General features: G+C 41.7%; 5 protein-coding genes across 8 annotated transcripts; 1 reads left to right on the top strand and 4 right to left on the bottom strand.

The window, feature by feature from the left end:
- Nucleotides 1-1,203: 1,203 nt before the first annotated feature.
- lrrc75a (leucine rich repeat containing 75A) lies at nt 1,204-53,773 on the bottom strand. 2 transcript variants are annotated; one of them, XM_047594938.1, is made up of 6 exons: nt 53,088-53,773; nt 52,574-52,970; nt 42,559-42,687; nt 24,157-24,269; nt 3,928-4,201; nt 1,204-2,786 (listed from the first exon to the last, which is right to left on the bottom strand). In XM_047594938.1, the coding sequence occupies exons 2-6, from the start codon at nt 52,820-52,822 to the stop codon at nt 2,172-2,174; spliced, it is 1,380 nt and encodes a 459-aa protein (XP_047450894.1). In that variant the 5' UTR covers nt 52,823-52,970; nt 53,088-53,773; the 3' UTR covers nt 1,204-2,171. The 2 variants fall into 2 exon arrangements, with proteins under 2 accessions (XP_047450894.1, XP_047450893.1); XM_047594937.1 differs by having other exon boundaries at nt 52,574-53,773.
- Nucleotides 53,774-54,573: 800 nt separating this feature from the next.
- poldip2 (polymerase (DNA-directed), delta interacting protein 2) lies at nt 54,574-65,158 on the bottom strand. 2 transcript variants are annotated; one of them, XM_047594363.1, is made up of 11 exons: nt 64,903-65,158; nt 60,646-60,727; nt 60,289-60,386; nt 60,097-60,196; nt 58,974-59,049; nt 58,743-58,850; nt 58,227-58,363; nt 58,031-58,057; nt 57,807-57,932; nt 56,958-57,037; nt 54,574-56,767 (listed from the first exon to the last, which is right to left on the bottom strand). In XM_047594363.1, the coding sequence occupies exons 1-11, from the start codon at nt 65,097-65,099 to the stop codon at nt 56,653-56,655; spliced, it is 1,146 nt and encodes a 381-aa protein (XP_047450319.1). In that variant the 5' UTR covers nt 65,100-65,158; the 3' UTR covers nt 54,574-56,652. The 2 variants fall into 2 exon arrangements, with proteins under 2 accessions (XP_047450319.1, XP_047450320.1); XM_047594364.1 differs by having other exon boundaries at nt 60,646-60,721; nt 64,903-65,157.
- A 750-nt stretch (nt 65,159-65,908) lies between these two features.
- tmem199 (transmembrane protein 199) lies at nt 65,909-68,605 on the top strand. Its single transcript, XM_047594216.1, has 6 exons — nt 65,909-66,323; nt 66,981-67,054; nt 67,285-67,374; nt 67,619-67,661; nt 67,742-67,854; nt 67,968-68,605. The coding sequence occupies exons 1-6, from the start codon at nt 66,140-66,142 to the stop codon at nt 68,061-68,063; spliced, it is 600 nt and encodes a 199-aa protein (XP_047450172.1). The 5' UTR covers nt 65,909-66,139; the 3' UTR covers nt 68,064-68,605.
- A 2,597-nt stretch (nt 68,606-71,202) lies between these two features.
- sebox (SEBOX homeobox) lies at nt 71,203-73,836 on the bottom strand. Its single transcript, XM_047594566.1, has 3 exons — nt 73,090-73,836; nt 72,409-72,614; nt 71,203-72,140 (listed from the first exon to the last, which is right to left on the bottom strand). The coding sequence occupies exons 1-3, from the start codon at nt 73,316-73,318 to the stop codon at nt 71,454-71,456; spliced, it is 1,122 nt and encodes a 373-aa protein (XP_047450522.1). The 5' UTR covers nt 73,319-73,836; the 3' UTR covers nt 71,203-71,453.
- A 1,275-nt stretch (nt 73,837-75,111) lies between these two features.
- Nucleotides 75,112-101,278, bottom strand: smtnl (smoothelin, like). 2 transcript variants are annotated; one of them, XM_047595027.1, is made up of 10 exons: nt 101,150-101,278; nt 99,952-100,909; nt 83,248-83,329; nt 82,503-82,763; nt 82,347-82,409; nt 82,209-82,269; nt 81,977-82,123; nt 81,755-81,878; nt 78,713-78,864; nt 75,112-75,852 (listed from the first exon to the last, which is right to left on the bottom strand). In XM_047595027.1, the coding sequence occupies exons 2-10, from the start codon at nt 100,621-100,623 to the stop codon at nt 75,726-75,728; spliced, it is 1,689 nt and encodes a 562-aa protein (XP_047450983.1). In that variant the 5' UTR covers nt 100,624-100,909; nt 101,150-101,278; the 3' UTR covers nt 75,112-75,725. The 2 variants fall into 2 exon arrangements, with proteins under 2 accessions (XP_047450983.1, XP_047450982.1); XM_047595026.1 differs by having other exon boundaries at nt 99,952-100,905; nt 101,150-101,255.
- Between the last annotated feature and the right edge of the window lie 20,618 nt (nt 101,279-121,896).

The raw sequence follows: 121,896 nt of genomic DNA, 5'->3' as shown, positions 1-121,896 counted from the left end.
TTTGTGTGCGCCGCTAAATCTGCTGAGAACTGTTTCAATGCAATCCATTTAATTAAAAGGCACAAGGCCTCACTCGCAAACAAGAGCCCTCTACATTGATCTGGGCTCAAGTTTATTAAACTGCTAAAAGTGACAATGTGGACTTTGATAAACGACGCTATAAATCTCTACTCTTTCACTTGCAAATTTCGAGTCTGTAACTGATAAGGCGCTGCTCACTGCGATGATGTTCTCAGCTGAACCTGCGGCTCCTCTCCGCCTCGGCTCATTGTGTGCCGCAGTTCAGGTTCGCTCTCTCATAGCATTATTTTGACCGCGACAGGAAGCAGTTAACCCCTAACCCTTAGTCCTCATCAAGCTCTGAATAGATCCTATGTTTCCCGTCATGCAACTCTACACTACATTAATGCCATCCTTATCCTACTCCACCGTCTAGTGTTCACTGACTCGGAGCTCAAATCGAATCTGATCACGTCAGAGCTAACTTCTCAGGTTTGTCAGTGGCTGTTCAAAATACACATAAAGACCTGTACACACAATACAAAACAATACAACAGCTCTTTTGTGATATCCACTCAAAACTACAGTCAAACACATGTAGTGTTTTTTTTTTTGTTGTTTTTGTTTTTGGCATTGTTACTCTTTTTGCACACTACTACTGCAGGCGTCCATCATTCAATACAACCAGCGATTCAAGGTTCCTGCAGCCAGCTGGGTTTATTTAAAGTTGAGATGCAACTGCAAAGCCACTGTACGTCACAAAGAGACTTTTTTTTCCTGTTTAATACGCCACACACACACGCACACACACCGAAAGCTCCATAGGTAAATAATGTATAATGTGTTAGTGCCTGAGGCAAGCGTCTAGCAAAATAATTTTAATAAATAAATAAGAATTTAGCTGCTTCAAGGTGAGGCTTTACTCTTATATGGGTTGATACTCTGCACCTAAGCATACTCTTCCTTACCACTGACAACAAAACCTTTCTAATTTGAGCATTTGTAAAATATAACAAATTAAATATTTCATAAGACAAAAATAGAAAATATGAGTTTTAGAATTCAGTGGTATCTCTTTTAGGCAGCTCATCTACAGCCTGAACAACCACTCCCCTAAAAACAATACACCGTATGCTTTTAATATGCTGTACATCTAAAAATACACTTCATTTGTTAAAGCTTTGCATGGATTATAAGTGACACGTGGAGGGAAAGCTCAAGCCGGGTGAGAGCTACATACTACGTAAGTATACGTTGTAACCCAGCGGACAGCACTGGTGAATGCAATCATTGTAGTGGCCTATATATAAACACGGCACTGAAAGCAAATGTCGCACTCCAGCGTAGAGTACTGTGTCGTGAATCATGACCTGGATTATAAGGAAAAGGCTACTAAATTTTTCAGCGCTTTGCTCTGGGGCCACAATGCAGTCAGATTGCCACATTTGTCTACTTTTCATGGATGCTCAGCAGCATTTCTTCTTTCAAAACAGGATTTTTTTCTACCGCCCTCACTACCCACCGTCAGGCCTTTGTTTGTCGATTTCCTTACAGGTTTTTTTCCTATTTCAACTTCAGTGCTCCTCTCCTCCACCGAAACGCGTCTTGAGCAGCAACCGACTTCCACAAATGGCTCGATCTTCTGATCCGTCTGGCTAGCTGTCGACTTATTTGGGGGCTGGACACGTGTTCCGTTTCCACTTGCAATTTTTGGCATGAGCAAAAGATTTAAGGGCCATGACTGGTTACTGTGTACCTGTGTTTGGTTGTGTGTGTGTTCTGCTCTCGTTGGACCTTTCAGGACACAACTTGAGCCGGTAATCTGACGTGTTACAGGCACATTTAGGTATTACCAGGATTACAAGGAAGAGGGGACCTGATTAAAGACATACCATACAATAAAAGCCAGTCTATCCTATGCAGTAGCATCCTCGCTCTATTTGTACGTAAAACACTTGACACGATAAAACACACGTCCCGGCTGAGGTTGGCTTTTCATGTCACAGTCCTGAAGGCTGCGGCGGTGGCTTGTGGAGGGAGAGTCGAGTGGCATGTTCATATGGATTACATGCAACACTGCAGCCTTTTTCAGCACAATCAGTCTTCTTTCGCCTCCATCCACACAGGACTGGCCACAGAAGGGGGAAACATAAGCAGAGGGGGAGCGGCAATCAGGTCAAGTGGTCTGACTGGTCGGTAAAGTCCTCCTCCTCCACTCTCATCGCCTCAACAGCTCCGGAGGAGTGCTGAGATTGACTGGAGCAGGACAGGCGGGAGGAGCGGCTCTGAGTGTCGTCCTCGTCCTCTGCCATCACGGGCCTCTTCCCTGGCCGCTGTTCTCTCCTCTTCACCTTCTGCTGCTCCTCCTCCTCGTCCTCGTCCTCCTCTCGCCTGCCCTTCCTCCTGCTCACCCCCTTCCTCTGCTCCCCCACCGTCCACATGCTCTCCTCCTCGTCCTTCCCCTGCACCTCCCTGTCGAAGTCCAGCAGCTCCTCCATCATCTCTTCGATCTCCATCTCTCCGTCCAGCTCCTCCTCCACCTCCGACCGGAGGTCGCCCATGCTCTCCGTCCGGTTGGTGTCGTCCGTCTCCTCCTCCTCCCCGAGACCCCGCAGCCTTTCAGGCGGGTCGCTGGCCTGGCTCTCTCCAAACTCCAGGATGGTGGGCAGGTTGCCCTGCTTGGGACAGCGCTTCCTCAGGCTGACCAGGAAGGGCTGCGGCAGGGAGAAGATGTCTACGTTGTTGCCCAGGTCAATCCACGTCACACTCGGGAAACTGCCTGGATCCTACGGTAAAGAAAACAAAACAACACCAGTGTGTTCAGTACCGCTATTATTATCTCATCTTCTTCCAAGGACATAACAGTAATCAAATGGGGTCAGCGCCAAGAGGATATCCTCCACATCTATTAGCCTTTACACACACTTAAGTGTGGCTTTAAGACGAGCCGGCGTTAAATAATAAGCTGCACCATAAAAATATATTTCTAATATAATCACGGAATCACGTTTCCTACAGCACCACTCAACATGCAACGTCAGATGCAGTCAAATAAAATGGCTTTTCACATATTACATAATATTAATGACATAATAATTGACGCAACTTTAATTTCAGCAGTTTCCACAAAAAAAAAAACATCAACGATCAACGGGACCGTAATGATGCTTTCATACCTATATCTCACTCAGACTCAGAGAGTAATTGCTATGATACTGTCACAATGCTGCATTTAACCTCAATTAGATTTGAGTTCACAGGGCAAACACATCACTACGTTCTTGCAGACTTGCTTGTAATGGTTCATGATTGTGTGGGAAGACTAGAATTTCAGGAATTCAGGAAACAATCAAATAATCAGTAGTGTGAAAATTAAACATTATTGGAGAGTGGGCACTGGCGTTTATTGCTGTTTTGTAGTTCATGTAGCGGCGTCCTTGGTGCTGCCACCACACACCTCTGCCGGGAGCCTACTCCTCCAGGGGCGAATCAGGTAAGCCACATGGTTATATAATTATAAGGTAGTTGTATCGGTCCGTGAGTAATGTGTGTTCACGCTGGAAATAAATCGCTTCAGGGAACGACTGTAATCGGGCTGAGACCGGCCTCTCCAACTGGGCTCAGCTCGGTTCATTTGCACCGTGCTGTGTTCATTCCAGCCCAAACAAACCGAGCCGAGGGAGAAATGCTCCCAGTTTCAGAACAACTACTTTGGCTCGAGTAGCAGGTTCCACCTCAGCATTACTGTTGGGTTTTGGCTCCAGCGACTCCTAACATCTGTACTATCTAATCATATGAAGTCAAAACTGGAAGGAGAAACTCTATGGCCTCTTTAGTGCGGGCAACCGAAAGCCTCTAATTCGTTTATGTAAATTGCACCGAGACTCCAGTATATTGACAGTGATGCTCGAACAGTGACATTCTGACCTTCAGGGCGTCAGTCAGCTCCTTCAGAACAGCTCTGGTCAGCCTGTTTCCGTTCAGGGCCAGGGTCTCCAGGTGCGGCAGGGCGGCCAGCGTCGGGAGGAGCAGGAGGAAAGCCTCATCCGTCAGCTCGGTGAAGCCCAGCTCCAAGCTGACCACGGTTGACGCGTGCCGCTGTAGGTGAGCGCACAGGCGCTCCATGTCCCGAGCCGTCAGAGGGATGCCGGAAAGATCCAGAGCCCCGCTGGAGGGAGGGGCCGACAGCACCGCCTTCAGACTGGAGACAGAGGTACAGCGTTAAAAACACTAGAACCTGTGTGATCTAGGTCTAGGTGTATCTGATTATGTTGATATGTTTTCTTTTACAGTTTGTAGATCATTCACTTTACATATATCCACCAATAAATGCCAAACATCGTCTTAAAATGTCTTAAAACACTTTTATTGATGACTCATTCTGTGCCAGTAATTGCATGCACGAACCATTGCACACACTGCAACATTAGCCACCTCCACTGATCTTATAAATCCTACAGTTTCACACTTTTTGAAAGTGATGGCTTGGAAACATTTCTGTTTCCACGTCTGCACCTCCCCGGCTGTAATTTATTCACCGTGAAGAAGTCAGCACCGAGCGCAAGGAGCAAACGGCTGCTTCTCATACTGTGAACAAACTTAAGTGTTTTTTCTGCTGCTACGCAGGTTCTGGTTTTTAGCCGACCCTCCGCATAGCTGAACCTTGACCCAACACATGGTTGAAGCTTTCCTAAATAATGGATATCTGCCATAAAATGCTCTTTGTTGTCAAGTCATTGTAACTCTTCTTCCCTGGTTTAGAATCAGTGGCCCCTCTCTCAGCTGTCATTGGGCGAGAGGCGGGGTACACCCTGGACAGGCCTATCGACGGTCTATCCAAAATAATATTGTTTGGATTCATGAGAATCCCACGAACGGGGCGACGCACACAGAGACAGAGGGCCACTATGGGGATTTAGAGCTTAAGCAACTAATGCTTGGGGAACAAAACAAAAACGCTGTTGAGCAGCAAAACACTCAAAGCTATACTATCTAGTCGCATGGTCAGAGCTAAAAATAAACCAGCGGGGCGCCTGAATTTGGCAGCAAATTATGGGAGTAGAGCACAAAGGGCTCATCTGGAGTCTGGCCCATGAAGAAAGAAAGACTCAGAGCAGAAATTAAGAATTTACGGCTTCCAAATAAAAACAATACTTGTAGTACACACTACTATCATCCACAAGAAAACGACACGTGGTACATTTCACGCTCAATCTTAATTTATTATTAAACCGCTGGTAAATCTGTTTCCCCGGTCACTATACACAGAAAGCATATGAGCTGCAGATGAGGCCTTCAAAGTGGGCCAGAGGTTCATTCAACTATTATCATCAGTTAACAAAAGAATATATTTATCTACTCACATACCAAAGGGACCTCAGGGGAATCCAGGCCAGAGCCGCCCAAATCAAAGCAGCGAACATGAGTCAAATTTAGCCCTCGCTGTCCCAAAGGTCACAGACAATCTCCTGTCACTGGGTTATATTTTTGGTCTGTTTTAGAGGAGGGCAAATAATTCTGTCAGTCTACCAATGTCAGTTAAGATTGATCGGTGTTTGTGTTTGGTGCAGTGTCACCACTATTTCTGTGTGTATTGTGAATTAAGCTACACTATTATTATATAGTACAGGCGCATCATTATTGTCTCTCGCTTGACAATACAATGTGCCCTCTGCTGAACTAGGGGCCATTTACTGTACAACTTTCAAACCTCACCGACCTTTAACCTTAAGCTTTCCATCAAAACTCAACAACGAAACGAACGGCAGCATCACTATAAATTCTCTAATAAACATTGTGCTGCTGCAATTTTTGTTTGCCTCGGGCCCCGATGTGTCAGACAACACGATAAACAGTCTGGATAGCTGTCATCTGGTTTCTGCCCCTTTCACATCACTTTCGTGTTTGTGTAGTGTGCCCATTCCTCTCTGTGATGGGATCTGGAGAATTCTCTAAAGGAGAAATGTGCAGCCTGGGATCTCAGGGGACCTCAGTATGTTGCTGCAGTTCTTTTTGCAATTACTCATGTCTCCAGTAGAAATGTGGCCATAACAAAACTCATAAAAGCATAAAAACTGCGAACCCCCCCTAACCCTCGCTTGTTAGATCAAACTAAATGATGAAAATGATGGACAGACCTTTGTCATGGCAGACATTTAGACTGGCACAGGGCATGGCACAAAAGCAGAAATCATATGTGAATATCTGATCTATGAAAATAACTGTAAATCAAATGGTACATTGGATAGATTATTTATTGATGTGAGGGCTTTTGATGCAGTTGACCACCAAATCCTGTCAATTAGAGTGTATTATATTATTTAGAAAACAACTGTGGTGTTCCACAAGGACTAATTTCGGGGCCTTTTTTAATCTAAGTAGTTCACCTTGTTGGTGACACTGCATCTATTTTCACAGCTACATTGAGGACACACCATTATATGGCTGTGTTTACATGTACTTAGGATAGAAAATTGGGGTAAAAAAAACTTATGCTGATGCAAGATAAAACTGATTTTAGTTTTAGGCACGTAGGCAGAGACCCGCCTTCAAATTGAATTCTGTAGCCTTTAAACTTAAGGGCTTGTGTGGGGCATGCCACCATATCTACTTAAAAAGCGATATATAAATAGAATGTAATCTGAACAATATAGCTTAGGTAAGACCATTTCTTTCTCTGAGAGAAAGAGATTCAGTATGCCAGACTATTGTAGAACTGTCCTTTCTGGTCTACCCATCACATTACGAATGATTCATTACATTGATTCAGAATTGTGCTGTCTGAGTGCTAAGTGGGCACACATTACACCTATTTTAAAGAACTTAGACTGGCTGCCTGCCCATTATTTGACCATATCTGAAAATGCTTTATGTCCCCTCATAGTTTTTACCTTCCTTGTTGTATTTCATATTCTATTTATTATTATTTTTAAGATCGTATGAACTGGTTTTACTATTATTTGTACACTTTTCTATTGCACGTGCATAAGCATCAATCAGTTTTAAGTGTCTTATTATGAGCTTGTCAGTCACAAGTAAAGTGCTTGGAATTCCACAACAACCTTCGATAAAGAGAAGAGAAATACACTGTACCATCTGCAGCTGTTTCTACAGTAATGTAGACCGAGTAATGAGTCAGTCATAGTCTCAACAATAAAGGCGTTGCATTCTTATTCCACATGTATTTTGCATTTTTTTTATGATTAAAAAGTCTTGTAGTGAGCCAATACAAATGCACGGGAAGAAGAAATACCTTGAGGTTGATGAGGCTGCTTCCCTCTGTCCTGGTGAGTGGTTTCAAACCACTTCCCACAATGGTCCCAGAGGCCTGTCCCCCAGCCCAGCCCTATAGCATGCACCAGCCCGTTTCCTCTTCTCTCAGTCAAAGTGTGCTAATTAGTTATCACATCTGACACAGCTGCCCTCGGCTCCCCATTACGTGGTTTTTGACCATTGATCTAATCGTTAAAGTCCATGTTCTCCTCCCATGCCATGGTTGCTCCATGCCTCTCCCAGGCCAGCTCCACTTGTGCTGCATTCAACAGGCAGCAGCAACATATATCGTATAAGTAATATTTCACACACCTCAACCCGAGGCAAATCTTCAACCACTGCACTTTGACTGATGTATCAGCAGCATGGAGAAATGCTTCTGGGCTACTTTCCCATGGTGCATCAATTCCCTCTGTCACTAAGCAGCACAGCTTCCAACACCACTCCGCCCTCCTCACTTAACAGCAATAAACAGAGTAGGCAAGAGTAGCAAATAAAAAGCAGATGAGACACTGAGAGCACTCATGATATGCTTGGCTTCGAACCAGAATCCCACGCTACAGAGAACGAGATACACTCCCCAGTGATGTCCTCCACCCTGTTCTGGACCAGAGAGAGAGTGATGGACGCCTGGATGTGTAATCTGAAGTGTACACAGATATAAACTGTGACTTCTATACAAATGTTACATTGTTCACTTACAAATAATAAATCAGAAGTTCCACCTCTTGGTCTGTGCACTGGCACGTGTAAAAGACTCTTGCTAGTAAAAGTGCCAACCTATTACTGAACGTTATAAATAGAATTACAACATACTGAAAGCATCTAAATTAAAAGCACTCAATCATTATTAGAGGAAAAAGGAGGCTAAACTTAATTCTGGGTGGTGTAAGTATATTTATAACATGGAAATTGTAGATCCTGAATCCTGAAAAAGTTTGTTTCACACTAATGTGTGTTGAACACATCTACAGATGTTCTGAAACTTTTGTTTAAAAAACCTCCTGCTTTGGAAAATGACTAACAGTCACAGAAAATAGATTGGTTCAAAACCACTATCACGGTCCTTTTACTCCTCTTGCGCCATTGCATGACCTCTGTGTTCAATTCACTGTCTCTTCCTTTCTCATTCTTAGCCATGAACACAACTTTGTGTAGTTTGTCCAAATGAGTATGATCTATTTGTAAGAGAAAAATGGATGAAAAAAAATCGTCAAGCTGGTCAAATTACCTTTGTACCTCCAATTACCACGTCCACATAACTATAAATCAAATGGTACATTTATAATATTAAAGATGTTCTTATTGTCTTGGACATCATGGAAAAGTGTCGCTGTGTATTGATTCGATTATATTGCATTGTTGATTTGGGAACTACTTGATGTTAGGACTTTTTATACAGTTGGCCACAAATTCTATTCCTGTGTTTCACACCTAGGTTGTTGTTGTTCTGAATCAGGGAACATTTATCCCTTACGCCACTTTGTTTGGGCTGATATGAATGAACACAGCAAGTACACTCCAAATTAACAAATTAACTGAACTGAGCGTGGTTAGAGACATTTCATTTGCAGCGAGAACACACTGACCGATACGAGTGCCTTATAAATATAGGATCAAGTAGTTTACCTGAAATAATCTTGTGTCACTGATGCCAAATGATGCCCAGTGACAAACCAGTTTGCAAGAACATAGTGTTGAGGCGAACCAAAGTTAAATATAACATTGAAACAATATTATGTCAAGACTAAACATAGGTGTTAATTAGAGCAGTGGATCACACTGGAAGGTGTGAAACTGTTAATTGATTTGGCAGAAAACTCTAACATAACTTAAGGCGTTCCCCAAGGATTGATGTCTGGGCCCTTTTTTATTTAAACAGTTTACCTTGGTGGTGACACAGCATCTTTTTCCACAGATACATTGATGACACACCTTTATACGGCTGTGTTTGGATGTACTTTGGAAAAAGACTTTCTGCTAATGCAGGATAAAACAGAAATTTTGCATAGAGAGAGAGACGTGTGTTAAAATGTAATTCTGTAACCTAATGTCAAGCCAGCAGATGTCATTTAGAAATGTTAGACGTCAATACTCACCCTTTTGTCTCTTTCCTTTTGCGACCATGAACAGAACTAAGACTGCTTTGTCAAAACTGAGTATGACACTGATCTATTTTAATGAGATTCAAATGAGACATTACTAAAACAACATTTATAACCCAAATTGTTCAAAGATCCCATGCTGACAGTCAAATGACCGATGTACGTCTAATTATCACATTCACATAATAATATCTTGCGATTCATAAGCTGCTCCTTCATTTTCCTCTGAAATGTAGCCTGTAATAAGACACAGGGACGTTGTCACTGTCTGGATTTCACATCGCATCTCACAAAATGCCACTTTTGTTTCTGGTCGCCTAGACACATCCATCCCCGCATCATCCTCTCTGCCTGTCTCCATCTGACTGCTTCTCAAGGAACGATACGCCCAGCCATATATATATATATATATCTATATATATATATATAATATATATAATATATATATATATATATATATATATATATATATATATATATATATATATATATATCTCTACACGTCCGCGTCAGACACACTTGTTTCTCGGCTTGATCCCTTCCTCTGAACAATCTGAAACCACCTACTTGTTTCCCAAAAAAGACACACAAGGTGAATCCAGGTGAACCAGCGGCATCCTCTTCAGACAAGAGAGGCAAATATCGCAAATGAAGGCAGAGGGCAGATTATGCAGGATTTATTTATTATAATAAGGTGTTAATACATTTTACACTCTGTGCACAGCTTCTTCTCTGCCTGCCTGTGCTGCTGCCTAACCCAGAGATCATTTATCACCCAGTCAGCTGCTGCATGTGCCTCCTCTTTTCTATTCTGTAACAGAGAAGGTGAGAAAAACAAACCTTCTCCTTCACCTTTTGAGCAACAACATTTACAAAGCGAGCGCAGAGGTTGTTAGTGGTTAAGTATATGTCTGCCTTACCCATTACGTCATCTCAGGAGCAGGATTCTCTGTCTGAAATGAGCTGATGTGACGTGCAATATTTCATTTACTGACTCCACTGCCACTGTCTTGGTCTGTAGTTTTATCTAATCAGGTGCCATCAAGAGGTGCATTTACGCAGACTCGCATTCCAAGCATCTGGTTGCACTGATGAGGCTCATTTTAACCGGAGAGGAAAAATCTGCAGGGAAAAATCAGCGGCTGGATTGTGCATGCACAATGAAATCCGGCAAACACGTTTCACTTCATGACTATGGTTGGACACCACTTGTCCAGCTGCTACATCTCCTGATGAAACAACGTCATGCCTACTGTTCCCTTTTGATCACTGTATCCACATGAGTCTCTCCCCGGTGTACATTTAAGTGGCTGAATCACAGACATTCAGCTGAGTCAAGGAGCTTTTATTGGTTTAGTTCCTTTGGATCCCTTCACTGTTGCCAAATGGTCCGTCTGTTTGTGTATGTCTGTTTAATAATGTAAAAATCTGATAATCCAAATTGAACAAATTATTACACAGGGTAACATTTCCTTCACCAGCATCTCTAACAGTGCCGGGAATCTAGCGGATATATTCCATTTCTGCTTGGTCGGGTTCAAGGAAGGGTTGATTTTGTGTTAAAGAGGTTACAAGGTATGGTTGCAAAAACAAACTTTGTTAAAGTCCAATGTTTTGTTGACCCATCTGTCCACCCTGACCTTTTGCAAATGTGGAATTTGTGGCTCGATAACTGCTGTGCATCACCTCGCTTCCTCTGTTGTCCCTGTCATAATCACTAATGTCACTACTAGATGGCTCTGCCTGGTAAAACAGAACTACAGACAAGTTGCTTTCACATGTAACTGTTTCCTATGGGAGGGTAGTCTCAAATATAAAGAACTTTATCATGAATCACACTGAAAGCTAATTCACTGTGTAGCCGGCAGCTATTTTGAATTGAAAATGTTCAATCCCCAATCTAGTTATAGCAGAAAAAATAGCAAATATCTGATATTTATATTCAGTATTTTGTCATTCTTGACAAAAAACTCACAAGAAACAAGTATTTAGTTTTTGCCCTAAAAAAATAAGAAATATAATGACTCAAAACAGAAACAGTTGCCAAGATGGGGACTGGCAGTAAATTAGATAAAGACTCAGTCTGTTTTGCTTGTTTTAATGCCCCCTAGTGTCCAACAGTTGATTTCTACAGCTTTAAAGGCAGCAGATATCCAAAGTACTGGTGTATCCTATCAGTTAACAACAGGAAGCTATACCCAATGTGCAGACACATGGAAATAAATTAACGTCAGTCTACTCCCTTAAAGATAACACTTTCTGACACTGTTGCAAATTGCGGCAATGAACTTTTAGCCTCACGATGAGAAGAAGAAGCCAAACTGTGACCAAAGCAGATGGTCTCCATGCAGTCATGGATCAGCAGAATACACTGAGATCAACTGAAAGTTTCTCTGTACAAAGTGTCTTCATCCGTGACAGGCAGCAGTGGGGCTCAGCGGGTAACAGCATTATTCACACGGCAACAAGAGGTCACTGGTCCACTGGGAATAAACATGAGTCACAAACAGATGACGGGGTTGTATTGTGGAGGAGGCCGGGCTGCAGATGAAAATGGCAACGCATCCGTCCGGCTTTTATCTGATTCAAATGTGCTTATGTATTCTAACTCAGCCATGGCAATGCATTGAAGGTATGACTGGTCAGGCTCTACGTCACAGTGGGCACACACAGCAAAGGTTACATTTGAATCTCTTTTCTTCAACACGGTCCTTTATATGACTGCACAATGCAAGAAGAATAACCATTGTTATGAACACATGTATATGTTTTACAGAATAGAGTGGAGCGTCATCAGCCTTTGCTATTTTTGTTATTTTTTTTCATTAACATGTTTCAAAAACATAATCCACCTCAGTCATATTTTGCATCGGCTCCTGTATCTCATGTATTTTTATGAATGTGCATTTCATTGTTTTCCTGTGTTCGCCTTCCTGCGCTTTTAAAAACATGCAGAGTTATTGTCAAGCCACCAACAGCCTCTCAGTTACCGTGCTGCATAGAGGAAAGGCAGATGAGCACAATTTGGGACTTGGTATGGAGGGCAGCGAGGAGGATTCAGAGGACGTGAGGGAGGGAAAGAAAAATAAAGACGAGGATTAACTCGGAGAAAGAAAATGAATCCAATGCTTTTGAAGTGCAGGGATTCATTCTGAACCTTCATTATCTCCTAATTGTAAGTTATAGCCTGCATTGATACTTAAAGTTAAAGCTTCCAAAGTGACTAACAGCCGAAAGTAGGCACGCATTTTATCGGAGTTGAAAAGATGTTGAAAATAGCATCAAGGTGAGAGTAAAACATTTTTATTTAGACTTTGGGTGAATATCAGTTTATGTGCAATTAACCAGGCAGCACAGCTGACAACATACTAGGGCCGTGACACATCAAGTCAGAGCTGGTTTTCTGGCGTCGGTGAGTGTCTGCGGCACAAAGTTTTCCAGCGTGTCCCACGCTGTTGGCACTAGTCGGCATTTCAGGCACGTTGAATCGCGTTGGAGTGAGTCGGTCAGAGAGACCACCCTGACTGGCTGTTCAACTTAGAGAACCAGCGAACAGGAAGAGAAGCGGACGCGGCGAAAGCAAAGAAAACAGCAAAGTTCAACGAGTTCACATTTGACATCATCTCATCCATACATTAAACGCAACACTACTTTCATCGTCTAGATCTAACTGTAGACCGGCTGATCAGCATAATTTAGCAAAGGCCAGCTCTGTGCGACGGTTTGTAGCTCTTCCTAACCTCCTAGGAAACTGGAGGAGTTATTTCCCTCGCAGGGCGCATGTGCCAGCTGGCTGCCGGATGTCATTTTGGGGGTGAGTTCAAGTGCAACTTATTGGCGCAGACACAGGCGACCCAAGGTGATGGACTTTGTTGCTTCCTTAGATGTGGCTTTGATGTGTCTGTAACTTTAAACACCACAGGACACTAACCTAACACAACATGATAGACAATAGAGATTTAACGTACGCTGATGACAACACAGGAAAGGAGAGGGGGAAGAGGAATAAAATAGGGGAAATGGAAAGAGACAGAAAGGAAGCCAGATCTGTGACCTCACTACTCTGTGCTGTATTTTTCACTGTTGATAACGTGTCGAAGAGAAAATCCGATATGGCATCTAGATACCTGCAACGCAACACTGGTGACATTAGAAAATGTGTTATCTAAATGCCTTCAGGAAATAATAATTAAAACGCCAAAATTAAAACTAATTGAACTGCAGTGAGATACGATACGCCTGCTCTTCCTGTGCATGCATTTGGCTTTTTGCCCTTCCCCACATACACCACATTAAACTGATGTTATGTGAAACAAAGAGATCCAGTGCACGCTACACACAGCAAACTATACACACAGATATTTCCTTTTGGAGGTGCTCTTCTTTTAGCTGCTCTGCATTACAAGTAGGTCCCTGTAAAGCTTTCATCAACACATAATATCGACCTTCGTCTACAGTCTTCAATAGCTCATCTGTCAAATTCTGCTGCAAAAGCACCAGTGATTGAGCGTGAAAGGACACGAGCTGGCACATCATTGACCTCCTACAGATGGGACAATGGGTGAGGAAATCATTAATACCTCGAATCACCTTGCTACTTTGGGAGATCATAAGATCAGATGCTAAATATTGCTCAGTGGACCTTACATTCATTGTCACTTCCTTATTATTTCTTCGTGCCTCTGCCACCACCTACACAGACACGAAAAATGTAATATATGTAAGGGCTAATGTTGCCTGGTTTTGCCTGCCGAAAGCAGACGAGGGAAATGGAGGGTCTGGAAAGACTAAAGAGAGGAGCAGGCAAACTGAGTCAACACTCAACTTCTGTCTGCTGGCTGACGGGGGCACAGGTGGGAGGCAGCCAATAAATCTGTTGGCGTGGCAGCGACAGCCAGCTAGTCAGCAGGAGGCAGACACGCTGACAGGCTGGCAGACGGACAGGTACAGACAGGCAGACAGATTGGAGAATATGTAGGAAGATAGGCAGAAAGACACGGTACAAAATGTTGCGCTATGTGAGGTCAAAAGCAATTGTGTGTGTGAGCATGTCAAAGTGTGCTACGAGTTTCCATGGCAAACAATGTCGAGGTCAACTTCAGCAAGACCTCAATATTTCCTTTCCAACACCATGAAAATGAAATTAGCCACATGGAAAAAACACACAAGACTCAGAGGAGGCAGGCAGACACAGACTCATGTCCATGGCCAAACAGTGGACAGACAGGAATATTTTTACATGCTGATTAACATCATGAACCTTTTCGGTTTGTTGCTTCTGAAAGTCAGCAGATGTTGTCCCTGACCTTAACCTGCTGCTGCTGCTGTTGCTACAAAAAGTGTAAGAATGATGGCCAAAAATATGGTGTAGGTGTTCCTTGTGCCTCCAAAAAAGTTGTGACTCATCAGAAAATGGACATGGGCCTTCTGAGGGTGTCCTGACAAGAGGAAGTGGTTAGTGGGGACCTTTGGGTGCTATGGGTTTGAGAAGAGGGGTATCTGTGGATCAGACTGGTTCCAGTGCATCCCACAGATACTTCCAAGCTAGTAAATTTGGAGGCCAGGTCAACACCGTGTGCTGTTTCTCATGTGTTTTTGTGTCTGTGTCAGGCTGCATCCTGCTGGGGACAGCTGCCGTCAACAAGGAGAGTCATTGCTATGGGGTGGGGGTGCCTGGTCTAGTCTAGGTTGGTGCTACTTGTCTAAGTGACATCCACACTAATGTCAGGTCCAAAAGTTTCCCAGCAGAACACTGAATTGTCACAAGATGGTCAATGTTATTTACTTCTCCTGTCAGTGGTCATAATGTTGTGGCTGATTGTTGTATGTGCTATTGTAAAGAAGAACACTGGTTCCTCTGGTTCAATCAGTGTTTTGCTTAACTTTCACATCATTCACAAAACATTATAATGGTAAAACAACGGAACTAATATGAAAACAATACACGACAAGTTAATGAACCCAACAGGAAGAAGCCCAACAAGTTCCGCTGCCTTTGTTTCAACAGGGCTATTTTAAGATGCTAACTTTTGTGGTGTAGAGTTAATTACATTAATGCAGCAAGGCAGTCCCATCATGGTCTCAATGGTAGATCTGAAGTGTCCTTATGTTTAGTCTATTCAGCATTTTACCATCATGGGTCTGCATTTTCAGTGCTTTCTTGGCAGGATATTACAGTTCGGACTCAGATTGCTGGATATTAAAGTCAATCATACTATTCAGCCCACTACCATTTGCAAGCTCAAGGAGTTGATTTTCTGTCCACACTGACATTCACCGGGGAAATTCACAAATGGGTCGGGGATCCACAGGTTTGCATTTGTTGGGTTTGAAATAACGCTCAGACTGTTCCTCACCTTTCCCCGAATTCTCACTCTCAGACAACTGAAGACCAAGCAAAGCGTGTAAAGCAAGTGTTGCTCTTTGTCCATGAAGTATGCTGTTAGTGGTGACTTTTTCTCTATTAGAAATCTCTTTAGAGGCTCAAACACTGTGGCCAGTGAACTCCCCATTGTGCAGCTTAGACAAGACGGACCATGACAATTGTTTAAAATGATAAAATTATTAATTTTCAAAGCTTTTCGTGAAAATATATCCTTTCCTTACCACATCAAATGCTCAGTAATTGGGATACCTACACAATGGTTACACAAAAAAATGGTGGTGCAAATTTAACTTGTAGGTAAAACAGTGCTGAACTCAAGTGCAACACTTAAGATTTATCTCAAAAAGACTCATGAATAAACCCATTTTACTATGATATTCATATTATATATATAAGGATTGGCTATTATTATATTATTTATGTTATTTTATCATTTTTAGATATAAGATCTCATTTGTATTAAACAGCTTAACTAGATTTGTGACCAAAATAACCTGATCAGTTTGAGATCAGTTAGAGATGAGTGTTGGTGCATCCTCTGTTGAGGTTTTCATGTCTCCATCTGTCTCTCAGTATCCTGGCTCATTCCTCCCACCCAGAGTATGACTTCAGTCAAACGCAGCTGATGGACAAATGAAGCCAATCTCTCCTTAAACACCAACGTCTTGTGCCAGTGTGTCTACAAAAGTAACCATGCCTTGACAGTATTACCTCACCGGGGCTCTCTGCAGGGTTCTCAGACCTCGGTTTAAAGCGAAGAGGACACCAGGTTTGCTGGCTGCTCCACACATTCAGCTGTGCAGCTGCCTCATTTTAAACCACTGAGAGGACTTATTGAGGACACTGAAAGGCGCTGTTGTTAGGCAGCCAGACAACAAACAGTGAGGCTTGTTAATATTTTTTTCTCCCCAATTCACAACTACTCTTGTTGAATAGACAATAACAAACCACTGGCCACGATTTACATTTTAAATAAGGTTATTCTTGAAGTGTGATCTTTAAAAAAGAAAATAGATCATTTAAACTAATCACTGACCTCATAAAAAAAAAAAAAATCACATTCAGACCCAGACCAAGAAGCTGGATCTGTATAACACAGTCAGTGTTCTTAACCTGGGAGTCTAAAAGCTTTTTTGAGACAAAAATAGTTGTCATAGAGGATCAGTAGTCCTATACACATAAATAATAATAGTACTCTAGCACTTATAGATTATTACTTGTATGGTAATAGTAGCAAAGTAAACAATTTAGCCATTTTCCTTTATCTGCACTCTTACATAAGCAGATTTATGAGTCACGATGTTGGCAGCTCAATAACTCTGTGTTTAATGATGGGTGGAGATTAACTCAAATTCACTGGGGATCACACAGCTGAACCACATTTTTCACACTTTGAAATGTAGATTTGTATTTAAATAAATACCATCAGCATTTTTTGTAACCACCAACCTACACCCTTCAAACAAGCTTTGAAAAGTGAATGCAAATGTATTCAAAATCAAAAGTAAATAACCATTTGCTGAAGCACACTGTGGTCAGACCTGATTTATACACTCTCTTCTAGATGTGTCTAGAACTTAAGAAAATGTATCTGAACTGACAGGATATCAACCACAAAGTGAGACGCCTGTGAATATAAAGGTCCAACTGCACGACAGGACAAAAAACAAGCCATGATGTCTAAGAATGACAAAAAAGTGTAACAGGATAGGCTACAACAATAAACTGAGAACAGCTATCAATGCAAGTAATCACTGCATTTATACCAAATGTTAACTTCTGACTTTGAGACTACTGTGTTAAAAGACTGAAGTTAAATGAACACAAACTTGATTTTGCCAGCATAAAGCTAAATATAACGGAGTGGGAGATACAGAAAGGTACACAATTAAAACATTCCACTTGAAACTAGACTGGAGTACAGATTTTCTACGGAACCAATAAGGAATAGTTTGCTCTCTTAAGTGTGGTGTAGTCTGTAGCAAGTTTCCAATTATCAGGGAGCAAATTCCAAAATAGATCCTGGCCAAAGTATAAAGCTATTAAAACACAGTCTAAATCAGTGAGTGGTCCCTAGACCACAGGGGCTTTTGAAATGGAAAAAGTCTGAAAGCTGCAGAATTGTTCCTAGAGTCGGCCGTGCTGTCAAACTGTGTAACCAAGCAAGATTGGCCTTGGTCAGGGAGGTGACCTAATAGTCCTCTAGAGAAATGGTTCGACCTGCCAGAAAAACGACCATCCCAACAACACTGAGATCACATGAGTCAAGCGCCTGTCAGCTAGATGGAAGTCACCATGACTACAAATCAAATGGTAGTCTGCACTCTGAAATGATAACATAAAGATTATTTGGTCTAATAAAACAAAGCTTGGCCTATTTTAGAAGAAGTTCATGCATAATCTCTGTTTAACGCCAAGAACTGACAATCATGTGGGATGAGCATGGAGGTGGCAGCAGAGCTGCTTCTATGCAGCAGAAACTCTGGTCAGAGTTGAAAAATAAATTAAAAAATAATGTAACCAAAAAAAACAAAAAAAAAAACACATTTCCAGAGGGTAGATACTGTTATATACTGGGTGGGATGACGCCTTCCTTTTTAGCATGACAAGTACCCAAAGCACACACCCAAGAAAGCACTCGAGTGGCTTCAGGACACCTTTGACTGTACCATACTGTGAAGAGCCCTGAAGATGGCAGTCCACAAATATTTCCAATCCAATCGGATGGAGCTTGATGTGATCTGACAGGAAAAATTGCACAGACTGCATTAATCCAGGAGGTTTATCCAAGAAGCTTGAGGCTGTAATTGATACTCAAGGATTTTTCAGGTTTAGAAAATCAATAAATCTGCAAAAAACAAAAAAAAAAGTAAAATCAGGCTTTCACTTTGTCATTAGGGGTAACCGATAGCAGAAAAACAGGAAGAATGCAAGTTTCATTCATTTTAAATTGAATCAATACAGTGCACACTAAGTAAAGGAATGTGAATACTTTCTGAAACATTAAAATGATTCTATTACCACACTGGCTTTGTGAATGTGTTATTGTGCCAAGGATGCTCAGCCACACTTGGTCATTTATCTGAAACTGAAATTTAGATTTTGTTTGCAGTATTTAAAAAAATATAACCACCCTGACATTACAGCTATCGCGTATACTTTTAACACAAGTTTTGGAAGTGTTTGTGGAAACAATGTCTAAGCTCCAGGGCTCTGGGATGACATTTGCTGTGGGAGTGGTCGAGTGACATTAGAGAACAGGTGCTATTAGAAGATGCACAGTTATTTTTTTATGGTGTGTTACTAACCAGAGCATGTTAGACATTTTTTCCATCCAACTTGAGCCCTACCGTTCAAGGTCAATATATTGGCACATATTATTTTATTGCAAGGGGCATGGCAACTGTCCTGGTTACCAGCAGATATAAATGGAATCCATACAGTCAAACGGGTAAACTTTGGCTTTTTAGGCAGAGTCCTGCCCAGATATTCTGACAACAGCTAAGTTGGCAAGCTAACACTCAACTGGTCTGCCTGCGCAAAGAACAGCAGTGCACACAACCCCTGAATCAACTTGTGGGTTACCAGGTTACCCTAGAAAACAAGTTGAAATTGTTTGTAGCATTCCGATTTTGCGTACACTGTGGTTTAAAGACAGTCTGGTATCTTGAGTAACTCTTGGATCCGTATATGATGATCAAGCTTGGCCTGTCAGCTAGTACTTGCCAGCTTGCTAATGTTAGCACTGATTTCCACTACATGCCAAGACGATGACAATGATCAGGCACAACATTATGACAGGAGAAGTAAATAACATTGACCATCTTGTGACAATTCAGTGTTCTGCTAGGAAACTTTTTGACCTGATGGATGTTAATTAGACATGTACCACCCACCCAGACCAGACCAGGCACCCCCACCCCATAGCAATGACGGCAATTGATGGCAGCAGCCATGTCCAGCACAATGTAGCCTGCAATAGACACACAAAAATGGTTCAGGAACAACTCAAGAAACATTAAAAAACAGCCTCCAAATTCACTGGACCCTAAACTGATAAAGTATCTGTGGGATACACTAGAAGAAACCTGATCCGAAGAGGCCCTTCCCCTCAACTCATAGGACCCAAAGCCCCCCCACACAGCGTGTTACCAGACACCACAGGACACCCCCAGAAGGCCCATGTCTATTCTCTCACGAATCACAATTATTTTGGAGGCACGAGGGAGACCTACACAATATTAGGAAGATGGTCATAATGTTATGCATGATCAGTTAGATGCATGCATACTGTAAATCTTGTTATATTATTGTGACAGCTATTTGGTACAGATGCCAGCAGGTGAGTCCTCAGATAACACTGGAGCTTAAGATGCTGCTTTTCACAAAGCCTACACCCAGTCTCCTCCTTGGTGGTAACTATGACTACCTATGGTGAAGAACTCAGATCATCTGACTCTCTCTTTTTACCCACTAGCTTCCTCCTGCGTTTGAACTATAACACTTGGATTTGAGATGATAAAAAAAGCAATTTAAGGAAGTTTTGATAAGGAGGCAGCATCAATAAATCTGAAAAACTATGAGAAATTAGTTCAACATGAAAGGAATTCATGTCGCCACTGAGTGATCTTCCATACACCCACGCACAGGAACACAGGGGATTTTGCAGTTCTATCAGGAATAATCCTTACAAGTACTCATGAGGGCTGCAGTAATGTGTGTCGAGAGTGCAAAAACAACAGAAGACACGTTTGCAGATTATACGCACTCTCAAGACTATCTCAAGAGTGAGATGCATTCCTGTGTGCCAATACATGATTTAATTACTGCAGGCTTAATAAAAAATCTCTCTTTAACCTGAACCGGTCCGTTAACAAAGACTGAGTATACAACAAAGGTCAGAGCCGTCTCTTATTTCCCTTGGAGACTATGGTTGTTTAATATCTGCCGGAAGCAGCTGGACATGTTCTACCAGACATTTGTTGTCAGTGCTCTCTGTTATGCTGTGGTGTGCTGGGGAGACACCACTAAGAAGAAGGACACCTCACGGCTGGACAAGCTGATACAGAAGGAGCGCTCTGTAGTAGGGGTGGAACTGGAGTCCCTGACATCAGTGGCAGACGCAAGAACCCTGAGCAGACTCCATCATGAACAATTTCCACCACCCAATCCATCTAAAAACAACCAAACCTTATTGAACGTGAACAGCAGCAGCAGTTGGAGATTTGTGTCTTTGGAGTGATCTCTATAATTCTAATTCTTGGTTGTGGCCCTGGACTGAATTTCCCCATGTATTAAACAAATCCCTTATCACCTGTAAGTGCTGTATGCCGTTGTCTTCGCGTCGACAATGTCATCATTATACGTCAACAGTGCACCGAATCTCCTCTTCTCCACAGATGCAGAGCAGCTCACGGATCTCACGGTCTTGCCACTGCGCTGCTATGACCGATAAAAAGTGTAACATATCACTCTCGCAAGCTGTATATAAACACAGCAACGCATGCACAGTTCACATCAAGATTCCCCAGTGTGATTTCCCGAACATGACGTAGGGCTAATTCACCAAAGGGCATCCATTAACGATCGTGTTACAACACATTTGATTTGTCTGATTGAAAAAATGGACCAAAATTTCTGCCCTTCAGAGATCGGTCTGTTATGGGAGTAGAAAAAACTTTGCTCGGTTTTTCAGCCGCTCGCAGCCTTGGAGCTTCTACAATGACACAGTCTGACAGGCCGTCAGCAACATCAATGACGTGGCATTCCTGTCCACATCAAAGCCGAGCCGATAAAATCCCAGGTCGATTGCCGGGTCATTTGACCCTTTTTTGTTCGATATCAAAGGGACTTGAGTGTGACTCTAATAGCCACTCTTGTAAGCTGAGAGAACCGTCACCAAATGGAGCCTTTCCAGTTTAGAAATAGTTTTGAAGGTCTTGACTAAATTGTCAGGGAGATATTTTGTCGTATGCGGGTGTAGGGAAAGAGTTAATGGCGTGTGCTCCATGCAAACAGATGATTCAATCTCCTCTCTTGCCCTGAGACTCTGAGTAAATGGGGCCTGTCTCTCCTCTGGCTAATCACTCTGACTGGAGTTCATGACAGCCCGAGGTGTCAACTGCAACACTGTGCTGATTAAATCCCTTCCGCCAGTCCAGAATTACTTAAGATTATTACCAAAATCATTTTAATTTCCATCTTAGGCTATCATTTAATTCCACTAAAGGTGAGGCACTGCTGTGGCAGCACCTTTGGACACACTATTTCAGAAGAGAAGAGCAGTTTGTCATTTTACTTGAGTGTGAAAGCAGAAACACACACTCTCCCAAACACTCTCGCTGGGAGTCCAATCTTGTGGCCCATATATTGAACTGTTATTTCTCTCCTCTACATTCGTGTGACACCTGGTGTTTATGCTAACAGCTGAGGAGAAGAGCTTTTCATTTCCTACTGATCATCCATTCTCACAGCAGTAGAAATCCTTCCTCCAAATGTGTCCTGCAACAATTTCATTTCGCTACCATCTGCTCCCACCAGGATGCATTTCATAGCAAGCCGGAGTCTTAGGTGGCACAGCATCATACACGGATCACGTTAACGGTGAAGATTTAAGTGTGAGGAACAGACGAAGTCAGTAATAACATGCAATAGTTCAGATGTGGTTATCATTATCACTGATTTTGTTCATAAAAATATATAATAGCGGTTCTGTTGCAAAACCCCAATAAATAATGTTAAGAGTTCACAGTTGAGCAAATTCCCATCTTCTATAACCCCTGGTCCTCTAGAGGGTCATCGACGGGCTGGAGTCTGTCCCAGCTGTCATCAGGCTGTCATACTTGGATGTATAGCTCCAGTTTGGTTCCAAATGTCTGAGAGTCCTTAAGGATTTAGAGACATTTGTACACACAAGAAGCTCTCAAATAAAGAAGCTTTGACCATGTTCACTTCTTTTTAAAAAAAAAAAACAAGGTCAGATTTCCTTCTACTCAAGCAAACAACATTCAGATGACACTGGTAGATTGTTTTATCGACTCATCAGAGGTTTATTAAAGGACCATTTTCACTTGTTACAAATACGTCATTGACTAAGTGATTAAGCATCGTGATAACGGGAGAAGTGGTGTCAGAACTAACTGAACATGTCGGATTGTTTTATTTTGAGCTTTCTCAAAATCAGATCAGCCCGAACGTAGTCAAACCAATCCCAAGATCGATACAGAAAGACAGGTCATCAGTGAATGGAAAAGACAGATACAAAATAAGTAAAGAACTAGTCTACTTCTCAGGAGGGAGAGAAAGCCAAACAACTACAGTGAGCTGTGACACTATTTCACAGTAAATGTAAAAATGTCCAATTTATTCTATCTACGAGGCCAACGAACAAAATGCCTCCAAGTACAACTGTATATACACAATTTAAATATTTATTTATTAAAAACATTAAGAGTACTCCACTGATTAAGCGTTACACTTCTACAGTGTTGCTTCAAATGACTTTGATACAACTGTATGCAGCAATAGTACAACCACAACACTTTGGGACTAAATGTTCTTTCACAAGTACTCAACTGGCGCTTGTAGAATAAGAGTGTAATGAATTAATTCCTGTTATTTTTTACACTTGCAAATTAAACATAACTGTAATGACCTTGAGCGTGAGTCTCATGTGATAATGAACATAGCACCAGTAAAGAAACAAAAAAAAAACTGCGAAATGTGTATCTAAACAATAAAGCCAGCTCCAGGTATTTAACGCACACTCGCAGCTTTGAAAAGTCTGAATGTAATTCTCTAACAGCTACAGAGGAGCTGAGCTGAAGGAGCATATGGATTAGTTGCTTGCTTTTGATGTCTGATTTGCATAATGTGCAATGCTGTAAATACTGCACATATACATGTACGTGTATGAAGCCAGTCAGGATCTCATTATCATTTGGCTGCAGGCCCTCGATATAAAGTTAATACATAATGCAGGTGCAAAGGAGTAGAGTGAATAGAAAGCTAACCGATGCACTGCAATGTGCAACTCAAAATGCAGACTCACAGGGATCCATTCAGAGGGATTTAGACTTGATTTAAAGTCACGCAGAAATGTGCAAGTAAAAACAGAGCTTAATAATTTGTGTGCAAAGATGGCCGCAGGCAAAGAGATGGTGAAGGTGACAGAGAGGACTGATTTAATCTCCAACTGTGCCGATGAGAGAGTGGAAAATAAAGAGGCAGAGACATCACTGGATTTTTCCTTGGCATCCAAAGGGGCAGCAGACGATGACACATTGGTGACACACTGAGATGTTAACAAAAACAGAGACACATACTGTAGCATGGCAGCGCGCGCACACACACACACACAAACACATGTAAACACACACGGACACAGACACTCACCAGGCCTGAGGTTTCCTCTTGAGCAGGCCCTGTCTCCTCCATCGAGAGTGGGGGCTGAGATGGTAGGTCAGCTGACGACAAACCTTCTCCATCGCCCCCAGAGAGTCTCCCTCCTATTGGACACACACAGATGGAGACACAGAGACTATCAGCTCAGTTCCACTGGAGGGCCAGCTGCTGAGAAACAAACCCTTGTGGTGGCCATACAGGTCGTATAAGTGGTGAGAACAGCTGTTTGTATACTTGAAGGCTACCAGAGAGCAAACTGGAAAAGCCACCTTCAACTGACTGGGCTTGTTACCCGGGTAACGAAAATATCACTTTATTATCACATCTAATTAGCGCCCTTGCTAGCAAGTCTTTTCACGAGCTATTTCAGACTGGGGTTTGAGCGACTAGAGCAACCTGAAGACATGACGTTTTTTTTTCTTCTTACTCCCCAGTGGTGTATTTCAGCTCATACAGAGAAAAAATATCTGTATACATTTAGTAAATTGTGCTTATTATAGCGAGTGATATTTTACAAAAAAAACTTTCAAGGTAAACCTTGATCCATTTTTCTTTTTATAGCCCCGAAGCAATGCACTACCACAAGTCAGAGCCGTTTAGTTGTGAAGAAATTCAACTGCATGGTGCTCAGATTAAATCGCTACATAAAACCTGTCCATTGATTGGCCCAGAGCATAATCAGTTCCTGACGGAGGGACTCTAGACCAACCACAGGAATGTTTCTGTGTCTGCTCGATAAGAAACTGTTGCTAATAGAGCAGGTAAAAAAAAAAAGGCTCCATTTTTCTCAGTAAATACATTTCAATGTTCCTGAGGCTGTTCTGTGACCTCTGGTCTTTTGTCCCTTCCATAGATTTTCCATTGGGTTCAAGTCACAGGATTGCTTGGATTCAAGCAGCTTTATTTACTTTTCTCTAGAACGAGTTGAGACGTTATTAGGCTGTGTTTTTTTGGGGATCATTGTCTTGCTGAAATGTCCACTTCCGTTACATCATCATCATCATCGTGATCCTGGTGGATGGCAGCACATTTGTGTCCATTCATCCTTCCGTCAATCATATCAAGTTGTTCAGCGGTTTACGCTGAAAAACAGTCGTAAACCAAACCATGATGTAACCACCTCCAAACTCTTCCACTACTGTCTCTGTGTCGTGCTATTTGACCTCCAAACATGGTGTTTTTTTATTATTACATTCTCCAAGTATTTCTCAGGCTTTCTTTCTTTTTTCTAGCAGTGAAGATCATTACGTCGTTTTCTCCGAAGCTAATTATAACCGGGGACGTCTGTGGTTTGACTTGACAGAATCTAGCATGTTCAAGTGACAGGTGTAGAGGAGCAACAGGTTCCGACGTCGTAAGTTAAAGACATGGCTGGAAGCACATTAGAAATCAGGAGGGGAGGAGACGCGTCGTGTTGGACAGAACATCATCACAGAAACAGACAGAGCAGTGAAGTGTTAGAGCAGCAGGAAAAAAACAACACGTTAAATGATACGAGGACCACTGGAGCGAAGAAGTGGTAAACACACCTTCTGTCAACATCGGGGTTTCTGATATGACAGGACACACACACACACACATAAGACGAGTCTGGGGAATTGATCTGTATATGCTGCGTTGATTGGCTGACCATTATGACTCACCATTTTCTGCCCGGTGTGATTACATTCACTTTGTCCCATTACATCCGAGTGTCTGGATTGCATGTTGTCACACAAAGCAGTGCACTCAAACATAACACAGTATGTTACACACAACATTTTCGACTTTCCCAGAATGGCACCATTCCCCTGGGCACATCAAATAATTGAGACGTGAAATTAGAGTCTTGTAAACCCACATCTATTCGCTCTGAATAAAGAGGGGAAAAAAAGGAAAACATAGATGAATTATAAAGCACAGGGGCTACTCCTGAGTCTTGGACAGTTAAACTAGGAAGTCATTTCAAACACAGTGACCAATTTGCCCACCGACCATGTCATCTCTACTCCTCCGCGTGTGCGGGTTTCACAAATATTTAAATTTATAATTTTAAATTTATTCAGGTCATGACTCAGGTTCGCAGGTCCCCTCATATCCTGTCTGAAACAGGTGGTGGGGGGAACAACTGATATCCACAAAGACATCCAGTGCTGCCTAAACTGTGAGGTGTCAGTGTGTGCACTTCCAACTCGCTCTGCAAAATACCGGAGGGCAGAAGTCGGACATTAAAGAAGGAAAGCCATTTTCTAGCAGACAGCATTTGCTGAGACTAAATGAATTTGTACCCAGAGGCCAGCACACAAAAAAAAGTTCTTCCACTTCCCTGACTGCCAAATGAATTTCTCATTTTTCAAATGAAATGAAGCGATAATCATTCCCTTGGAGAAAATGTTAAGATGTCCGTGCAAATGTCTCCGTGCGGTCACATGTTGAGAAAAGTTGAGCACACATTGCACACATTTTTTTTTACATTCACAGGGAACGATTTTTGGGATGAATTTCATTATCAGGTTTTCACTTCTCTCGTCTCAGTTCTCCGGCTCACGGTAAAGTCACAGTAACGTCTTGTGTAATATGTCACCGACAGAGAAGGAGTCGCTACCACACTTAACAGTGTGTCTAAACAGCGGTCGTCCAATAACCGAAAGGTTGGCGGTTTGACTCGGCCCTATCCTTAGTCTGTCCGTTGTGTCCTTGGGTAAGACACTTAACCCACCTTGCCCCCAGGTGTGTGCTCCCTGGTGTATGATTGCCAGTGATGGTGGTCGGAGAGGCCGTAGGCGCACATCGGCAGCCACGTTTCCGTCAGCCTGCCCCAGGGCAGCTGTGACTACTGAGGTAGTTTACCACCACCAGGGTGTGACTGTGTGGGCGAATGAATAAGCGCTTTGAGCATCTAACAATGGAAAGGCGCAATAAAAACCAAGGCATTATTATTATTAAGATCTTTGTTTTGTTTTTATGAACCATTACTGTTTTGGTTGGTTGACATGGTTTCTAGTTTCTAGAGATCAAAACAGACCTAAAAGGTGAGTGAATGTTTGTTTAATCATATATATCATGTGACCTGAAAACCACCTTCACATGAGAACTAATCCTGCTCTGTTTCATCTGGAGCTGAATCTTGGTAACTGCTCACTGCATCTATTAGGGGTCGTACACACGAGTCGACTAGTGGATTTATGCATCATGTTGTATTGTCACGATCTAGTCAGATTGCGTGACAATAACAACAAGGACGCCTCACAGAAGACAGGTGAGGTGCCCAGTGGGTCATTACATCAAACTAGCAGGGGATCATCAAGCGTGTGCAAATACTTAATTAAAGATGAAGCCCTTATTACCGTCACATGCGGAATAATATGAGCTGGTCCTGAATTACAACAGAAGCACTACTGTAATCTGTAAAGGCATCTGCTAAAGCAGAGGAACGGTCCGAATCCTTTCAACAGCATTCACATAACAACTTCACCAAACATTTGCTGCAAATAAACAATTTGAATATCATTGTGAGAGTTATTAGAAATTTAGCTGCAGGAAACTCCCCAACCTACTATATGTGTTCTATATAAAACTAACTCAGCATAGAGCTATTTACTAATATACAGTATTATTACCATTTTGCATTCAGTATTAAATTATTCAAATAATAAACTTAATTAAAAAAAAAAAATCTAAAAAATGTCTAATCAACCAAAGATTTTGCTAACCCCCTGCAGTACGTTCCCTAGGGCTAGGGGTATACTGTATTGTTGCTTGGTTTGTGTCGTAGTAGATGCTGTGTCATTAAAAAAAAAAAAAAAAAAAAAAAAAAAAGATGTTAGTCCATCATCTATCCTCATTTTGGCATTTGACACTGACGTAAAAAAACAATAATGGACTGACGGGCGGAGTCGAAGATCTCCCCATCCACGTGCGGTCAAACGCATGAGCCGCCGCAGGACTCTAGCGAGCTAAGTAAGTAGCCTTCCAGTTTATATCGACTAAAGACTGGCTATAAAAATGAGTACGAGTGCTGGAACAAGAAAGTCTGCTCGAGGCTGACAACCAGCAACTACCCCAGACGACTCCATGCAGACACCGACAAAGTTGCTCAAATTATTCCACTTGCCTGTTTAGCTTTCTTCTATGAGATCAAGTTTAAAGGGCACAATGTTCACCTGCTGCCAGTGTTTACACATTTCCTATACAGTGGACCATGGGGGGCACACAATGAAGCAAACTAAATGAATATACTTACCCCTATTTAAATAAACCTCAACGTGTTCACATTCAACACATAAAACAAGACCTTACTCCCCCAGTAAATTCAGTTTCATATGTACCAACCCTAACACTATGTATATAATAGTGAACTCCGAACAAAACAAATCTGGGATGTAGCCTGATGCAACATTTCTGCTGCTACATCAAAGACTCCAGATCTGATGAGAACCTTATTGGAATCTGAAATTCAAATATGCATGGATGTTAAGCTTAAAAATTGTGTAGTTGCAGAGATATTCACTGGAGCTGCAAGGTTTTCAGCGTATTTACACATATATACCAATTACTTGGTGTTTCATGTTCCAGACAGTGTTTTCTTCTGGCTCTTGTATAGTCTGAGGACGTATTGATGTTTTGTTCTGACACTCTTGGTAATGTACAGTAAGAGTGGTCTCATCGCATCAATAAAGCTGCATGAATTGAATTATGCTGAAATGAATGAGACAGAGCTCAGGTCGATGAGGACAGCAGCATCAGACCTTCACTGTGGCCTTTTCCACATTTTACTGCATTCAGCTCTCGCTCCCTCTGTTTCTGCCGTCTTTTTTCTCCTCCACTATCACTGTCCACGCTTCTTCTTTGCTTGTCTATTTCCCTCCTCTTCTCCCCCTCCACCACCCACACACACACACACACACACACACACACACACACTTTCTACTTTCTTGCTACATTATTGATACAGAACACATCTATGAATCTTTCCTGTCTCTAGAGAACTGATGACCTCTCCTCCTCCTCCTCTTTCCTCCCAGTCTAATTTATCTGTCTGCTTCATCTTTACCTCTTACCTTCAGGCTACCCTGCTGATCAAGTTAGTTTGCACAGTACAAATGGAGCCATTACTTTAGTCTTATTTTTCACTGTATGCCCTGCATGCTGCGGTAAATTACTGCTTAACTCTTGCTCCATTCAGCAGAAGAATTGTTTGGATAATACAATGCTATTGCCCCTGTTTCCGTGGTCGGAAGGTGGAGGGAAAACGTGACTGAAAAATCACAGGAAGGAATCTCTTTGTGTCTTGTACATGGGCGAAGATATTAAAAATGAACCAAAAAAAAAAATAAAAAATAAGTGCACTGAGAAATTTAATAAAACAGAAATTAACATTTGAGTTGTGGAATATGAGCCGGTACACAAACTACCAAGATATTAAAAGATATTATAGGGAGACAATACACCACCTGCAGGCAGATCACTCCATCTTTACCGATTCCTGGTTGACACTAAGTCCAGAATACCATCGATATGAGACATTTACTTAAAGTGAAATATATTTTATGAAGTGGCTGCTTGTAGCTTTAGCCTTTAGCATTTTTACTCCAAGGAATAATTTGTTGGTTCCAGCCTATTGCATACTTTCCACTGATGAGACCAGTTAAGACAATGAATACATCATTGGTCTTCAACAGGGGGTCCGCAACCCCTGGAGGGTCCGTGGAGGTACTGCAACAGGGGCGCAAAATCTTTGGTTGATACATTTAATTTCCACCCACCAATTTAAATGTCTTTAAATATACATTAATATGTATCCAACATATTTTAGTAAAGGGATAAGAGACAGCTTTATATTGAATGCAAAATGATAATAATAATGTATATTTATAAATAGCATTAGGCTAAGTTTAAAATGGTAGGTAGGGGGTCCCTATTTAATCTCTTCATCAACTCAATCAGTCAAATGTTGAAGACCCCTGCTCTACATCGTTGGCATTTATACCTGTGCACTGATGTGTCTTGTTGTTCTGTAATGACGCCTCTGAGACACTACTGTGTGCATCTGGAAGAAAGTATTAGTTACTTTTACTCAAATGATTGCAACACAGGACATAGAGAAGACGTCTGGGTGGATTGTGTGTAAGAGGCTGAGCAAGGGACAAGTTTGCGTACTTGTCCGGCCACTGAGACACATGAACAATGAAACACACTTTGGACAAATCACAGCAGTTGTGAACTGCGTTGGCACAATATTTAAAACCTTCAATTGCAGAGAATTGGAGAAACAAGGAGAAATCAGGGTAAATAGAGCAAGCTATTTGCAGCTATCCCAAATAATTCGATTTTCGCTTAAGTCATTTTAAATGTGTTTTTGTTTTTCTGTCAGACTGTGAAGTAAACACTCAAATTGGCTGCCCGGGTCGGTCATTTTGTTAAATGGATTTTTGGATCACCATTCTGAATAGTGTCTAATGTTTTCTGAGATTTTTTCTTTTTTTTCTTTTTTACACATCAACATCATCAGGCGTCATTTCAGACAATATTTTTTTGCAGTTTATATGTCCAACAAAGTAAATTTATAAGCCAGAAGTTCAGCTGTGAGGACAGCAAGTACAATATATGCAACAACATGTAAACAGCAGGACAAGTCAAAGGAGCAACAGCAGCAGCACACTCAGTACAACAATCTGGCAATGATATGAGCGATCACAACAGGATGTGGGCAAAGATGGATTTTGGATAACTGGATTAATTTGTGGTTTGAGATTAATACAGTTTTTTTGTTTGTTTGTTTGTTTTGTTTTTTTTCAACGTTACAGTTCCTGTCCTCCGAGATGAAAGGTTGAACATTTTCAAAACCATCCTTTCGATTGGTAAATGTTTAATCCTTAAAACGCGCAAATTCTGAAAAGAGTTTAATAATTGATGCACATTTGTCTAAAGCAAAACAAGCAGCCACAAGCCTGGTCTTGTTATCACTTTATGAAGCTGGTTTAGAGAATGCATCACAGAACATAGTTAACATCACTGTGGAGCCATGTTTCTGGCCGCAGCTTAATGTCCAACATTTGGTAACTGCTAACTGTACAATATTCTATTTTTTCATCTATTGTGTGCACTTTCCTTAAATTGCCCCCTGCTGCAAATGTCTCCACTGTGGGATAAATAAAGATTATGTAACCTTATCTTATCTCGGCTAAACTTAGCTTAGCTTATCTTGAATGCTCCACTGTAGTGTTCACTAACACATAACTAACTTCTTCTGTCATGACATCAGGATGATGAGAGCAGAAGGTGAAACAACAACAGGAAGGCTGTAGGTAATAAAAACGGTGAAAAAGCAGAAAGCTTATAGCGTTGATCGAAGGCTAAAATTGAAACTGAACACTGCCGTCGATATTTCCAAATCTCTGAAACTTCCGAGAAAATAACACAGCAATACTGACAAAAATACATGTTTTCCCTGCTTTAATAATGTAACATACACAGATCAGCCACAGCATTAAAACCACTGACAACCTTGTCACTATTCAGTGTTCTGCTGGGAATCTTTTGGACCTGGCTTTCAAGTGGATGTATCTTGGACCACCCACCCATCTTAGTACCACCCACCTAGACCAGACCAGGCACCCCCACCCCATAGCAATGACACTCCTTGATGGTAGAAACCATCCACAGCAGGATGCAGCCTGACACAGGCACAAAAAAAACATTTAGGAACAACTCAAAAAACAACAGTACAAGATGTTGACCTGGCCTCCAAATTCACTAGATCCCAAACTGATCAAGTATCTGTAGGATGATCTACAGAGGCCCCTCCTCTTCTGTTACCAGACACCATGTTCATTATTTGATGAGTCACAACGGTTATGGAGGTACAACGGAGATCTACACAATATTAGGAAAGTGGTCATAATGTTGTGGCTGATGGTGTGTGACAGAAATGGTGCGTCCTAGTAAATATGTTTCATTATTTAGGGATGAATATGATCAAATTTGAGGTTTAAAAGAAGTGAATAAAATGAAATGACGTCTCGTATTCTGCTTTTCATTCTGCGCATTTCATCATTATCCTCTCACCAAGGTTTGACCTCCGTTTGGCAGCATCTGATAGTTGGACATGAAAGATAAAAGACCAGACACAATAACGGAAAAGCTAAAGTGCAGTGTATGCGTGCATGCGGCCTCTTTCTCCTTTCTGGGCGTTTGGCAGCAAAGCAGTCGTGATTTCTGAAGCATTGATTAGTTACCAGCATTCGTCAGTAAACACACAAGTACTCAGAGTTCTCCTGCTGCACCGGCTTCTCAATTCATTGCGAATCCTGCTCAGTTTAAATCGAATTGTGTCTGCCTTTCATCCAAATCCTTCAAATCTTCTCCAGTAAATGACATCTCTCACCTGCAAAAGAAATTTCATTGGGCTCCTCTCGACTATCGACGCGAAATATCAATATGAGTTGGAGGTGTTATGAAGAAGAAGAAGAAGAATCAGAGAGGAGAGCTGTGCACACAGATACGATGCGGAGAAACATTTGAGAAGATTTCAGACTTTACTGTCCATCAACAAAAATGGTTAATCAATAAAATTCAATATGATAATCATAAGAGTCTTGTCCCATTTCCTCAGGATTTTCCTCATAGCTCTGCCTGGTGTCCAGGTACCTTCATCTATGGTGGTGATCTTGTCAAATTCCAGTTAGACATCTTCAACACCACAGTGTATCTCCCAATTTGTACATGTATAACTATTTTGCTCGCCTTTAATATAAGTAAAAGCCAGATCTCATGCCTCAGTCTGTTTTAAATACTAGGATTTCAATGCTTTTTACTGCTTTCATGCCCTCTTTTACACAGTCACTTCCTACAGGCAGATCGAGGACGCGCTGGCAGAACAGAACCGGGTGCCTCCCACTGACTGTACACAGATTTCCTGAAGAGCCATTTTGAAGCTCAGTGTGGTGCATCCGGCCTTCAGCATTTCGTCATTGACTAACTCGCTACTATTTAAAAAAAAAAATAAATTAAAAAGGTGACGCATGAAAGGAAGGAAGTGATGCAGGTGGGGGAAGCCGACACGTCACCAAAGCAGACACACATTAGTATTTTAAATGAGCGAGATCTAGAAAATAAGTTATATAGTTGTCATGAGTTGAGAAATTAGCTATAAAATGGCCCAAAACCATTTTTGCAGCAGGCTGTAAACATGTTAATGACTAAATCTCTATGACTATGGCCTCAAGGGGCCATTCAAAGAACTGCAGTTTGGGGCACTTCCATTGTCGGCTTCGTTCTGTGGCCCTGGAGACGGCTGCTTGGTGCTCACTGGCTTTCAGGCGTTGGCCGGTTAAAAGTAAGTTTGCTTTCGGGGAAGGGGATGAAATGAAGTGTTTCAGTCAGTGGATGGACTGAGTGGCTACATGAAGGCATAAAGGTCCTGTATAATAAAGAGAGATAGTTGAAAAAGCAAATAATGCAAATGGGAAATATGTAAAATTATGCAAATACACTTTCAAATAAAATGCAAGATATGGACAAAAATGAGAGGTAGACTGTGGTTATGGGAATTGCAGTATGTAAATATGGACAAAAAATACCTCATTCAAGGAGGTAGGGCATAGGTCTTCAACAGGGGGGCGGTCGCAAAATCTTTGGTTGATTGGACATTTTTTGTATATTTTTTAAATTTCCCCCACAAATTTATACACATTAGCATGAATCTAACATATTTTAGTAAAGGGATAGGGGATAGCTTAATACTGAATACAAAACGATTACAATAATGTATATTTATAAATAGCAGTTTAATACATAGGGGGTCCCTAATGAATCTGTCCTTCAGTTTGGAGGTCCTTGGCCTGAAAAGCATTGGAGACATCTGGGTTAGGGTTAACCATTTTTAATCTCTTGAATACAAAAACACTGGTGCCTAATATTTCCGTTGGTAGGTACATTGGGTGGGCGGGTACATTTCAAAACAGCTGGAAATTGAAATGGAATGAGTTTTGATCCTGGTTTCTTTTTCCGGTGAATGGTATACTAATGACCCACCACTGGCCAAAGGTCCCAGTCTCAAGGTGTAAAACGTCTTAGGGACAGGTGCTGTATTGTAGATTGATGACAGATTATATCTTAGTCCACCTCCTCTGTTCAGAGAAGGGTTTTCCAACGTGACATGCAGGTTACTACATTTTACACTACATTGCTGTTTTTCCTCATTCCTGTTTGGGAGTGTTGCTATAATAAAGCAACTCTTAGCTGTGTTATTAATAGCTGCAGTGTAAGCCCTATATAACTGCATTAATACCCACATGGTGCAGATGGAGCAAAAATCCAAGAGAAGGGATTGGTAAACAGCGCGAACGTGTAGTGAGCAGACAGGTAAGTAACTGTCTCAGTCGGATTAGTAATCACTAAGGGAGCGCTAAAAGCACCAGCGAATTAAAGGTCGTGTAAGCCACTGTAACCCAGTGCGCCTGTTTTCAAATTCGGCCAATAACTCCTCACAACCTGCTGCAGGTAGATGTCACATTCTGTTTGTGCTGAATAAAGGATCTAAAGTATCCAGCTTATCCACACAACATTATTAGATTCAGCCACTTTCAGAGCCGGTGTCTCATCCTCTTTGCGCGTTAGGACTGCAGCAACAACTGTAGCCACGGTTTGCTAAACCACGACCCTGTTGCCTTGACAACGCGCAACCATGAATTTGGGGGTCAAGCTTCTGAAGGAGGGGTGTGTTCATCAGCTTTTCTCAGGCAGGGTCGCCTCCACCTTTAATGAGGCAAGTGAACAGACAGGTAAGTGATGAAAACCATTTAAAATCAATGAAATGACCGGATGACAGCACAAATGAACTGAGGGACTCCTGAATGCTTCCAAACTAATGCCACAGACCGGTAAACAATAATTAAACAAGCGAGGGAATGAACTGGTGAAGAGTGCAAAGGAGTTAATGAACCCGTGGAATTGAATTTGTTAAAGAGTGCAAACAGGTGTATTAGCGCTGCATATCAAGATCTCACACTGAATTTAATCACCGCAGCCCTGCTGGATGGGAGCTAACAGAGGGGCCAGCTTAATAATTGAATTTATGAAAATAACCAATCCATTACCTCAGATTTATGAACTAACGCACATCATTGTTTTGAACATTTGACCCTTTTGGGGGAATCATAATTATATCAGTAGATAACAACATCAGAACTGTCTGACTCTGTAAAAGCCTGTTTTAGGTTCATATTCCTTTTTCCTTTTTTTAATATGTGTATAAAATATCCCTTTAAAGCCTGAATGTGTCGCTGGTGATACGTTAAAGTTTGTATTTAAATCACTGTAACTCACTGTGGTTTGCTCTACCACAAAATTTAAAGTGTGGCTGAACACTGGGAAGTCGTGCTTTAGTCTGGAAGACCTTCGTGACATCTCAAGGGTAGAACTAACTAACAAATTCCTCCAAACAACTCTCTCTTCCTGCGGCTCCCCGGTCTTGTGTTGCTCCCCAACCTGCAGCCGACAGCAGCGGTGCGTCACAATTACCGCAATGGCAGCTTTTTTTCTAGTGTTCAACCACACTTGAATCATTGTCCACCGGTAAGTTACAGTTATTCAAATACAGCAAGATTGTTTTAAGCGGAGGCGAATGTTCAGGTCTTGAAGGGTTAAATATATATGTGTGTGTGTGTGTGTGTGTGTGTGTGTGTGTTATATTATGGTGTGGTTGTGAACATAAAGGTAGGATGCAAACATTACATACACACAGCATTAGATGAGTCATGGCATATGGATGGAATTCCTGAAGAAATGAAACCCTGTGATTGATGGACTCCACAGTGATGAAGGTTCTCCTGATGCCAGATGCAGATTTAATGCATTAGCCGTGGTTTAATTACATTTGCTTGTGAGGAGTCAAATGATTTTTTTATTTTTTACTCACTTTCATCACCATGCATTTAGGACTTTAAGGTGCTTGTTGATATTGTGTCTTTCTTCTACTGTGCCACTTACATCTGTTTCTCATGTGTAGGCCCCACAGCCAGCACCTCAAGAACATTAAAACTACACTTCCCAGGAGGTGCGGTTTCTTTCAGCAGAGTGTGCACAGGTGGATTGCATTCTGTTTAATGACCACAGTGGGATTGACAGTTTTTTAACCTGCCTGCTCGTTGTATTGTGAATGCTCTGATGAAGGTCTTATGGCCAAACGCTTAAAAATAAAATATAATAAGAAAATATAGAAATGATACCACTGCAATGTAATGTAACTGTAACAAATGTAAAAGGGAACTTCAGACTAATATTCTGCACAAATAAATAAAATAAGACATTATGAGGGAGGCTAGCATATCTTTGATATTTAACCAGCTGTAACATCAGCAGAGTCAAACAGGAACACATCAGGACACAGATGCTGTTTTTTTTGTTTGTTTGTTTTTAAGCAAAGTCAAGCTGAGCCCTGAGCTGTTGGATTCTCAGAGGTTGATGGACAGATGGAGGGACACACACACACAAGTGAAAATGAGAGAGGACTTTACAAGCTGCAGAGAGGAGACCAAAGAGGTGTGAAATGGTGAAAATACAGCGGCAAAGGAAAGAGAAAATAACAGAGATTCAGAGCAGCGGCAGCGACAAAGCAGTGAAGCTTTCCGCCACCGTAAGTACAGATTCACAGGCCGCCCTCCTTAGCTGGAGTCGTACAGCAATGAATAGACCTTTCACACCCTCTACGGAGGCTGCTGTGCTGCTGCGTGTCACACTGAATGTGCGAGCATTAGGAGAGAAATTGTGTGCACGAGCGTGCATCAGTGTGGGGGTATGCACACCAACCTTTGAGTACGCTCTTCTGTGGATGAAGTGAATCCCCGTGCGCGTCTGACGTCTGCCTGTGTGAGCTCTGTGTTTGTGTTGGTGTGCACGTATTAGCGGTGAATATGAATGGTTGTGTATTTACATGTACTGCGTGCAGTGAAGGTGGAGGACGTCTGACAGGAGGGATGTTCCACAAGTTGACAGGATGTGTTTTCTCATTCTGACCTCATGCGCCTCACTTTCCCACCACACATACGGTTTGTGCATTAGATTAGAAGATGACACATTGATTTTGGTCCTCAAATCATATTATTCTATTTCATATCTAATTTCTGTTTGTATTCCATGAGCATTGTTATAGATCTGCATCTGTTTTTTTTTGTTAGTTTCTTTGTTTTTTGTATGTGTAATTGTGAGTAATGACAGGGGAGCCAAAAACGGTCCAAAACAATGCTGAGGAAAACCATCAATCACAACATCCAGTGATCAAGACAACTTTTTTAAAACTCTATCTTCAATAAACATAAACCCTGGACCATCTATGTTGGAGCTGTGTTTGCACATTTTTTGCTGCTGCTTCACATTATTCTAAACCATGGACTTCTTTTCTGAAGCAGCTACAAGAAATTGACCAGTGGACTATTGTGTGTCAACTATGTTGTGTGGACAAGTGCACAAAATACTGCTGGCCAATAAACTGTATTTTCATCAACACTTTGATATGAGCAAGTGCATTAAACACTGAGAAAGTACAGGCAGATCAGAGACCAGCGAGCGATAACTTGCGTCGGATTTATGTGGCTTTTGCCACACCACACAGTTTTCTATTGGCATAAAAACAATTCAGCTAGAACCAAGTCCTACCAAGATACAGTATACAAATGCTTTGTCTCTGAAACCAAATTAGTGTAAATATCCACTGATATGTCACGTGTTCTGCCTCTATAGACTTCAAGTGTATTAACTTTTCCAAACGGCGCATACAGGTAATAAATGAGCTCTTGTCACATCACATACCGGCTGCATTGGCCTTAGTAAGCTTGTCGGTGTCATTTGTAATCGTGGTATGATTATGTTGCTTTATTAGAGCACTTTAATCCATCAACATGAGGCTCAAAATGTTTCCAAGGCCTTTCATCCAACCTGGGCAATCTGAACGCGAGCTCTAAGGACCTGTGTTCACACCTGTACCTGGTATCAGGACCATGGACAGCGCTCAGGGCTGATAGATATCATGGAACAAGCTGTGAAGACACTCACTGAAAGGACATGTGTGAAGTTGTTATTGATTGATTCATCTTTGGCCTGACATCATTTTAGAGGCTTGCACAAAGGGCAGGTTATAAGTGCAACACTGGAACCTTAATAAAATCACAGTACTTTATTCCACGCATCTCCCTATACGTCCACATGGCCATCAATAAACCACCATGTCCATTTTTTTTTTGGTTAAACAACAGACACACGTGATATACTCAAATGTTGAAAATATAATGTTGTTGAGGTTTCATATATTATTTAGTGTTTAACGGCTACAAGGACAGAACATTTTAAAAGGCTCTCACTACTAATGAACAGACATCACTTATGGTGCTTTTCCCCCCTCATCATGAATGAGGAAAATCTCCAGTCAAACAATTTAACCCCTCGAGGATGAATTGTATGTTCACACCACCAAAGAAATGTGGTCAAATGCCTCTAATTGTGTCCTGAGATTGGATGACTCAAACGTGTCCTGAGTGTGGTCTCATTTGTACTTGAAACCGGTCACTCGTGACCCGATTTGTCCAGGATGGATGTTAATGACAGGTCTAAATGGGGCCCAAGAGAGCCCACTCAGGAGGCAGGATGTGTATACCATTTCTTACCATTAGCTCATCCAGCGATATATCATGTTTTGTGCCAGAATCTCATGACCATGACACAAAGCCAGTGGTTGGCCATTTACTGGCATTGGGGAGTCCTTAAGAATCTGTATCTCTAGTTTTTTTTCACACTAGTTGAACCTCAGATGGTGGCATTTTTCAGAGTTCAGCACAGAAGGATTACACTCGGAAAAATTGTGCTAGTTGCTGAAAGATGTTACACACAAAGCATCGTGTGGACAAATGTGGGTTTAAGCAAATATTTTTTTTGTCTGTTCCGTGCTTCATTTTGTGACCAATTAATACAAAACTTCAGGTCATTCAAAAGGGTTCCCATACCTGCACCTCTATTAATATTGTACGAAACTAACATGTGCATCAAAGACATTATATTGTTGCTGCTTTTCATCTGAGAAGTTACACGTAATAATAACACAACACCTTAATGTATCGGCTTCTCTATATTGACCTTTGCTTAAAAGTCAGTTTGGTTCTCACTGGATTTGAAGGATGGGATGCAGTGTGATTGATCTCACACCGTCGAACCAATCGATACCACTCTGGCAGTCAATGAGAAGAACTTATTCTGGACCGACTGTGAAATATTTATGCGCAAGACTTGCTATATTATTTATAGTGGCAGCATTATACAGAGTGTGTTTTATGCATGCTGCATATATAAAGCTTTGACTTATATTATGAAATATTCCTCTTTTCTATGCCCTATTCATTAACTCAAGAGATCCATAAACATACCTTAGAGAGGGAGAACAGTATGACATAATCAACAATTACTTTTATTTATGCATTAACCACAGCTACCTCAATCTTTTAATCTGTCCTTTAGCTAAACAGGCTCCCGGCCCCTTTGTTTATTCATGGAAATGTGTCATTAATCCTGCGCGGTATTATGGTTCGTATTAATCAGCCAGGCTGAGGAGGGTGCACAGCGTTACTTGTTGGCTGGAACCTTTAAATGGACACGGGCAACAAAAGCGAGATCCAGCTCTGACGGTGCCAATGGCAACACAACACATATTCTGCACAAAAACACACACAGTGGCAGGTGGAAGCGAAGCATACAGTGCAGAAAAAAAAAAAAAAAGTGCAGCACTCAGCGCGTGTCGCGTCAGAGAAAACAAAATCCTTCAAACCTGTCCCCTGCGCGTAAATGCAGGGTTATCGGCCGGCTGGGGGCACAGTAGCTTACGTGCGTTGGGGGTGGAAAGGGGTTTCTGGGAATACTCTTTGTGCTTTTATGGCACTGCTTGATGGAAATTTCCTCTGTGGAGGGAAGCTGTGAAACGGTTCTTGCGTGCGCAGCTTTGCAGTTGTCAGGGCTCCAGCGGCGAATAATATGCTCGCAGGGATGGACAGGGGAACAGAACCACTAATTTGAAGTGGCAACCTTGATGATTTTCATCTGAACAGTCAGCATCAGTGACTATCAGCTGAATGAGGTAACTCAGTGGTAACTGGGCTTATGGAGCGCAGATAAAAGTGTGGACAAAAGTATAATTAGAGGAATATTTGCGTTCTTCATACGGACTGTGTGTATGACAATACATTACTGGAAACCGAAAAGTACAAAAGACTTACACTACATTTAGGACTTTGCATAAGATAAGAGTGGAAGTACTTCTCAGTCAAATCTGTACTTAATATGACAGATTAAATGTCTGTGATAAACATTGCACCTGATAAACCAGGTAATGTTGTTCCATTATATGCATCCACAAACCGTACTGTAAATATTTCAAAAGTTAAAGCTGAACTAGGCAATATTTTTCCATTAACAATTGGGGAAAAAAAGAGTCTTGCTCACACTGACAAACACCCTGTGAAATATTTAAATTTTAAATCAAACTTACTCTCTCAGCGTGGCCAGAAACATGACCCAAAAGGAGATTAAAAGTAATTCTGTACACTTCTGTCATAAAAATGGTGAAAAATAAACTAGACTGACTTAAGACAGCGCGGTCCGTATTTTCAACATGAATTACACTGCTCCACAATGCAACAAGAAATGGGAAGACAGTTTGTCAAGGATTCGGCTTGACGCCATCTCATCATGACGACACTGCAAATATTTCACAGTTATGCAAATTATAGGGAAGGAGGGAGGGAAACAACACCATGTCCTCATTCTCTACTTCCTCTCTCTTGTTGCCTTTTCTCACATCACAACCCCCCCTCTGGTGTTTTCTTTCTTTCCAGCTCCGCTCTGCTCGACATCTGTCTGTTCACCTATTATGAGGTGTACACTAAACACAACACAATGACGAGTGCGGTACATTCAGAGCACCTGAGTATTGGCAGCTAAAACTGGTGCCGTTTTGTATTGTGATGATAATATGTACCAGTTTCTTTTAAATTTTAATCCACTGTAAAACTTTTGGTGTCCAGGATTTCTTTTTTTTACCTGGGAACGTCGTGATATTTAAAAATTACCCCGCTACAATTTACTGTGCATGGTTATAACATCTCTGCTTCTTTCTGCTTCACTCAACTACATGCCAGAGTTAATATTATACATTTTATACCTCTACACTTTTTGAAAACTTTAGTTACTTTGCACATTTGGATTAATGATAATAATAATAAAAATAACATGATGTGACGAGACTGTATTGATCCTGGTGAAAACTTAAATCAGGCCCAGCTTTACTGATGTGATGAACAAATTAATACTCGATTTAATAAAAATCCAACTAATCAATATATGCTGCCGCGCATGTCATAAATCTTAACACCATCATCCGCGGTTTTGTTCGTCTGATGGTTTTGAGCTCTAAATGGGTCAAGGACATCTTGACTTTGCCCCCTAACACCTGTCCAGTCTATAGCACAGACTAAACAATTCTTACATGAAAGGAGGCGGAGAAAAGGGTCCCCAAGTGAACTAGTCCTTTGTCAGTATGACTTTAGTCAACACAACTCAATATATTTCAGTCCAGTGTATGTTTAGAGTCTAATTTTCATGTTTTTTTGAGTTGTTCCTACGCCATTTGTATGTGTGTGTCTGTCATGGTGCTGGGGTGTAGTGTCATTTCTCTGGGGTGGGGGTGTCTGGTCTGGTGTCGGTGGGTGCTACATGTCTAAGTAACATCCACATGAATGCCAGGTCCAAAAGTTTCCCACCAGAACATTGAATCGTCTCAACACTGTTATTTCCTTCACTTGTCAGTGGTTTTAATATTGTGGCTGATTTGTACATTTTCCAGTATTAAAGCAGGGAAACCGTGTATTTTTTCAGTATTTTTTTTTCATCCTATCATTAAAGTGTTCATCACACATCCGCTTTGGGGCAACAGCGCTTCAACAGAACGCAGCACCCCGAGATGATCCATCAGGCCTTGTAATTCCTATCTTCATCTCCATCGCTCCTCCTCCTTTCCTGCATTATTCATCCAGCATGGCTGCAGTCACGCTTTCTTTCTCTCTCTCTCTCTCTCCCTCTCTCCCTCTCTCCCTCAATGACATACTGGACCACATGAATGAACAAACACGAGTTCCCTCAAGGACACACACAGCTAGAAAACCACTTAGAGCACTTCCGTAACCTAATAGTGTCAGACAAAATGAGTCAGGAGATCATCTGATAGCAGCGACGCAATGAATCAGCCTGTGAGTGTGAGCGTGCGCCGTAATCTGAATTTTTAGATTCTTCACGTGAAGCTATTTTTTTTTTTTTTAATGAGCGCGTGTATGTGTGTGTGTGTGTATGTGTGTGTGTGTGTGTGTGTGTGTGTCCTACCGTCTTGGGGCAGTGGACATATCTTGCCAGGCTGATAATCAGGTCGTGTGTGATGGGATCAACCAGGTTTCTGAAGCTGGCGTAGCGGTACAGCACGTCATCCAGGGATGTTGACTCCATGCCCAGGTCCTAAACACATTAAGCATACCATCAATCATGCAGTAGTATGTACATACAGTGTGGCGCTTATACAGGCAACACTAATGTTTATATAACGCATTTCATACACATGGGAGAATTCAACGGACTCACGACAATTACCGTGATGAGCAAACATAAAAGCGAAAAATCCATTCATGCACATCTCTCGCGCTGTAAGTGCAAGCTAGCGTCCGAAAGGGTTTTACATTTTCCACGCTGCTTTGTCAACTCGCTGACCCCCTAAAGCATTAAATTAAAGCCTGTCGCACTGCTTCCCTCTGTCTGCCTGCTGGTGAGGGAAAAGGAAAAAAAGAAAATTGTCACATCCAGAGCCCCATCAAAGTTGACGAAGCACAAACCTGTTGGGGGAGACTTCACGCATGAGCAGCGGCCTTGTTGGATCTTCAGAAGCCAACACATGAACGACAACTCCACATGAGAGTACACGGGAGAGGATTAGACAAGCAGCCAAAAGCACTCTGATGAATGTAAGAAGGCTGCTTTGCTTCACTGTACTGCTGAGTTTGTATACACTGTAGTACAACGCATCAATATGATTGGGCACCATTTATTTGAGCTCGTCTACTTCATCATTTTTTCTCCACCACGCTCCCCATCATGGACGTAGAATAATATTTTTTCAATATGCTGTAATTTTTTTCAGTCCTTAGATCTTAGGTCTGGCAGTGGGACAAAAAAAAGTAAAGTTGGCTCCGGGTGTGGGAGTAAAAGGTCACAGACTCCCTTGGTAGCATGAATGTGCTCATTTCGTGGCAATCTGCCAATTAGATTATAAGAAGTCCTGACATTTTGTCCTAGCTCATGCAGTGTGCAAAATGGAGAGGGTTAATCAGTCGCTAGGCATGAATGTGACCTGGGCAATGAGCCCAAAAGATATAGACATCTCCAAAATACTAAATTTATTTACTGCTTGATGATGGAAAGGTTAGAGTAACCAAAATAATCGGTATTCATCATCAGGGGACCATGAGCAAACCCTGGGCCTTAGACCTTGTGACCGGCTTGAGGGTGTTTTTCTTTTTACTAGCATATTCATTTTTAGCTATACTGATGGCAGCTCTTAATGTATTTCAATGCATTGGGCAGAGTTCAGTACAAATATGGATGGCTTACAGACATATTTTAGCTGGGTAACACGCCATTTAGGTTGCATTATGAGGCGTATTTCAACAAACACAGAGAAAAAAAAAGTAGCTATGGATACAATTTGATAGTCTCACAAATTCAAATGACAAGACTGACCATGCAGCTGTTGCTCTTCTGTCCAACACCCCACCACACAGAGTCCACCCAACAACTAAATTAGTCCGGCTGATCTTTGCTGGAACATAATCACTTCACAATGTAGTGGATCCAAACCAGCATTACGCCACTAAAAATTCAGCAAAATGCTAGCATGCTAGCACACTCAAACAACATTACACAAGGTGAAAACAGCATGCTAAGATCATTAATGTGAGCACGCTGATGCTATATTTTTTTCCCTCTGCACTGTACCAGTATACAGCTACTAACATAGAGACAGACTCCTAGACCCGGTATCTCAATACATCGGGGATTTGCATTTTTTCCAGTTGGGTGAGGGCAAACCTCTTAGCTTATGATCACTGCGTGGGTCAATGATAAATTCCTACTGACACAAAGGCTGTATCAATCTATACAGTTCCCTCAAAAATTTCATAGTGCAACAATAAAGGCAGCTCAGCGTTTGGAAACTGAATATACTGCGTATTTGTCAGCGAACTGTTTCAAGTGTGTACTTCATAGGGGTTTGTGAATTAGTTAATGAAGCAGTGATTTCTGTCACTGTCCTCCACACACACACACTCAGACACATACAGTACACACCCTTTGCCACTGGATGTTACCTCAACAATATGCGATGGCTTTGCTGCACCGTTATTTTTGCCGCATCTGCTCGTGTGCATGAAAGACTTTCTGCAGAGATTTATTTTTACTTGTGATTGGGTTTGTTTTGCAGACAATATATTGCCAGTTGAGTAGCAACAGGACCGACCATGTTCAGATAGGGAGAGAGAGAGAAGGGCTTGGTTTCTAACAGAAAGCTATGACTCACTGAGGTTTCCATGCTGCCTATTGTTCTGCGTGGGAGGGGCAGCAAATAATGACGGCAGCTTTGACTGAATGACATAGGCACACATATTAATCAGCTGCAATATTGCCAGATGAGAGTGACATTTATAGCAACACAGCAGGTGAGAGATACCAGTTATTATTTCATCAACAGGTGCATGTTTTGATACGAGCTGCCGGTGGCCAGGATACACACACTCACACGCTTTCCAACTGAGGTCACACAATCAGCCGTCACAAATTATATCTGCCCGCGTGTTCATGAGTGAGGCCCACTGACGCTACAACACCCTTTCAGGGGACAATTCAGTCAATTGACCGGTTTGGTTTTTCAGTCTTTTAACAACGTTTGGATTGTGGATTATGAATGAATGCTGACTACCTCCATGCTCTGCAGTGTGTGTAGGTGTGACTTGTTGAGGTATTCAGTCATCAGACACCACATAGCATGAGCCCAATCAAACATTGAGCATCACTCAACTGTCATAGCCCTGTGAAAGACCGATGACATGTCCAGGGTGTAGCCTGCCTCTCACCCAATGGTCAAGGACCCCAAACTGATAGAGAGATTAAGTAGGGACCCCCTACCTACTATACAGTATGTGTTCTGTATTAATCCAGGCTTTTTATATTTATATATAATAATTTTTATATTTTTGCATTCAATGTTAAGGCAACCAAATATTATTTTTTATTTCAAACATGTGCAACAGCAGGGTGGCCGTGCAACTGCCATAAACATGAACGTACCTGTACATATTATGCACTGTTAGCTTCACTTCTGCTAAAGTTGCAACATGTGTCTGGGATTTCACCTGGAGGCTGTTTTTAAATAAATTTGTTGAAAAATTGTGAGTAAAAATAAAAAATATATATATACATATATAGAGATAAAAGTCTAATCAAACAGAGATTTTAGGACCCTTGGGTGAAGACACATTTTGAGAAAAACACTTACTGGTACATTTAAATGAGAAACTCAATGACTACAACAAGTGGCCGGACACAAGAGTGGTTGTTGAGCGCAATAAAAGGGGTATTTCTCTAGATGGTTTAATCTGCACATGGAATAAAAGAGTAAAAGTCTAAAGTTGTCGTCCTTGGTCATCCAGGTCATTGTATATCCAAGAAGTGAAGCTGAAACAAGAGCAACACGACTTAAATGGGAACACGTGTGGATGGTGCCCATCATAAACTCACCCGGCCGGGGGTCTGGCATCATGTTAAAAAATAGGCAGCTAAAGTATTATTCATCGGGGAAAGAAAACAGGATCCTCCATCTACAGGGAAATAACTGTTTTTTACAGACACTCGTCATGTCACTCTCCATCCGTCTCTTAGAGCTGAAGAAGCTACTTGAATGAAACATCTTCAAGAGACTCTGAGTCCTGTTGCTGTTTCACTTTGGTATTTGGATAATTTGAACGTTTGTTCTTGATTTATGTCATGTGATGTAACACCAACCTTTGACCGCCAGATTATAATAATAGGTTCACAGCTTCCAGGAAGACGTTTGTACCGGACGTAATGAAATGGCGTCCTCTGAAGCTTCTGACAGATGATGCTTAAAGACTGAGACGGATGCGAGGCACGTGTTTTGTGACGTCACAGCAACATTTGACCACATCACAGTTCACCCTTCAGTTCAAGTGTGCCAAATACTTCAAGAAATTCTCTCAAGGCATTCACCGGAACCGGCTGGGTGGAACAATGAATAGGCACAAAAGAAACATTGGGAAATGTTTTTAATTAATTCTCTTGCCGTAAAAAAATGTAATTGGTACAAAAGGAACAGGAGATCATTTCCCTGTGAGCGTCCGAGTCAGAGGTGAGCACAATGTGTCTTCTTCTTCTTGCTGCAATAGGGATTTGAGGCACGATGCAAACAGATCAACTCTGAATGGAAATGAATCTCCTAGCTCACTCTAATCTGAACCCAAACACGGTAAGGTTTATGAAACTTTCAATTAACATATGCAAAACGGAGTACTGACATTGTGTGGGTGTGTCTATGGCGAGAAGGTTGGCAACGCTGTTGTTTTTATAAACTGAAATAATTCGACCCAACAGAAAACAAAAGATGGCTCTTTTTTAAAGGGTCTGAACAAATTCACCTTCCAGAAGTGACGTGCATTATTAACAGAGGCCACTCATGAAACGAACACGACGGTGACAATATAAAAATACACAGTTTACTTCCTTGAGTCCTGGGGGGATTGTGTGCGTGTGCGGATGCACACAAACACTCAACAGCAATTTATGCTACCTGGAAAACAATGTGGGCTTTTCTTTCATTAGAAAGCATCCCCCGAGCTAATTAGAGCCGGTCAGCATCAAAGCTGTGGTCTGAACTCAGCTCAACGTGAACAAAGACGGAGCTGGAGACAGACATGGCAAACAAAACATCTCAAGTGTGGACCCTTTGGTAAATAAAAGGAAATAAGGGCAGGAGGACCCATTTATTAAGTCGATATTGACTTAAACCACGCTTGACCAACCTCTGATGCAGCCTCTTTGATCATACAATTAAGCAGCAATAACATTTTTTTATTTAATTATTTTTTTTATGAGGAGAGAATTTGCTGTAGGTTGTTAAATTTAAAGATAAGCTTTATTTTCTCTCATAATTTTCAGTTTCAATTAATAGCCCCACACCGCCACATAGGAGCTGCCAATTCTTCTGACTGATTAGACGTCTTCCCAGGATGAAGCAGGGTGGGTGAACGCTGGGGCCGATCATGGTTGAACGAGGACAGCTGCATACATAGGGCAATAATCAATATGTGTTCTTGTCTGCTCTTGTGGACTTGAAACATCATCAGCCGCTGTCCAAATACTGTTCCAGTTCAAAGTGTGCATCTGACCGAGTACAGTCCAAATACCCGGATGTGTTCTCGGCCTGCCTGTTACATGGACTATGCATCAGGGGATAAACTGAGAGGACTAGATATCCCAGAATACATTTCACTGTTCCAAGAGCAAACAGTGCATAATCCACGAGCGACCCCACATCTTATATTTATGTTTATTAAAGGCACAAAAGCTATTTAGCTCAGCCAAAGAGGTGGCGATCTCAGTTCTATCAGGAAAAGAGAGAAGCATTTTGAATTTTCACTTTCAAAAGCTTATTTCCGGGGAGAGTGAATAGGATTTTTCAACGTCAACCATCGAGAGTCAACCGGTCATACTCTATGTTATTTTTACTAGTCCTACTTCCTTTCTCTCTACCCAAAATGTTGTATCTAGTTCACAGTTAGGTCTCCAACTGACTTTTGCAGCTTTTTAACCCTGCTTCATTTCTAAGCACCAAATTAACAAAAAGTTACATTGTGCGATTTTCATATACATCCCAAACAGGATGCAGCCTAACACAGATACATAAAAATGGTTTAGGAACAACTCAGGTGTTAGGTGTTGACCTGGTCTCCAAATTGACTAGATCCCAAACTGATCATGTATCTGTGGGATGATTCACAGAGACCTCAACCCACAGGACCCAAAAGACCCCCACTAGCAACATCCTGGTGCAAGTCTTTCAGTGGCAGTTGAAGGACTTGGCCATTTTACAACATCGTCGCCCGTAGTGTGAAGAAGTATAAAAATGTCCCTTGAAAAACTTAATATAGCTGGTGATGATGGCAGGCAGCACTCACACCACAAATATGAACCAGTCAATCAAACAGCACCACATGGAGACGTCGTTCTTTAAGTTCCAAAAAAAAGAACAAGAAGGAGGAGCATTTAACACTAAAATGTCTAAAGCTGTTGTCTTTATAGGGACGGGGCATCGATAACCGGTTCTTTTAGCCTTCACGCTTGTCGATTTCTCTTATCAATACTTTTCGTGCCAAATTTTAACATCCCAGTCCAGGTGGTGGTGGTAATGCACCTTAAAGTTGTTTGCCACCCGCCATAAAATGAAAGAAGAAGTACATTGAAGCCTACAGTCAATTTCCAAGGCACGTCTTTCACATTACATGACACTCACATGATGACAACAAGGAAGACGCGATGGCGGAGAGACTGAAACAGTCCAAAGTGTGGCTTCCCTTCTCCAGAATGGACTGTAATAGAACAACGTCCAACTTACGCAGCACTGTAATTTCAAGCAAGGGCAGGAACACCACCAACATGCTGAAGTATTTGATGACGACGCATGGCATTAAATACAGAGTGTCATGTGTTCGACAATCTCTGGTCAACGAGTACAGCTACCGCTAAGTCTCAGCAGAGCAGCGCTAGTGAGGATCCAGTGACCAATTTCCTATTTGTTTCCTTACACAAGCTTTTATCTCTTGTTTAGTAACTCAATAAAATCGCTGTTGTTTACAGGATCGAATGACAGAATTGATAATGACATCAGTATCAATAAAACCTTATCGATGGCCATCCTTAATCCTCTATCAGCACAATAAGAAACTTGATAGGTTAAAACTACAAGACACAGCTGATAAATCAATTCTGGAGAAGGACAATGACTCTTTCACAGGCTATATGCTGGAGGTAAAATGTAAAATGTGAAAATCTTTCCAAAATGAACCGAAACAAAATTAGTATAAAACGAATATCGTCAGCATCTTAAGAGATCAGCTGCTTTGCTCTTACATTGATATTATCAGAGGCAACCACAACACAGCAGCCTCTCACTATTTGATAAAACCCTGGTCACATATCAGAGGACGAGTCATAAATCACAAGCAGCTGACTGGAGATCCCGGAGGAAACCACACCAGGATAAATTTGGAGCTGCTGGAGGTTTCCTCTGACACTGGTTATGGTTAAAGCATCGAGTCAACCCAAGGGGAAGCGGTGAAGGGATGATAGCATTAGTTTCCAGTTAATTGACGGGCGGAGATTGAGAAGGTGCCCTCCCCATTAGCTCTTAACAGAGATCCTGCTTAATGAATCAATGTCTATTTAATCCGCACTCTCCGGCCATCGCCATGGTATCCAGGAAACGCGGAAGAGAACCTGGTAACCAGCGACGAGCGACTTTCCCGTCTTGCACAAACACGCCCTCTCTTCCATTTCTCTCCTTCATGTTATTTTCTCCTCTTCCTCCTCCAAATGCTTAATGTCTCTGTAATCACTCACCACCACTTCTCTTCGTCCATATCAGTGTCTGCTGCACTCGTGCTGTTTTCTCTCTCTCTCTCCCTGTCCTCTTTATCTGCAGTAATTGTCTTAATCAAATTCATTGTGTGTCTGTCCACCGCGTACTCATCAACTAGAGAACGAACACTCCAGAATATCAAACCAAAAGTTATTATTTCGCCTCATGACCCGCCATGAAGACTTGTTATTATCCACGCTGTGCAAATGTAAATTTGCATTAACACCAAATTTGCAAATGTTTTAGTCCCTCTCAGTTCTCCTCCCAATTTTCTATGGCCTCCACATCGGTGACATCCTGGGAATTCAACCTTGAATGTGCCAGTCTCTCCCCATGTTGTTAACTTTGACCCAGTTGTTGAGTGCATGGACGTTTTTATCTCATCTTCTTCTACCGCTTAATCCTCACTAGGGTCGTGGGGGTTGCTGGAGCCTATCCCAGCTGTCATGGGGTAAGAGGCGGGAGTGAACCCTGGACAGGTCGCCAGTCTATCACAGAGTACTGGGAGACTTGGAGGTGTCAGTGCTAACCACCAAGTCACTGTGCCGCCCCTGGTGGATGTTTTCTTTCCTCTAATCCTTAATGTGGTGAACAACAGCAAAGAAAAATCCTCCACAGGTCGCAGTTAGCTTGACCCATCGCCCGCTGGATGAGAGCTGAGCCATCTCTTTTTTACTTGATGATATTACGGTGCAGTAGCGGTCGTTGGCATAACGCCATCAGTCTGATCAGAATAATGGATGCCCTGACATCCAGGAAGTTTGTAAATGTTGTCCAAGTTTCTTAATGACAAGACAAAAAACGATATAGATTATAGTTTACCACAAACCTCCCAGTAGCTGTACTGTATCTGGAGCCTAATAGAGGTCCTATGGAGGGCCACATTAACAGCGTAAAGATGAATTTGTTAAACCGATGACTGTATTTCTGGCACTACACGACTTTGATCACCGACACAAACCACTAACTATGAGTCCTTAGTTAACTAGACCTGGGCCTTCTCAGTCCAGATACCACGGCACATACAAAGGGACCAGGCTGGACTGGATCTCCAGTTTCTAAGTTGTTGGAGAAAATTTTGCAAAATTAAAGGCTGCGAGACAGAAGTCAAGCTGTACTTCTTCTGCTATTGAACGTAACATTTTGTGGCTTTCTACGTCTTGTATTACTGAAGTCAAGATGTAGTGCTGCCGATCGTTCTTGAGGTTTTTGTTCTGATTCAGTATCAGTTCGGATGACGTATCAATTTTCGAACAATTTCACTCAAAACTAATGTTTCCATTGCTTCCACAGACTCGAGATATTTTCACGATATTTTACCCCATGTCTCACATCTTTCATATGTCTTTGCTTTGGTGAAGCTCTTCTCTGTCTTCATACTTTTTGAATCTAACCAGCTTTCAGGCCTGGCCATGCCCTCGGGGTCGTAGCCACTGTCATGGTTGGGGGGCAAGGCTTTGAGCTGCTCTCAGAAGAGGCTACCGCTGAAATAAAGGCGCTTTTTGGGAACTTTTTAAAGTTACGTTCAGGGAGATGGTTTTAAGCCAGAAAACAGTCCCTCTTTGGTACTTTTCAGCGTTCATGTGTCAACTTGAGACGATAGTAGAATTACTCTATGTTTAGATAGTGCTAGGCTAGCTTTAGTCTTGGCCTTTTTTAGCCTCTGTGTCTTTTGCCCTGGCGAACAGACCGGCTGCTTAGTAGCGAGGACCTTAACTGCCCTGCTGCGTTGTTTTTCCTCCACTTTCAGTCTGGAAAGTGTGATTCTCCTCCTCTGGGCTACCATAGCTTAATCAAGCAACAACAGAGACGGTAATCCCCTAATGATGTGTGTGGACAGGTCGGCCGTGTCTTTATTTTGCTTCACAGTTTGTCATTGATTCAGGGGTTAGGGGTTGCAAATGAATCTAATCAGTATTTAGTAACAGAAAGGAGCTAGTGGAAATCTCCAAAGGCCAAACAATAAATAAGATGTATGTATAGAAGATCCCTGTGGTTGAGTCATAGGGGGATAAACTGTGTACAGAGGCAGTGAATGGATTCTGCGCCATGCTCTCCATAGGGATGAGGGATTATAAACTGGTTTCTCTCTCCTTACTATCTTCTTCAGCGTTATCTTGTTCCCTTCTTTTCATACACATACAGAATCACTTCATTTTTTCACTCCTGCCGTCTCCGTCCTCTAATTCAAGTGGTGACATTTTCCCTCTCCTGCTCTCGTTTTTGTTTCTAACCACAGCCTGTTGTTAGGCTTGTCCTTCTGTCTGTAGCAACAGCAGCAACCAGCCAAATGTCTTGAAAGACAGACAGAGGCTATAAATCATAGCGGCCTCCACGCCACGGCCACGCACAGCTGGGCTGAGCACAAGAGGTCCGGCCAGTGTTCGGCCATTCGGGCCAGGATGAGGTCAATTCATCAGCCGGCAGTCAGTTCCTGATTCACTTCAGTCAGTTTGTCAACAGTCAGCCTGGCCTCTGTTTCAGCAACAGTGCTGACATCAGCTTAGGCACAAACAGCATGAAAGGGAAGAGAAGAGAGAAGGTGGAAAGGAACAAAAGCAAGCAGGCATCATGGGTGCTGTGACTCCTGAAGGCTTTACTCACTCTGCCGCACTCACTCACACACAACCACACTGACCCAACTACCTGTCGGAGCGTCTTCAGCATCTCCGTGGCCTCATCCTGCTTCCCCTGCTTGGCCATCAGCATCATCTCCTGGATCATGCCGATGCGGCGCTGGTAGGGCGGCGGCGTCCCGCCACGGTTCAGTCGGTCCCCCGACTTCAGCATGAGGGAAGCTAGGATGTCTCCCTTCTCTTTGGTGGGCGTTCGCTTCCAGCTGTGCTGAGGACTGGCTCCTCCAGGCTCCTGGCCTTTGGTCTGCTTGGCACCCATGGTGCTGCCTTAATGTGAACTGTGATAATAACGAGACCCGTCCCACTGAGCACTCATGCAGGGGCAGCTCTGAATGATGTTTGAGACACTTTACTTATTAAAACGTCGGCAGTTGATCGCATCTTTGGAAAGTGTGGTCAGTCTGGGTCTGAAATAAAGCCAGCCACAATCTAAACTATCATGAAATATGGTCATTATCACAGTTTCTAAAAGAGTGGGAACGTTCCCAGAGTAGAAAACAATAATGACAAATATGCACAAGGACCTGGAGTAGTTTTTTCTGCAGCCGGAAACTTCTTTTAATCCAACAGAGTGAAGCTCAAGTCGGGAACAGGTCGGAGGATGCTGCCTGAAGCATGGCCGCGCAACGCGGACACGGCTAAGCCAGGATGCAGGATAGGAACAGCGCAGAGAGGACCTTGGCCCGCCGCAGCCTCCTATCCCGAACGCAACTTCACCACGTCTCCGAAATAATTCCGCCTCGACAGCAGCGTTACCTTCTGGTTCTCCTGCTGTTGTCCTCTAAGGCTGAGCCGTGAGTCCTGGACCAGGGGAGGAGCAGGCAGCGGGTCGGAGGAGGTGCTGCATGCAGCAGGGCATGGCAATGTTTACGTCTCCAGTAGAGCACTGTCTGGTCCTCCGCTCTGCCCCGTCCTTGCACGTCCGCTGGAAGTCATGCACAACCCGCAACAACCGCGGCACACGTCCTCCTCAAAGCCCGATTCTCCATCCGCTCAGGAGCAAGAGGCGGCGGCGTAGGCGTCTCGGTCCGCGGGCTGTGCGGCGTCTGCAGCTCCGGGGGCTTGACAGGAGGGAAAGAGTGAGGAGGGTGTCCCCTTCCTGGGGCTGGATTATGTATCGCACCCTCTGTTCAACTGATTGGGGGCGCGCAGCGAGTGCACGTGAGCACAAGTCCCCCTCCCTCGGTGATGGAGAGAGAGAGGGGAGGGCTCGGAGAGCGCGAGCACTGCCAAGTTTGCCTTTTTTTTTTTTGCTACTGTGCACTTTACGCCAGAGTCCATTTAAAATGCGCAGGTTTTATGCTGTGTGGTTCACTGGTAGAGGTCTATTTATCTTGCCAAGATGCATCAAATCTAAATACTGGTCCATTTAAATCGGCATTATTAAAATAAAATCAGTCCTTTCAAGTCATTCTAATTTAGCAGATTTCAGGTAAAGTAGTTAAAACACGAGTGCTTTGCGGTGCATTAAAGAGTATGAGAAATATATATTATATAATAATTTTGAAATTACCTTATTTTGCACATTTCCCTACCGAGTTCGGTCTTTTTGCATAAAAGACAAAAGGTTAGACTTTTTATCTGTTCATTTGAAAGGCTTGGGTACAGTTTTAAAGTAGGCTACATGCTGCAGTTTTAAATGTCCATCAAGGTGACTTAAAGTCGGTTTCATAAAGGAGATATCAGAGAAACAGCTCAAATTTCTCAGCATTCAAACAGTAACAGAGCTCACATTACTGAGCTGTGTGCAGCCAGTGAGTAAAGGACTATACTGACATCTGGTGGCAATTGTCGGAAAATCACTCACGCATGTTTACGTTGTCGCGTGGTTAAACTGCTTAAATCTAGTTATCGGAATGTACGCAATAATAAATGTAGTGTGGTCCTGTATTAATCGCAGTCAGTTTAAAATAACTCATACCTAAGATACTCATTGCCTTCAACATCTGTGTGCATGTCAGCCAACTGTAGGCACACTTCATGAAAACAAACACAAGCTCACCAGAAATCTCAGGGTGTATTTTTCAAAAGGTATATTTATTCGCTTTGCTTTTAATTACATCTCTATTTACAGTAGCATTTCAACCATCTTAGTTGCTTCAAATTACTTGTCAAAAAAAAAAAAAAGTTAATATCGGGCTTATAACTTGGCTCATGAGTTTCTTTTTTTCCCCCCAAAGTCTTAACTAAAGACATTCAACACGTGTCTAAAAGATGAAGACTTCATTCTGTTTTTAGTAAAAACGACTGCAGTGAGGACAGCAGACAATTCACACACGCGTTCCTCCACTGTGCCGTCATAACACAGGCTGCCAACTGCTTGGTTTCATTTCTTTCATGTGAGCAGCTTTTGTTATTCAGAAACAGCCAAAACCTGTCTCTGGCATCCAGCAGGAGGAGGATTCACTAAGCCTCCAGACTTTTTTTTTTTTTTTTTTATAGTTCACATCAATGAATCACAGTCCTGTCAATATTAAATGTCAAAGAGAAATTAGATCTCCAAAAAAAAAAAAAAAAAATCATATATCCATACATGACAATGAATTCCTACATATTTAGTTTTGCTTTTTCATGACTTGAATGGTATAATGAGAGAAAAGCTGTCAGGTAAGGAACTACTCAAAGGATAGAAAGAAATTTACACTGAATATAAATCAGAGGACAGCCCGGTTGGCGATAGAAGAAATCAAAGAATGTGGCACAGGGATGTGAAGGACACTGATGAGGGAGATTTCTAAGAAACATGTGGACACTGAAGGAGAGCCATGGCCGACGCTGCATACTAAAAGTATCCTGCACTCAGGTCCTATCCTGTCATGAGTTCATGCCAACATCCAATCAGAATTTACAACTGGATGGCTCATCTTCTACTATAGCTCCACTTTATTTAATAGTCATTCCATGCAATTAATTGAATATAATTGTATTTAATAAATATAGGATTTTACTGTCAATGTACTGACAATCATTTGTAATCGTACCACTGCTTTAAGATGCAAGTGTTGGATTATTTCGATGTAAAAGCAGCATTTAGCCTGTTGGTGGCATCCTCATGCTGTGGGAATGCTTCTCTAGCGCAGGATATTTAGGTCTTAAAAACACATTACTAGTGTTCTGGAGGGGACATATTCAGTCCTGCAGCCTGACAGTAAAGAACAGGGATGAAATTAGAGAAAATTACAGAGTGCTGCGCTGATGTAGAAGATGTGGAAGTAACTGCTGGCAAAGACACTCAGTACTGACGTTAACGAGTGAAAGTGATCTAGCAGTATATAAAAAGTGTCTTATATAAATAATGGAGATTTGGTTTCATTTAGACATTAAAGAGATATTTTCTGATGTTTAGGATCATTCACTGTGCTTCATTGTTGTGACAAAGTAAATCACGAACGCTTACGTAATCAGCCCAGAATGCAACGCACCCTCCTTCTCTTACGTGGCTCACAGAGGTCCTACATAACTCAACTGGGATTGAGTAGTTTAATTCTTAAAATCCATGACAGGGGAAATGGATCCAAGAAAAAGTAATGAAAGTGAAATCATGAACCTAGAGGTGAACCCCAAAAAAACAGAATTAAAGAAGTTTTAAGATCTAGTTCAAGTGATGGCTTACTGGTTGACTAGAAAAGTTCAACTGAGGCTTCAGTGTGAAGCTCAGCAGGAGTCACTGCTCTTTTTGTGAACCCAGAGCGCTGCAGTAAATACTCCCTCTATAAAAAAAAAAAAGAAACAACCTGGTCAATATTTCAGCTATTGCTTGTCAGAACCAGTCAACCTCAACCCAGGTCTCTTCCACTACTTTGTGCTCGTCTCTTCAAACGCAACATGAAGACAGAGGACTGCAGATTTTCCACCCTATATGACTGAATCGATGATATACTGCTGTTGGGCACACTCTGACAGAAAAGGGGAAAGGTGGGCCGGCATGTGGATCATCTAGAAACGGCAACGTTTTTCCTTTGCTTAACCCCACGGATGCTAGTCTCTGTCTGAAGGCTGCAATGTTACAGGGAAAGGAGAAATCTAGATAAGCCAGGCACAACCAGGGGGTGACGGCGTGTCTGGGGCCTCACGGGAGGGAAGTGACGCTTAAAACGTGTAGCCAGCAGGGGGTGCTTTGTCATCTTTGTTGCTTTCCAGGGAGAAAGGAGGAATGCGAACGTCGAAGTGGGAGCCGTCGGTCCTTTCGATTCGAAACGTCCCCCTTAAAAACAAAGAACCAGACTGGGTGAGTGAACATGATATTAAAACAGCAGAACAATTAGAGCCTTGAGAACATTTGTGGATATGAAAATGACATGAGCTCCAAACCCATGAAGTCTAAAACGTAACCGTTTACATCATGTACTACATGTAAAAGTATTATATGTTGCAGACGTGTGTAACCGACTCACCACATGTGACCACTGGGAGCTTGTAGAGACACATGGCTGCTGTACTGGAAGGCTGGCTGCTCTTTGGATAAAACTGGCTCCTGTGACACACACACACAGATATTGATTCAAATTTATACAAACTGTTCTTGACAAGGACAATGAACCTAATGGCACCCGGCTCTCATTGACGTGTTCTTTGTGTCAATGATTGATGTAAAGAATATCGTTTTTAAAAAGGAGAAAAAAAAGGTAAATGCACTATTTCCTTTAATATCTACATGGAGACAAGCGGACAACCTATATGTCCTCTCTAAGTCCAGCTCCTACTACCTCTGGAGCTTCTACCTGAAACTCTAATCTGTAGTTGTCCTTGGAAACTTGGCAGGTGATTGACCATCATGTCTATCAGAGCCTCAACACACCATCAGATTAATCAACCACATCACGTGGAGCTGGACATGTAGTTGGTGTCTATGTAAGGAAAATGTGCAGACAGAAGGCTTACACCAGGGCCACTTACACAGACAGCGCTGAATGGTCGAATCATTGTTGTTCAGACACAAACAGGAAGCTTGAAGCTCAGCACACTGCCTCATGAGGTACAAATCTCTGTTTAGGTGTTTGGTTTCACTCTGGTCTTGATACTAGGATATTTTACTACCCACTTGATGCCATATTAGAGTTGTGTTAAGCTGCTACTAACACAAACCCAAATGTTTCGTGCTAATATTGGTGACCAGGTATGTTGCTTTAATTGTGAAGAAGGTATAGGGATGTATGTATGAAGTCATTCTTGTTCCGTTGTGTGACTCTTCTCCATCTCCCACAGTATGACATGATGCTGTTTATGTGTGTTTGCATGCTAACCCTGCCTACGACGCCTCGTCCTCGGACTGTCTCCAGAGTTCCCGACAGGCTAAAGATCCTCCAGTGTCTCTCTCTCAGCTGAACCACCTCGTTACCCATGTTCTCCAAGCGGATACAGTAGCGCCACTGCAGGAAGAAAACACACAAAGATGTTACACTTTGCCATGAGATGTGGTATTTTACCCACTTTACATTTTTACACAAAGAAAAAATATGCTACTCACCCAATAAACATGGGAGTTCTGGGCCTCCTGAGAAAAATAAGTTAGAGACATTAGATTTTAAAAAGACTAAACCAAGCAGTTACGTCTGGAGTCTAAACAGAGAAAGACTGAAAGCACATGTCTTCATTGTCACATCCATTCTATAATGTGGACACAGGCTGACGTGGTCAAAGAAGAAACAAAAGTGAAATCGTACCCTCATTCCCATGTAGAAGGGGATGACGGTGACCCGGATGTTCTCGGTGGTCTCCCTGTGGACATCTGACAGCTCCAACCAGGGATGGTTCTTCTCCTGCCAGGCCTTCAGGGTGTCTCTGGATGTGAACGGAGGAGCTGTGGCGTCCAAGACAAACGCAAATATTGACCAACAAACAAACAGTTTTCTTTGAACATATAAGAACCTTTGAACATTTGAACCTAAAATCCCAGAAGTGCTGTAGGCTGCCCTTACATGTGGTAAATGCAGAGAACTAAGTCTTGTCTCTGCGTATACGAATACTAACATGGTTGATTTGATCATTACATGAAGATACAGAAATTCACAAACCGTAAACATGAACTTTATGGTAGATCTACTATGTACTAAGTACTATTGTCATCAATGGAACAAAACATGTTCATTCTTAGATGATTTATTCTAAATTGGTTTTGTATAGTCAACTATAAAGGCTCGGTGTGAAGAATGACGGTGAGATGGCAGGAGGCTGTTTACATTTTGCAGGGTTGTACAAGAGGAAGCGCTCAAACAGTTCATGCTGGATGGGGACCTGCTCTGTAGAGTTATACGGCAGGATGTCTTCATGGCTCACGTAGTCCAAACCTCAAGGAAGAAACACAGACACTCAAAATAACGTACAAGCTATAGACTCGAGTGTAATGCTACTCAGAGGAATGCTTTGTTCACAGCCGTTTTGTGACGGCTGTTTCCTGTAAGGCTGCGTACCTGGGATGGCGTACAGGGCTCTGCTATCATCATGGTTGGCCAAGAACGTCACTGCCTCCGTCTGGGATCTCTGAGACTGTTGAACACATTAAAAACCAACAGTCACATGCCTGGAGACACTCATGGACAACTAATTATACCACAGTGGTGGTGCCTTTGTCACCCTGTAAAAGCTCCACTCAGTGCGCTCTGTAAAAACATTATTATACGCACTCTTAGAAACGGTCCAATATAACAGAAATAAGTCCGACAGGCCTGTTTATGTGTGTGTAGAAAACTGTGAATTCAACTGTTCAACTATGTGATTTTAGTAATGACGACATTATAATCACACTATGGACGGCTGCACATGGTTTAAGAAGAAAAACAACAAGTGCTCTGCAGATGGAGACTTACGTCAAAGAAATCAGTTACGATAAGCGAGCAGGTTCCTTGCCACTACAAAAACAGGTCTTTTGCACTTTTCCGTTGAGACATGTATAATTTCGTTGTACCGCTGCACAATGACAATAAAGCTTCCTATTCAATTTCAACTCATCTACAACACATTGTATCTGTGCAATGGCATGCATCAGCACTAGCAGATGGTTTCTGAACGTTCAAAGAACAAATTAAATGAACGATGACATGTAAGAACTGACTGCCGCAGGCCTGTAACAGTATTATGATTTTGACCAAACAGGAACAGACGTTAATTTAACAGTAGTCCTGAGTAATAGCCTGAAGGATGCATCTGGATTTGGATCTCAGAAAACCAAGGATATTTTGAAATGGTCTCAGATAGCGGCCATTCTGCTGCAGTCGGCCGCCTTTAATTTTTTGCAGAGCATTTGTTGTATCAGGTTGATACGTCTGATGATGCTGTTTGGCCTTTTCTGTAATGTTGAGCTCCCCAAAGAGAAGGAGTCTTTGTTATCTAGGGAGAATCTTCACTATGATTACGCTGCAACATTGTTCCAGCCCTAAACTAGAGTTAGAAAGAATTGACCCAGAAGAACAAAATGTGCTTAATGTAGCAAATGATAGCACAGTTTCCTTTTTGGACTTTTAGGATTCAAGTTAAAACAAAACTCAGTCACTGGTGGTCATAGTAACAAGTAACAAGTAAGTAAATCATACTTACTATGTGAGGACAGTCCCTGGTGTCGATGAGGACTTGGTAGTAGGTATGAGTCTTTCCCTTCACCTCCTTGGAGCCGTGGGCTCCTGGGGGCTCAGGTTTGCTGAAAGAAGAGACGGCACACATTCAAAACCGCCCCATAAACACAAGCAGAGGAGGACATTTTGGCAAAGTTTAGCAAAGTTTAGGGTTTACCTGTCAGACATTGGAGGGGTGATGTCTCGGTCATAGAGCCGGGCGTGCCAAGGAAACAAGACAATGCCTCTGTAGCCAAACACGCTGTGGAGAAACAGCTGAGGAGAGCACAACAACAGGGAGAACACAGATAAGTCTCCGTGAGATTAAACATGTAGGATGTTTAATACAGCATAGGTTAGATGGGATTACAGTTATTTGACGAGATCACACCAATACTAAGTTAGAGATTTGTCACAAGTTCAAAACAGTTCAGACGGTAAAAACACTCTAATCTACATCAACAGTCAAACGTGTAGGTTTAAAACTGATCTAGAGATTCACCGTGTGTGTTTTGGTATGAGTGTGAAGTCTTACCTGTCCTGTTTCATATTTGCCGTGCTGCTTCACTGCCTCAAACACTCCCACAGTCTCCAAAATCTTCCCTTCGGGCCTGTTCCTGCCAAATACAGGCAACCCAATTACACACTGGAGACCGTTTGTGGGTCTGTTTACCAAATACAGAACATGAGGACTGACATCAAAACATCATCGTAAATGGACCAACACAAGCACAGCAACAGGAAATCCCACAGTAGTAAAGGCAAGAGGCTTCAGGAGTTTCCCTCCGACATATATTCACATTCAGCTTTGACGCTGCCAACTTTCAGCTTCTCCTTCTCCTCAGTCCTAATCTCAACCACAACTTGGACATGACCTCTACTTGTCAGATGTCAATAAACAGAAATACCGCTGGACCTAATCTCCCATGTCCTCCACTTCAGCCACGCAGCAAAACACACACACACACACACACACACACACACACAACAACAGCTGGTCACTTCAAATAAATAACATGCATACTTCTGGGCTCCCTGCAAAGCTAATCTTCACAACAGAGATGATGAGCAGGGATTAATGAGGTGGATATATGGACGGGGGGAGGGAGGATAATATTACATAGAAGGTTGATTTCAGGTTATTATTTATATGCACAAGAATAATCACAATGTAACCTGATTATACTATGAGAAATATGATTATAAAACAGCAGATTTACGTCCAGAACAAATACCTCTAGTTAAGGTCAGGAACATTTTATACTCAAATGCACTCAGAGCTGTAAGTCAGATGTTACCTGCAGGTAGGTGACTGTGTGAGCCTCCTGCTCGTACAGAAATATTACCACTACACTTAATACATTAAGCCACAGTAGGCACACAACTATTAACAATTTATGTGCAAGGTTTTTACTCAAGTAAATGTCTTGTTGATAAAAAAAAAAAAAATCAGAGTAGAAAAAAGGCCTCAGGATTTGACTACTCATCTTCTTCTCCACTGCATTTATTGGAGCATTTTCAGGGTTTGTTGAAGTGTTCTCACCACCACCAACAGGGACGTGTGGTTGAACCTTTCTGTCTACTGAGTGTGGGATCAAACATCACAAACACACACCATGACCATTCATGGAAGCTTTTAATGAAGACCACTATAGGAGGATGAATATTCTTCATAACAACGAACCATCAATGAATTTTAGACTCGACAATCCCACACGCTGAATTTAAGGCCAAGTATCTGCATTGTTCATTACTAACAACACTAACCAAACTCATGAGAGACTGATGTCATTTAAATTGCTCCTAGACAGAAATGCTTTGTCCCCTCCACAAAGTCCATCATTATGTACGTACTCGACACCAAGTGGTTTTCGTTTGTGTATGAATTGCTTCCCTAGCCTGGCATAGCCAGGCTCAGTGCTAATAGGTCTGGTAACGCATTAGTGGGATTTCATTACAGGCGTGTTTTAACAAATACAAGGGAAAAAAACACTTCCCCACACAACTGCATTATCCTACATCCAATCAGAACCATTTTGTTGTAAATAAATTCAAAGTTATGGCAATAGCATGCGAGACTACTCTTCTGTCCATCACTGCATAAACCCGCCCAAACTATTTGACTGGCCCGTCAGATCTTTGGTGGAGCACAACCAGTTCCCAGCTGAGCGACAACAGACCAATATTCAACCTCAAAAATGTTATGGGCGGGCGAGGCGGGTTATTTTCCAGGAGATTTGCTTCCCAGCTCTAATAGAAAACACTTTATAGATGTCAATAAATTACATTAAACTGAATTAATGTACCAATGATCTCACACACCAGGGCGACACGGCCTTAGACGCTCTGTTCAGTTTCTACCTCTGCAACAATCTGAGAAATGTCAATACACCGGCCAGAGATGATCACTGATCTAAATTTAGCCAACCCACAGCAAACTCTGGAACCTGCCTTAGCCAACAGCTACCCCTGGTCAACAACTCATCTTGCCAGTAAAGCAACTATCCATTTCACTCCTCTCCTCTGGGAGTGAAGGCAGCTTGCTATACCTCTGTGTGGGCAACGAGTCGCAGTGAAGCTGGCAAGAAAAGCAGCAAGGCAGGAGAAATAGGATTACGCAATTAAACGGTTACATAATGTAAACTTGTGAGATCCAAAATGGCACAGAATCACTGCTACTGTAAATCAACTAGTGTGGGTGCAGTCACCCGCCCGTACTTTAAATGTGCGCGCTCTTTCTCTCCATCAGCACCGACCTCTGGTTGCTCTGATAAACTCTGCTACAGAAACACTAGTTTACTTCTACACTGGATCACTTCCCGTTTATTCCCAAGCAAGTCACCGCCTGCTGTGGGTGTGAATAGCAAGAAAAAACCAAGCACAACAAAAAAAATATATTTTTTTTTTTGAAAATCTAGAAAATGTACCTCTTTAGAGAAGAGTCAGTGATAAGATGATGACATAAAACCACTATGTTTTAGACAGACTGCACTTTCCACTTGTAATTATATTCAGATTTAAATTAAAATATGCCATCACATCAGAAGTTATTATTAACAAAAACATTTGCATGTAAGTGGAGCATGTATGGCCATTAGATCAACCTATTCTTTCTTCAGGGTAATTTGACACCATTTCCAAACTAACCTGGTGTAGAAAGGAGTTTGCTAACACGTTATTTATATTATGGGACGTGTTTTGACAAACACAGCAAGAAATAATAACCTGTGAATGCAAATCAATAGCCCTACCAGGTATACGAACTTAAGACTTGTGTACTTTTTACTTAGGACTTGACAAACTGAGGACAACACGGGACCGTCATGTGGAACTGAAACAGCAGCACGTCTGGGTGACTGTCACCTCCTGATGCATCCTCAATAAAACAGGCGGCGTGAGAACACAGACCGGTATTTGGATTGTGCTTCGAGTAGGAACAGTACTTGGGCATTGTTTTGATAAACACCCAAATTAAACTCCATTGTGCGCAAATGATTTGTAGGACGACAAACATGTTGTGGGATGGGGAATTTCATCTGGCTTCCAAATCACAAGCAGTAATTTCACCAAGCAGAGCGCAATTTGTGTGCCTCCTGGCATTTGAACGCATCACACAGAGAGACGAAAAATCAACTTCTATGATCTGAAAGTTAAAATTAGTGGTTCTGTCAATAGTGTTAAATGGGTAGAGACCAACAGAACCACTTCAGTTCCCCCTCAGAGGAGACGGCCTGAAATAGCCGTTTGCAACATTACTTGATTGTAGGATCTGTGCGATGAAAACCCTGGACTTGCCCAACATTTCAAACACTGAATTAACCAAAAATAGACTTTCCAATTTTATCTTCCCCTGAATATGCAGAGCGAAACGTGATTTCACAACAGAAGCCACTTCAAGTGGATTTATGCACAAAACAGCGATTTAAGCTTCCACAGGCTTTTCTGAGGGCTGTGTAGATGAACACTTTAGTCTAAACCTTTTTGTAGGCAACACGCTGTGTGGAGATACTGAGAGGCAGCAGGTGGGTTTAATTGATGTTAATGGGTTGATACTAAAAGCTTAAGCCAATAACTAGACAGCACCTAATCACATGTAAGGACAGAGGACAGCGGTGCTGAATAGAACACAGTTCCTGGTGATATTTAATTGTAACAAACATATAGTCAGTTTTTTTTTTTTTTTTTTTATACTAACAATTTCTATAAATACTAGTGTGACAGACATGTTATGTATGTGAAGATGGGCTACAACTTATGTGCAGGTAATATGTGCATGAAACGTTAATAAATGAATATCAATCACCACGTTAAATACAGACATCTGGTGTTGCACAATGGATAAAGGATTTTCCTTATGCAACCCATTTATGTACCGGTTACACCATTACAACATGTGTGTAAAAATAGATAAGACAATGATAGTGTGTTTGTGTCCCCAATGTTGAACGTGTCCGTTCCTTAAAGAATAATAATAAACTGTCTGATCTAACACGTACCAGTTTTATTCAGCAGGCTAACACTCAGCCCAGATACTGACAGTAGTTGCTCAACCCATGCTGGCTAGCTAATGCACAGCAGAGGACGACTCCACTTTTCTTGTCTCTAGTGAGTGTCAGCTCACATTTACAAACAAAGCTCGCAACGAATGCATCATTTCGAGACAACCGTCTAGGCAGCAACAGCGTGCCGTGTGTCTGTAGCTCGTTTAGCCTTCTTACATAGCTCCGACTACTCCGTCAAAGTCTTTAGCATGTTAGCTTTGCCAGGGGAGGACACTGGCTGCGTCTCTCACCGTGACGACATGAACCTCCTCTGCTGAAAGCCGCCGGTCACTCCGCAGGCCCGGCATGGCGGCCGCGGTCTGTACGCCTCGAAGCTGCTGCTGCTGCTGCTGCTGGTGTCAGCGACACTCAGTAGTCTGTGTGTGTGTTTCTTGTTGTATTTACTGACACTGCTCAGCAAGCCTCGACGTAACGCACAAGCCGCCATCTTTCCTGTCCTTCTGGGCTCGCGTGTGTTCTTACACGCGCATGTACAGCTGGGTAGTTGTCACGTTCATGGACCGGCTGTAGGGTAGTAACAAAGAGAACGCAATGTTTAATTAAATGTAGATATCCTTTTGACCTCCACTACTTCTAGGATACTCCTCGCTTCAAGCAGTTGACAGACTCGTGCGCGTTTATTTAAATCCTACAAATATTTAACGTTTTATGACGTTGTTCTTTTACGGTACGGACAATTTCTCAACACACACTTCGAGACAGATGTCTGTTGAAAAAAATGAAGGGAAAATAAGTCCCCCGAAAGTATTTTTTTTAATATTAAAGATTTATTTCTCAATAAAATGCTTAATTGCACGGCAGGCTTTTGTAATCCTTATATAATACTTATATTAAATGTGTATACCCCGTTATACCCTGTATATATCTGCCCTTGCCCTTTACTTTTCGAAAACGGTCCTATTTTCACACTTTTATTTTTACACTCATTTAACTTATGTGTTTTTTTGTGAGCAAGTAACTGGAGTCAAATTCCTTGCATGTGCACACTGCACACACACAATAAATCTCATTCTAACTCTGATATTCTGGTTTTAGGATCTTATGGAGGGACCATGAAGGCACCAAATGTGCTCACGTGTAGTGCAGCAAGTGACGTTTACATTGAATATAGCACGAAAAGATTGATGTAAGTATATAGAATAAAAAAACAGTAGTTTCTAAACATTATAACTGTGAGTGCATGACATTAAATAATCCACTATTTTAAATAAATGTTTCACCACGAAGGTCACGTGGCCGCATGCGTCATTGTGTCACGAGGGAAACAATATGGCCGCTTACATGGATTTATGTTATTTTTACTCCTAGTTCTTTTTAAATGCTGAATGTAAACGTATACAAATAACAATCCGTGTATGTACTAGCACATCTAGCTTCACTCAAAACAACCTTGACGAAAAGGTTTGATTAAATAATCCGCATCGCGTAAAAACAGATCGCTCAGTCAGTGATAGCTGTATTAAGACCATGGCTTCTGCTTTTGTCGTCGGGAATGCATTCAGACATAAGGTGACAGAGTTGTTGGAAAACACAGACTCATCTCTGCCACAAGCACTGAAGGAAGAACTGGAAGAACTTCTTGAAAAACCAGAACCAATAACTCTGACCTTCGGTACAGCGAGACGACTCAAGAAATACCTTCAGGACAAAGGTAAAGATAAATAAATGAAACAAACAAACATTAACATTTATAACTCATAGCATGTTATACAAACTCGTAACCGTTAGTGGATGAGCATGTTTTGTGAAGGACAGCTAACTTATACTCGAGTATAATTATTATATATTAGTATATTCTTACAGTTACAGTAACTTTATTTAAGTTTACTTTGGAAATGGTTGAGCAACAACTCAAAAAAAAAAAAAACACGAAAACAGCACAAGGTGTTGACCTGTTGACCTACATTCACTAGATCCCAAACTGATCAAGTATCTGTGGGATGATTGACAGAGGCCCCTCCCCTCAACCCATAGCAAAGTGGTGGATAGGAGAGGGCCTTGGTGATAGAAGTAGCAATACTGAGTGATGGCAACATCAAGAAGAAGGAACAAGCTTGAGAAATACCAAGGGATCAAAGAAGAACTAGAAATTATGCGGAAAGTGAAGGCAGCACATAGGAACGTTGAGGGGCAGGGACGCCCAAACAGAGAGGGGGTTCAGCAGATTCCAGGAACAATATCTGAGATATTATATATCTAAGATATCTGCCCAAAAGAGTGTAAACTAGGAACAGAGAGAGGATTTTACAAACAACACTTTATGTTATGATGTATCGTGTAACACGTGATTGTGGCTGTCTTTCTTCAGGTCATCCGTTCTACCTTCATGAGCTGCTAGAGGACAGCTCACTGCACCTGCCTGAGTTCGTGAAGCCTCCCAGAGTGAGTCATGCACATGATTTAGTTTTGTATATCATTACCCTTTAAATTAGCCCTGCTGCATTCACAATACAATGAGACCCTTTTAAATTTTAGTTGACAAAATTTGACAACTCCCTCCTATGCCATTTAATTTCAGTATTTCAGTGCTTTCAGAGACTAAAACCATTAGTGAATGAACCTCCCGCGAAACTAAAGTTAAACTAAACTATGATTTCTACCTGGTACTTCAGAACCCGGAGCTGGTCGCACGTCTTGAGAAGATCAAGGCCAAACTAGCCAATGAGGAATACAACAGGATCACACGTAATGTCAACACTCAGGTACGTTATTCTTTATCCACGTTAATGCTAAAGTCAATATTTGATTTCAGCCTGTGAGATTAAGAGGTAAATGGACACGTTGTCAGGAAAATAGAGACTCTGACATCCATTGGATGGTATTCCTTAAGCTACTTTTACAAAGCGAGAGAAAATGTGATATTTTTTACATTCACATGGCAGGTTTGTGCAGTAAGTTTTAGGAATAAGGTTTTGCTTTTAGTTAATTAAATAACTCTGCTTTCAGGCAATCAACCAGAACGGTACACTAGCAGATTTTGGACGGCAAGGTCAGTGAACTACACACATACATCTTATAAGGGAGGCTGAACTGTGTATCATGAACTTGGTTTCCTCTCCCTGCCCACAGTGCGGTCGGTCAAAGCGGTGGCGGTGACCCTATTCAACTTCCTGGTTACAGTAGTTGCTGCTTTTGCCTGTTCCTACATGGGCAGTCAGTACCTGTTCACAGAGACTGCAGCGGTAAGGGAACATTAAACATCGTCAGTGTATAGACGTGCAATTTAGTGTAAGACTGTTGGTTTAATTTTTTTGAACATTAAAAAAAAAACTCACATGTGACATGTGTTTTTCAGCGAGTGCTAACAGGTGTGATTGCTGCATCAGTAGTCGGGCTTGCGGAGCTCTATGTCCTGGTCCGGACCATGGAGGGAGAACTTGGGGAACCGTAGCAGCTGTGCACATACAAGAGTAACCTTGGGAAGCAAAAAGAACAAAAACACAAGCTGCAGCTGCCCTCTAAGCAGAACAACGCCAAGTCTTCTGAATCAGAGCAGATATCTCACGTGGCTATAAAGTCTTTTCGTCCTTTTGTTAAAGTTACTGAGAATTTGGAGGCTGAATGGAGGCCGAAAACTTTGACAAATACATATTTTTTTCAAATAATTCATGTTCGTTTCACTTCCCACTTGGCCTTTTTCAAGATGAAAATCAAGATGAATATATTTATTTCGCATTTGTATTTTTTATTGGATGTTTTGTTTTGTTTGTTTGTCGGCCTGTTTGTTCTTTGTTACTTCTTCATAAAATTAATTAATTTTTTCCATTCTGTTGTGAGATGTAGATGATATTTAATAAATGATTATTTAATGTTCTGTATATTTTCTGGCTTCTTTCCCCCTCTGTAAATGTAACTGTAATGCTACTACTTCTGGTCTACTGCATAGAGTTCTGTAATAAAAAAAGCATTAAACCCCATTCTTAATTTTTCTGGCTTTGTGTTTATGTTTCTTGTACTTAAATACATCAGCTTTTCCTACTTAATTTAGAAGAAAGTACTTTATTGTCAAGTAATACACAGGAAATTTAAACTCTGCATTTAACCCATTGTGTAGTGAGCATACCTCGAGTTCAGAGCTACTTTAATTCAACCACTTTGAAGCCACTTTTTCTGCCACATCATCAAAATAAGGCTTAGGGTTGGGTTGTCTGAACTTTAATTTTTATTTCTTTTTAACATTTTAGATGTGGACTTCCTCTTGCGTTACTGATCTCATACAGTCTGACCCTACTGAGAAGGAGATTTTATGAGACCCATCTCTCACAGTGTGACGCAGAATAAACTATTGGGCAGCATTTTGTCATAATAATACAAAAACAGTACTTTTTAGTAGCATTGCTTCACTGTTGGATTTATCTCCACACTTTTTGTAGTTATTCTTCACTCTAAACTGTGAGTTTGTAGGAAAGAAAAACATTTTAATATTATGCTTAAGATAAGAATGCCATGTTTCTACTCTGGTCAACAATGGACAAAGCAAACATTGGCCTTTTGTGCCATCATGTGTTGCCGTGGGCTCCTTCCTCTCCCTGAAAGCACGTGTCGAAGCTTGATTTAATTGCCTGTAGTCTACAACCTCACCTCTAGATGCCGCTACATCTTACACATTGGACCTTTAAATCTCACCAAACTTGAGTAAAAGTAAAGATGAAAGTTAATTCTTACATTTCGAAAGAGTCATTTTCTCCGCTGAAACAACTCCATCTGTTTGTTTATTTCAGTTTTGAAGCTGCACTTGTTTTGTCTCTTTTAAATAACCCACCAGCTGTGGCACCAGGTCTGTAATACTGTTTACCAAAAATAATTATGTTCTGATTGTGCTTCCAATAGTGAATTGTGAACAATAACATGATGTCTTTTAAAACCAGACACAGAAGGTCTCTTTTCACTGATCCCTTCTCTTGATACGGATTCATATTTTCGTAAACTATGCCCCTCTTGTCAAGTCCTGTCATATCAGTGAAAGGATTAAAAGATGTAACTACATCTGGAACGCAAAAAAAAAAGTATCTCCCTAAGATCTGAGATTTGACACCCGGATTAAAGGTTTATTGAAAGATTATTTGGTTTTAAAGATGATTATGATATGCAGAGATCTCTGTCCAGTGCTGGACAAACAGTGGGCATCCCTGTCTGTCATATTTGCCTCTGTATTATACCTCTCATGTAATATTTCCAAACTCAAATCCAGGCAGAATTACAGAGCCCGTAAGCTGATAGACCCTGAGCTCTTGCTTTAATTTAGTTCTTATTTTTCTTTTTCTTTTTTTCCTTCCCCCTGTCCATCTAAATCTCTTGGTACTTACAGTACAGAGAGATATGAAAAATATTTTTTGATTTAGAAAATAATTATTCCTGTCATGGTATCTTACCACAAGGAATCATTTTAATCAGGATATTCTGAAAGATAATACTCACAGGGCCGCAGAATTAAACATGCCACTGTTTGGCTTCGAGCAGGAAAACAGGAACTGGCATCAGTGAGTCCATGTACAACAGGGCCCTATCAGCCATAACATTAAAACCACTGATCTTGTGACAGTGTTCTGCTGGAAAACATTTGGCCCTGGCATTCATGTGGATATTACTCAGACATGTAGCACCCACCTAGACCAGACCAGACACCCCACCCCATAGCAATGACACTCCTTGATAGCAGCAGCCATCCCCAACAGGATGCAGCCTGACACAGACACACATAAAATAATGGTTTAGGAACAACTGAAAAAAACATGAAAAAAACACCCACAAGATGCTGACCTGGCCTCCAAATTCACTAGATCTCAAACTGATCAAGTACCTGTAGGTTAATCCACAGAGGCCCCTCCCCTCGACCCACAGAACCAAAAGACCCCACTAACAACATCCTGTTTTTCATTCTCTGATGTGTAACAACTGTTTTGGAGGCACAAGGGAGACCTACACAATGTTAAGAAGGTGGTCATAATGTTACTCCTGATCTGTGTATCAACTGAACAATGCTCAAAATGAACCAACCTTTATCTGTTTGACTCTTCTGTAATAATAATATTTTTTTTCCTTTATTCATCACTCACTGGGAAGTTCTTTCAATGCATTTGACCCATTCATTCTCTGTGTACAGTAATTGGAGCAGTGAGCTGCTATCTGTGTGTGCCTAATATTTACTTCTGTTCTTTTTAGAATTTCTTTTTCAAATTTAAAAAAAGAAAAAAAGGAAAAACAAAATGTAAGATGAATTAAATCACAATTACTACACACTACACTTCTAATACGAGTGATACTCAACAGTACCTAAAAGTAATGGCTAAAAAGAAAGCAAAGTGTTGGTTACATTAAGATTTAAAAAATAAATAAATAAAAATGACTTGTTTAACACCTAAAGTAATGGGATAACTTATAAGAAAAATAAGGCCCACATGGTTGAGACAGAACAAAGATTCAGTAGCTAAATCTTTATGCCTTCAACCTTATTCTGCATAAAGTGGAGTCTGTGCTTTCAGAAATGACGAATGTGAAGAACAATGTGTTTTATAATTACAACTTACAGCTTAAACTGGAATGAAAACGTTTTATTCCCTAAAATATGCAACACGTAATGAAAACATAAAGCCTAAACTAGGGCAATGACAACACAACAACTTGACTACAGTATATTACGTACACTCAGCTCTGGTGGCAGACAGGACAGATTTAGACATGGAAAGTGTTGTATAAGGAAATGCAAATGAATGTAACAGAAACAGAGACCTTGACTGACTTAACGTCCTGCATTTATGTTCCCCTCAGCCCGTGCTCCTCATCAGAATTCTAGAAAATTGGTGACAATGGCAGCGTTGTAGATCAGGTCTGAGATATATCCCATGGAGGTCTGTTGTCCCATTTGTGGGTGGTGATGATGATGACGGTGGTGGTGTCCCTGGCCTTGGGTCACCTCCAAGTACACTGGCTGAGGGTGGGAAGGGACCACCTGGTCCACAGACCTGTGACCTCCGCTTCCTCCGTACACGGCCTGATGAGCCCCAGATGGAGCCAGGCTCTGGGGCTTGTAGTTCCTGAATGCCTGGTAGGAGCGCGTGGGCGCAGAGTGGTGAGGCTGCCTGGTGATGGCCTGAGGAAACGAAGCAGGAAGAAAACCGCTGAGTCCCAAGTGCTGCTGCTGCCGGTGGTTCTCCTCCTCCCAGAGACTGGGCTCTGAGTGTTTCGAGCAGCTGAGCGCGGGCTGGTGGTGGAGGGACGAGGAAGACGCTGTGGACGATGCGGGGCTGCTGTAGAGCTGCATCCAGTCTGAGTAAAGGTGTGGCACGTCTTCACAGGTGTGGTTCTGATCTGGTCTGAGTATGTCCACCACAGTGGTCGGAGCTGTATAGGTGGAGGTCCCAGGCCCAGGGCAAGGCTCCACAAAGCCTCTTCCTCCCAGGACAGACTTGCTGGACTTGGGGAATCTGCCGGTCTTAATACTCCGAGCTCTTCTGTTTTGGAACCACACCTGTGGAAAAAGACAGATTTGTATTGTGGCCATCTGCACTATACACCTCCCGAAAAATATATATGTGCAAAGCTGATATTGTTCAGAACCACTATTTGAGACAGATCAGACCTCTAATAACAGCTAGAAATACATCTTTAAGTCTGCTATGGAACAGAAAACGCCTCAGCTCAGAGAAACTGCTGAGCTGTATGTTATCTACCTCTAACTTGTGTTCTCATTTAGTCCAATATTAACTTATAAATATCTTTTTGTAAATTTGCCTCACCTGTATCTTGCTCTCGGGCAGGTGTGTGTGAGCGGCAAGCCTCTCCCTCAGGGTGATGTCCGGGTAGGGAGTCACAGCGAACGCCTGCTCCAGCTCAGACAGCTGCGCTCGGCTGAAGATCGTCCTCTTCCTCTTCCTCTGACCTTCCATCAAACCGGCGGCTCTGTCCGGCTCAGGAGACGACAGGGCGCTCTCACTGTGGGCATCTGGGCAAAAAAAAAAATGTAATTTAATTTAATTGAAGGGGAAAGACAAGCAATTTAAATAATAATTAAAAAATATATATACAAAAAAATATGATGAAAAAATTAATATAATAGTTTTGGATATGTAAATCCTTTTTAAAATGTGATTTAATAGTTTGAGATTAATTAATTTGGTTTAAATGGGTGGTTGTACAGGCCACTGAAACAAAATCACATCTGATATTAAATTTTAAAAAAACATAATTAAAAAATAATGTATTCTAAATTTCACAATAGTAATCATCTCAATGCAAAAATAATTATTTAAAAATCAAATAATAATAATAATTAACACAAAAGCAATCACAATAGAATATTTTATTTATATAATTAAATAATAATAAGTTAAAATATCTTTGACTCATTTAGTTTTGGTGGACACAGACTCTGCATTATTTTCCCTCCTGTGATTCCCTCCTCATGTTGTTTGACTCACCTTTGCAGTGCTCCTGTTCTCCATATAACGCCTTTAAATCCATCGTGTCTTTCTGCGGGCCGTGCTTCAGTAAAGAGAAGTCCGAGTCCATGAACAGAGCCATTACTCCACATGCAGTGAGACGCACACATGCACTGCCGTTACCCTCATTGATGCTCACAGCCGAGGAGGAGCCAGAGTTTTTATAACCCCAGAGCAGATCAGATGGGACACCCTGCACCCAGTACATGGCAAATCCAGGTGTTATGCACCTCTCTAATCCTCACTCTCTCTAAGAGACTTGTTTTCTTGTTGCATTATGTTCCTCAACTGTATCCTGTGTTGGATACAGCATTTTGTTCAATGATACAACATTTTTGTTTCAATGGACTTTTGGGAGTCCACGATCAATCTGTTTTTATTCATGCACTTCTATGATAAGCCAAATGAAATATTCTACAATTACTGGACATTAAAGTGCTTCCAAGTAGGTCATAGAGCTGTTTAATCTACTGAAGTCTTAACGGCCCCCTTTTCCCCGCAAAACAACTCAGTGGTGTGAGATTATGACACTTGATAATCTTTGTGATCTGCCTTATTCTACTTTCAAGCTTGTGGCATCTTCAGTGCCCTAAAACAGAGAGCGCAAATGATCAACTGCTGTATGTGTTAATTTCCCCTTTGCTTAAATAAAAAGTGTAACAGAGTATGTGCATATGTTTGTGTGCTCAGCCTGATGGTGCTCCTCTGTCCCTGCCACATCACACCCCTCTGTGCAGAACCTGTTGTCACAACAGAAGTGAGACGCACTGATGAGATGTGATGAGATGTGATGAGTTTATGTGCTGCAGCTGGATTCAACGCCGGCTCTAAGATCGAGCAAACTGTTCACAGCGTGATCGAGTTACGTAGCAGCCGTAGGTAGAGGATGCAGTGCAGTGAGTCCGCTAGCAATCAGTGATATTACTTAGTGTGGATTAAGCTGCGCTGTTGTTGATAAATGTTGTTCATCTTGCACAATATGGGCGAATTAGTTGAACGTGTCATAATAACAGGGAACAGATTGACTTTTAACCTCAATAGAAGACATTTAGAATGGCTAAATGCTAAACATATACATAATAATAGTAGATAATACAGCAGGACTTTATATATCTATATAAGTAATGCAGTACAAGCACAGCATTTGGTCACAAGTTGTCATCCACGCATCACCTCAAGTGCACAGATCAGACATAACATTATGACCTCCTAACACACCTGTGCCTCAAAACAGTTGTGGTGTCAGATAACAGGATGTTGTCAGTAGAGGCCTTTGGGTCCTATGGGTTGAGGGGAGAGGCCTCTGTAGATCAAGCTAGCTCCAGTGCATCCCACAGATACTTGATCAGTTTGGGATCTAGTGAATTTAGAGGCAAGGTCAGTACCTTATTTTTCATGTTTTTTTTTTAGTTGTTCCTAAACTGTTTTTGTGTGTGTGTGTCTGTGTCAGGGTGCATCTTGCTGCCTTGTGTCATTGCTGTGGAGTGGGTGTGCCTGGTCTGGTCTAGTTGGGTGGCACAGTCTGAGTAACATCCACATGCATTAAAGTCGTATCCAAAAATGTCCCAGTAGAACATTGTATTGTCACAAGAAGATCAATGTTATTTACTTCTCCTGTCAGTGGATTTAATGTTGTGGCTGACCTGTGTATTAAAATTCACTCTCAGCCCAACAGGCAAAATTGTTGAGATGTTGTATCAACACACTGAGCGTATATTGGATCCATGAGGGATGTCTAAGGCTGGTAGTTAGGAGCTTTATAAACTTTCCACTTTCATAAGGAGGACAGCTCCTTGAAGTGGCTGTGGGGCAAACAGAAGGAAAACTGACATCATGCTAACCACTATGTGGAAAGAAGAGAATATACACGGTGTAGATTTGGATTATAAATAGCAATGAATAAAAATTTACCAGGACCAAAAAAGGATTTAAGGAGATTTAAAAGGACAGTTCTGTGTTTACCATAAAGCAAAGAAGTCACACACTCTCTCAAGCAGTATCCACAGTTATGTGTACAGTACAATTTATTGCGTTCATTTTCCATCATCAGCTCTATAGCACAACGTCACACACACATTGGATGGAAATACAACTCAAGAACAACTCATCACACAATCCTTTTATACTCAACAACATTGCTTTGGATATTCTTCCACAGTCCTCAGGGACATTCGTGAGACATCCCTCCCCTCCCCCTGGTGCAAACATCCATGTTAATATGCTCAAACATGTGAGGTGATAATAAAGATTTAAACAGCACGGCAACATTTTCACTATCTCTCCAATAAATCTCAACAACACACACTCATACACACTAAAATAATCATAATAAAAAGGTACAAAACAGCCTCGCAGCCGTGAGTCCATTCATCTTCTTCATTACAGTTCATACCCAGCAGTAACAACTCAGTCCATATTTTTTTTATCTGTGATCTGAGCTGCGTGTTTCTTTTCAGAGCTGCTTCTCCAAAGCAGCCAAATGTTCACCAATCCACCACTAGGAGGCGACACAGTCTCTCCGAAGTGCTCCCCATGCAAGTTCTGTGAGTCCACCCAGTCACAGAGGTGTCTGAGTGACGGCAAAGAAGAGCTGGACTGAAGTGAGCCCTAAAGCTTCACTCAAACTTGCGCAGGTGGTTGTAGAGGGACTGGACGTAGGTGAAGACACACATGGGGTCTGGTTTGCGGCCCATGATCATCATGTCATCCACCTCTATCAGTCGGTCGCAGCCTGCCTTCATTCTGGAGACAAGGGCAGAGAGAGACAAGTCAGAAGAGAAGTTTAAGCTGCATGAGTTTAAATTGGAAATGCAATCAAAACTGGATTTGAAAAAAAAAAAAAAATGAAAAAAAAAAGCAAAGTTTCCAGGCATCCATCTATGTACGGTACCTGGTACCAAGGTGATTTAACAAATTGTTTGTGTGCAGGCTTGTATAAATGTCAGGCATTTTTCTTGAAAAATGTTAATTAATTGTTTTCTAATTCAGTTATCGTCGTTTACTCTTCAAGGGGTGAGACGTAACGACTGAACTGTGTCAAGACAACGCAGCCCGCCGGATATGTGAGTCTAACACATTATGAAAACACAGAGCTTTGAACAAACATGTTTTGAGGTGACGGGGCAACATTATGTGATCATTCACATATATTTACTGTCCTGTAAATCTCATATCTGGGATCTCTTTAAGAGGTCAAATCTAAAGCTGCCACCGGATACAGAGGATTGGTTCTTTGCTGGTGAACATTGTTTTTCCACTCAAACCAGCTTAGTTCTGCAGCGTTTCTAGAATAAGGCATTCTTAAATCAAGTGATTTCTTTTAAGCCCTGACGCACAATGTGTGCGCGTGTGTGTGTGTGTCCACGCTATAGACCTGTCTAGTGTCAGATTTATAGTACTAAGAATGTTCTGCATGTACTTTATCATAAAAGCCAAGCAGTTTAATGGAGTATGGAGTAAGACCAAAGGAATGCACGCCTTTCATCAAATGTGAAAAAAAAAGAAAGGAATAGATTGGGTATGTGTTAGTGCAGCTTCCTAAACTGTGTATCGTGTTGTCTTATGTTATATAAAAAAACTGCAGAGGGCTGTTAAATAACTCAACAACAAAGACACATTAAGAAACATTCATCATTGATGCATTTCAGGCACATAAATTCCTTAAGACCAGATCAGCAAGCTTCAGAAACCACAACTTACTCCTTACCAATGAATAGTAATGAGAAGTGCTGGGAATTACATTTTGTGCAGTGCAATTATTTGTTTCCTTGTTGAGGAAGCCAACCAATAGAGCTCTCCCTTCTGTTAAAGCTGCAGGCAGCAGCTGATTAGTTTAGCACGATGAAACAGGCACACATGTGGCTTGGTTCTGTCCAAATGTAATATAAAAAACATCCACCAATCAACTTTTGTTAAGTTAACTAATGAACTTATGATATCTTGTTTAACCCATAGACAGAGGGATGTGTAAAAATAATGCGTGGTAGTTTTTTGTGGGGGTTCATGTGTCATGTGTCAATTTGTTCATACTTATTAAAACATATAAAACATGCTAAGCTAAGCTAAGCTAAGCATCATCTCTCTTTTTATTGTACCATCGTGACAGGGAGTCAGTCTTCTTTAACTTCAGGGGTGCAAACACCGTGAAGGTTTCTGTTATGTAAGTTCTCAACATATCGCATCACCTCAACGTACAATCCAAAGTATAAACTACAATGTCCACGAACCAGAGAGTTAGCGGTTTTATCTCCGCAATGTGCCACATGCCGACGTGTCCCAGAGCAAGACACCAAGCCTGGTGTGTGAATGCTAATGGGTAGACGTGTGTGTGACCGTAAAGCGCTTTGAATACCATCAGGTAGAAAGGATATGACATTTACCGATATACTATCACATTTCTAGCCAAACGCTTCAAATTATAGAATTACTTGAACGTCACCTCGGCCCAGATTAGCAGTTGGATGGAAGGCTTAAAATATCAAAAATATTATCGACATATTATGGCCAACGTTTGCAGAGTCTGTACAGGGCATGTTGGCAGACACGCAGGTATGCGCAGATTTTAGTAGAGATCTCTGCACAGACATGATAGTATCAAATCTGGCAACGTAGAAAAAAATGAATTCAGCTGCCAAGAAATAATAACAACGTGTAGGCTATGTCCCTCTAAAGCAATGAACTTTTTAATCTCTGTTTAAGTCGATTTATGCAAAAAGAATGTAAAGTGTCAGAGCTGTAGATGTGCTGGTAGGCATATTTCTTTTCACTTTGGAAAAAGCCAAGCGTAAAAACTGCTTCCAGCATTTATGCTAAGCTATGCTAATAGCCTTTTGGATAAAGTTCTTCGCTGATTGCTGCCTTCGAATGGAAATCGTGAGCTTGTGGTCAGACATGGGCAGCTGTGCACACAAGGCGCTAGGCACCACCAAGGCTAAAGGTTTAAGATAGAGCTGTGGAGGAGGGAGCAGAGGAGTAAAGTGCCAAGTAAACTTGAAACTGTATCCACTGATTCAAATCCGCTGGACTGAGGAGCCCTTGAGCTAGGTGCATTTTATCATTTACAGTTCAGATAGAGCAAGATAACAAAATGTAGGAAATGCAAAGGCTATAACAAAAGAACGAGGCCCATTTGTAATATCAGCATTGACATAATATAAAGATATGCCTAAAGATATGAACTCTGTACAGTTGCCTATGTCATTTTTTGACTTAGTGTTACAATATCAATAAAAATACCAATGTGCTCGCTAATTTTTTTTCTTGTTTTTTGAATACTTTCCAATATGACTTAGCCAGTTATGCTATTAGGCTAATGATATATCCCACCGCCGCCACGTCAACAAACGCATCAAAGCTGTTCAGTTACGGTGTTGTGAATACCACAAGAGGGCGCTGTTCATTTGAACTTTTTCTCGTAAATACGATCATTTGAAAGCAGGATTATCTTTCTATTTCTATTTAAACACAAAAAATTGTTATTGTGAATTTGTGTCAATAGGTTTCATATCTTTTGCTTTTTCACAAATGCACTTTGTGTTTCCTCCCCGTCCTCAAATGCACCACTGATGAATAGCTACATCATTTTCACATTTCCATCACTCACTCTGCTGTCCCAAAGGCCAGCTCAAAGTTGTGTTTGCGGTTGGCCGGCGACAGAGCGGTGTAGTCGAACTCGGTGGGGAAGAAGGAGTGGACCAGTGCGCAGAAAGCCATCCCGTCGCTCCAGCTGGACGAGAAGTTCTGGATGTCGATGTTCTGCGGGGACAGGAGAGCGGGATGTGGTGTTGAGTGTGCCTGAATCTAGGAGAGCACCGAGAGACTGACACAAGTGAAAGAACATGACTTGTAAAGTTGAATGGCAGCTTGTTGTAGCTTCATAAAGCCGTCTCCGCATTCACTGTCTGGCCCATAATTATGATGGATGAAACAGACTTTCCTTTCGGTCGACTTCATGCTTTCAAAATCATGTCATTCCAAGACCGACCTTTATTAGTCTGGAGTTTGCTTTGAATGAAATGTGACCAGATGAGGTGAACTCTCGCATTCTTCCGTGCGGTTGTGTGTGAAGGTGTCTGTGTGTGCATGCATGTGTCTGTTTGCTACATGTGAATGAGTCCCTTGGCTTTGACTTGCTCGCTTAGCAATAACCGAAGCCACATGGAGCAGCTGGAGCAGGCCAGACGGCTGAGAAGGAAAGAGCACCAGATCGCAGCAATGTGTCACTGTACTCAACCATGACCTGAACTCCCTGAGCCCTGCACCCCCACCCCACCACTAAAAACGCACACATCCAATTACACACGTCTGTTTTTACAAGGACACCCACTTCCATGCACTTCTGTAGCTGAGAGGTGCATAATTACACATTAGCACTGTGGCGTGTGCTGACAGGTTAATGCTGTATGAAAGGCTGTATATAAATATGTCTTTCTCTATGTCTTTGGCCTGACCTGCATTTAAATTTAAGTATCTTCACAGATTTTTTATTCAAAGTATGTAACCTAATCCAACATATCAAAATTACGCTCTGCAGCTGTAGTGCACTATCTCACTCACTTATATACTTACAGAATTTATGTACATTTCAAACATATTAATATCTTATGATTATATGCGGTCTTATTTGTATTGTCTGACTATCTGCCATTCACTCAGATGCTCAGACTCTTAATATATGATCTCATCTTATCAATGTTTCTGCCAGTTTTTGCATGTTTACTGTAATGCTAAAATGACAATATTCCCTTTCAAGAGTAGCCATGCTACTGTCATGTCTGTCCAATCAACATACAGCCAGGAGGTGTTTAGCTTAGAAAGGAGTTGAGACTAGAAGCAGGTGGAAACAGTTACTCGTGCTCTGTCAAAATTTCCAAAACTCCTCTAAAGCTCACCAATCAACACATAATACATTTTGTGTGTGACCTGTACAGAAAGAGGAATACAGAAATTACAGTGGGGACAGAGAGAGGCACAGAGAGGCCTCAGACAGAATTCAAACCCTGAGACTTGTTGCTGTCAAGGTGACAGTGCTGCCCATGTGTTGGCCTTGTTAAATATTAAAACAATTGAATTAATTAATGAACACTGGAGGTGTTGCTGGATTTCTCTTTACGCTAAGCTAATACGATATGCACTGGAATTTGCACTGTATGGTTATTTTTCTGCTTTACTGCAGAATGATCCTGGAGGATGATTGAGTTTCCAGCTGCACGCACATGATTATCATCTGTTGATTAATTAATTTCTGCCCACGATTAAAATCAAGAGCAAAGAAATACCTGCAACTTTGCTCTTTTTTTTAACCCTTTATGGGGCGAGGAACCATATTTGGTGCCTTGCGTCACCTGTGCCTCTCATTGAGATTTGGAAGCATGTGGTTTTCACTCAGCCAATCAGAGGCAGCATTCTCAGGTCGAATATGTTGTGCACGGTCCACCTCTGCATGAAGAAGGTCATGAAGATGTTGGTCAACAGGGGTCTTCACCATTTTTCAAGCCAAGGACCCCAAACCGATGGGGAGATTAAGTAGGGAAACCCTACCTACTATATGTGTTCTATATTAAACTCAACCTAGTGCTATTTATAAATATATTATCATTATTATTATTATTATCATTTTGCATTCAGTATTAAGTTTTTCAAATAATACACAGGTTCAAATATTCATTTTTTTCTTTTTATATTTCAAACTTGTGCAACAGTTGGGTGACGGTAACTTCTTCCTCCATTTATCCCTTTACTGAAATATGTCGGATTCACGTTAATGTGTAATTAAAGACATTTAAATTTGTGGGGGAAAGTTAAAAAAATATAGACAAAAAATGTCTAATCAGTCAAAGATTTTGTGACGCCCCTGCAGTAACTCCATGGACCCCCTAGGGGTCATGGACCCCCTGTTGAGGACCTGTGACCAACAATAACATTCCAGGGTTGAAATTTAGAATTTCCAAGTCTTTCAGTGAGAACAACTATCATCATTTGTGCGTGACATTTCATCTGACAGCCTGATAAACATCTTCAGCCTGCTGACGTGGTGGGTTGCGTGTTCATATGGTGATAGCAAGCTCTGTATTTTTGGTGGAGGAGCAGCATTGCGCACACAGCTGGAAGACATCACGAAAAGGATAACTCAAATTTATTGGCCTCCTGCATTAAAATGTCAGCTCCAGCTGTGCTTCCAGCTTTGGAGCTCACCTCCGAACTTCCTTTTAACGACATAAACGTAGTTTTCCACTGCGTGCAAAAGTCGTGTGACTTTGTGGAAAATGTACCCAGACACACTGGGTTTCCTAGCGGGAACAAATCTCTGACAGATCATTTTTTATGCTACAGTGAGAGGATCTGTTGTCAGTGAGAGTCTGGACGACAGGGAAACACATTCAGATAATTGATTGTGATCTGTTCTGGAAAATGATGGGCAGTAAGGCTTTGTAATAAAAATGCTAAAACAGACAAAGATCTTTTAAGATACGAGCCTGTGTGTGATCCAGCCGATAATTTAATAGATGGATCAAACATTATAAAAGATGACTTTAAAAAGATTTATAACGCCATATAACGTTAAATATATGTAATGCAATGCAATAAATGGCATTTTAACACTGTCAGAGTGGAAACCTTTCGGTCAGATTGTAACTGATGTTACCTGGTAGCCTATGGTCTTGGAGCGACACCACTCGAGAAGAATCTGTTTGATGCTGCTGGCTGTGGACACTCCAAAACTCTGAGACCGCTTTAGTTTGGGTTTGTTGTCCATCAGTTTAGGGCGACTGCGCAGAGGGAGAAGAAGGCAACAAACACACATGAGACAGTTGTATTGAGGTCATTCCATGTGACCCGCATGCTACATGCCGTTCGTTCTTCTCACCTGTTACTGGCCTCGGAGTCCAGCCTTTCAAAGATGGATCGACGAGCCTGGGCGCCGATGTTACGAGGCAGAGTTTGTGATCTCACCAGCTCCCGTCTCCTCTCTCCCACCTGTCCGAAAGACCTGTCACTGCTCAGGTCCCCGTCTCTGCAGGGTAACAGGACACAGGCGTCAGACAACACAAAAAACATTTCATCCGTCCTAAAAGTGTGCGCTCCACCAGTCCACTCACCTGTCATGCGGCAGTAGACCTGAATATGTGACAGACTTAGCAGGGACTGAATGTGCCTTCTCTGCAAAAGAAAACCCTTCAGATTAAATCGCATATGTGACACTGCTGTATATCAGAGTGTGCGCAAAAATGGCTTACCCTGAATGCGGGGAGATCCTAGAGCCCTGATTGGTGTAGGCGTCCATGTCTTTACAGAGGATACTAACACCAAGAAAGTCAAAGGGATTCAGAGTTAGAGGATATTATGCTGGATTCATGCTGTAAAGATAAATTGATTTGGTGACATCCAGGCACCTGGGTGATTTGGAGACTCCTCTGTTGGTTGGGGCTGGGCACTGCTAACAGCTGACTGGCCGTTGGACGAGGCCTCAGAGGATGGGGAGGGCAGGGAACCATCGGGGCTGCTCGGAGAAACCGGCGAACCCTTGATTTCTGCCGTCTTGGTCGTAGCGGTAATGGGGAGATGGGGCATCCGCATGGCGACGACGGGCGCCGTGTGCTCATGTGGGAAGTCGGTGGGTGGAGAGATCTTTCCATGCACCAACACTGAATGTTCTGGTTGGATATAAATTATATTAAAGGGAATTATCACTTGCAGTTCTCCTCATTTCAACAAGAATACTTTTGCAGCCTTACTGTTTTGATTTTGTAACCCACAACCTCTGATAAACCCACTTGGCAGACAGACATACTTAGCCATATTTGCTTTATAGGTAGAGCATGGCATCCAGCACATTTACCATATGACCTTTATTGTTTAAGTTGCAAACATGTCTCTCCTATAGAGAAAAAAATCAATGAAGGGTAATTCTGGTTTATTGCCGCCTGCTGTGTTTCCTTTTAATGAGGCTATTATGACTCCATGGTTCATGCTTTTATACCATCCATTGTAGAGGTTCAGAGGGAAATGATTATTGGGGTGACTAGTGTTAGCGCAAGCTTTCCAAGCTTCACGGGATACAGTACTGAGAAAAAGATATTTGTTTTCTGGAACAGCCATTTTGTTATCGCTGTTATCACACTAGTTATATGTGATTACCTGTTGCAGCAGCGTGTCCATTCTCCTGTCCAGCGAGTGTTGGCGCTGGGTCGACTTCTATTGGCTCCTCTCGCTCAATGCTCTGAAACAAACATAGGCTCATAGTTAACACACACACACGCAACATTTAATACTTCGAATGATGAATGAAGTCAGTACAAACTAGCATGAGGACCATTGTTTTCCTCCACAGTGGAGACTGCAAGCTCGACCGCGTGTTTTTAAAATCAATCACTGTAGCATTGATTAGATTTAATAACCGACACACTGGATCACTGCTTTCTACAGGGGGGTAAATGTGAGCCCTTTTGTGTTCAAACACTAACATGTTGTGTTTGGATCATGGACAAAAAGTCGGGGCATCGTGTTCTTCTGGTTTGAACAAAAACAGAAACCCAGATGTGCATTGCTCACTGAGTCATGGTTGGAGCCTTTCACACTTTCAGGTTTTTTTGACAGTACTTCAGACAAAATAAAACAAACCAACAAATTGGCACGGGGCAGCTCAGCGCACTTCAAAGTCGGCTTTTGAAGAGTATAGACCTTGATGAAGCCTCGTAGGTGTGTGAAGCTCTGGGGTGTTCTGTTCTGTGCGTTTGCCCCCTCCTATCCCTCCTGTGATAAGGCCCGCGGGGAAGTCTTTTGTTTTAAATCAGGCTCTGCTGTCACTGACACGCTCAGGAACGGGAGAGCTGCCAATATCCGTCCAATTCTGACGGCTACCATGATTGAGATCAAGTTAATGTCAAACATCATCAGTATCCAGAGTTCATATTTCAGAGTCTGCGTGACCCTGAGTTTTTCCAGTCTCTGATCAGCTCAGACCTGCAGCACAGCCTTCTTTCCTCTCTGCAAACACAATCAGCCACGAGGGACAGCTAATCACAGTTCCGAGAAGGTACTTCTATCTGAAACTCTTGAAGCATGGCGCTGCTGACCCACATGGGTTGTGGGTCAACCTGTCACTTTCCATATGGCTCTGTCGGATAGATAAACAGAGCTTAGCGTGTTGATACTCAGCCCCTTTGGCCCAGAACAACACTACACAGGTCAACAGTGCAGCGCTGATAGCTGTGCAAGCTTTCTCAAGGTCAGCACCAAAGCACATATCACACTGTATCAGTGTTGCTTCTCTCAAGCATTTGAATGTAACAGAACCCCAGATGCACTCTCAGGCGGCCATATTGGAGATCCTGAGCACAAATAACAAATGAACAGCTGGTTGTATTTCAAACTTGGCTACCACAGTGGAATTAAACAGACAGTGCTAATTTCTGCGCTACGTTTCATCGAGAACATTATTTCACCGCTGATGCATCCGATGAATCAGCTCTGTGTTTAGATAACGTCAACGTGTTTGGAAGCAGAATAACACATTCTGGTCAGAATCCAGGAAACAAATAGATTAATGATGTGAGTTTACGGAAAAACAGTCCTTAACCAATCATCGTCATTTCAAAGGGACAGGAGGGGAGGAGAACTAGTAATTTGGGATGTCTTCTCAAAATAAAGGCATTGGAACTACAAGTTCCGAACCTTTGAAGGCTGTTCAGTTCTCGAACTGTGAGCACGGAGTTGACCTCTGCTTTTGTTATATTATTAAATTCACCCTGAAACGTGCCAAAAGAAACACCAATACAGTTCCAGCAGCTGTATTATGTTAGGCTAGCATGTTAGACTCATCTTTTTGGTCATAATGGTCATTTTTACGCCTGTCAACTAAAAATAGAACTATAAACACAAAACTGACATTTTGGCCCTTTGTGAGATGTCTACATGACCCTGCCTCTAATTTGCAGAACTACATAGCAATTTAGATGCATGTTTGCATTCATTCATTCATTCATTCATTCATTCAGTCAGTCATTATCTGTGTCTGGTTCTATAACTGTCTGTTGTATGATTGTTATTCTAAAGTCTTCTCTGTCTGTGTTGTGTGCCTGCCTTGGGACTGCGGCAGAAAATTAGCATTTGTGCTAACTCCGACGCATTTACACTGATGACTAACACATTAATGTTGATTAATGTGCATTCAGTTCTAATTAATAATAATAATAACTTTCTGTAACCGTTTGTCCTCTGGAGGGAGGGGAGGTTAAATTTAGTATTAACTCGTTCTAGCAAGAAGAATTCAGTCTCCAACAATGTGTTGATGCACGTGATTGGTTGGCCTGGAGCCACATGACCAGGTGCCATATTGGTTTATATGTATATGTGCATGTACGTGATTGGTTGACACATTTAGCTTTTTACATTGTTTCAGTCGGGATTTTCGGTGTTTTTCTTGACCCTGGTGAAGGCTACGAGCCAAAATGCGTTGGTCTAATCCAGTTCCAGTAATGTAAAATAAATTCCATTACTACAAGTGCTGCTGGAGTGTTGACCTTTCTACATTTCACTTTAGAAGCTTTTAGAAGCCACAGTTTTAGAGAAATGTACAATCGCCTCAAAACTGTAGACATGGATCCAGTTAGTTTTGTTATGTTGACAGCAAAAAAAAAATATCATTAAAACACCATAATGACATTATAACTTTCCACAATTTATTTTCCATGGTCGCTCATCTATATCTGTTTAAATGTCAGCATCACAAAGGAAACACAATCAACACTTTCAGGACGGGGCTTCTGCCAGGATAAAGTCTTTAGAAAGACAGAAACCCGAGACCTCTTCTATATCCCATCCTGCTTCATGCACTCATGCACACATGCACACATGCACAGCCATAAAATACAATATACTGTTCTTGCTGTGAGATAGCATGCTGGGTGCACTTGAGGAAATGACTGGGGGGGTGTAAATGTGTGTGTATGGCTGAGCTCAACATAAAGGAATGCTGATGGATGGTGGATGTTATAGGAAGGTGAGAAGAAAAGCTGCGTGTGCCTTGAAGTGGGTTATCATTTGATATGTAATACTGACGCACTTAGTAGGGGAAAATGTGAGCAATTCTTAAAAAATCACCATGTATGATGAGGCACATTTAATCATTTTATATTACATGATGGTAAATGGTATAGAGGGATCGAGGGATAGAGGGAGAGTGAATAGGGGCAGTGAGGTGGAAACAGCTGGACATCCAGCAGGGGGAGGGAGACAAATTGCAGAATGTCTGGCTTTAGGGAGGGGAGCTTTCCCGGCTTAAGCACTCAGATCATCAGACGTCCACGTTGGGTCATAGGGGGAAACGTGATAGCAGAGCTGCTGAGGTTCCTATAAACTGTCTGGTATCTTGAGGTTTTGTTTGCTGGCAGAACACACAGCTCGCCCTACACGGCATGTTCTCCACATTTGATAACAAGGCTGACCAGACACTTGAGGACGTGATGCTCTCATTCCATTCGTATGGTTAAACAAGGGCAACACAAGCAGCAAGGTGCAACTGAAAAATAATAATGTTTTGCTACAAGCTTTTGGAAGCAGCCCCACACTGAAACTGGTTAAACTTCCTTAAAACGATATAGCCTCCACTGCAAATATTGTACCCCTTTGTCTGTGCTTTATCTACTTTCTTCCTCCTTGTGTGCAGTATGTAACACATTTGTGAGTCTAAGAATATTTAATCCGAATGAAGAATAGAAAAGGTTATTCCTCCTCTTTTCAGTTTCCAACTGATAAAGGCCGTTGCCAGTATTTGGGGTTATACTGTGGCCAGGAAGCTATGAAAAGCAACGTTCCACTAAAGGTCAGTACTGAGGTTAGCAGCTGCTACACAGCTAATATTTATACACTGAGGAGTGGATATACAAGCCTGCAACAGCACAGTTTTCTACAGCCACTCCAGACTGAAAAATACTCTTTAGTTTAATGACAATGAGGTCAAACAGAGATGCAAGTTTTCCACAGCAAATACCCAGCCTCTGGGCGGCATTAACATTAGCATAGCGCCGATGAAAACCACGTGGAAACAGACGTCGGATATTACTTGCTTCTTTTAAGTAAACCAATATGTGTTGAAGGAGAATTGTATCAATTGTATAATTGTGGGGGAATGCAGTGCAGAAAGAAGTGTTACTGCCACAGAATGATGAAACAACAAAAGAAATATAAAAAATACTGTAATCATTTTTACTTTTAGCCCTTTAAAGCCTGAATGTATCGATGGTGATACGTTAAAGGACCCGCACAATGATTTGCTCTATTGACAAACTTCAAAGTGTGGCTGTGCTTTTGTCTGGAAGACTTTCGCGACATCACAAGAGTAGAACTAACTTCGTTTTTACCAACAAATTCCTCCAAACAACTCTCTCTTCCTGGGGCTCCCCGGTCTTACGTCATTTTGTTCTGCCAGCAAACAAAACCTCAAGATACCAGACAGTTTATAGGAACCTCGGCAGCTCTGCTATCACCTGTAGCCAACACCAGTGGTGAGTCATTATTACCGTAATGGCAGCTTTTTTTTCCCCCAGAGAGCGCAGCTTCCCAGTGTTCAGCCACACAATTTTGTCCATCTGTGAGTTACGGTAATTCAAATACTGTAAGGCGAATGTTCAGGTCTTAAAGGGTTAATTATTTGTGCTTTTATACAGGATTTGGTCACTTCATATCATATCATTCTGCATATCATATGCAGAAGCAACAATCCCAAACCCAAGAATTAGTGTCTGGTTCAAACCCTGAAGAATTTTAGTTAGAAATATAATAATTAATATAATAATTGTTATCTCACCTCTGGTGGTAGATTCACAAACCCATCATAGTAACGGTATAGCACCATAAGTTTCTGTTTCTCTTTGTTGGCAGATACTTGTGCATTAGTGTTGTCATTTCTGAAGTTGAACTGGATGACACTGGAATAGGAGAAACCACAGTGCCGATACCAAGATTTGCTTAGAGTTTACTTTAGTTTGTTTTTCTGAAATTTAAGACAGCAGCATCATGCATTATTCAGAAGGAATGACCAGCCGTTTGGTCTGGTCTGCTATTAACAGCTCTCACCCCGTTACTGCAATACATAAAGGGCCCATAAATGTGCAGATGCAGAACACACATGCAAGCAAGGCCTCAGCCTCAGTAACAGTCTCTTAATTTTGTGACAGAAGTGTAAGCAGACAAAAGCTCACTTTTCTTTCTTCGGGGAACAACAAATCCCCCACTCCCTGAGTGTGCGTCATTGCAGCATGAGCATGGAACATAAAATATGTGGACGAGATTAGTTAAACGGGGCAGAAAATGTGGGAAAGCTCTGAGTATGAGACGAGAGACAAAGGCGGACATAAAACAACAAGGAGATTGAGCGTATTTAACAGACACCACAACTGGCTTTTGATGCATAGTTAGAAAAAGGAAACCGTGCACAAAAAATACACCAAAGTATAACCCAGAAAAGCCTGCTCTGTGGCCATCTGTGGCAAACAGGACTGGACAAAGGAAGGCACAGACTTTGCATCAAAGCCAAACATCAAAACGCAAACCTAGCGCAGTCGTATTGGACATGTCAGGCTGAAGAAACATGTAAAGTAATATTTGCAAATGCCACAATATTGGCTGTTGCTTCAGGACGACGTTCTCTGCATGGAGACCTGTCTGTTCAAACAGCAGGAGGTATGGGGGTGCTGGGTGAGCGCCATATCCTGTGTTTACTCAGAAGACATTGTTTAGCTGTCAGAGGTATCTTCATCACTGACACTTTAATAAAGGCTCTGTAGGGCTGGGGGTGAGGTGTGGATGGGACGGGCCGGCTTCTGGAAGTGAGTGTTTGATGAGGGTGGCAGTTGCCTCCTGGGAAACACAGTGTACTCTAGAAGTATCTGTCCCCGCACTCCAGCATGATGAATTAGACTCAGAACAATCATTACGAGCTTAAATCACCAGCTCTGTGCCTTAAATGAACGGTGTCAACATCCACGTTAAGTGGACGGTGTAGAAATAAAAATGAACACCACAACAACAGCGTTACAGCACACGAAAAGTATGCAAGTTATTTACACTCACAAAAAAAAAAAAAAAATACAGGAAATGAAACTGTAAGATTAGAATCCAGTCAGGATAGAAACCAACCAGCCATATATCCGTTTAATACTGTAGTGAAACAGTAATGTTCTGGTGGGGGTTCAACGAATGTGACCATGAAAGTGTACTAACTGGGGAGTTACATGACCAGAACATGTGTCCTGCCTGTAACTGTAGATGCAATATGAATGAAATAAAAATAAAAGATTTTTAGCATTTTAGAAAATAAAATTTTAGAATTTCAAAGTAAAAGTAACTGTTTCTGTTTTCTGTCACGAATAAACACTTTTACCGGCGTAGCGTCCTTAATGGCCTCCGTGTAGAGAGGTTGTAGGAGTATAAACCTACCTTTAGCTGCATTTCCATGGAGTCTAACATTAGCTAGTATCACTGTTAATCTGTATTCCAGTTGTGTAACTTCTTACTGAGGGTTCTGGGACTATTCATTCACCACTACGAACCTTATTGTCTTGCTAATGGTTACATAACATAAATTGAGCTCCTATGCTTACGTAATACCAGCTACATTTCATATTTAAGCAAATGCCTATTAAACTGCCCTTAATTCAGTATGTCTCTTCTGTTGTCAGGTCTAAGTCTTGTCTATTAATTGACCAAACCGCATTGGCAATAGCTGCGGAGCTAAATGCCAACAGTGGACTGATGAGCGGTGGACAGACTGAACAAAACACATGGAGGCAAGCTGGTTGCCTTCCAGTGAGTTCCAGCGCTCGTGAGTGCTGCCCTTTATGTGCAGCTAACTTTAGGACTTATTTGCAAAACAAATAGACAGATGGAAAGATTTCCATCTGGATACACATGGTTGCTTAGTGACAACCGTGAGATGATAACAGCATGCAGCCGTATACTTCTGTACATATTAGAAAGTGCCATACATCATGGTCAACTCACAGATGACAATGGCAGGCTTTGACCTGGATTTTTACAGTGACCATAACGACCAGCCGTGTTTTGATTTGAAACATTTGAAGCAACAAGCATGTTATCGCATGTAACACCTACTGCACAGCTACCAGATGAGACAGTTAGTGACAGAGGACTCATGCTCTGTAATTTCCTCTCTGGAGTCCATGGAGGAATCCTCTCTGAGGAAGAAAGACATACTCAAACCACCTGTTCTTCAAAAAATATTCATGTAGCCTGCAATTTCTCTGCGGGACAAATCGCAAGGAATACCAATTTGGGCTGAGGGTGGGAAATATGCACACAGCCTTTGAACCGAAAAAAAAAAAAAAAATCTCAAAACCTAATTGCAGGTGAGAGCTACTGTACAGGGAAAAGTTGGTTCCATAAACACATCATCACTCGGTGCAAGCCTGAGTCCTGGCTGCTGACAAAATGAGATTTCACATGTGATTCCCTTATGCTTTTGATACAACATTTGTGAAGAAGACACAGTGATGTCAGTTGGAGTTGACTGATTTTCTACTGTTTGTAGCGAACCCTGATGTTCTGTTTGGGGTTTTGGATGCACCAAGATAGCTGAAATTTTATGAGACGTACCATCCATGACATCGTGGCTTTCACTCATTTTATGAGAAGAGCTCACAGCTTTTACAGCTGGGTTCACCATTGATGAAAGACAACAGATTTTCATATGCTTTGAATCTGGGATAGGTGTTGACAGTGTAGTTTTATTCAGCGCTGCCTGCCCAAATTTTGAATTAATGAATAGGAGGTGCACAAGTGAGTTCTACCTCTCTGGGGCTAAGTGAGCCCATTATGAGCACCAGCTCAGAGTAGGATAACTTACTATGCATTTGTTTGCACAACTATTCCCACTCTCACTTCAGCTTTGGTTTGACAGATGATGGTTGAGTCAGATTTATTGTGATGTAAGAATCATGGATAAAAAGCAACTGTGGTTTCTGGTTTCAGCCAAGAATCTCTGACTAACAGGTCCTTCTGGCCGTAGGGAAAATATCAAGTTTTTCATTGTAACATCTATATCCAACATATGGCAACAATAGAGAGGGACTCCCCTGTCTTCCCCGTCCATCTCCAGTCCTCCTATCTTACTGACAAGCGTCTGACATCCAAATCATTGGGTGAAAAGCAAATCGCTTTATTAGGCAGGGCTTCAAGTTAAAATACTTTAAGCCAATACATATTTGGCCACTGCTGTGTTGCATCTAAAGTACTCCACTGACTGCTGTTTTATTCATGCTTTGCAAACACTGGCTCGGTCATTAGCTGTTTAGCACAAAATTAGCTGTACATGTCATATTAGCATATACTCCTGCAACTTCAGTGATTATCACTACAGAGGCATTAAGGTATTTAGTCATTTAGATGGTGGAAGGTGCTTCAAGGTTTATGTCTCACTACTGTACATACTGATACTGTATCTATTACAATGCCTTCGTTTCCCTGCATGGGTTCAAGCAGATTAATGTTTTAGTGAAAACATACTGCTCTCCGGGCTTAGCGGGAACACGCAACGTATCATCTGCTGCTCTATCATCTAAGCTCACAGTGATTGACAGGCAGTTCGATTAACTCTAGGTCACGTTTGCTGGGATCCAAAATGCTCAATCTATCCGTTATACAGGGGTCAGCCTCCTGCAGCTGGAGACTTAATGTCTGGCTAAACCTGAAAACTCTGTGAGAGAACCCCGGCTCTCTCATCCGTGACCTTTCCACTGTGTCACCCAACCCCTAAAACCAATATCCCTTAAAGTGCCTTCTGGGCATTACTCCAAAACACTGGAGCTGGACCGCAGCTAAATTAAATTGGTGAATTATTCCCAGGGTGGACTCAGCTGACGTAGCCAAGGAGGTGGGCAGAAAAATCTATCAAATCCTGGAGCTGACTTCCAGTCAGGCTTAGTGGTTCCAGAGGGCAGTGAGGGTGAGCTGTCCCACCTATCGGCCAGTCACTTATTAACCTGTTTCCAAAGAGATGATGACGGGAACATGGCCCATTGTCTGGAAGTCATTAAGAGAGCCAGGGGTAGCCAGGGAGTGGTTGCATACCTCTGTTAAACCCCCACACACACACACACACACACACACACACACACACACACACACACACAATATACTAAAACTAATAATAGCATGTCTTTCTCAGAATAACTTGTGAAAATAGCACTGACTGTGTATTTGTACAGTGTAGAAATGACACGTCTGTTAAATGTAGGCATGTTAGTGTGTGCTTACGTAGTTGAAACTCTGTTTTCTGTCTCACTTTAAACTGTATTAATAGCCACAAGGGGGTTTTGAGGGGGTTGCCAGGAATCCAGCCTTAAAATGCTCTGATCGGGGGGAGGGGTTAAAGGGTTAGAAAGGGAGGCTCAGAGATGGATGGATGGATGGATGGATGGATGGATGGATGGATGGATGGATGGATGGATGGATGGATGGATAGTCATTCAGTCTGGGCTCAGTAAGTGTATCCTGCAAGATCTAGACACACTTTGTCCTTCTCCTTAGACTGAACAAAAACTCGAAAAGTAGTAAAGAAAACCAAATGTTATAGCTTAAAGAACTCAGAGTCACCCTACACACATGCAATAATAAAACATCAAAACACAAGCACAAATAGCATCAATGTGTGTAGTCACAAGTCTTTCTCTTTAAGAGTCTGCATTCCCGATGGTTCTGCTGAAGCATAACGTTAGTTCAAGCAGAGCGCTGGAGTTGTACTTACGTTCGCTGATTGGAATCAGCTGTTTCTGTCTCATTCATCAGCTGTGCAGCTGCGGATGACTACCAAAGTCCAGTCATACCCATGCAGAGCCACAAAGCTGCCATCCTGGCCTGATACTTCTCACTATTACATGTAACACTACCGCAGTTGTTGCCGCCAACCAATCCTCTGTCTATATTGTTATCTTTTGGATTTGAATATAATTTATGTTATGCATGGTTGATCTGCTCAGATAACCGATAACCGATAACTGACAGTTTCCTAGAAACCTTCAACTTCAGCATGCACTTATTTTTTCACTTATCAATTAATCTATCAATGATTTTTGATGACGAGCCATTTGATCGATCGCCATTTCGCCATATATACAGTATATATATTAGTCCCATAATAACACATTTTGACTTGAAATTTATGACTGAACAAACATTTCAAACTTTAACTTAACCAGTTAATACTATCCATCCAAAAATACGTAGATATACATACATAGTGCTGAGTAACATTAGAGTGTTCATTGTAACTAAAAATGCACTTATTAAATAACTGCAAATGGTGGTTTCACCCATGTAAAGTTTGACGTTAAAGGAAGGTTTATATGCATAGAAACAATCAGCTTACAACTTGCCTTCTTCTCTAGAGGCTCATCATTAAGTTCTTGTTTAAAACACAACAGATGAGGATAAAACAAGGTAGATATGGTAGATATCCTTTCTTGAGATGCTTGTGCATAACAGCTGTGTTTGATTTTTGTGACATTATGTCCAATTTATTAGGTCACTGCTTACAGATTTTCCATACTTCTGAATCTGATGCTCAGGTCAGTAGACCGGCATATTCCAGGCTTATTTAACAAATTCCCAATGCAGCTTCTAGTCTGTACCTTCACGTGTTCAAAACTGCCTACAAGGAAGCAGGCACGCACGTTTTCCATAACTTTCTTTTGCTAAAAGAGCCTGTGAATGTGCACACCAGCCGCTAATCACGGTGTAATTTTAGTTTGGACTAGGATCAGTGCATTTAAGTGCCCTGAACAATACAATCTATCCATCAGCCTGTTTTCAAACTGTGACTGAAGTGAAACACTGCAGGCTAAATGCTGCAGAGGTCTGATGCTCATATGTGTGTGTGTGCAAAGATAAGAAACAGATAGCATCGAGGTTGAGTTGTGTAATGTTAGTAGGAGGAATGGAGGGCGACGGAGTTTGGCGTAGAAAGAGGACTGTCAAATGTCAACTTAAATGAACAAGATTCCACTTTTGACTTCCACTCTGTTATTACTGTCAAATGAACTTTAATAGCTTGGTATAATTACTGTAAAACTGACAAGACAATGGGCAGCTCCTGTCTCGCAGCGGTGGTACTGAGAGTGCAGATGTTCCTCCAAATTAAAACCACATTTCCCATAAATCCTGTCGCTTTCCTGAGAGAATCTATTAAAAGTAATTTTGCCTGCCATTCCTTCCACCATCTCCACCATTAAAGGTCTTTGCCAAGTTTGTACCAGACGGTTGACAGCAAAAAACGCTCCAAAATGTGCTCGGCCGTGATTTATTGATGTTTACTTTGGTGCATGTAGCACCTTTATACCAAAGCTCATGTGACACTTACACAACCTGTAAAAGAAATAAAAAAAAAACAAAAAAAAAAACATCTAGTTTGCTCCAAACTCAGCTTTTCTGTCTTACTTACATAACATGTGATGCAATTGTTGCGTGAAGCCATAAATCAAGCGCCCCCAATCTTTGAGCACTCACAGAGAAAAGTAGATAAACCTATGGCCTGTCTGTTCTAATCTCATCTGTTCATCCGCACACACCCACAATGCTGGAGGAATGTACTGCGTCTAATGTTCTAATGTGGAGTCCTGGGGTCATGAGTGGTACAGGTGTGGTTTAGTGGGTAAAAGAAAAAATGGATTGTTTCTGTAAGAGCAAACAGAACCAGAAAGACAGTGATAAATATGAACATGCCCATCATGTTCAGTCATCAATTTCATGCACAAATCTTGAATATCTTGAAGGGACAGCCCTTCATTAGGGTTGGGGTTAGTCACAAGAGACACATATATACTGTTTGTGAAATGATAAACCACAAATGCGTTGCATCAGTCGAGCCATAAAAGACACACAGGCTTCCTACATTTCCCACAAGACATCACAGTAGCATCATATATGACATCATCTTTGCCTGGTAAACTGTTGCACTTTAACTCCATCTGTCTATTTATTGGACATATGAAAACCCAAGATAAGTCATCATCACTAGAACCATGTTTCCATGTTGGATTTTCACATTAAGGTTGATGGATGGGGCAAAACTAATTTCTCAGAATTTGAAATTTACAACTGCAGCTAGCAGTGAATAAGCTCAGTGGGAGATCCAAACACTTTTGTGTATGGCATTCACTGATGTTGTATGATTGATCCTTGCTATGTCTATAATCAGCATTCATCTCAAAACACTGACTGTAAGAAATGCCTGCCCAATCAAAAAGAAAAAAAAAGATCCATTTCTATTTTTCTTGTAGAATGGTTTGTACCTCTACTTTACTCCAGCTGATACAACCTCTTCTGGCAATACTGTGCAGCCTAGTTTATCCTTTGTAACATTTCAAAATGATTATCAAATGATTAATGAACAATTGTTCATGAAGAAAGTGAAAAAAAAAAACTGAAAAAAAAAAATGCGGGCCAGCCACGGATGAGGAAGAAAATGAAAGTGAGTGAAAGAATGAGAAAGAAGGTTGACTCCTGAGGGTGGTAATCCTTCTACACTCAATGTACTCGCAATGAACCACAAGAACCCACACAATGGCCCACTGAGACGGTTGCTTTGGCACCGTAATTGGCAACAGCAGTGTGTGTGTGTGTGTGTGTGTGTGTGTGTGTGTGTGTGTGTGTGTGTGTGTGTACTTGTACATCTATCTTTCCGAGAACCAGTTTAAGTTTTATACCATCAGATTGAGGACATTTGTGCAAAGTGAGGACATTTTGGCCGTTCCTCACTATTTTGGCTGTTTTGAAGTTTTAAAACTCAGTTTTACAATTAGGTTATGGTTAGGGTGAGGCATTTAGTTGAGATGGTTAGGGTTAGAGTAAGGGGCTAGGGAATGCATTATGCCAATGAGTGTCCTCACAAAGATGACCATACAAGTGTGTATGTGTGTGTGTGTAAAGGCTAAGTGCACAAGGGGGGTTTAGGAATAGAAACAGAGGAGGAAGAGGAGACGTTGTTGAGAGGGATTAGGACAAAGGCCTAATCCTAATATTGGCTAATTCCTGCTGCCTGCAACCATTAGAGAATACAACAGACGTGCACAGCTGCCTCTTAAACCTCAAAAACCTTCCAGATGGAAACGCACATGTATGCATACGTTTACACACAGCTGAGTTTCCAAGTATTTTTACGCGAACTTCGCGAATCAGAAACAAGCAACCGAATTCTGAAATCTCTGCAAATCCTGCAAAGCATTAATCACCACCTTGATGAGACAACCTGACAGGAATGATCTCCAAAGAAAATATCAACTACAAAGCTGATTGACGTGGCACATTTTGCCTCAGCGGAGAGAAAAGAAAAAAACCTGACAGATTGTAGAGAAAAAAAGAGGGTCAATAATGGAGACAGGTATGTGCTGCTGGTGCGTTCCCCCCGTGAATCAGAGGCGCACGGTAACAGCTGGAGAGCAGGTAGGAAGACAGGCGAGCCTATACACATCTTTTTTGGCTCCGATAGCTGCAGCTTGGACTTGAGTCATTAAGAAAGAAAGCAGTGTGTGTGTGTGTGTGTGTGTGTGTGTGTGTGTGTGTGTGTGTGTGTGTGTGTGTGTATGTGTGTGCGTGCGTCTATGGAACGTGTCACAGAGGCCTGTTTGAACAACCACAAACTGAACTTTTATTATGTATTCTAGGTTCCTCATCTCATTATCGGAAAGGCAGGTGAGGATGTGGCACAAAGGGGGAGGGAGCTGTAATCATGGTTTCAAACACCTGTGCGTCCCAATAACACAAAACAACGCGTGAGGATAATTACGACAAAGCAGGACGCACAAACAATGCAAACCTTTGCACACACACACACACGCGCGCTGTTTCAGAGTTTTATTATTTGATCTGTGTGTGTCTGCAGTGGTGTGTTTGGCTGACAGCGGGGGATCTCCCACAGCAGAGACACTCAGAAACAAAGGTGCCCTTGTGTTGTTTAGCTCTGACCACATGATTTCACTGAAGATAACATTCCCCCGCTGTATCCACCACATACTTTGGTAATTACAGATAAAAAAAAAAAAGAAAAAAGGGACAGTTATATGCATATCGTGTACATGTGCATGCACGTATCTGTAGAACTGTGAGACTATTGTATTGATGCTGGTAGTTAAAACCTAAGCATATGTCAAACGGTGGACATGACAAAACAAGTGCATCCCGATGAAATTGTTGGCTTCTTGACTTGTTTGGTCAATTGAACTATTAATCCCCTTTGTTGGAGTGCCTATAGATCAAGGTAATATCCCTGAACACAAACACAAATCAATAGATGTTAAAAGTAAGTACTGGTTGGAGTCAGGAGTGAATACTGCCCTCCCTACAACCATTGTTCTGTGCAAAAATCCTTCATGTGCAAGGTTTCTGAGGGTTTTGTTGCACACACTGTCCTTTTCAAATTATTTTAGCGAGATTCAGATCTCGAAAGTCTGTCTTTTGTCTGCACTAAACAAGCCATTGTCTCTGATTTGGCTCTGAAATGATCCAGACAGTCAAATCACTCACCATTTGTACTCGACATGCCTTACACTGGAATAACTGGTTTGAAATCATCTTTTCAGTTTCCTCGTTAGACTCGTGGGCTTTAACAAACATATTTCTGGAAGCCTTACACAACTCTTCAGACCTTGTCACGGTGACACCACACACTTTAAACGCAAAAAAATGATTCAGCAGATCTCAGAGGTTCAAATGAGAAAGAAATAAACATTGGTATTTCATTAAAATTTGCGATAAATGTAGAGGAGTATTTATTTTTTCATGTGTCTGCATATTCAAAAAAAAAAAAAAAAATCAAAATAAATGAAAATATTACTATATATCCAATGTACCTTTATGTTTATTTGTCCAAACAGGCCAAAATCCAATAATTTAATTTGCTTATTTCCTTTTTTTTTTTTTTTTTGCATGACTGTACGTCTATGTGTAATGTGTCCCAGCTTTGAGTTAGAGGCAAGAACTTAACCAAAGGAACAGTTCTGCTTCAATTTAAAAATACTGTCTTAACACTGTCCAGATATTGTCATTGAAGTTACCCAGAGTTTGAAGTGGCTCGTTCAGTGTTTACTTAAAGGTAATTAACATGGCAGTAAGTAAATTATTCTGAATAAATACGGGGGAAAGAAAATTCTCTATTAATGGAAATGAAATGGTTGTTTAAACTACAGCAAGTTCAGGAAAACTAACATTTGCTGTTAAAGCAATCAGACTGAAGTGACTGAGCCAAGAGGACTGAGTTTGACGTAATGTGCTTAAAAATGTAAGTCAGGCACGCATATTAGACATTTGGTATTTCGCCTTGAGATGGGAAGATATAAAATATGCTTTGATTATCTTCAGCTGGTGTCTAGTCTCTTGTTCATCTGAATTTTTCCTTTCTGCACCGAAGAAACCATAAATTATCGAGGAGGAGAAGGCCAGGAAAGTTGCACACTTGTCATCATCAGGATGAACAACGCAGCAACCACAGGAGCCAGGAGATTCACTTTCTGGTTTCATCAGAAGCAACGCAAGCCAAAGGAGGGAACAAAACCAGCTAGCGAGATGGTTTCTACAAGGGACTGTGAGATGAGTCAACATCAGGGGACGTATCTTTATGAATAACATCCCAAAGTGACGGTAAGAATGTATTCCTGATAATAAGTCAGACACTGCAGAGCACTGACACGCTGACTCATGCCGTCTGGTCACCACTGATGCAGTACTCAGCTGTGATGCAACCCAGATGTGTGCACACCATGAAACCATATTTTAAACACCCTTGATATGAAGACAAATGTTAGCTTTCCAGGAATTGAGAGAATAGCTTCAGCCAGACAAAAGACTGGACTTTCCTGAACAATGCAATTATTCAGGTGAAGCTAAAACATAGAAGAAGAAAAAAACTCCTTTACACTAGACAACATCAACAGTGACTAACCAGAGAATACATTTGACTGTGCTGATTTCACATATTTGGTTTGGGTCTGAAAAACCACACAACCACAGCAACCTCACCTCCCAGGAGCCTGCTCGACTCATGTTACTGTACTCATAAATCCCTGAGCATCCCAGCGGAGGGCTATTGTGCAACCGCAGCGACACGGCCAGTACTCGTATGACACATCATCACGCACACAACCCAGCAGCTCCTCAGTCAAACTGACAATCACCCTCTTTAACGTAGCCGCCGTCAGTACTACAAGGTCGCCTCTTTCTGAAAGTTACGTATTAAATTACCACACTGTGATTTTCAGCCAGGGTTACCAACAAGGGACGTGCTGAAAATCTTCAGCTATTGTTAAGGTAATGATAGAAATTATCCTTTCCAAATATATCCACATATTGTGCCACGCTTTAACCACTGAGCACACGAGTTGCTAAAGAAGGCAGCTAATGGTAACTTTAAATGGTTCACGGTTGGCTAAAAGAAACAAATCAAACAATGTGTTTGAAGTGAAAGTACATTTGTTAATATTTAAATGTGATGGCAATCATTAGTGATAAAGCAATAGATTATCCTTGAAAATAAAAAGCAGAGGACGGCGCCAAAACAAAGCTAAAGGTGGTTGAAACAGTCAGCTGAACATAATGGCTAACTGGAAAAATAGTTAAACAGATGTTGGCTTCTTATCTAATTGGTAGAACAGAGTTAAGCTAATTGATCGCAGCAGGGCAATGGTTAAAAGATAACTGTATGACCCACATGGAACGTGACAACAGATGAAGTGGAGCTTTTGTTCATTTGACAGGTCTTTGGGCAAATAATCAGACATAGCTTGGGAACCACTGATGCACTCTAGACCGTCTTCATTACAGACATGCGGTACTCACGTTGGTCTTGCTGGACACGGCGAATGTGGCTCGACTGGAGAAGCGGGTGATGGAGGGGCTGCTGCTGGACACTGGACTCGTCACCATTGAGGAAACTTTGGTTCCGGCAGGGGGGCTGCTGGAGCTAGGGGAGCATGAAAAGGTGGCGGGAGGTGATGCGGGGGTGGGCTGACTGCCGAGGCTGCTGTAGGTCTGTGCTTGGCTTCCCAAGGTGGAGGACTGGACGTGGAGGTGAGCCTGGCTCTGAGTGTGAGCCTGACCCTTTCCGTAGATCACCTCCTGCCCCTCCTGGTGGTTCTCCCGAATGTCATTTAGATGATTCTTGTGGTTCTGATTGTGAGTGTTGTTCAGAACGGCGCTCCTGTCACATGTGATGCCACTTAGGAGCTCCACCTGTCGGGTGAGAGCCTCCAGCTGACTCCTGAGCTGCCGGTTCTCCTGCTGGAGCTGTGCCACAGCTCGGCCCAGGGGCCCGCTCAGGTTGGCTGTCTCCTCCAGACGGCGCTCCATACCCAGCTTAAAGGTGCTGACATCCACATGGATCTCCCTGATGGCATCACGCAGAGTGTTCTCATAGCGGGCGAGAGCTGAGCACACGGTCTCCCCATCTGGAGAGGAGGATCGTGGGTGACACAAGTCTCTGTCCATGTCAGCCAGGGTTGGGACTTCCATCGGTGCAGCTGCTGCCTCTTGAATGGGCCAGGCAGCCTCTCTGAGAGTTAACTTCTGCGAGGCCACCGGAGAATGTGCTGGTTCAGTCAGTGTGATGGGGGGTTTGGCTAGAGGGGGTGGGGACTGATGGACAAGGGTTGGGAGGTGAAAGTTTGCAGGAGTTGGGGGGGGGGGGGGGAGCAAAGGTCTGGTCTGTGTTATCCTCCTTCAGCTCAGGATGCCCTGGGCTGCGTCTTCCTCAGCAGGCTCTGCTTTTCAGATAGCAGCGTCTCTCTCTGGCTTCTGTCTGACAGAACAAAGAAGATGAAACTGTCAAACGTCCTTAAACATCCTTATTCAGTCTGGGTTGAAGAGGATTTTCTATGCAGGATAATTAGAAGATCACTCACAACAAATTATGTCCTAAATTAATTCATTCTGAAAAAATGAAAACCTAAAACAGACCAGAGAAATCACGAAACATTACTGTATGTGGCATGAAAAACAGCAGTGAGGTAAACTTCACTCACAGCTGCAGCAAACATACCTCGACTTTGCTCTCCAGTGCAGGTCTCCAGAGTTTCCTCAGTGCTGAACAGCTGTGTGAATGTGTGCGCGAGTGTGCGAGCTCTGCCCTGAACTGCCGGCTCTCTGGTTTGTTTAAGCTCTCAGGTTGATCACTCCTCTCTTCGGGCCAGGAGGAGGGAGGAGAAAGGGAGGGAAAAGGGAGGAGGGTGTTGGTGGAGTGAAGAGCCAACATGGAAAGAGTAGTAAATGTGAGGGGAGGGGAGGGGAGGAAGGGAGGAGGGTTGAGCAGCTTTTATATCCTAATACTGTGTAAACTCTCATACCGCTTCTCTCTCTTCCTCCTCTTCTCCTTTATATCAGTATTTTCCTACGTAGTCAGTGTAAAAATACAATGGATGAGGCGAAGGTAAAGAATGCTATCTGAGGCAGTCGCCAGCTTGCAGTGACCCTCTACTCTATGCTAAAACATTAGCATCTTTAAGCTAATATGTTTTAAGTTTCGTGGGCTTTAGCTCCTCGTGTGCTGATTGAATAATTTACTCAATTAATCAGAAACAGTTGTGAATGAAAAAAAAAAACTTAGCGATGAGATTAATATTAGCTAACTGAAGCTAGGTGTTTTTACAAGAGGTGGTGGAGACCAAAAACAGATATAAAAGTGACTGGCCACTGTTTCAGATCGGTCATCAATGATATGGGTCATTCTTTAATGGCCATAGAACAATTAAATAAAACAAAACATGTTTATGTCCCAAGTTAAATTTAAAAACGCGCTGGCGACGTACGGCGTGCCAGTCATCATCTATCCATCCCTTTGCTCTCTGTGGTGGTATTTGTTGGATGAAAAAATGCTGAGGGTCAGGAAGGAAAATCTGAGTGGTGGTGCTGAATAACAATATATGGAAAATAAGCTCAGATAAATACAATAGTCAGTTCGTGACATCCAGTCAAACATTATTATGTCACAGTTTTGACTTCAGTTTAAGTGGGTTCATTTTCTCTTTTTTTTTTCCTTTTTTAATTTTGGTCTGTCTTCATTTTGATGGCAGAACGAGACAGACAAAGCACCACCACCACCACCACCACCACCTCCACCCTCCCCCTTGTAACTGGACCCCAACAGAGCAAACATTCCACACCAGATAGCAAGTGTGTGTGTGTGTGCGTGTGTGTGTGTGTGTGTGTGTGTGTGTCAGTGCAAATACTTTGCCACCCGGCCCTTCTGCTTACTGTCAACAGTGTGTGTGTGTATGTGCACGCGTGTGTTTTAAGAAGTGTGTGTGTGTTGGAGACAGAGGTGTAGTCGTGACACTTAGGAGATGAGGTGGGGTCTTTTTTTACTGGAACATCGTCTCCCCATATTTCCACTTCTCATTTTCCTTCAAACACACACACCCATACGCACACACTCAAAATCTATTATAACTACTAACAGCATGTGGACATTTCCATGGAATAATTTGATGGAGGAAATTATTTTAAATTCATCTGGCGGTAATATTATGTTTAAAGACTGATCAAATTATCACATTTGATGTGAAAATAGTCTCTCTTATAGTCTGACAGTTGACGAGCCTCTACTTTGCGGTTTTGGCTCAGTTTACCTCTCTAATATCTACAAGGATATTAATTGTGGATATTGTGTCCACTAATTGCCCCTCAAAAAATCCTATTACGAAACTTAAATCATGAAACCTTCATGATTCATTTTCTGCCGTCATTATGTGACTCAACAAATGATCCAATTATATGTGAGATGTGTGTTTGTTATAGTTGCTCGAATGTCCCTGAAGTTTCCTTGTGGGACCTTGGAACTCCACTCACTGCTTTCCAGTAACTATGTGGTGTGACCCACATTATAAAATAAAACTCCAGCTGTAGTCACAACAATAGATCTCTCTCCCTCCCTCGCCGTGCCGCTGCCCCGGTCCAACTAGAGCTCTTCCATTGTTTGGATAATGACCAAACATGTTTGACTTCTCTGACTCCATCCGTGCGGCGCTGAGGTTGTAAACGTCCAGCGTGATTACTGAGCAGAGGAGGTCACACACATCGATTTCGCTCTCATCTGGTCTTCACCCTGTGAAACTATTTGTTGATATTGCAGAGACATTTGCATACATACTTCTTCTTCTCCAGCACTGGGAGGATGCCTGAACTGATTAAGTGTGGATTAGGTCATGTAGCCGACTGGAACACATTGGGGATTCGTGATATATAGCACGCGTTATGAACGAACATATATCACAGCTGCCATCTGACATCTGTGAAATGTAAATTGCAAAACAGTGAGTTATTTCCTCATTGACTCCTTTGTACTTTTCTAAAGTTGATTTCAACACACGTCTGAACGCAAAAGATGACAGAAGCAGATCACCAGTTAAGACCCACAACCATGTTTAACACTAAATATGGAAGGGCACATATCTGGAGTCAAGGTGTGAATCTGTTAAAGGGATACTTCTCACACGTTCCCCCAATCATTTAATGAGTTAATGATGCACAACAAATAATGTTGCTCATTTTCTTACTGTCAATCATGCTGCTTTGGTCCTCCCAGGTCAAGACTGACTCAGACAGTCTGTTTTACTTATGAGTCCAAATCACATGACCAATTTCAGTAAGACGCAAACAAAACATGACAGCCCCTTAGTTTTGTAAATGATCGTAAATAGTTGTACAAAAATGTGTGATGCATTTCCTGTCTTTTCATGGGAATAGTTGGAAATAGCTTTGTTCTTTGCTAAATTTGTACATAAGCTTTAGATTTGCATTCTAAGTTATAAAAATGTTTGGTTAAACGTGTTTGTGGTTTTCACTTTTTCCTACTCAGATTTCATGGTTTTAGTCTGGTTTTAGGTCCAAGGGTTATGGTTGGGCTAACAGGACAATGTAAACCCTTTTAAAGATGAAATTTAAAGGTAAAACCAAAAGTAGTCAAAACCAAATAATTATACTCTCTCTCCAGAGGGCTTAAGCCTAAAATGTAATGTATCACCCAGTTCTGTGTTACACATTTTTAGTCAACTTTTTTTAAACTAATTACTAATGCACACATCATTTCAGAATCAATAGGCTGTAAACCACCTTTATACAGGTTGTGTGATATAAAGACATTCAACAAGAACAGCAGGATGGTTCACTCTGTCACAACTATCACTGACCTTGTATCCAGTGTTTTTGTGTTCAGAAACCAGAAACTCCACTACGCACAGTCTAGTTCATTTTCAGTTTTATACAGTGAGTTTAGGGGTGATACTGTTGCCTCGATGCAGAAACAGTATCGTCCCCTCCTTTGGGAACCAGCTACGTTCTGGCAAACAGATGATTCGGGAGGGCTTCACGCAGCAATGGACAGCAGAGTAACAGCAGTGTAGTGATACACGTCATCAGTGCACCAGGGAGTTCATTTGTTTGGACAATAGTAAATACTTTGCGTTCAAGCAGTGAGATCCGATGTAGGTCACGAGAACACATATCTACAAACAACCAAGGCTAACAGTTTAGCCAGCTAACAAGTGGCTGACAAGCCAATTCTGAAAATGCAAGGCCAGTGGGAATGTCAGTAATTCAGTAACACAAATTTCTGTGTAATTTAGTCTTTATGACTAAATTCAGTTCTCATGAGTGAATTACAATATATTAAATTATCATCCACAAACAAAAAAAGAAAAAAAAGAACTTGCATGGCCTCACCCACAAACATGTTTGCGAAAAGATTTCCGGATTCAAAGAGTGTCACAGTCACATGGAATGAGGAACACAATCAACACATCCCAGTCGGAAAGTACCGTAAACAATATGCGTCGGCTTCCCTGGTAGATCACCCTTGTTTTTATTCTCCAGTTTGTTTGATACTTTCATAAAGGTTAGGCCTATTTGTCCCGGTTACATCACTGAAACAGCAAGCCTCTCTTGACAACATGAGCTGACCGACCTCTTGCCAGATGGCCTCCACACAGCACCAACACAACACGGTCTGAGGCTGAGCGCTTTTTATTGGTCTCTCTGAAAAGCAATAAAACTGCGGATCACTTTGCACACACTGAACACACCAGATATCCAGAAACACCACTTGATTGCTTCATACGCTTTTGTAACATTATATAACATAGTATTTTTAGTGATCCAAATGACACCCGGCCAGAACAAAACTGAAAACTATTTGAGAGTTTTTGTAATGCATGACATCACTGTCAGTCTGTGGATGTTGGCAAGAAAACAACATACCGGTATTTATGACTCAATAACTTACCACACCCAAACGTAACACAATGACAATGTCTGTCTTTTGGAGTAATATTTCTCGTCAATTGTTGAGTGTAAGTTCCGTATTTACTTAGTTTTATCTCTGTTATGTCCCAATTTGTAAGGGAAATAATTAGCTCTTAAACACTGCTGAACACACCAGTGAGCTCAGCAGTAAGTAATTGTTATAGCTATATATATATATAAAAGGAAGTATAGGAATTGAATTGAATTGGCCGTTTAATTTTTAAGAGATTTTCACATGCACATTCTATTATTATGACCTTAAACTGAAAAAAGAAGCGGACGAAGAAAGGAAAACAAAACAAATGATCAGAAATAGAAATAGAAAAAAATACCAAACCTCATCTGCTTTTACTTTCTGTGTTCATTTTCTGAGAAGCTGAGATGTTGATAATAATAAAGAAAACATGAAACATATCCATTCAAAGGTACATTTAAAACTGATCAAAGTATTTGCGTTAACACGTTAACGTTAACTATAAGAATCATGCAATTAATTGCGATTACATGTTTTAGTGCTGCTGAGAGCCTTGGGAAATATTGATGATGCCGCCTTTAAACTGTGATGCTCTCATACCTTGGGATTTTTTCCTCACGTACGTGTTGTGAGAGATATTTCACTGGCCTGTCTCTGACATTATAACAGTGAAACTAAAGATGTAATCAGTCCAAACGCAGATCTCTGGCGGCGATAACTGCCTTCAGGTGCACGTAAGGTTACACAACCCGTCAAAACAAGGACAAACAAGCATTCGCTGCGATGATGACACATTCAGATGTGAAGACGATTATCTCACTGCTGTTTTGGCTTTTACAGGAACATGACGACTTCATGATACAGTTCAGGGTATTCTCAGAAGAATCATGCAATCTGACACTTATCATAAACAACACATTTTAATGTCTTTGGCTTAAAAAAGAAAAAAAAAACCCACTACAACTGCTGTGCTAGCATTAGTGTTGAATGTAAATGTAAGTGTTGTGTACAGTGGACTTTGTACATTTTGGATCGCCAGAGAAAAGCGAAAATAAGCTGCTGCCTGAGTTTTCCATCCGTATATATATATAATTTTTGGAAACATGCAAATGGAGGATGTAAATCTGTATTCAAATCTGTATCTGTACAGGAGAAATGAACTAAAATATCAACACAGCCCCTTTCTCCTCCTGTAAACTGAACGGTCACCAGTGGTTTTCATTTCAATACATTTGCCTACAATTTACAGCTGGCAGCAATTCCACTGCTGCATTTAAGGGAATACTGTTTGATATATGGTCATTAGGGAATAAGTTGTTTATAATTAAGTTGTTAATTATAGGTACGTTAGCAGGAACACGCTGAAATTGCACAGCTAAACATGCCAAAGATAACCACATTCCTCGTCAGTCCTCTTTAATTTCTCCACCATCATCGTCCACATCCCCCTATAGCGCTTTAACAGGGTTAGGGTATACACACACACACACACTCAAACGCGTCCAATACCCGCTCTGCATCGGCGTCATTACACTCGCTCACTACTACACACTCTCTGAGTGCCGGCTACAGATTGTAAACATTAACAAGAGGACTGCGAGTTCACCCACAGAGAACTGTGTACGTCACTGCTGCTTTAAAACCGAGCACAAATATGTCCACGCTGCCTCAAACTCCCATAAACACACACACACACGCTCTAGTAGAGATGCAAACGTTGCATGCAGAAAGCAGGGCTGCATCGGAGCTAACTGACAAACTGTTCCTTGTCTAAACATGAAAATGAGTCAGGATATATGTGGGTTAGATGAAACAGTATGCTACTGTAAATTGTTGCACGGCATTCTCAGATCCGACTTGTTGATTAAACCGCCACTTCGAGGAGTATAGTGGGTTATACGCCCCTTGCTTGTTAATTAATGCTCACAATATGGACAGTACGGTTTATCCTCTATGTATATCCTTTGCATATTCCCTTACTGTTCAGTTTTCCAGACATACAGTACATATGTTTAGTGTAATAACTGATTTTTAAGGATGCTTTTTGAATTTTATTCTGTTTTTATTTCTAAACTTACATTTCAAATTACATTTGTCCATCAAAGGTAATTCAAACATGTGCTTTTATGTGATACATAAAGATGCAGCTTATTTCCACACACCGTGTTCCAACCTCAAAAGTATTCAAATGTTTTCCACAGTTGACATTTTTCTTGTTTTTTGTTTTTTTGTTTTTTTTTACTGCAGCAAGGTGCTGTTTTCTTTTTCTTCTCAGATTCTCTTCTCAGATTAATTATATCCTCACTTCCCTGTCAGAGTTTTCACTTGGTTGGATCAAGCTGTGGCATGATGAGGTGGAGATGATGCGCCACAGTTTTGAGATGAAACATAAAATCCTTTCAACAACATGTACTTGCTTGCAGTCGTTATAATACCACAGCTTGGTGCAATAAGTTCATATTCTTTCAACAGAAACCTCAATGACCGTCTGATAAATGTAGTGGGGTAAATAACACAATACTGTCCAAAATAAGTGAAGTATGCTGAAGTGTACGGAAATGCGCTGCTTGGGTAAATGTTGAGGTTGATGCGGTTGGTACGAGATGAACAAGATCAGACGTAGAGGCCTCAAGACGAGAGCATGAGGAAGTTTACATTCTGGATTCAGCTTTGAGTTTATAATTAGTGCATTCAAATCCACGCCTTTTAAAACGCGGATTTTCTTCTGCACATTTCGTCATGGTTTAGATCTTACAAGGGAAGATACATAATCCCACTGGAGGCGCTCCTCGTGATGAAAGTGGCGGCCGGGCCGGGGTAAGCGGTCAAATCTGCACTGGACTGGTTTGTCCTGGCCACTGAGGTATCGGTGGACCAGTTGAGCGGCTCCAAACCAGAAGGAGCGGGCCACCCTGATTCTTATGTTTGTTCATAACCCATCATTCAAACAACTCCTACTACTGACTATTGTCCCCTCACAAAATACAGTCAACACGTAAATAAAATAGCTATAATGCATATTACTCGGGTGAATTCAACAATACTGGGCGGCAGTAGCTCAGGAGATAGAGCGATTACCCAATAACTGAAAGGTTGGATTCCGCCCTATCCCTAGTCACTGTTTGGTGATGGTCAGAGAGGCCTTAGGTGTGGATTGACACTCATGTTTTCGTCAGTCTGCCTTAGGGTAGCTGTGACTACCAGGGTGTGACTGTGCGAGTGAATGAATAATGCCACTGAAACTATTTATTGTAAGCGCTTTGAGCATTTATTGGAAAAGCGCTGTGTAAAACCAATGCATTATTATTATTATTATTATTGTTTTTGCCCTTATAGTGCTAGACATGCCATTATCACTGAATCACATGTCAGATTTGATTACAGTGTCTCTGAAGGGAAGACAATGCATTCTTCAATTATTGACAAACTGACAAACGTACCTCTCTGTGTTCAACCCTTAAAGACTTCAGTCTGTTGGGAAAATACAGTTGTCTTGTTTATTTTATTTCACAGAGTTTTATGCGTTTTAATTTAATAAAAATGATAAAATTCTGTAACAAGGGCTCTCAGCCACAGTAATGTTGGAGGAGTTTCGTGCAGCAGTACATCTGACGTGGCAGGATAGGGCTTGAGTTTCTCTGAAGACAAAGACAGACAGAGATTAGGTTCAGTCTCGCTCTGCTGGCTGCAGACCAACAGCGATGCCACTGATACAGAACACTGTATTACAGTTTCTGATGTAGAACAAGTTCAAATAGTTTAGAGTTTAATTTACGTACAGTTTACTTTATTCAAGCGGATTTAACTTCAAATGCTTTGTACCTTATTTCTAAACCACTTCAGAACTTTGGATGGTGGAATCAATCTTCTCTTCCGTGTTGTGACAAGAAAGTAAAGTGCATAAAACCCCACACACTGTGTTTTATGTTTATTCCTCAACAGCTGTATTTGTAAGAATTTGCACTTAGCAAATGACTTGTTCTTTGGTGGTGGTTTCCCATATTTAAGTGCTCAGTGGGAGATCTTTCCCAAGGAAAGGCATTCTGCCAAGGCCGTTCCTCTTTACGTTGTGTTTAACGTTATGAATCTACAACCGCTTGGCACTGAAATCTCTGCCTGGAAACGGGCAGCGAGTCACAGTAACATTTGATGTTGTTCCAGACAGCCCGTTGAGTCCTCGGGATGACAGACAAACTACCTGTCCACTTTGATCCCAGCCTGCTGACACACGGCGCTTCTCCCGCCTGTCCCTGCGTTAACGGACGTCACATTTCACTCAGAAACATGACTAAAACCATCATCCATTCCCACGCGCCTTGCCTCGACCCCCCCATGACATCAGAGTTTCCATGGGAACCTGTCATGTCCAAACAGGGCTACGGAGATGGCAGCCAAGTCATGATGTCACTGACACTTCAAAGCTCAACTTTAATGAACTGCATGTGGAGCTGAGACAGGCAGATCAAAAGAGAAAGAAGGCATTCATTCTGAGCGCAATTAGTATAAATTTGCAATTATCATGTAATGTTTACTCTGAATGGTATTAGGGCAAGTGTTTTGGCAAAAAAAAATAAATAAAAAAAGGTCAGTTAGAAAGAGGGAGGGGCCACAGCTAGGGCTAACTAATGCTGGACTGCTTTTTATTTTCCTGTTTTTCAACATTCAGAAGATACTAGCTGTTTGTCTGAAACACACCTCTTTTGGCATTATAGACCGATCATCGTCAGACCGGGCATACCATTACGATTACCTTCCTAATATTGTGTAGGTCTCCCTTGTGTCTCCAAAACGGTGGTGACTCATCAGAGAATGGACATGCGCCTTCTGAGGGTGTCCTGGAAACAGGATGTTGTTAGTGGGGGTCTTTGGCTCTTTTGGGTTGAGGGAAGGGGCCTCTGTGAATCAACTCACAGATACTTGGTTAGTTTGGAATCTAGTGAATTTGGAGGCCAGGTCAACACCTTGTGCTGTTCTTCACATAGTTCTTCCTAAACCATTTGTATCCTGCTGGGTATGGCTGCTGCCATGGGATTTTCATGGGGCACATGCAACAGGTGCCACACATGGGAAGCCTCTGCAAGATACACGAACAATGAGCTGTTCAGGAAATGATTTGTGAGTACTACTAATTTGAAGTTATCACACAAGCATATGCACTACTGCTTATCATGGTTGGACATCCGGTTAAGAGCTCGTCTGGATCCTGATGGGACTCCAGCACAGTTCAGTCGGTCCTGAGCACTCACTGTTCAGGACATTTTACTAATGTAAACAGTAACAAGGTGGAATTTGGGCAAAATACCTGGTGAAGACTAAACTAGTACTTTAACTGAGCCAACGATAAAGGGTTTAATGTTACAAATGTTAAGAAGGAGACTGCTTTTGATTATCATTAGGATAAGATGTAGGAGGATGAGAAGATGGAAGGAAGGAACAAACAGATGGAGAAAGGAGCCACATTTTACCAACTCAGGCCAACCTCCAGAGATCACTGAATCCTCATAATTAAGACCTTAAAACATCTGTTGCTCCCTGACTAGCAAACATCTCTGTGTTTGCCTTCAATCATCTGGAGGGACAGCTCCACCCTGTAAAATGGGTTCTTGTAATATCGCCATGTCCCCAACTTTGCAAAGTTTAAAATCATGTTAAATTAACATGGATCTGCCATATTTTATCCCCTGCAGCATTTAACCTTTCGTATTTGTACATATTGACTGGCCAGTGTTTTGTGGTCCCGTAAAAGGCCTCATGTTTAGTAACCCTGCGATCAAAACATTTTCAAATGAAGAACGGCGTTGCATTTTTACACAAGGTACATGTGTCTAAAATTTCAACACAGTCTTACTCTGGGTAAACCACAGACAGAAACTACTTTCTACCAAAGAACGAGTCCCTGATCCAGGACTGGAAACGTCACTCAGATAGAGATAAATTTAAAAATCTTTTTTCTAGACAGAAAGAAATAGTACTCAAACTGAAGCTCTATAAACAGAGAACTAACATCATCTTTTTTGTTTCTGTGACATTTTTCCAACAGGCAGTGGTGCAAAACCAAACGTCATGTACTCCAACTGCTTTGACAACATAACGAGAATGGATGAACCATTCCTGATTTTATTTATTGGAAACTCCATTTTGAATGTCGACAAGCTCACATGTTCAAACAGCTGACTAATTCGCCAAGAACTCTGTCATCCATTCAGAGACGAGTTGACGAAGGATCAGAGACAATGGGGAGACACGCAGTGAATGAGCCTGGACGGGGTGTTCTCTGTGGGACGGCGTCAGGATTAGATAGTTGTGGAAGTGGACGGGCCCCTAATGTCAACAGTAGAGAGGATGCTGAGAGCTGCTGTGAGGATGTGACCTCAAGAACTGGATGAGACTTTGAAAAGTTAAGTACACGTGGATAAACAATAAGAATGAAAGCACATGTAAACGCATAAACCGCGCTGTGATGGAAGAATCATGCCTCTTTGGGCTGTCGTAATAGAAGACGTAGTCGCAGAGTTAGTAAAGACCTCTGTACACACATGCTGGATATTTCCCCTGAAGCCAAACAGTTCAATCAGTGCACACACACTGATAACTGATGACTGATTGTTAAGCGTACGAGCAGGATGATATCATTCACAGGACTGAGCCAAAATACATCTCAGTCATATCCATCAATTGTTCTTTCTTTGCAATCTGCACTCACACACACACACACACACACACACACACACACTGCTCTGCTGTATCAAAACTTCACAGAGTTACCACATCGGCCCTTCAGCTGGCAGCGAGGCCCAAATTCACCATTACATCACCGCTTCCTTGTCCAGGCCCTGGAACCAAACGCGCACAGTCAACTGCGCGCACTCACGTACTCACGGGCTGAGCCAATTAGCGGGGTTATTACAGAACATCCATCAACTCGAGGCCACATTTTCCTCAAAGCTCAAGTTTGGAAAGACAACATCATTAGCTCCAGCCAGAAGCTGAGCAACATGTAATCTGTGAGTTTCAGAAAAACAGTCAGGCAGACGTCACGCGCTCCAGCTCCACTGGTTCTGCTGCTGCATGTAAACTGAACAGTAACATGTAGTGGAAAAGTACACATGTGATGTCAGTGTGCACGTATGAATAAAAAAACTGCTCTCACATGCTCAAAAAGCCTGTGTTGTTCATTCAAATGTATATTATGCATGCATAAAATGTTCATGTCAGCTTTAGCATTAGATCCATGAAGTTGAATAAGGATATAAACTCTGGTAAAGGATGCAGTCAAGTCCTACTTTATGCATTTAAATTTGAGATTGAAATTTGTTGCGCTGCACTCACTTACATAAAGTAAGAATAAAGTAATTTTGTTTTTTGCAAAGACACTCATATAGAGGAATTTCTTTTGCTGAGCTAACAGCTAATGGAGTTAGCACGAGCTAATCAATTACCTAATCCCTGACATGGTGATTTTAAGCCTGCATGAACACAAAGTATACCTTAAAGATCCCTGTTGTTTAAATAGACTGCTACAATGATAAGCACAAAACCCATGTTTGTCTGGCTTGAGAGCCTAGTAACAGAACCGCTGTAGCTACAAATACAGCAGCAACTAATTCACTCATGTATTACACGAGAAATTCGAGCCAAGACTGAAAGGAGGACCCAACTGCCGGAATGAGATTGAGTGATTTCAAGAGTAACTTTAAATCCCTTAGAGAGATGTCGTAAACCAGAGTTCATCTCTGATATCAGTCCAACAGAGCTTTCATTTCCAAAAGTGGAGGATCTCGTAGAGTGCACACTGTTAGGCAGTGCTTCAGTTCAATGAGTGGTACTATTGAATGTCATCAGTGCTCCTACAAATCCTGTCAGCTTCTCAACATGCAACGATCAGGCGTACCATTATGACCACTTCCCTAATATTGTGGAGGACTCCCTTGTGGCTCCAACATTTGTGACTCATCAGAGAACGGAGGTGGTAGACACCATGTTTGTCATGTTTTTTGTTGAGGGGTGCCTGGTTTGGTCTAGGTGGGTGGTACATAACACTCACAAGATGTTCAGTGTTATTTACTTCTCCTGTCAGTGGTATTAGTGTTGTGGCTGTTGTGGAAGTTATTTGCTTATCATTCACTATTTACAAGTTTTGCAATAAAAATTTCATCAGTACTCCATCAAACGAGGATGTTGCCTGGGATGAGACAGCAATTTTTGGTGTGTGAAATTAAAAAATATTAGTTGTAAATTGTTTTTACTGAAATATTTCTCTCCACTACATTAACTCATATCTGCCTCATCTATAGCTGCTGCTGTGGAACTAGCGGTGTCTGTATGAAATGCCCGGTCATCTACTACCTGCTTATTATGCAGACAAGCAAAACATAAACATGATTGAGCGATGTTTCCTTCCAGCAGAATTTCTAGTATCCAGGTCAGATGCTGAACATGTAACGCCTAGTTCGTATTGCAATATGTCACCCTGGCATCTTATGCTGGTGTTTGCATACCCTTGTGCAACAGCAACCCACATACAGTATAACTGCACTGTATTAGATAGAGAAACAAAATATCAGTGAGTTTCAACTCTTACAGTTTCACGGTTGAATATGAAACTCTGCGGGTGTTTTCATGAGCCAGTAAATCCAGCTGGGTCCCAAATCCGCCCAGACAAGATAATGAACGATATTGCATCACGTCAGTCTTCGGGAGGACTAATGTAATCCAGGGAGTCATGGTGGGAGCTGTGCTCTCTGGAGTATGTCCTGATCAACCCTTCACTGACCTACTATCCTCTGCAAGCTGCTGCTCTCTGATTTATAGGCCACTGTAACAGGGAAGAACTGTATGAATGAAAACACATGTAAATGTGAAAAAAGATTTAGGGTATGTAATCTGGTAGCGCTATTTGTACTGTCTGTTGTCATATTTTATTTGTCTCAGCCATGGGGTTTTTAAAGATTTGAGAGCTGAAAGTAATATTTTATATAGCTAATAAATATATTCTTTCTCTAGATTATGTGACTGTTAGTTCATTATAAATGTGGTTCCACATGCATACCTGATTTAGGGAGTACTAGACTGTTATTGTGTCTGTTGCATGTGCAAGCTGTTGTCTCATGATGTTGGATTGGTTCTAAATTCAGCATTTCGGATGGATTCATCAAAAGATTTCAATGAAACTGGATTAAAAGTGGTTCCTCTACCAGAGATATGGACAACACAGAGTTGAGGATAAATATGGAGCTAGTTTTAGCTAGTTTTAGCTAGTCACAGGTAGTTAGCGTCCACGTTCCTACCTTAACTGCAGTGTTAGATGAAGAACAGGATGATAGCTGTCACAAGAAAGTAACCTTCAACTTTTTATTCTTAGGTTCTGGTTTTACCACCTTTGACATCTCAAGGTATAGGTGGATGTTAAAAGATGTTAAACTGTTAAAAGAGGAAACCACCAAAAGCATCTGGATGGTATGGAGACATACTACAAGATAAACAGTAAGGAAGAGAAGCAAGCAAGCCAGTAAAAAACATTGATTTACTGTGTCATGATGAGTTGTGTCATCTCTAATTAACAAAAACACAAGCATTGCAAAAGACTCCAGCTCACACCCTAATTCATCCCCACACATGCATGCACAGTCAGTGTCTCTCTGTCTCTGGTCCATCTTCTAGCAGTACAAATGAGCTCATTCAGGATGAGTTTTATCAGTGCCCTAGAGAGCTAATAAATCAGGAGTGTGTTGTCTTTACACCGCAAGTGTGTGTGGGTCTGCGTGTGTGACACACACATGCAGAGTGTTAACGTTACGGCTGTATTTCCCTGAATCTTGATGTTTAACAGCCTGGGAATCCAACCTGCTGACCTTTCCCGTGTTACACTGTTGGGGAACTGTTCTCACACAGATACACACAATAAAATTGTGAAAGTAGTAAGGTGGCATTAAACTCTCATAGTTAAACGACTGTTTCTGTGTTTATACTGTGTTGCAGTTCATTTCAGTAGGAGTGTGCGTATTACAGGAAACCAGTCCTCCTCAGGGTACGTTACACATAAGCTCAGACCTCTTCTAGTTGCCAGTGATATCTGCCCAGCCTTGTCATACAACTGTCAGTGGTGAGTAATACAATTCAGTTCAATTTTACTTACATAGCGTCAGTAGGAGTCTAAACTGTCTCAGGATGCTTTGCAGAACCCAGAGCTTGAAATCCTCAAAGCAAGCACTAAAGAGATGGTGGAAAGAAAAAAAACCCCCAGCTCATATGACGCAACACATCGGCTCAAAGTCAGCCAGCTTGACAGCTAGAAAAAGAGACAGGATAGACAACGTAGGAGAAGAGAGAAAAGAGGTGCAGAAGAAAGCAGATCAATTCTTACATTCATGTGGTTAAAGCATACATGCAGCATAACTAAGGGATTGCAAAGGCCATCTAAGGCAGCCCCAACTACAATTTTGATTAAAAAGGAAAGGTTTAAGCCTAACCTTAAAAGTAGAAAGTCTGCCTCCCGAGGGAGCTGATGATGCACCTGATAGACTTCAGAGAGCTCAGAGAGACAACCTAATAGCTGATAATGATACAGTAGTCAGAAAAAAATTGAGAACTAGTATTTCAACATTAGTAAAAGAACACAGATCTCATTATTGATTTTATGTACAAGTTAAAAGACAAATTCTGGTCAAATGTTACGACAAGGTTTCCAAGAGTTGTGCTGTAGGCCAAGATCATGTAATCCACTTTAATTCATGATTAACTAAATGATTAGATAGTGACAATCTAAGGTGTTTTAAGCCAAATACAATGTCTAGATGTAGAAATTTACAGATCACCCAAGCCTTCATGCCTTCAAGCTATTTGACAAGGTTTTAGTAACCAATTTGAGCAGATAAATATAGCGGGGCATCATCTGCATGGTAGGGTATGCGTGCGATTCTTGTGTACATGTGGATCCTAGACTGTATTTTCTTTCTTTTTGCTGAAACATTGTTTCATGTAGTGCACTGGAAGTTAATTCGATACTGGGCAATAACAATAAAATGCATGTTCTTAAATGGGAGTGGTTATTTCTTCATTGTGTCCTAATTGTATTACCTTAGGAATACATGTTTAACGTTAACATACCAGTTGAATCCCGCAGAACTCTATTTTGTGATTAGTATTGGGCCATACGTAGCACTGTGTTAGAAAGTGCTTAGGCTTAAAGTTGGTGGCAGTAGCATGACCATATAGGACCTTTCTTTAATCTGATATATCTTTATAGTGCACCGCTCCTTGATTTATCACCAGGGATATTTGTAGCCTGGGGCAGATTAGGGAGTACCTGAGCTAATTGAATTTTCTTTTTATTTGGTCCTCTACCAGAGGCCTGGAAGTTTAAGGGTTCTATGCAGTATTTTCCTGGGATCTGCTCTTTCAAACCTTAGTACTTCTAACATTATACTGTCAGGTGGTAAGGAGGTGTAGAGGTGAAGACAGAGTTCAAACAAAGGGTATTTAATGATGGACGAAAGGTGCTGCATGGAAAATCCAAAGACAAAACAATCAAAGAAAGAGTCATGGACAAGGCTTGGAGTCAAGGAACATGGTAGGGAGACAAGATCAGGGAAGTAACAAGAGATAACATTACGTAGGTATCAACAGGTAACATCAACGACAAGACAAGGACCAAAGGGAAGGCAGGGCTATAAATACACATGAGGGCTGAGGGATGACACAGGTGACATGGATCAGGGCAAAGACACCAGGTGAAACCAATTAACAATCAAGGGACACACGAGGAAACACAGACAGGAAATCTGAAACTTAACAAAATAAAACAGGAAACACAAAACATGACCAAAACACAAGGAAGCACAACAGACAGGAAACTAAGAAACTTGACAAAATAAAACATGAAGCTCAACACAAATACAGGACAAGGACACAAAACTTTCTGATGTTGGCATCAGCTGGTATCGCAACATCTATCACCACCACTTTCTTCTGTTCTTTGTCCACCACCATTATGTCCTGTTAGCCAGGACCAGTTTGTCAGTCTAGAAGCTAAAGTCCTACAGAACCTTGGCCCTGTTGTTCTGAACCACCTTCTGTGGTGTGGCTCATTGGGACTTGGGTACTTCTAGTCCATACAGGGTACACTTGTTCCTGTACACTATCCCAGCTACTTGGTTATGTCTCTCCATGTACGCTGACTCGGCTAACACTTTACACCCTGCTACTATGTGCTGGACTGTTTCAGGGGCATCTTTGCACAGCCTACACCTTGAGTCTGATTTACTCTGGTAGATCTTGGCCTCTATGGCTCTTGTACTTTGCCTCTGTGCTGTCTGTCAGTCCAGTGGTTTCCAGCCACTTCTTCACTTTGACGGTGTTACATGCCACACAGGGGCTTGTCCCCCAAGTTGTCTGCTCCTGTTCCTCTGCACTCTCATTGGGTTTCTGCTGCCTGAGACATTCTCTTAGCAGTTCATCCTCTGGGGCCATTTTCTTGATGTACTCTTTGTACTCCTTCATGCTTGCTAGTCCTCAGCCTCCCTCTTTCTGCTTAGCGTACAGTCTCAGGGTGTTGGGCTTGGGGGGGAGGAGCTTTCTTGTCTTCATATCTCGTCCTTTGACCAGCATATGATCCTAGCAGGGTATCTGATGCCTGAGGGTACATACATGTTGATGACTCGGATCTTGTTCTTACCATTCAGCTGACTTTTCTGGACTTGCTTTACTCTTTGGAGGTATTTGGTTGTGTTTGAGTTCCTTGTGGCCTCCTCATGGTTTCCATTAACCTGTGGGATACCAAGGTACTTGTAGTTGTCTTGAATGTCACCTATGTTGCCCTCTGGTAGGTCGACAGAGCTGGCCAGTAGTTGGATGGGATGGGTCCATTCTGGGGGTCCTTCAGGATTAGGACTGTCCTCCCCAGGGTTAATCACTCTGTGCGGTTTCCACCCTCAGCAGCTGGTTCATCTGTGCTGCTAGGTATACATGGATTGCAAATAGCTTCTTTAGTGCTTTAGTTTAATCTTAAGAAGGCTTATCTGTTAAATAAAGAACTCAAGTTTTCATTTGCAAAAAAGACATGTCAACTGCTGCATATACTGTTTACAGATTCATAAAAAACCCAATTCATTCACGTTAAAATCTTTCCTATAAGCATGCACGCACACACACATACACACCTGGCCTTTTCATTACAAATATAAACTAAGCCTGGTCCCTGCTTCAGCAAGACTTACAGTGCGGTTAGTGTATGCTGTATCACCACAAAGTATTTTTCTCTCCTCTGATCTTCCTACCGTCACTTTTTTGAATCATCTCTCAGTATTAGTTTGTACCAAATACCACCTACTCATAAAATCAGCTCTGAATTCCACTTAAGTACCACTTTGAGGCCTGCTGTTAAATTATAGTGTACAACAAGCAGAGGGATGTTTGGAAAAGAGAAGACCATCTTTCAAACTTGTCCAGCAGTGTCTTTTTTAGAAAGCCAGTCTTCCTGCTGACGACACTGGTTTAATAACTTAATCTTAGAGCTGTGGGGATTGGGAGGTTTCCATATAACTCCTGGGAAATGTAGATATCTTTACGTCAGAGCTCAGCTATTCACTCTGAGAAGTTTTTTTTATGCAGATAATAAGAAGAGGCCTGAGATATACAGTAGCAGATGTTTTTTCAGCTGGACAGGAGACAACTTGTTGCAGATGTCTTGAAATACAATATATTCTAGTTAGTCTGTGACACAGCATCAACATGGTGGAGTTGAAAAGAAGCTCAAATGTAGCATCCTGTGGGTTCCACACTTTAAACAACCTTTTCTCATACATATAATGTGATGCAGGATGAACATCAACATATACTGATTAATATGGATGCTATCCAGTATAAGAGCCACAGATTTGATAAGTGATATTACTCCTTGTCAAGAGCTAGCTAAACCACTCCTGTATCTCAGTGTTAAATTAAATGGCGCTTCTCAAAGATATGTGTTCTCACTATATCTTGAGAGGATATTGTGACTTGATTTAGTTCTGTTGTCACACCCTTTTTACATTTAAAGTATGTCTCCTCTTGTTTCTTCTCAATGTGATGTGTTTACAATGTTCATAAATGACGTTATCTCACTGATGGCTGATCATTAAAAGCTCAATTCAGATTTTCATTGTCATGTCATGTTTGTTACATTCCAACACTCTCAACAGTACAACAGTGATGCTACTGTAGCCTTGCAGGGTTAGTAAGATTAGATTTAATAACTAAGTTTGTTTGACTATGTATTGTTGGGTGATGTATGCTGAAGTGGGACGTGTGAAAAAGAAAGAAAAACAGAAGACGAAAATGTTGTCTGCAGTTGTTATGATTATATATGGCGACTTGTTGCATTCACACTAGAATGAAGTTAAAATAGTCAAATGAGAATAACAACGACAAAAAAATTGTTTTCTTGTTTGTGTTTTGGTGCATATGAACATTTTATCAGCTCCTTTTATTGAGTGCCCATGTAAATAGTTAAGGTGCAATCTTTAATCAGAATATTGTCCATGTAAATATAACAGCTGTCATGGAAACCAGTTTATCATATGATAGGTTCACGTGTCACTGGTTGTTGTCAACTTTGATGTGCTACAAGCGAAGTTCAGCGCCTACACCCTACAGCTACGTAAAGTTGATTTCATTTACAAAAGGGTAAGTCAGTGTGGTTTGATCATGTAACCACCATCTAAGCAAAACTTGCAGTCTCACATTGAGCTTGGGCTAGATATACAAGCAGATATGCATCCTCAGAGTGGAAAAAGCTACGTCGAGAGCCAGCTGGCATAATAGGTGGTTATGAGTTGAGCTTTCAGCTGATGATAAGTGTTCTGACCGGTTACTGTGCTGACCACACATCACAACAAACAACAGTTTACAAAGCTGAGTGTGGTAACTATGGATCGTCCGTATTATCTGATATTCCCGTCGGCTGATGCCAGCTCCTTGGAACTATCTGTGAAACTCAGCTCTGCCCTCAGAGCCTTTTCACTATTTGCCCTGCAGATGTCTGTGTGTGATGACAGCTAAAAACAGTCACTATGCAGGTATGATAACCTAATAAGACATTTAATATTTGTACTGAAAGGGCATCAGATGTCAGACATCATTATTTACAGTTATTTTCCTTCAGTTTCTATGTGAACACAAACAGAACTAAGTTAAAAATACACCCTCATCAATCTACAAATAATTTCCTCTTATTGCCCAACAAGTCACCAATGCTTCTTTTTTTTTTTTTTTTATCTCTACGGCATCATCATGTATATCATATTACTTTGTGTTTATGGTAAGCACTGCACAGACGCAATCTTTTTTGATAACAGTTTCCCAAAAACACAACCAGGAATCCCCCACTGATTTAATCCAACTATTTTCTTTGAACGGTTTCATGACGCTGACTGCATAGCGATGCGATGACACGTCCTTGTTTTACGATCTGACTTAAATGTTGGTTTGCCGCGCGCCACATAAATCATATTTCACTCTCGTTCTCTTGCGAAACGACGTCTTTTCAACATGAAAACCCTCGCACGTCCAGAGCTGCTGGCTGAAAGGGGCGAACTGTCAGCCAGGTCACACACAGCAAGCATGAGCTCATCATCTCCATTGCTGCTGAATAGATTTTTATTATTATTATTATTACATGCTGAGACTTCATGCAACCTGACCTCCCAGAGAAACTGGCAGCGGGTTGTGTTTGAACACCAACTGCATGAGTCAAGGCCTGTCAGCGAGAACAGTGACGGCAATTAGCTTTGCTTTTCTTCTCAAAACACCCTTTCTGTTGAAAATCAGCCTGGTGTTGTTCCGTATCTGTCACAACAGCTCAGGAGAGGAGAGCCACACGGTCGGACCGCCATTAGAGCTGTTTATTATTCGAGAATCATGGAAGCACGTGCTGTTAAATTAGCTGAACTCAAGGAATAGTGAGGGAGAAATTCAAGTATCTGTAGCTGGGAGGAAAAAAAAGGGGGAATAATAAGAAGTGAAGCCACAGACAGAGTAAACCACACACAGAAAGACCGGCGTGCACATGCTCTCAAAACACACCCCATATGGAACTTCATTATTCATGCAGTTGCACGTGTATGCATTCGGCACTATGCACACATGCAGTATGCAGGACTGTCCACGCTCTGGACATGAATTTTCACTCTGAAGTTTAAAACAGTTCATCTGTGGAGACGCAGCAGGATCAGATTCGATAATTTTAGCCACCTCTACTGAACTGTCCTCCATGTGACCTATTGAACACGGCCAACGAAATGTGAAGACAGCCCGTCTCTCTCACTCCACCCTTCACATTCATTATTTCACAAAGTCTTCAGTGCTTGTGGCGCTGTGAGAGCTTGTGTGAGTTTGTTGTTGTTTTTGCTGCACCTGCACACATGCACGTGCGCTGGCCACATGACTCACCTTCCTAATCCTCAGGTGCAGGAAGCCTCAGAGGCGCGAAAGAAGGCGGTGTAGAGCCATTGATAGTATAGTGTGTAGTGCATGTTATATTT

Source organism: Mugil cephalus, chromosome 9, assembly GCF_022458985.1.
Source record: "Mugil cephalus isolate CIBA_MC_2020 chromosome 9, CIBA_Mcephalus_1.1, whole genome shotgun sequence".
Taxonomy (NCBI): Eukaryota; Metazoa; Chordata; class Actinopteri; order Mugiliformes; family Mugilidae; genus Mugil; species Mugil cephalus.
The sequence above is the reverse complement of the archived record's forward strand: the minus strand, read 5'-3'. Positions and strand labels throughout refer to the sequence as shown.

Excerpts from the sequence above, each read along its gene's own strand:
- lrrc75a (XM_047594937.1), bottom strand. The coding sequence starts at position 52,822 with ATGGGTGCCAAGCAGACCAAAGGCCAGGAGCCTGGAGGAGCCAGTCCT. Across the intron at positions 42,688-52,573 it reads TGCTGAAGACGCTCCGACAG|GACCTGGGCATGGAGTCAAC; the intron begins GTAGTTGGGTCA and ends TAATGTGTTTAG. Across the intron at positions 4,202-24,156 it reads AAGAGGAAACCTCAGGCCTG|TCTGAAGGCGGTGCTGTCGG; the intron begins GTGAGTGTCTGT and ends CTCTGTCTCCAG.
- poldip2 (XM_047594363.1), bottom strand. The coding sequence starts at position 65,099 with ATGGCGGCTTGTGCGTTACGTCGAGGCTTGCTGAGCAGTGTCAGTAAA. Across the intron at positions 58,058-58,226 it reads CCTTCTACATGGGAATGAGG|GAGGCCCAGAACTCCCATGT; the intron begins GTACGATTTCAC and ends TATTTTTCTCAG. Across the intron at positions 57,038-57,806 it reads GACGAGGCGTCGTAGGCAGG|GAGCCAGTTTTATCCAAAGA; the intron begins GTTAGCATGCAA and ends TGTGTGTCACAG.
- tmem199 (XM_047594216.1), top strand. The coding sequence starts at position 66,140 with ATGGCTTCTGCTTTTGTCGTCGGGAATGCATTCAGACATAAGGTGACA. Across the intron at positions 66,324-66,980 it reads GAAATACCTTCAGGACAAAG|GTCATCCGTTCTACCTTCAT; the intron begins GTAAAGATAAAT and ends GTCTTTCTTCAG. Across the intron at positions 67,375-67,618 it reads CACGTAATGTCAACACTCAG|GCAATCAACCAGAACGGTAC; the intron begins GTACGTTATTCT and ends CTCTGCTTTCAG.
- sebox (XM_047594566.1), bottom strand. The coding sequence starts at position 73,318 with ATGTACTGGGTGCAGGGTGTCCCATCTGATCTGCTCTGGGGTTATAAA. Across the intron at positions 72,615-73,089 it reads AGAACAGGAGCACTGCAAAG|ATGCCCACAGTGAGAGCGCC; the intron begins GTGAGTCAAACA and ends TTTTTTGCCCAG. Across the intron at positions 72,141-72,408 it reads TGCCCGAGAGCAAGATACAG|GTGTGGTTCCAAAACAGAAG; the intron begins GTGAGGCAAATT and ends CTTTTTCCACAG.
- smtnl (XM_047595027.1), bottom strand. The coding sequence starts at position 100,623 with ATGGAAGTCCCAACCCTGGCTGACATGGACAGAGACTTGTGTCACCCA. Across the intron at positions 83,330-99,951 it reads CCGTGTCCAGCAAGACCAAC|AGCATTGAGCGAGAGGAGCC; the intron begins GTGAGTACCGCA and ends TGTTTGTTTCAG. Across the intron at positions 82,270-82,346 it reads AGGATCTCCCCGCATTCAGG|AGAAGGCACATTCAGTCCCT; the intron begins GTAAGCCATTTT and ends TTTCTTTTGCAG.